Source organism: Schistocerca gregaria, chromosome X (assembly GCF_023897955.1).
Source record: "Schistocerca gregaria isolate iqSchGreg1 chromosome X, iqSchGreg1.2, whole genome shotgun sequence".
Taxonomy (NCBI): Eukaryota; Metazoa; Arthropoda; class Insecta; order Orthoptera; family Acrididae; genus Schistocerca; species Schistocerca gregaria.
In genome coordinates, this window is record NC_064931.1 from 520513823 (window position 1) to 520658001 (window position 144179).

Consider the following 144179-nt stretch of genomic DNA (forward strand, 5'->3'; position numbering starts at 1 on the left):
CTGCCCCTACTCCAGAGGGAGATGAAAATCCTTAAAACTGAGAATAAAAACCACTTTCACGGAGGAAACTGAGAACCAGTTCAACCATCCGGGAATCGTCTGCTAATATTAAGGGTAAAGTGCAGGGAAGTCTGTACTTAGTACGCAGAGCTAAAAGAAGGGGGCATTCCACCAAAATGTGGGCCACTGACTGGAAAGCTCCACAACCACAAAGTGGGGGTGGCTCACCACGCAAAAGAAAACCATGGGTCAGCCTGGTATGGCCGATGCGAAGACGACAGAGGGTGGTTGTGTCCTTTCGCGAGAGGCGTAAGGAAGAACACCATGGGACAGGTGTCACCTTAATCGTACGAAGTTTATTGGACAAGGAGGTAGCCTCCCAGGATGTGGCCCATGATTGCGCAAAGTGGGATTTGAGATGAAGCCGTAAATCCGCCACAGGAGGGGTGACAGGGAATGGGGGGTAAGAGACTGCTACCCCAGCCAAACGATCAGCAAGCTCATTTCCTTGGATGCCCACATGGCCAGGGACCCAAAGGAAGCTAACAGAACAAGCAGCATGGTGGAGATCAGCGAGATGGTCATGGATGGAGGAGACCAAGGGATGACGGGAGAAACACTGGTCAAGTGCCTGAAGGCCACTCATTGAGTCTGTACATAACAAAACGCGATTGAGCTTGGACTGTTTAATAAAGGCCAGGGCCCGGGAGACCGCCATCAATTCCGCAGTGAACACCCCACATGCATTTGGCAGGAGATGATTTTCCATGCCTACAGAGGAGGTGAAGGCATAGCCCACACGATCAGCAGATTTAGAGCCATCAGTGTAAAAAACAACAGCATCCCGAAACTCAGATAAAATGCGGCGGAAAAAACAACGGAACACCATCGGGGGAACGGAATCTTTCGGACCTCGGCAGAGATCCATCCGAACTCGGGGCCGAGGAACTAACCAAGGAGGTGTGTTGGGGAGGGAACGTGGGATACAGGAAAAGGAAGGAAGCTGAAAATCACGGCGAAGAGACGCTAGGCGGAGCCCAACCGGTAAACCTGCCCGAGGGCGGGAGTCAGGTGGGCGACTTCCTTGGGCAGGGAACAGGATAGAATAGGAAGGATGAGTGGGAGAGGAACGGACAGCGATTGCATACGAAACCAGAAGCTGGGAGCGCCGAACGGAAAGGGGGGGGATCCCAGCCTCAACCAGGAGACTATCAACAGGGCTAGTCGGGAAGGCACCGATGGCCAAACGGATACCACGATGGTGGACCGGATCCAAGAGGCGCAATGTAGAAGGGGCAGCTGAACCGTAAACTTGACAACCATAGTCCAAGCGAGACAACACTAAGGCCCGATAAAGGTGGAGGAGAGTGGAACGGTCAGCACCCCAAGAGGTGTGGGCAAGGAATCGAAGGACATTTAGTTTACGGAAACATCCTATCTTCAGGCGTCTGATATGAGGCAGCCAAGTGAGCTTGTTGTCGAAAAGAAGGCCAAGGAAACGAAACTGTGGGACCACAGGTAATCGTTGTGCATTGAGATAGAGCTCTGGATCGGGGTGGACTGTCACACGGCGACAAAAGTGGACCACTCGCGATTTTAAAGGAGAAAACTGAAATCCGTGTGAGATGGTCCATGCAGAGGCACGCCGTATAGCACCCTGGAGCTGCCGCTCTGCAGTGGCCATCGAAGAGGAACTAACCCAAATGCAGAAATCATCCACATACAGAGCAGGAGTGACCAAAGGACCGACGGAGGCCACAAGTCCATCTATAGCAATGAGGAACAGAAGTACACTCAATACGGAACCCTGAGGGATGCCATTCTCCTGGGTTCGCGGAGAACTTAAAACTGTACCAACCCTAACCCTAAACGAACGATGAAACAAGAACTGGCGGATAAAAATCGGGAGTGGGCCCCGAAGACCCCACTCATGAAGTGTAAGTAAGATATGATGGCGCCAAGCCGTATCATAGGCCTTGCGAAGGTCGAAAAATACAGCAACCAAATGGCGGCGCTGGGAAAAGGCCTGCCGAACTGCGGATTCCAAGCGAAGTAAATGATCGATCGGAGACCGTCCCTCTCGGAAGCCACACTGGTAAGGGGACAACAGACGCCGAGATTCGAGGACCCAAGTGAGCCGACGGGCTACCATCTGTTCAAGTAACTTACAAACAACGTTCGTCAGACTAATTGGCCGATAGCTGTCGACGAATGGGGTCGCAAGGTGTTCCGCGAGAATCAACGGGTCCGTGCAAAGGCCATCCGGGAGGTGAAGACCCGGGAGGGTAGACTGCCGATGGCAACCTTGGAGAGAGCGAAGTGTAGCCCATACCCGCGACAGAGGGACAGCAGAACCGAGGGAAGAAACAAAGCGTTCCCAACACATCCGTTTGCTCCGTTTGATTAAGTAACGGGCTTTTGCGCGAAGGCGTTTAAAGGTAATAAGATTGGCAACGGATGGATGCCTCTTAAGGTGTTGTAAAGCTCAACGGCGATCACGGATGGCAACGGCAATGTCCGAACTCCACCAAGGGACCTGCCGGCGGCGAAATGGTCCAGATGAGCGCGGGATAGCAAGGCTAGCAGCGTGAACAATCGCGTCAGACATGTCACGTATGACATCATCAATACCATCCGACAATGAGGGAGAAAAAACGACCTGTGCAGTATACAGAGGCCAATTGGCACGTTGGAAGGACCAACGAGGTGATCTGTCCATGGGGGAGCGGGAAGGGAGCGAGAGAATCAACGGGAAGTGGTCACTATCGCAAAGGTCGTCGTGCGGTGACCATTGTAGGGAAGGGAGGAGGGAGGGAGAAGAGAGAGAAAGATCAATGGCAGAAAAGCTACCATGACCGGCACTGAAATGGGTAGGGGAGCCATCGTTAAGAAGGCACAAGTCGTGGTCGGTAATAAACTGGTCAATGAGATGACCCCGACTAGATGGAAATGCACTGCCCCACAAGGGATGATGTGCATTAAAATCGCCAAGTATAAGGAAGGGAGGAGGAAGTTGCTGAAGGAGGGCACTTAAGGAGGCAGGTGTAGGAGTTCTGTCAGGAGGGAGATACAGATTGCAAATTGTGACCCCAGAGTCCAGGTGGATCCTAACAGCAACTGCTTCCAATGTAGTTTGGAGAGGAATCCACGTGCTGGCAATGTCCGTTCGGACCAACGTGCAAACTCCGCCAGACGCCCGTAGGGGGCCGACCCGATTTCGACAGAAAGCACGGAAGCCACGGAGGGTTGGTGAGTGACCACCAGTAAAATGAGTTTCCTGTAGAACCACACAAGCCGCAGAGTAAAACGAAAGAAGGGATTGCAACTCCGGTAGGTGACGGTAATAGCCATTACAGTTCCATTGGATAGCCAAAGAACGATGAGGCAATTGGGGGGTGAACAGGCTAATGTCAGTCATGCCGGTGGGTCACCACCCGTCACCGACAAGGAGGGGGCGACATCCATGAATAACAGGTCAGAGACAGGTTGTGAAGATGGGGACGAGACCTCTGGCGACACCAGAGACTCCTTGTCCCGGGACTTGTGCTTCTTCTTTCTTTCTGTTTGGGATCGTGGAGGGCTGTGCAACAAAATGGAGCCAGCCACAGCAAGATCGGGAACAGAAAGAGAGCGGGCGATCTGGGGGCCCGCAGACCGTGGTTCTCATGGTGACCGCGTGGCAGCAGACCTTTGGCCTGGAAGGTGCCGGGAAGGGGGATCCCGCGAGGGGCGCCCATGACCGGCAGACGCCGAAGAAGCAGGACACTTCTCCAGCCGGGGAGAGGAAGCGGTGCCCGGAGGGGATGGTGTGGGAACCGCAGGGGGAGGGGGGAGGAAAGGGGTTCGGGACTGGGGTAAGGAATGAGGAGGAGGGGGTGAAGATACTACTGAAGCATAACTAGTTGTCAGGGTCACTGGATGAAGGCGTGTATACTTTTTACGGGCCTCGGTATAGGTGAGACGATCAAGAGTCTTATACTCCTGTATCTTTTTCTCTTTCTGATACACTGGGCAATCCAGTGACCGTGAAGAATGATTCCCACGACAATTTACGCACACAGGAGGGGGAACACAGAAACTTCCCTCATGGAACGGATGTCCACAGTCACCACAGAGGGGGGCCTGCGAACAGCGCGAAGACATGTGGCCAAAACGCAAACACTTGAAACATCGCATAGGTGGTGGGATGTATGGCTTCACGTCACACCGATAGACCATAATCTTGACCTTCTCAGGGAGGGTGTCCCCTTCAAAGGCCAAGATAAAGGCACCAGTGTCAACGCGGTTGTCCTTCGGACCCCTCTGAACCCGCCGAACAAAGTGAACCCCCCGCCGGCTTAGATTGTCCCGAAGTTCCTCATCAGATTGAAGGAGGAGGTCTCTATGGAAAATTACACCTTGCACCATGTTCAAGAACTGGTGTGGGGTAATTGACACTGGAATCGTACCAAGATGGGTACAGGCACGGAGAGCTGCAGACTGGGTAGCTGAAGCGGTTTTAATCAACAGCGACCCAGACCGCATCTTGCTGATAGAGTCCACCTCGCCAAACTTGTCTTCGATGTGTTCAACAAAAAACATACGTTTCGTATGAGTAAAAGTATCCCCATCAGTTCTGGCGCAAACCAGATAGCGAGGGAAAGGTTTCGCCCCCAGCCGACGAGCCTGGCCCTCCTCCCAGGGGGTAGCCACGGAAGGGAAGGCGGAAGGGGCAGAGGAAGCAGCACGTGAAGAATCTTTTCCAGTCAAAGAGACGGCCGGAGAGCGGCCAGAGTTGTGGACTCTTATGCATTTCATGAGCATAGTGTCCGCCCTGATACCACCCACTCCGATCAGGGGCTCTCCTCATGGGCGCCACCCAGCCACAGCAAGGGCCGTCTGGCACGGCGGCCATTGCTGGGAGTTCCGATGCTCCAGGACGACAAGCAACCACTCCTAGGCTTACATGAGGTGGTCACAGCTCAGGTATCAGACGTGTGATCCCTGTGTTTTCAGGGGGCTCAACCAAAAGGGTACATAGCGACCCCACCACACGGGCTGGCTACCGTGCTGGCTATGGACCCTAGCGTCAAACAACGACGTAAAGGAAACGATGGAATCAATGATGATGGCACACGCCGGAGACACTAGGTAAGGTGCTCTTCCCCAAATGGCTCACACTACGGAAGAAAATTTAGTGATGGAGGTCAAACCCCAGAGGGGACCAGAGAATACCAAAAGGATGAAGGAATTACAGAACAAGGCCGAATTGCAAGGTCAACAGAACCAGGAGAATAGCAGGGCCAACATAAGGAGGGACACCATAAGTAGGGACACCAAGAGAGGGAAAGGAGAGGTCGGAGGGAAGGATGAAGGACAGGAAAGGAGGGGAAGGGAAAGGAAATGCAGCGCGGAAAAAGAAGGAAGGCTGCAATAGCTCGGGGCCCCGTGCTCGCCACGCACGTACTCACGAAAGGACCGCGAGCCCCTGGGGGGGCCAGGAACAAGGGGGGGGAGGGACAGGACCAAGGGGGGGGGGGAGGGCCAGGAACAAGGGGGGAGGAGGGCCAGTAACAAGGGGGGAGGAGGGCCAGTAACAAGGGGGGGGGGGAGGGCCAGTAACAAGGGGGGGGGGGAGGGCCAGTAACAAGGGGGGGGGGAGGGCCAGTAACAAGGGGGGGGGGAGGGCCAGTGACAAGGGGGGGGGAGGGCCAGTAACAAGGGGGGGGGAGGGCCAGTAACAAGGGGGGGGGAGGGCCAGTAACAAGGGGGGGGGGAGGGCCAGTAACAAGGGGGGGGGAGGGCCAGTAACAAGGGGGGGGGAGGGCCAGTAACAAGGGGGGGGAGGGCCAGTAACAAGGGGGGGGGAGGGCCAGTAACAAGGGGGGAGGGGAGGGCCAGTAACAAGGGGGGAGGGGAGGGCCAGTAACAAGGGGGGGGAGGACAGGAACAGGGGGGGAGGGCAGGAACAGGGGGGGGGAGGGCAGGAACAGGGGGGGGGAGGGCAGGAACAGGGGGGGGGAGGGCAGGGGAGGGGTGGGGCAGGGGAGGGCTAAGAACAGGGGGGAGGGCTAAGAACAGGGGGGAGGGCTAAGAACAGGGGGGAGGGCTAAGAACAGGGGGGAGGGCTAAGAACAGGGGGGAGGGCTAAGAACAGGGGGGAGGGCTAAGAACAGGGGGGAGGGCTAAGAACAGGGGGGAGGGCTAAGAACAGGGGGGAGGGCTAAGAACAGGGGGGAGGGCTAAGAACAGGGGGGAGGGCTAAGAACAGGGGGGAGGGCTAAGAACAGGGGGGAGGGCTAAGAACAGGGGGGAGGGCTAAGAACAGGGGGGAGGGCTAAGAACAGGGGGGAGGGCTAAGAACAGGGGGGAGGGCTAAGAACAGGGGGGAGGGCTAAGAACAGGGGGGAGGGCTAAGAACAGGGGGGAGGGCTAAGAACAGGGGGGAGGGCTAAGAACAGGGGGGAGGGCTAAGAACAGGGGGGAGGCGTAAGAACAGGGGGGAGGCGTAAGAACAGGGGGGAGGCGTAAGAACAGGGGGGAGGCGTAAGAACAGGGGGGAGGCGTAAGAACAGGGGGGAGGCGTAAGAACAGGGGGGAGGCGTAAGAACAGGGGGAGGCGTAAGAACAGGGGGAGGCGTAAGAACAGGGGGAGGCGTAAGAACAGGGGGAGGCGTAAGAACAGGGGGAGGCGTAAGAACAGGGGGAGGCGTAAGAACAGGGGGAGGCGTAAGAACAGGGGGAGGCGTAAGAACAGGGGGAGGCGTAAGAACAGGGGGAGGCGTAAGAACAGGGGGAGGCGTAAGAACAGGGGGAGGCGTAAGAACAGGGGGAGGCGTAAGAACAGGGGGAGGCGTAAGAACAGGGGGAGGCGTAAGAACAGGGGGAGGCGTAAGAACAGGGGGAGGCGTAAGAACAGGGGGAGGCGTAAGAACAGGGGGAGGCGTAAGAACAGGGGGAGGCGTAAGAACAGGGGGAGGCGTAAGAACAGGGGGAGGCGTAAGAACAGGGGGAGGCGTAAGAACAGGGGGAGGCGTAAGAACAGGGGGAGGCGTAAGAACAGGGGGAGGCGTAAGAACAGGGGGAGGCGTAAGAACAGGGGGAGGCGTAAGAACAAGGGGAGGCGTAAGAACAGGGGGAGGCGTAAGAACAGGGGGAGGCGTAAGAACAGGGGGAGGCGTAAGAACAGGGGGAGGCGTAAGAACAGGGGGAGGCGTAAGAACAGGGGGAGGGGCAGGGGAGGGGCAGGGGAGGGGTAAGAACAGGGGGGAGGGGCAGGGGTGAGGTATGAACAGGGGGGAGGGGCAGGGGAGGGTTAAGAACAGGAGGGGAGGGGCAGCGGAGGGTTAAGAACAGGAGGGGAGGGGCAGCGGAGGGTTAAGAACAGGAGGGGAGGGGCAGCGGAGGGTTAAGAACAGGAGGGGAGGGGGGCCTAGAGGTGCTACCATGCGGTCGAGCACTGTCATCACCGCTGACCCATCGTGATCCCAAAAACATACCATGATTGACACACAATGGTGACACCATCAGGAAAAGGGGAACAAAACACCAGTTCTGGAAGGAAGTCAGGTAGTTAAATCTGGGACGACAAACTACTTTCATGATGAATCCTGAGGATGGATGTAACCTTGTGAGGGTAGTCTGTTAACAGCCGGGACAAGGTGAGAGGGAAGGCATATTTGCCCTTAGGCATGGGCAGCTAAGAACACCACATAGCAGGAGTCTCCTTAACCACACACAGTTTATTAGACTGGGGATTGGTCCCACAAGAGTCAGCCCACAAATGAGAAAAAAGGAATTTGACATGAAGTAGCAAATTCGAGGTGTCACAGGAAACGAGGTTAGGTGGTTGACCCCACAGCCAGACAATCAGCAAGCTCATTACATGGGTTACCTACATGGCCAGGAACCCAAAGGAAATCACCCGTGTAAACAGTATGGTCAAGATCGGCGATAAGATTGTGGACGGAAGAGCCAAATGGGTGGCGAAAAAAATCTGGGTAATAGCCTGAAGGCCACTCAAGTCTGCAAGTAAAAAAAAATTGGATGGAAGATGACTGTTTAATAAGGCAGCGAACCCAGTCAATGATCTACATCTGTATCTATATTTATACTCCGCAAGCCTTCCAACGGTGTGTGGCAAAGGGCACTTTACGTGCCACTGTCATTACCTCCCTTTCCTGTTCCAGTCGCGTATAGTTTATGGAAAGAACGACTGCCGGAAAGCCTCCGTGCACGCTCGAATCTATCTAATTTTACATTCGTGATCTCCTTGGGAGGTATAAGTAGGAGGAACCAATATATTTGATACCTTATCCACAAACACACCCTCTCGAAACCTGGACTGCAAGTTACACCATGATGCTGAGCTCCTCTCTTGCAGAGTCTGCCAGTTGAGTTTGCTAAACATCTCCGTAATGCTATCACGCTTACCAAATAACCCTGTGACGAAAAGACAGGCAATGTCCCAAAGAAACAAAAAGAACAGAATAGAAGGTGTGACCAGGGAAAGAGCAGATGGCAATGGCATAGGAAACCAGGAGCTGGGACTGCTGAACTGAAAGGGGAGGGGTTCCCGGTGTCAACCAGAAGATCATCAACAGGACTAGTGTGGAAGGCACTGGTGGTCAATCTGATACCACAATAGTGAAACAGGTCCAGGAGCGGAGTGGACCATAAAGATAACATAACAGAAATTAGGTCTCATATGGAGGATATGGAGGCATACAGAAAGTCGTTTTTTCCCTTGCTCTATCTGTGAGTGGAACAGGGAAAGAAATAACTAGTATTGGCATAGGGTACCCTTCTCCACCCATCATACAGTGGCTTGCCGAGTACCTACGTATCTTCCACCTTTTCGCTTTCCCTTCTTAGAACTGGGTTTCCATCCTGAAGTCTTGATATTCATGCAAGTGGTTCTCTTTTCTCCAAAGGCATCTTTAATTTTCCTGTAGACAGTATCTATCTTACCCCTAGTGATATACACCTCTACATCCTTACATTTGACCTATAGCCATCTCTAGTTAGCCATTTTGCACTTCCTGATCTCATTTTTGAGACGTTTGTACTCCTTTTTGCCCACTTCATTTTTGTATTTTCTCCTTTCATCAATTAAATTCAGTATCACTTCTATTAGCCCTCGTCTTTTTACCTACTGGATCCTCTGCTGCCTTCACTATTTCATCTCTCAAAGCTAGCCATTCTTCTTCTATTGTATTTCTTTCCCCCAGTCTTGTCAATCATTCCCTAATACTTTCCCTGAAACACTCTACAACCTCTGGTTCTGTTAGTTTATCCAGGTCCCATCTCCTTAAATTCCCAACTTTTTGCAGTTTCTTCGGTTTTAATCTACAGTTCATAACCAATAGATTGTGGTCAGAGTCCACATCTGCCCCTGGAAATGTCTTATAGTTCAAAACCTAGTTCCTAAATCTCTGTCTTACCATTATATAATCTATCTGAAACCTGTCAGTATCTCCAGGCTTCTTCCATGTATACAACCTTCTTTTATGATTCTTGAACCAAGTGTTAGCTATGATTAAGTTAGGCTCTGTGCAAAATTCTACCAGGCGGCTTCCTCTTTCATTCCTTACTCCCATTCCATATTCAACTACTATGTGTCGTCCTCTTCTTTTTCCTACTATCGAATTCCAGTCACCCACGACTATTAAATTTTCGTCTCCCTTCACTATCTGAATAATTTCTTTTATCTCATACATTTCATCAACCTCTTCATCATCTAAGGAGCTAGTCGGCATATAAAGTTGTACTACTGTGGTAGGTGTGGGCTTTGTGTCTAGCTTGGCCACAATAATGCGTTCACTATGGTGTTTCTAATAGCTTACCTGCATTCCTATTTTTTTAATTCATTACTGAACGTACTCCAGCATTACCCCTATTTGATTTTGTCTTTATAACCCTGTATTCACCTGACCAAAAGTTTTGTTCCTCCTGCCACCGAAGTTCACTAATTCCCACTATATGTAACTTTAACCTATCCATTTCCCTTTTTAAATTTTGTAACCTACCTGCCGATTAAGGGATCTGACATTCCACGCTCCGACCAGTAGAACGCCAGTTTTCTTTCTCCTGATAACAACGTCCTCCTGAGTAGTCCCCGCCCTGAGATCCAAATGGGGGACTATTTTACCTCTGGAATATTTTATGCTATATTCTCATAATCGGTGGAAGATGCTTCTTGTTCTTTCTCAGTGGCCCCACCAAATTTGTCTTCTTTTCAGTGAGTTGTTTTGCAACAGGAACATCTGTGTAATAATTGTCAGTGTAAGATGTTTAGTACTCTCCAAATAAATTATTCATAAGCTCCAGCATTACTTTCTGCACAGTTTTTAGACGCAACGTTTGTGTGTTGCGTGTAAGTAACCATGTGTAAAGTATATTCAATATTAATGCATAATCTGAAAACTTTTAAGTTGTATTTTTGGGTATTACATGGAACATACTGTAAAAATGAAGGTCACCCGCTGAATAGCACCTTGATTTCATCTACTGCAACATTTTCACCTGGCATACATATTGTACAGGACTATCTTTGAACATACCTGATTTTTCCCTGAACTTTTGGGTTTGTCATATTTAGCTGGTTTATTGCCTATGAAATGGATGCAATGGAGGAGTAAATGAAAGCCATTTCTGCTCACTATTTTAAATAAAATGTTATTTTTGAACAGAAGAGTTCTGCTCAACTATCCTCTGTTGTTGGACACATTATCGGTCACAGATGCATAATAATGGCAAAAATTTAGGTATTTCTACACAAATTTGTTTCTTTTCAACACTTCATCGCACATGTTTACTTAAATGGTTTCTGATCCAAAAATGGCACAGTATATCTCCTGGCCTCAATTACTACCAAATTAATCACTTTGTCATAAAAAAAACACATTATAAACTTGGTATGGTTTTGAAGCGTGCTTATCCGTAGTATAAGAGAAATCCTAAGTCTATTTTTCTCAATTTGTAAACTTACTCCCTTTCAAATAAGTACCACGGACGTCATACCGCTCTGTGGTGAACTGCAGACTGACCAAAGTCTGCAACCGGACCACAGGACTTCTCGTCATTCTCATCAAAATTATCAGCACAATCTTTGTCATTGGCACTGCTGTTGCTATCTGTTGTATCTACAAACACATCATTTTCGTCAGAAAATGCCAATAATGCTGGATCACCTACATCAAAATCTGATTCTTCCACCATTCACAGTAATTCTTCACGAGTGAAATTAGTCATTTTTCAACATTTAGGATGCTGACATCCCACTTGTTGACAGTACAGGAACCATTCAAGGTAAACCTTTTATGCTCACATTATAAGATAAAGCAAATCTCACTGTTCATAGCAAAATATAAATTTGCAGTCAGCTTTATTATGGATATAAAATACACTGAAATTTCATCATTATTATTATTATTATTATTAAGAACTCTGTTAAAGATAAAGTTGGGGGAAAAAAAATGTTGAACACAATATTGAACCCTATTTACAGTACACCTACACCAACTCACTGATTGTACCTCACCAGCCCAAAATTGCATTAATTGGCCATATTCATCCACAGTATATGTCTTCAACTAACCGCATGTAACAGTGATTGAATTACTACCACCATCCAGAGGTAGACTGTAATGAACAGAGTGCAGCTTGTCGCTCCTGGCAGGCACATGGCCTGGGGCTCTGCTGTGTCCACTGGTGGCCTTGTGGCAATTAACATGTTAAATTATGCTTTGTGCTAAATTCTGTCAGTGGTTACTCCTTCGATTCCTTTGGCTCAGTCCACATTTTCCTACTTTTTTCCTTATCGTTCTTTTCCTACTATTGAATTCCACTCCCCCATCACAGAAAATTTTTTGTCTTTCGTAACTATCTGCATAATATGTTCTCTCTTCATACACTGTTTCAAGCTCATCATCTGTGGAATTAGCAGGCATATAAAACTGTACAATCAGAGTGGGTGTTGACTTCATATCTGTCATTGTTACTGTAATACATTCACTATGCTGTTTATAATAGCTTACCTGCTTTTCTATTTTCTTACTCATTATTAATCCTACACCTGCATTACCTTTATTTGATTTCCTACTTATAATCCTGTTCCTGCCTGACCTGATGTTCTGTTCTTCACATCTCACTAATTCCCACTATATCTAACTACAACCTATCCATTCTCCTTTTTAAATTATCTAAACTACCAATCCACTGAAGGGATCTAACACTCCACATTCTGTGCTATAGAATGCCAGTTTTGTTTTTGATGATATCCTGATTAGTTCCAGCCTGGACATCTCAATGGGAAACTATTTTACTTTCAGAATATTTTATCCGAGAAGGTGCAGTCATCATTAACCCATAAAATAGACCTGCATGCCGCCGTAAAAAAAAATAACCACTGTAGTTTCCCCATGCTTCCAGCTATTCGCTGATTCAACACTTTAACAGCACAATTCTCAATGGCATGCTCCATGTCTGTGTTCTTATCAATGTCTGTAACAGCAAAACTCTGACTTAGGGTATACATGCTGCACAGTCCAGTAAAGAAATTCCATTCTCAACTAAAGGATAAATTGCCCTATAATATACAATATTCTTATGTCTGGGCAGGGAGTCTCTGACAGCTGGCTATGGAGATACAAGCTACCAACTATCGATTTTCACACATAAAAAAAGGAAATTGATTTATCCATCTACACAATAAGAAATTTACAGTTACCAGTCTCTGTTGCCAAGATAGTGTGTATGTTATTTATACTATTGTAGTGAGAAATGCCTTTTTTAAATCTCCGTAATTGATATTTACTTGTGTTCACTTTGAAGCTTTGATCATCTTATTCCCATTACACCAAAAGTTGCAAAATATGCCAGCTCCTTACATTCTCTGCCGTAAAATAAGATTGATGAGTCATTAGCATAGTTAATAATGTGGAAGTTATGGTGTTATGCCAAGTTATTAAAATCTGAGAGGAACAGAAAGGAACAAGCATTTCATGTGCCTTCGCCATGGCAAAATTACACTAACTAAGGTATGAGTTGTTGCTATACCTGCTTGATATGGCTCTGTCAGACTTCCATCTCTTCCCAAAACTGAAAATTTTTCTTGGTGGATGAAGATTCGCTTCAAACTAAGACTTGATATCCAGGGTTGACAACTATTTTCCAGCCTGGAAGAAACTCATTTTTGAGATGGGATCAAGGCACTGGAAAATCGGTGGACCAAGTGCACTAATCTACAAGGAGACTACATTGAAAAATAGAAAATGTTTCAGTGATGTAAGTACTTTTTTTTAATCCCATTCTGAGACCTTTTCAAACCACCCTCGTAAATATAATTAAAGTATATATTAAAAATAATGATAATTTAAAAGTGGCCAGTCATGTGTGTTAGCTTAATCCATCATTGAAAAAGAGTGCCAAAAGATGATTCTATCAAGCAGATATAAGTAACTGTTTAAACAATATTTAACATTTTGTTCTCATTTAATGTAAGTGCTCACATGACAGAATGCTGGCTTGTTTATTTATGAACAAACTTTTTTATATTTATTATAAATGGTCTGAGGCTGACAATCTTTATAACATTTCTTTATTAAATATTGCTTTTTATATCAGTTTACAAAGGAAAGTGACCAAGTTGACTAAAATCATGTCTATTGAATGTCATAGTTATGTATTTTTTGGGAGGAATTCCTTCAGCCAATGGAGATGTAAGCAGTGGTGGAATGCTACTGGAGTCTTGTGAAAAAACACTCTTCAGTGGTACATTCATGGGAGTGATTCAGTGCTATTTTATGTTAGACCTGGAGAAAAGCTGACCTGCCAGAGGTAATGTGTGAAATCCGGTCATGTGGGTGACTGATTCTGAGCAGTGAACGGTTGCTAGAAAACTTTAAAAGTTAAAGTGACTAACTTTTGCAAGGTTTGAATGTGCTCCAGTGAAGAATTTTAACTTTCTCACTTCCATTACAGACAGTACGAGTTACTCATTCTCACTTGTGTTTGGGTGGTAAATCACTGTGCTGAACTCTGATTTATTTTGAGCTGGATACTATTTTATGTGTGGTGTTCAAGAAATGGAATATTTTTCGCGAATCTTTGATGACTGGCTCAGGGAGTCTGCTACCATTCCTGCTACGCACTTAATGTAACATTACTGCATTTTAATGTGGTTATTGGTTTGTCTGTATTATAACTGGTAATCTTAGGATCACTTTCCGTCTGACTGATATTACTTTTTTGAATAAACATCATTCAATGGAATTCTCTAGTGCCATCTACATCAACTTCAGACAAAATAATAGAACCTTTTTTATTAATTATTCTTCTATTTGTTATGTAATATTACTGTTTACTTTATCAATTCATAATTATAGCCAATGAACAGAGTATTTGACTGTAGGATCACAGCTGCATGTTATTTGCAGTGAGTTAGCTGCTGGGCATGCAAGTAGATGTCTACAGCTTGAGCCTACATCTTCATCAAGCCTATACTTTTTGAACAGCCACACATAGCCCAATTACCTAAGATTCAAGAAACAACATATCAAGTCACACTCTTTTATATCAGCACTCTATTTTGTTTTAATTTGTTTATGTTGTTATGAAACATTCTGTATAATAAAACCATTCCAACAAACAGATATGCAACATGCTGTTCTTTGATGGTACTATTGCCTACAGACAATTTCCACCATTAAATATTTACAAATAAATTCAGTATGACAAACAGCAATTCCACTTGGTGCAATGAACTGCAAACCTGCCTTAAATCTGGAAAAAATTCAGCAGTGTTTACAACTTTATCAATCTGCCTCTTAACATCACATCAATGACATACATAGGGTAGCATTAACAAGTGATACGAGCAGGAGAAAGTATACAAAATCCGCTGTTGGAAAGTTGATTAAATGATTTTCATGTAGTTTGAGAATTCTGGGGTACATTCACAAAACATATGAAATCCATGGCTCACATCCAAGTTTCCTGAGTGTCTCTTATTTAATGTGTCTACAACTTAACAGCTCAAAAAAATTAAAAATAATGTTACAATTGCAACCACAACCTGCTATAGATGCACAACGAACTTAAACAGTTATTGCAAGAAGAAATGGTGTTCGTTATGTGATGAGATGCTGGATTAATTCAGTAAACTGGTATTTAAATTATCACATAAAAATATTTTCCTGCCACCACTTTATACATTATATAAGGAAACTGGAAGGGAAAGTTTGTCACAAAAGGACACAGGCATAATGTTTCTGAATGTTTTAGAGAAAACACCAAGTAATTCTGTAACAGTATAGTTGTTTGTTAACATCTCACACAAGATTCCAATTCAGGTGAGTAAAAAAAGTAGTAAATTTATATGTTGTTACCACCACCACCACCACCACCACCACCACCACCACCACCACCACCACCACCACCACCACCATTACAGTTTAAATTTGTTTTTGCAATGGTGTATAATAATAATAATAATAATGCATACACTGATGCAGAATAGTAGTTAATAATATACATCTACAGCCACTGTAATAGTCACTCTCCCAAAATGCTTTCACCAAAGCTCCTACCAAAAATCTCGAATGAGCAGACCATATCTAATGTTATCCATTTCAGTGAGATTTTTAAACCCTACAACTGTCCTTCCAGTGAGCAGAAATGGACTCAGTCGCACAATCTGCTTTTAATTTAAATGAGACTTTAAATACTTTGAAATCAGCCTCAACCTGACTCCTTGCATAAAATCAGGCATTTCCTGTGATACTTGTTACTTCATTTACAAAAATATTTACCTCACTCTTTCCAGAGAAACCCGTTTGTGCTTAAAGAGCAGCACACATGTATATCAGAGACAAAAGCTGGTAAGTATGAGAGTTCAAAATTTAATTGCTTGAGAACATGTAAATAGTAATGTTATTGGATTAAAAGTATAAGCTGATAAAGGAATATGAGACAATTGTATAGTCTATGGGCTGCTTGAAATTACCTTGATAATGCCACACTGTTAACACTGATGTATTTGATATGCCTCCTTTTTTATCCATCTTGTAAATTGCAAACAAGCTTGTGCTCTATTCTGCTTGCTAGTACATTTCTAATTTAATTGTCTGTGAATCTTTAGCAGAAACTGAGTATTATTCTCTCTGTGTTTTACACGATATTTTTTTCTGTACAATGAATGTGTTTCCAACCAGTGCATCAAAACTGTGTACTGGTTGCAACAATTTTTTTTAATTTTTTGAGCACTGTGATAGAAATGACCAGAACTCCTTAACAGATGCCTTTATCTCTCAGAGTCATAACTACTGTTCTCATTTTTATAGTGTAAATTAACACTAGGTTACATTTTAAGCACTTACTTCCTGATTTTTCCCCAATGTCTTGTCAATTTTTAATCAAGGCCACATGTTACATATTATACTACTACAGATAAAAATTCACTTGGATATCATACAGTTAGAGTAGTGAACAAGACCAACTGTTATTTATTGGATGATGGAGGGGGGAAAAAAAGGGCCAGGATTACAGACCAAGAATACGGCAACAAATAAATATGTCGAATCTATCAGTGTTAAAAAGTGTGGTATTTTCCAAGGTTATTACAAACAGTCTATAAACTGTGGAATGCCCTACATTCTAATCCGATAATACTACTAGTCACATTCAAAAGCAAGGTATATATCAAGTGGTATAACATACATCAAAGAGTGATATTAATATTTTACACATTTATTTTGGTACACTGGTTGGAAATCTACTCACTGGTTATAAAATATTCTGCAAAACAGAGAGAAAGAACAACATTCAGTTTCTGCTAAAGATTCACACTTGCAAATTATTTCATTGCTGGTAGTAAAATAACAAGAATTCCTGTTTGATCTTATCTGTTTTTAAAAGTGGCAACTATACACTGAACAGTCTTAGCACAGTGGACTGATGAATAAGCAAACTGCATTGTACTATCATGAGAAAATAAAACTGAAGAAGTAACTTGTTCCAATATTGACAATTATGCAATAAAAATAAGCTAATTACATAAATTGTCAACAATTTAATATTATATTAATCAATAGTAGTTTCATTTTGAATGTTTCCTTTTCTCCTGCAGTTTTGCAGCTTTCTTCTTCATATTTGCTAGTCTTTTGTCGGCAGAAATAACATTTATTTTGGGTACCACAGATGATTTAGATGAAGATCCAGTTGCAGAGGCTGTAGTAGTAGTGGCAGTGGCAGCGGCAGCAGTGCTGCCACCACCAGAACCAGAACCACCAACACTAGTTGTATGAACAGCAGTAGGTGTTGATGTCATTGTAGTAATGGAATTAATATTAGAATCAGAGGTTGTTCCAGATGAAGATTGTGCTGGCATTTGCTTGGAAATACAAGCTGAGGCAGAAACAGGAGAACCTGAAACAAAAAGTGATCATTTGTGAGGTAACCATTGAACTTTGTCCTGATATTTCAGGTTGGCAAAATAATCACATAGCATCTAATTATTACGTTCATCAAATTTTACTAGTGATAGAAGAACTGTGCAATACATTAGACACAAATTACAAGACTACTGTTAATAAATACATAATAAGATAATCAGAAGAAATTCAAACTTAGGCACTGAGAGCCATAAGGGCCTGAACCGGTCTGCCATTGATTTTAAGATTCTAGCATATACCCATGCTCCCAACATCTGTTGATCTCATGGCAAACCAGCTTCATCTGTGCTGTAGACCCACATTGTGGAAATGAACACTTATGAAAAGCTGTCTCACCAACTTCTCTGAAGCACACTTTTATATGGGCCAAAAGCACAAAATTTCATTGCTGTAGGAATGCTGACTGGCTACACTAGCATCCATTTTTTCATAAAAGCTGCAAGCTCTTGAAGAAATGCTCCAATATAACTTCACTTTCCATGGTTTCAGCATTCAAGTTTGTAAAATGGACGCTGAGGATTCAGAACTTTTACGAGTGTTACTAACCTCAGTATCAAATCAAAAGTTGATGTACATGGTAACAATGAACATGTCAGAAATTTTACAGGGATGAAGTTTTTAACAGGTTTGTGTGAACTGTTGTTTAAAGTATCAATCTTCACTAGAGTTTGGAAGGTCACTATTTTCTGAAAACCACAGCGGAGGAGGCCACCATTTGCAATTTCCCCCATAGTTTGTAGATGGCTTGCACGATCTAGTGCCCTGATATGTAAATGGAAGACATACCAACCTTGAAACGCAAAGACTTAAAGCTAATTTCATGCTGATACCAGCTTTTCGTTTACTTTCCTTGAACACCCACTCAACAATCATGACACTTCATGGGAATGGCTAGCTTCAATGCTTATCATAGTGAAGAAGATGTGACGGTACTGGAATGTGAGCCCCCCACCAGAGCTGGAAACAGAGGGTCACTGACAAGTTCTAGATCCAAGGTGCTGTTATCTCCAACAATAGGATGCTGTTTCTTCAGGAAAGGGAGCAAAGTTGTGAGCTCTGTTGCAAACCGATATGCCACTGTGGTTAGTGTCACTGGCTGGAGTTCTGAGGGTCACCAGTTCAAACCTGACATCCAACAATTTTTGTTATTTAGTATTTATCATTTTTGGAAATTTCTTGAAATTTCTTATGTTTGGAAAGTTAGCACATTATGGAATATGTTATGTTTGTACAAACAGCAGCACTCTCTGTCCAGGAATTCAATACTGCTTTGTCTGTAGATTGGTGTATGTAATAAATATGCCTTCAGTATTAAGTGTTATACTTCACTGAAGACCCTGCAATTAGATTTAAACTTGAATCTGGTTATGACGTGACAATATTAGCAGAACAATGGAGCACTACCACGTATATTATATTGTATAAGCTCATGTTTTTTATGCTGCTGGCTCTGCTGAACAATTTATCCACTTAGACCTTCTGGGAGCATGCCCTTAACTTGGAATGGCTGGCTGATTTGATAATGATAAAGGAGGAATTCCATCAGTCTATCAACTCTACTGCACACAGATTAGCTGACATATAGTAAATATTGTGTTCTAATGCTGCAGAAAAAGCATGCACAATAGTGTCAGTCATCTTAAGTATAATAGTTTTTACTGTCTCTATAAACTGTTGACACACAAGCGCACCAAAATTTCTGTCATAGTGGCTGAAGTCTTGTCCTTCCTTCATCACACTATCACAGTTATATTACAATGATTCTATAAATGATATCACATTCTCAGGGAAGTCCAACTCTTACTAAGAGGCACAGCCATACCATTTCTTCCCTCATCTGCTCATTCACTGGACATGTACAGGATACAGGGTATACCCATACGGCAGCACACCTATTAGTATGCTCAGGCAGTCACTAATAACAAAGCAGAGCCTCACACTCGTGTGCTGTTGCAAAAGTTACACTGAGAACAGTGTCAGTGCCTCTGAGTAAATGGCATTTAGTTTTTATAGGTGCTCTTACTAGCCCCTTAAGATATGAAAACGTTTTTTGCTTCCAAAAAAGTGTGTGCAAATTCATCTAACAAATTACACATACTTCACATTATTTTACATTTGTACTTTTTAAAATATTTTGATTTTCATGACCATTAACATATTTACCACAATTGTGACATCTTTAAATTACCTCCAAAGGTTTTGATCCCTTGAGGAAATGAAGATACCAGACTAGGCTTTCCTCCTGCACCAACATATGTCTGCTTACTGGAATGATGGGCCGCCTGAATACTTGTTGCTAATCCAGCCATTCCCACAACACCTTGAGAGCCACTTTTGCTGTTTACTTGATTAATTGGCATCTGGAAAGGCTGTAAAGTGATATAAATTAGAACTGTTTCTAAGGGATAACATTATGCTTACTCATCTGTAGGGCAACTACAGTTAAACTAATATTAAATAATATTTCCGTTACATTAACAATTATGTTCATTGCACACCAGTGTAAGAAATCACAAGGTAGAGCAAACTAAATGGACTACCTTGGCCCACCAAGGTGCAAGATCTGTTGTAGCCACCCACCCAGCACCTACTTCACTCCTATTACTTGGTTATCCTACCCCATCAGATGCCAGATCACCTGTGAAAGGAGCCATGTCATATACCAACTTTGCTGCAAACACTGCAACACTTTATGTCCGTATGAGCACCAACCAGCTGTCAACAAGGATGAATGGCCACCACTAAACTGTTGCCAAGCACCAAGTTGATTGCCTGGTGGCACAACATGCTCAATTTTAAAGGTTCCTTCACAACTCAGGCCATCTGGGTCCTTCCATCCACCACCAGCTATGCAGATTCCTCCCTCCCCTCCCCCCCCCCCCCCCCTTGTAATAGTCCTGGCCTCAACCTTTGGTAATCTACTGTCTCTGCACCCTCCATGCAACAGTTTACCCTTCCTACATCCTGTCATCCCCCCCCTCCCCCCCCTCAATTCACATCCCCAAATCACCTAAAGTGTGCACTGCTCCACACTGGCTCTGACAACTGTGCATCACATGCATGGCCTACAAACTTGCCACCTTCGCTTCTGCATTCCTAATCAGCAAACCAGACACCTCACTCCAAGCCATTAGCCACCCACCCACCCACCCACAATCCCTATCCCTGCCTCCCACCCCCTCTCCCTCCACATACCCCACCCAGCTGGCATTAAGCAGGGGGCTTAGGTGCGCGCTCTCTCTCTCTCTCTCTCTCTCTCTCTCTCTCTCTCTCTCTCTCTCTCTCTCTCTCTCTCTCTCTCGTGTGTCTCTCTGTGTCTCTCTGTGTGTGTGTGTGTGTGTGTGTGTTTTACTAGAGCTCATAAATGATTAAATAATTAGCCTCTACTCTGAAGGCTAGCAAGTTCTCTTTTTCTGTGCTAACTCACTGAATCTGCCTTTTGGTAAGTGGTCTCCTTTAATCCAAAAGTATTTAATTTCTACCACAACTTTCCTACAACACTTAAAACTATATGGACTACCAGATGAGCACAGTTTTACAACTTTTCTCTCAATCTGTTGCAAGTTTTGCTGAGAGTCTTGCCAGTTTTCATTCAAATACAAATTTTTCCCAGTTTTTGAGAATCCCCTGACAGATTATCAAAGAACTTGTACACACAGAATTAGGCAGCTATGCAGTAATTCTGATAGAAATTTGGCTCCCTAGACAAATCTTTTAAATAGATTGTCATGTGCACGTGTACCATGAGGTCCAACCATATTTCTGCATAAAAGATTGTTAGGGTGAAAAATGGAACTGATGATCATATCAGTATATGTTGAGGTGACAATAATCATGGGATACATCTTACTATCATGTCAGACCACCACCTGCCCGACGTATTGCAGGAACTCTATGTAGCATGGACTCAACAAGTTGTTGGAAACACCTGCAGAAATACTGAGGCATGCTGTCTCTATAACCGTTCATAATTGTAAAAGTGTTGCTGGTGCAGGATTTTGTGCACAAACTGACCTGTCAATGATGTCCCACAAATGTTCGAAGGGATTCATGTCCAGCGATCTGGGTGCCCAAAACGTTCACTTTAATTGTCCAGAATGTTCTTCAAACCAATTATAAAGAAATGTGGTCAGGTGACATGGCACACCGTCAGACAAAAAACTTTCATCAAGTCCAAGAATGACAACAAATGGGCTCCAAGTAGCCAAACAACCATTTCCAGTCAATGATTGGTTCTATATAAACATAGCCCACATCATTATGGAGCAACTAACAGCTTGCACAGTTCCTTGTTGACAACATGGGTCTGTGGCTTCGTGGGGTCTGCACCACAGTTTAACCCCATCATCAGGTCATACCAACTGAAATTGAGGCTCATCTGACCAGGTCAGTGTTGCAGTTGTCTATAATCCAACTGACATGGTAATGAGCCCAGGACAAGCATAGCAGGTGATGTCGTGCTGTAAGCAAAGGCACTTTGATCGATTTGCTGCCATAGCCCATTAACACCAAATTTTGCCATGCTGCCCAAACAGAAATCTTCATCGTATATCCCACATTGATTTCTGCAGTTATTTCATTCGGTGTTGCTTGTCTGTCAGCATTGATAACTAAGCGAATACTGCTGCTCTGTCATTACATGAAGGCCGTCGGTCACTGTGTGGTATATGGAGAGAGGTAATGCCTGATATTTGGTATTCTCAGCACTCTTGACACTGTGGATCTCATAACGTTGAATTCCCTAACAATTTCAGAAATGGACATCCCATGCGCCTAGCTCCAACTATCATTCTGTGTTCTAAGTCTGTTAATTTCCATCATCAGCCATAATCACAGCAGAAACCTTTTCACATGACTCACTTTAGTACAAATAACAGCTCCACCAATGCACTGCCCTTTCACACCTTATTTATGTGATACTGTCACCATCTGTACATATGCATATCACTAATCCACGATTTTTGTCAGCTCAATATAGGTAACAATAATATTAAAGAAAACCTGTATTAAAAAATAGATTTCTTGCACTTTATGAAGATTAAAATCACTGAGTATTTATAGTAGCCAGAACAAGTTTATTTAATTTGTGGCTTGTAATCATGATGTCTGATGGATCCGGCCCCAGTCCCCTACCCCCGAGGCCTTATACAGTACGGGTTTAAAAACTTTTGGTAGAATGTAACCAATTACAAAATATACCCTCCGACTTTGTACAATCAACCATGTTAAATGGCAATGATTAAGGCAATGTCAATGGTATTACTTTACGTGCTGGCATTGTCATGAGGAGGTACTTCCATGTTTCAGTAGGGGTTTACCAGTTTCTGTTACACTTACTCCAAACTGGACTGATCTGAGAGGCGGCTACTGGTAACTTGATGCCTTCATGATGGACAGTGTCTAGCTTCTTGAGAGAAAGATTTTTAGAATGTTGAGAAATTGTACACACTTTGTTCTCCAGTCTTTCAGGTGTGGTAACCATCTTAATTTATTGTCAAAGATTATGTCCAAAATTCATACATTCTTTCCCATATTTCTGTTTATATAATGTCACTGACCTCGACAGTAAAAAATTATGAGTTTCAGAGTGCCAGGTCATTTTATATATCTTCCAAATTAATTAGAGAGGGATAGTTCAAAGCAATGGCAGGAACAGCTGCAAGACACATGTAGAAATGATTGATTATGGTAGATCAGCTAAGACACCCATTCTTTGACACTTCACCTTCACAGAGTTAGGTAGTAATCTCAGTCAGGACAGGTGGTGAGATGATCAGGGTGATGGGGAGAGGAGTAATAAGGAAATAGTGTGGACGAACAAGATGGATAGATTGTAATGAGAAAAAAATAGAAAAGGCATAGAAGAACATAGATTTGTGAGGCTGGCGAGGTGGAAGAGCTATTTAGCTGGATGAGACTGGTAAGAGCAAATCTAAAGTGAGAATAAGGTCTACAAAATCTGATACCAGGTGGGTTGCAGGATGAAATGATATGTTCCAATTCAGAAGTTTATGTTGGAAGAGGAATTATTGGTTGGTTGGTTGGTTTGGGGGAAGACACCAAACAGCAAGGTCATCGGTCTCATCGGATTAGGGAAGGATGGAGAAGGAAGTCGGCCGTGCCCTTTTAAAGGAACCATCCCGGCATTTGCCTGGAGTGATTTAGGGAAATCACAGAAAACCTAAATCAGGATGGCCAGACGCGGGATTGAACCGTCGTCCTCCCGAATGCGAGTCCAGTGTGCTAACCACTGCGCCACCTCGCTCGGTAAGAGGAATTGTGAGCTCAGTTATAAATAGATCAAGTTCGAAAGTTTTGACTTTAATTACATGTGAAAAACAAGTACTGGGGCATGAAAAGATCATACAAAAATTTCTGAAGTACTCAGGCTTCATTCACATGTCAAACCAAATGTTCCAACTATGGACACCCACAAGTTACACAAGAACAAGTTGCACAAGTTACACTCACATTAGTATCAAGAGATGGCAAGAACTGTCACTATGCAATACATTCTATCAGGTTAAGATTAACATTCTGCATCAGTTAGGGATACTCGTGAAAAAGCTGCTTGGAGGTACTGTAGGTAGGTTTTCCCATTCCTTCTCCTGATGGGTTTTATGACTAAGTAGTCTTTGTGAAGCACGTCTTCTGAGAGCATCCCTGGGATGCTATCTGGGAATAAGGTTAAAATTAATATCAATCTAAGTGATGTCCTAACTGTCCACCTACATGACACTCTGGCTGGATCCAGCTATAGAGCAGTTGTCATGATTTGATGTTGACTTTGCTGATTACGTTTAACAACAGTGAGGCCACTGGACAGACCCCCCTCCCCTCACAAGTACCCAGTAAAATTTTATGTTTTTGGCACGGTAACACGTTTCTCATTGTATGCTCATTAGCTGGCACCTAGAATAATTTGTCGCACTTGTATAGTACTCATCTCAGAAGATCATTGGTAGACTGTGCTAATAATACAGTTTGCCAGAAGGTATTTGCGTATGTTGCCAGTAGATGCATCAAACAAGTGACTGAATACACCTTTTGACACTGTAATTAGATAATCATTCTTGGAGAAGCCTAAGCACTAGTAATACCTAAAGTAATTTGAGCAAGAGTATTGCACCTGTTCCTTTCTGCAGTTGGGATATGTTACTGGTATTACTCTTCCTTTTGTGTATCTTCCCCTAGCTCCCTATTGCACGCACATTCATAAGAATCTCTCTATTTACTTAGTGACCAGTTTACATTCTGTGTACAGTACGCGGGTGGTTCAATTGTATGTCGTGTAAAACTGGCTTCAGTAACATTTGGATATTGTGTGTTCACTAGTTTTACTGCGATCACAATCCAGAGGGGAGTATTGAAATGCTGCATATTCTATGGGAAAATACCCCTTCGCTCACTATACAAACTTCCATGTCTGATTGCAACTCTGACCTTCGACACAGACCTCCTAGTGGTCAGATAGTGGACATAGAACCTCATCAGCCTTGCCTTGTATTCTGATGCAGACATTCTTAAACATATCACAGCTTTCATTCGCCACACATGAAAGCTCACATTTACACTCAACACACACAACATCTGAGGCAGATGGTGTCAGCCTATCCTCTCAAAATCTAATAACTACAGATTTTTCAATTCTGTCCAATGGCCTCACTGTTGTTGAACATATTCAGCAAAGCCAACATCAAATCATGACAACTGCTCTATAGCTGCATCCAGCGATGTCTGCCCCCTAACCAACCCCCTGGTAACCAAGAATTTCCTCACCTCCAGACTGACCCACCTTTCTTCCCAAGATCTCTCCTTGATGATACCAATCTCACAGTTGCTGAAAAAGCTGTTATTGAGAGCCTCAACATTGATCTGACGTTAATCATCCTCCTTGCAGACTTTGCCTCCATAACTGTTGAAACGGACCATAATCATTTCTTGGAAAAAGCTCTTTACTGCCCATCATTTCCTCCAAAAAAGCTTGCTGCAACAATTCCATTCAATAAGTACAGCATGACCTCATATGTGCACTTAAATTCTTAGGCTCACCACATAAATGTTTACCTTAATCCTTTTCCTTCATAACATCTACTGCTTCTACGTACCCATATTACACCAACTCCCCATGATCTACAAAATTAAAAAAAAAAGGATGCCCCGTACTTCCTGATGACTGACCTTTGTCAGATAGCTTTCTCACCTATATGAAGTAGTACCTCCACCCCAGTGCATACACTAAAGACATTTAGAATTGATCCATCCCCTCCCACACATTTCCTCTGCTTGTAGCTTCGGATACAAACAGTCATCTTAAAAAGGCTGAACTGTAAAAAAAATTCTTGAGAAAGCCATGGACGTTACCCACAGCATCCACCCATAGAAATTTATCAGCCTCAGAAGAATATCTTCTAGTCATTCAAACTCGTAAAATCAATCATTTGATTACATTCATTTGTGACATGTTTATAGTCTGGCTTCATGCCCATATTCTCATACCTCTGTATCCTTAACATGACTTCAAAATATTTTACTTTTCCCAGAACTGCTTAGTGAGACACTTTACTGGACATTGACGTCTACTTTTCTGACTGACCTCAGACTTTTTCAGAATGAATTCAACTAATTACTAACAGCACCTTCACTATGATAGCTACCTTCCCTTTCCTTCCACATGATGCAAAAAAAGCCTGTCCCTCTGGTCTTATCATCAAAGTCTTATGAGAAGCAGTCTTCCTCCCAATGTGCAGATCATCTCCATGGTCTTTATACTCAAACCAATACTCCTCAACTGGTACACTAACATATCATAATCTCTTGTGCACCCCAATGACCACCACTCCAAACAGAAACTACCAAATCAATATTGTTACCAGGATTAAAACTACCACTTCCCTAACTCTGATGAATATTCTAAAAACCTTTCTATATCTTCCAAAATAACACACTTATTTACTTGACATACACAAATTCCATTAGCCACTCCCACTCTTCTACTCCTCCTCAGATGTCCACAGGTCACCTCCCTCAGGAAGAGTCACATACATAACCCACAGAGCAAATCCACCTCACAGCATTTATTATCCCCATTAGAGGTGCAGTCAAAAATGTGTTCAAACTTTGATTGTTTAAGTTTCCATAATAACACAGCCACCAACTAACTGTCCACACATGAGCAAGCTGTAATAGGACTAGGCTAGTTAATGAATGCTTCAATACCACTTAAACTTCTGCAGATGGTGTATTACCCAATCTACAACATGTAATGGACAAAAGCTAGAAATTATGGTTTTTCTTAATTTCTATCAGCAAATTAAACTATATGGTTCACTTACATACCAAATCAACATCATTAACATCATTTCAGATCATTCAACTGTAATTAACAGAAAATTAGAATTAGTTAGAAAACTAGATGACATACTGTCATAAATTACAGCAAAATTTATAATTCTTGTGATTGCATTATTACATTCTGACAGAAATGTTTGGAGGAATATCTATGTTATAATTAAACCAATAATTAATTAGCAAAATTTTTAAGTTTCAACTTACCTACAAACAGACTTTTTTTAAAACATCAGTCATCTGATGTATTTAAAGTGCCTTGGGCACTTTATGTATCATGTCAATAATGAAAACCAATTAGAACAGTAATTAACTTTTTCATTAATGATTCTTGAACATTCAGATGTAAACACTATGATTTTCACTCATTCTGAGGCTGTGAAATCATCATACAGAACTTTAACCTAAAATTCCTTATTGGTATTTTGTACTGCACCTCAATTAATATTAGAAATAAAATCCAACGTGAGATTAAGATGTAATTAATGATACGCATCATTATTGTAACTTCGTATGCAAGTTTTGACATGAAAGTCGAAAGAATAATATTTAGAAATGTATTCAGAATCAATCGTCATTTATTATCTTTAAATAATACTAACAGTTTGTTGTAAATCATTAACTTTTCATTATAAATCTGAATGTAATTGTTTTTGACAAAAGACCAGACAACATGCATTGTTGAGATATAGTATATATTGAGTGGTGCGAAGCACTTTAAGTTGGTCACAGTTTGGCCAATGTAATGATGCAAAGTATGTAACAGTGACTGTTTTGTCAGTCATGTTGGTAGAAGGCAGTTTGTCGGTGAACATATTGGCAAATCCTTACAGAAAATACATCCAATGTTAAAAGGATTCAGCAGTGTGTTCAAATATATTATTTTAACATCCAAGTTTTCATCACATCAAAAATCCAGGCAAATCTGCAACATACATCCCCTTATGGACTTTATAGATGGAGGAAATGTAACAGTTCAGAGCTAATATTCCACCACAAAAACTATAGCACTCTCATACTATGATGAATCTCTCATAACGAGAAGTATTTCAGCCAGAACTGCAGCTGGAGTAACATCAGAACATGCACGCACATGCACCTCCACCCGCACATGCACAAATGGCCACTGCAAAACTGGTCAGTGGCGCAAACTTGACCACCAAGTTGAAGAGCATTGCATGCAGTAAAACAGTTGCTCCACAATCTCTGCCACTTTCATATTAATTCTTTATTATGTTTGCTCTATAATAATGTATCTCTATCTGCCTCTCATTCCCCCACCCCCCCTCCCCCAATACCCACCTACCTTTTCTGTTCTTTTGAATACAAGAGTTGGTGGTGCAGATTCAGCTTTCAATGTAGGCTTCACAGTTGAGACAGGGTCTTTCACAGTTGATTTTGGTGAAGAATGTGGCTTAGACACCTGAAATAGGAAAAAAACAAAAAGAGTGCAAAGCATCATAAGAGAGGTGTTACTTAATAACACGCTGTACCTATGAAGAGACAGTGAAACAGAAACAGCACGACTTCTTGTATAGACAGAAGCACAGTTTAAGGTGATCATCAAACTGGTTCTTATGGCCTACAACAATAACTTTCTCACAAACTATTTCACCACATTAACATGTACCCAAGAGGGATCAGAAGAAACAAAGTAGGTTTCAGAGATTAGTGTTGGTAAAACTGGCAAGGTATCCATGAACGAAAGTACAAAGAGAAATAATAAAAAATCATCTCCTAAGCGTGATCCAGGCTAAAAGCATTCAAACATGTGAGACTGTGTATTTGCTGCACAAAACACACACACACACAGACACAGACACAGACACAGACACAGACACAGACACAGACACAGACACAGACACAGACACAGACACAGACACAGACACAGACACAGACACAGACACACACACACACAGACACACACACACAGACACACACACACAGACACAGACACACACACACAGACACACACACACAGACACACACACACAGACACACACACAGACAGACCAGATTAAGATCAAAGGCATGTCTGGGACCCAGAGGAGGAAGCTACTCAGGGAACAGAGGAAAAAGGAAGGGAAAGATTGGCTCCCTAAAAATAAATGGAGGGAATTAATGGGACTAGAATCTAAGACCCCCAGGGAAAAAATCTCTCAGGTTGAAGGGGACGCACCCCCCCCCCCCCCCCACAACGTCAAAGACAGATAATAAGCGGATAAGAGAGGAATCAAAGACTCCCTCCTCCCTGGATAAGTGAGTCCAGAAAAAAACTGAGGCAAGAAATAGGGAAACAGACCAATAGTACTGCAGTCTCGGTTTTTAGGATGGCAGTTATCCAGGAAGGTTATCCACTGGTGGCCATCACCTCGCAGCAGGAGGAATTAGTACAAATGGCCATATTTGAAAATATTGGGGGTGAGGGTTGTGAGAGGAGGGGACACTGTGGCACAGGTCCCAACTTCAGGAGGGTCTATCTTGAGCATGGTGAACTCTTGTCTGTGAGGAGGTGCACACACTAGAATGGCTCAAGGACAAGATGCCCATGATATCCCCGTCGGAAGATGTGAAGCTGCTGCTCAAGACAGCAGCGGAGCTTCTTAAGACCGCAAAGGTATCATTATGGGTATCTAAGATCCTTAAGGAAGTCTCTCCGAAGACTTTTCGGTAAAATAGGGGCCCACAACCCAAAACTCTCAACAGGAGATTGGAGAGTGATTAATACAGAAGGTTGCTTTGGAAGGACGAACCCTGGTGGTGGAGGTTGGTGAGAAGTCCCTGAAGGCGATGCGGGAGCAGGACCTGAAACTGTTTTTAGGGTTCTTGCAGGTCACCATCAGAGTTCTCGAAGACCTCAAATATGGCAGTACGACGGAGTCTGGACGTGCTGCAGATTAATCTGCAGTACAGTAAAGGGGCCACTGCTGCCCCGAGCCACTGCCTGAGGAGACAGGAAGTGGACGTGGCCCTGATACAAGAACCCTATTTATACATAGGGGGTGTATCGGGCCTTGGTGGCACTGGAGGTAAGCTGATCTATGCTAGGAATCTAAGAAACTCCAGAGCATTAGGCATTAGGTAAGAAATGGCATTTCTTTCATGCCAATAATGGATTTCTGCTCTAGGGATTTAGTGACCATTAAAATGCAGCAATGCGAGGACGGTATCACGAGAGAAATTATTTTGGCCTCAGCATACCTTCCTTACAAAGATAGCTCTCCTCCTCCCTTGGAGGTGAGGAGACTGGTAGAGACTTGCCATCGGCAAGGTGATCGACTGCTGGTGGGATGCGGCGCCAATGCCCACAACCTAGCGTGAGGCAGCAAGGACACCAACATTAGAGGTGAGTACCTTCTTGAATTTCTTTTAGCTAACAACTTAGAGGTCCTGAATAGGGGCAATGAACCTACATTCAGGAATAGCAGAAGGGAAGAAGTAATTGACATAACCTTTGGTTCCATGACGACGGGTAGCTATGTCAAACAATGGTATGTGGTGTTAGAGCCATCCTGATCGGACCACGTGTACATCAAATTCAAGGTTTAAATGGAAAATAGGAATCCCAGGAAAACAGACTGCGAGACACATAGGACGGATCTTGACTTAAGCTTATCAGAAATTAAAACTTCAATAAGGAATCCAGTAGAATTTGAGGAAGTAGCTGAGGCTGTTACCTCTGCCATAGTGACCTCGTATCATGACAACTGCACAATCACCAGGAAGTGCACATATAGGAGTGTTCCTTGGTGGAATAACAAACTGGAAACGCAAAGAAAACAGGTACAGAGACTGTTTAATATTGTGAGACATGAAGGACAATGGGCTAAATATTGTGAGGCCCTTGTCAATTACAATCTTGCAATAAGACAAGCAAAGGAGGCAACCTGGAAGACAGTCTGTGAGGAAGTGGAGGGCACGGCTGCACAAGCCAGAGTTCAAAAGATTCTCACTAGAGTATCAACCAATCCAGGAGGTACATTGCGGAAGGAGGCTGGGGAATATACAAAGACAGCACATGAGATGCTGAAATTGCTCCTCCAAACTCACTTTCCTCGATATGCTCTGCTGGACAACACAAACCAGTATGTGACCCCAGAGAGACAATGGTTCTCATAAGAGAGGACTGGGAATCATCCAAGGGGTGTGTGAACTTCCACAAAATCTAATGGGTGGTGGGAAATTTCAACTGTTCAAGTCACCTCCCCAGATGGAATTTTTCCAGCTCTCCTGCAACAGGCAAGAGGAAAGCTTATATGAGTCCTATGAAGGTTATTGAGGGTTAGCCCAGCAGTAGGAATCATTCCCAATGCTTGGAGGGCAGTGAAGGTTGTCTTCATTCCAAAGCCAAAGAGAGTTGATCATACCAAGGCCAAGGATATGAGACCAATCAGTCTGTCCTCCTCCATTCTTCAAACATTGGAAAAACTGGTTAATGTATACACTGGGGAGAGGAGGCTAAGTAGGGTCCCTCTACACCCAAACCAACACGCATAACAACCAAGTAAATCATGTGAGACACCTCTCCACCAACTTGTTGGGAAGGTGGAAAAAGCACTTCATTTCCAAGAAATAGCCCTCTGCATCCTCATGGATATCGAGGGGGGCCTTCAGTAACACGGTCTTCGATTCCATGGTAAGGGCAGCAGAGGTCCATGACCTGGGGACCACTACATGTAGGTGGACCAGGGCCACGCTTAGTGGAAGGAAGATAGAGGCTACCACAGTGAATGAAAAGTGGTAATTAAGGGCACTAGAGGCTGCCCACAAGTACTAGTTTTGTCTCCTCTACTGTGGAATCTAGTGGTGAATGAACTCATTGGGGAACTAAATTCCAGACAATGCTTCTGCCAAGGATACATAGATGATCTTGTCACAGTAATACTTAGCAAATTCACTGACAGTGTCAGCAATATGGCACAAGGAGGGTTGGAAATTGTGCAAAAATGGTGCACTAAACAGTATCTGAGAGTTAATCCTAAGAGGACTGTTGTGGTGCCATTTACAAAGAGACATATTCAGCACCCAAGTTGGAATTTAAAGCTCTTTGATGAAACTCTACCTGTGAAGTGGATAGTGAAATATCTAGTGGTAAACTTCTTATCCAACTTGGACCCATCACATTAAGAGCATCTGCAAAAAGTGCTATAGTGACTACTAGGAGGGCTTGTGGCAAAAACTGAGGCCTAAGCCCAAGGGGTATGCATTGGATATACACCACAGTGTTTAGACCTAGGCTTTCCTATGGTGCCATAGTGTGGTGGAAGAAGGTAGAACAGCAGGTTGCAGCTAAGGAGCTTGCTATGGTGCAGAATTGCCCTGCTTAGCCATAATTAGCAGCACACCAACTGCTGAAATAGAAGCCATGCTGGATATGCCTCCACTTCACCTTTGGGTCAAGATGGAGGCAGCAGCTGGGGCACAAAGACTTAAAACTGGCCAAAACTGTGTCACATTCGGATATCCAGAATCACACACTAACATAGTGAGTGAGGTAAATATAGGAATGGCTGGGGAAATGCCTGCCACCTATATAATAACTCCCAACTACTTCTACAAGCCTTAAAGCATAATAATTGGAAGTTGGGAGCAGTGGGAAAACACAGTTCGACACCGTATGGGGGACATTGTTTGGTTCACCAATGGGTCAAAAACAGACCAAGGCATTGGGACAGGGTTGTACGGGGTTCAGTCAAGACAGGAGAGCATCATATCTCTAGGGAAACTGGCCTCTGTGTTCCAAGCTGAAAATACTGCAATATGAGGAGGAGAATATGCATAGGTGCTACAACGGCCGTAGCATCTACATCTATTCAGACAACCCTGAAATCATTGGCAGCTCCTGCAGCAAGATCTGAGATTGTTGCAGATTGCCACAGGACTCTGGTGGAGCTAGGGGGAAGCAATAGGGTGAACCTAGTGTGGATCCCCAGCCACTCAGGGATCTGTGGCAATGAACAAGTCGGTAGATTGGCTAGGATGAGGGGCAACAACTCCATTTATTGGACCACAACCGGTCCTGACAATCACCAAGGCTATGATCGAAGTAGAAATACGGAAGTGGCTTAGGACGCAGCATGTACGATATTGGACCAAGGTCCAGAAACAAAAACATTGTAAGGTAATGATGCCCAAGCCATGTTTTAAAAGAAGCTCTGTAATCCTGGGAGTGAACAGGAAAGAGATCAAACTCATGAATTGACCGATGACTGACCATGGGAATTTCAAATACATCTACACACAATGGGTATAACGGAAGAGGACCCTAAATGTAGGATCTGTGATGAGAGTGAAGAAACTGCACCACACCTAATCTTCGAATGCATGGCATTGGAGAGTAAAAAATACAGAATCTTCAAGACAACTAGACCTGAAGAAATTGTGTGTAACAAAAAACTGGTAGAGGGACTCCTTGCTCTACTTAAGGGCACTGGTTGGCTTTACTAGATATACAGGGAGCAATACCTCACAATAAACCTAGTTTCAGTGCGGGCAGTGGCGGGTCAGACCTAAGCTGTTTTAGCTCCCCTGTTAAAATCAAATATAAAAACATCATACCTAGCAACTATGCAGGCTTAATGGTGCAATCGATGGGCATTGTTCCATGTAAGAAGTGTATGTATCACTATCAATCCATTCTGTAAAAACCACACATCAATAGCACTTCCCATTTCTGCAATATTTGTGGTTCAAGTTTTAGGTGACTGACCCTGTATATGTAACAGTTTTTGTATATCTAATATTAAGTAAGGAAATTGTTAGTAACAGACTGCAGAAGAGATGTGAGGTTTTATTAAGTTTTTCCTTCCAATAATTGATTTTGTTAATAAATTAAAGTCTTGTCACAAAATAAGATAGGGGATGATGTGGGGAAGCAAGCAAGTACTGTGAATGTTGACCTTTCCTCGTCGCTGAACTAAGATTGAGACAGCAGAGCCTAGCATATGCCTTGAGCTGCTAACAAAGAGATTGCACCATATATTATTTAAAATTAAATCTTTAAATATTGTTTCAAAACCTGGTCAGATTATGTAAAACTATGAAAAAGTCAAAATATTGTCAATCTCAAATGGTTTGCTAATTACTTCCTTCGAAAATCTACTTCTTCTAAAATCCTAAGAAGCATGTTAAATTACATGCTAGAAAGTTCTGCTTTTGGAATTACGTGACAAGTTTTCAGGAAGCTACCTCTTACTTTTTGGATTATTCCACTTTTTTCAAAATTTCAGAAATATGCTATATTGAAGTTAGAGTATTTTATGTTTGGAATTAGGTTCAGTTTATCATAAAAACCTATAGTGAAAGTTTTATGTGGTTACCTACCTACTTTCTAAACTATTAAGAAAAACCCAATTTTCATTAGTAAAATTTGTTAAATGAGTTAGATTAAGTAACCTTTGTTATTACACTACAAAGACAAGATAACAGCACTGTACTAAGATTAAAGACAACATTTTAATTTTATCACGGCACAGAAATTAAAACAGAGAGAGATCAGAGGCCACCATCTACATTTGGTTCCATTTGAAAAATTCCGAAGTTAAAAATTTAAGAGTTATCAAGCTAAGGATTCTAAAGATCACAGAGAAAGAGATTTACTTAGAGAACTTCAACTAATAATGATATAAATAATTTTGCAGTCAAAGTGTGCTGATTGGGTGCTGCTGCAAAAACTGCAAGTAATTTTGGGATGTGTGCTTTGTTTGGTGTCTGCATCAAAAAATAAAAGAGCCACGCGTCTGTACCAGGAAGGTTCTTCGATCACTGTCGATCACACAGGAAAGTACTAAGCTCCCTTCCAGAATGTTTCGCGATTTTGTTTGTGTCAATGGCTGCTTAAGCCTCAGATGGATTTAAAAATGACTGACATTATCATGTGAAATCCAGGCTGGAATAATGACAGTATTATGAAAGGCTACATAGCTATTCACCATATAGTGGAGATGTTGAGTCACAGACAAGTATAACAAAAACAGACTGCTGAACAAGTGAGATTTCAGCCAAAAGGCTTTCCTTCTAGTAGACAAAAACACACACACACACACACACACACACACACACACACACACACACACACACACACGTACATGAGAGAGAGAGAGAGAGAGAGAGAGAGAGAGAGAGAGAGAGAGAGAGAGAGAGAGAGAGAGAGAGAGAGCGCACCCATTTTGTATAGAAGGCCTTTTGACTGAAACCTCAACTGCTTAGCAGCCTATCATTTTCATATTACTGGCATCATTGGGTTTCAGCTGAATGATATGTTGTGTGTATCTTGTGAAACTGTGAACTCAACTGGATTAAGAATTTATCTGTGTTTCATTCTTTGTGTGCCGCCCACTATATTACAGCATGCCATGTGCTCAGTATCTGAGATTATTCTCCACTTTTAAGACAAGCAAGTTCCTTTACATAATTAGGAATGAAGAGCAGAAATCGTCTCTGAACTGCATCAGGTTCTGAGTATGGTAGAACAAGCTTTAATGTTTCATACTTGTTACTTGTGGGTGGGAACTTTGCTCAGTTAAACAATAGTAGTCTTTCATTGATCATCGCAGTTCCTGACTCCTCTGCATTATTCTAATCGAGTTAGAACAATTTATTTCTGTTTCAGCGAGCTGAATTGTGTACTGAAGACTACAAAACAGTATGTTCTCCATCACTTTCTGGCTTTTTGCACAAACTTTTCAGGCCCGTGTAAGAGGCTGTGGTATCAAAAATTCATGGAAGACGACCAAATGTTACAATGTTAAAAAAAAAGGGGAAACTAAAAATCAACAAACCTGGATAAATTTTGCCCACTGCCCCACAAACGGGGGTGGGGAGGGGATAATTCCTCCTTTTATGGTGTGTGTGTGTGTGTGTGTGTGTGTGTGTGTGTGTGTGTGTGTGTGTGTGTGTGTGCTGTCCCCTTTACATCAAAATATTGGAACAACAGCAACAATTCTTTATGCTGATCTGGTGGATGCGAGGCAGTTGCATACACCTACTAATGTACATGCAAGTACTGTAAACAGAAACACATTCAATTTGTGAGACTGGAAACTAGCCCTCCAATATGTCTATTAGATTATCAAACATTTCTGAGAAAGAATAAAAACCAATTTCTGTTGTTATCGCCGAGTCCTTGTTGTACATCTCTGTAATTTGACAGAGATTAATACTTCAATTTATATTTATGTAATGCTGCATACTATTCTTCAGCTGAAAACTGGGAATTCGAACCAAAAATCTTACTTTATGTTGATCACTATATTTTCAGAGGGGTAAAACTTATACTTACAGCTCTGTTAATTGTTTTCAGGCAGTCTGTACAGTACCATATTGATCTTGGGTCTTCCATATCAGCTTCACCAACAGGTGGCTGGTGGCACTCTTGATGGTATAATGAATGGCACTCTGTGCATTCAATGAGGCGATTCCTAGGAGCCACATCCATTCCTCTGCAAGGAGAGCAAACTTGTTTGAGGCTACATGAACAATTAATGTAACGACAACCTCTTAGTATGTCAAGATATCTGAAGCAATTGGTAGACTGCTCATCTGGAATTAATTAAGGTACGTTACAACAGACAAGCATACACAAACATACATAAGCAACAATAAAGTTGAAGACTTTAGAGCTCATTGAGCTGACAGTACATTAGCAGCCACTGTATTAATTACAACTCTCCACATACCAAATAGAGCTGTTAATGTACATGTATGAAAGAGTGAGAGTTCTACATACAAAATGGTAGTTTTCAAAGGAAAGATACAGTGACAAAATAATCCACCAATGTACTGCAGGTTGTTGGCGTCCAAACAGCACAATACAAGTATTTTGGTGATCAATCTGTTGGCATCATCAGTTGAGGTGATGAACTAACGATCTGATAACTTGGTGGCCATTTATTTTCTCACCATCCACCCTCCTAGTGATCTAACCCCAGTCCACTCTCAGAGGCCTATAGATTGCCACAGCATTTGGTGTTCTGATCACAATTCGCTCCCTGCAGCATATGTCTGTGCGGTGGCAACAGCAGCTCCATCAATATGAAGAATCAGTTCCCTACGTTTGCTGAAAGATTCGTTCACTGACCTTATTACACCTAGTACTGGGTACCATGCTTCACTGAGATTGTAGCTAGTGATGCAATTGATTAGTTTAGTTTGTATTGTAAATTCCTTGATGACATAGTCCCAGCACATGTTAGAGCAAAGACTCTAATGCTGCTGGACTTCATACCATTTACTTGCAAAAGACGATGTTATACAACCACTGACTTGTGGGGCTACATGAAACAAGTGTGTCATCAATGTTCTCAGTACCGTTTTGACAGTGCGCATCATCTGTCTGACATGTGATTTGCCACACTGACAGGGAATTTAACACACTTCAGTCTTCCAAAGTGCAAGTTGATTTTTCACATACCCCAGTAATGCTTGTGTCTCAACAGGTGAGCAAAACCCAGTCTTAATCACATTTCTTCTGATACTGTCCCAGTGTACAATACAAATGCAATGTCAATACCTCGTTCACATTCCTCCACTGTTTTAAAGCACAGTGCTCCAGGTCAGGTAACACACATTTAAGATTTTTGCTAAACCAGTTCTCTGCTCTGGATGGTGGCAGCTCTGAGCATGCACTTATAAGTCAGTGAGTTTTCAGTATATGCTGTGACCCAATATTCCACTCACCTTCCTCTTCTCCAAGACAACCAGAAAGAGCAGCTCACTATCCACAGTGATCCGCATTATCAATCTTATGTTCCTGTGAATGACGTCAAGATGTGTGAGGAATCGTCCATGTGATGACATTCTGTTAAGGAAAGAAGCAGGTCCGTTTCAGTCAGGCAGATGCCAGTGCTTCATCTCCAAAGTGTTGCATGCACAAGTTGGTCACAACCAACGATATTGGTCTGACCCTCTGCGACCCCTTTCGTCTGCCCATAGTGTGTTCTATCAGAGAGAAAATCTAGGTCAGGACATACCTGAAAAGATTGGGAGTATCTATTTCAAATTAACTGTAAGAGGATTTAAACCTTTTTACATCTCATGGTGATTGTTTAGCTGTTGTCCAACATCTACTTAGTTGCATATGTGATGGGGGCATTTGTCCACATAGGGGCTAAAAACATATACATGAGGGATTATTTAAGTACAAAGAGGGATACCAGTATCAATGATGATGGGGTGAAGTGAACACCTTTGTGGGCCTTGAGAATTCCATAGTGTCTTAATGTAGCAGGTGTACAGGAACACAGTTATTTTATAATCTTTGAGGCAGTTTGTGCATTTGAGAAAGGCCAAGAGAACAGACCTCTGGAAACATCACATTAAGGCTGTATTCTACCCATTTCCTAAGACATGAGCATTACTGCAAAGAGTCAAGGATACTCCTGCACTTCATAAGAACAGGTTGTAACAAATCTCCTGCCAATGTGGCAAATTGTATATTAGACACAAAATACACTCTACGCCAAGAACATTGATGGCATGGAATATGACACCACAGTCCTGGTCCAACATAATGTCCCTGGGAATGCATCACCTATTTTTACTGAGAAACAAACCAAGAACCAGCTAATCAACTCTGATACTGGCTACAATTTTAGCAAGGCTTGCGAACTCATGCCTGGTTGATTAGGGCAAAAAACGAGACTTCCAGCAAACATAGGGAAATGCTGATTGATGGACCCACTGATGCCACCATGCCAACACATGCTGCACAAAACGACTGACAGATGACACCCCAAATGCTGCAGCGATCGATATGCTGGTGTGCCTGGGAGGGCAGGCAGCAGACAAAACACCGGGAAGGACAGACAGAAGTTGAGTATACAAGTGACCCCTGCACAACAAGAGGATTGGTTCATTAGCAATCATGGTAACGGTGGCAGGATCAGTTATTACAATTTTGTGTTCCTTGGACACCAACAGTCTGCATCACATCCATTGATTATTTTGTTACCAAATACTCTGGGAGAACTTGAAAAATGGGATGAAACAATATCTGTGCTCTTAGTTATGTAAAACAAAAGCAATTTAATTTATTGTGTCATTTGTCAAACATTTATGATCTTACGTGTAAGTAAATGCTTGAAATGAGAACTGCTGAGTGAAAAGTGCACTGATAAATTAGTACCACAGAAGTGAAAGCAATGACAGGATTCTGAACGTCTTTCACAACTCAATGACATAAAACTAACCCCATATGATTTTGGATAACATCTCTGAACCGTATTTTACATATTTTCAACATGTAGTAAGGAATCCAGCAGAAGTTATTTCAAAATTCTAAACACACAGAATTAGCAATAGACTAAAATGGAAGAATAGATCAGAACATTAGCAATGGTACAGAAGCTCTTACAGAGGAAGGGAATCTACTGTGTGTTCAAAGGAGCTGTACTGGCTCTGGCCTTTAGCAATTTAAGGAACCTATGATGGAACTGGGTTTTGAATGTCAGACTGGGGTTTAAATGCCAGTAGTTTTATCCTGTCAAGCAATCTGTTACCTTGTGCCACTGGCCGTTCTTCAAATTTTCGGTATCTTCAAAATATTTAGACAGCTTTGTTTCTTTGAACAATAATGTTAAGTGAAAAGTAAGCAACGGAATACTAGCATCTTTTGTTTGCAAACCAGTCGGACTGAAAGTTTTACATCAAAACTGAAGGTTAATCTATGAACAATATCCTTTGTTTCAGTATTGGCATTGGTTAGTGGCAACACCACCACCTGAGCCAGCCCAAAATTCAGTCTAGCTTTCTGTAAAATGGTCATGTAAATGTTATCATAGAGCCAAATTTCTGTGTAAATGGTGCATTAAAAAAATTATATTATGTTATTTGTCATCAATCCCAAGATGTACAATATGTACTGGGATAACAGTGCTGCAACTCCTAAACACTTTAAAACCAACTAAAATGGAGTCAGTAAACTAACACAACAGATCATACCGATTGCCTTTTTTTCAGCTAAAAAAGAGGCCGCCTCAACATTATTTTTGTAATTTGTGTGTATGGTAATGGAAGGTCAGAACTCAAATATCACTCACCCCAAGCAATTCAATTCAACTGTCAAATATTTTTGAGAAAATTAACTTTGAAGTTTTCCAAGCTTCTTTAATGCCATACGATAAGGTCAACTTTTCAAAAGGCAGTGTGGCTCTATGGTAGAGTTCTCATCTACTACGCGAGTGATCTGGGTTTGATTACCAGCCAATGTAAATTCTTAAACAAAGGTCACGTTGTAAGAGCATTTTGGTGATGTGTAAAATACAAGGTGATTATAATTAAAGTTAAACTTTCAAAATACTGTAGAAATAACACCACTGGTCAGAATGATGTAAAATTGAAACGGAATATTATCGGAGAAGGGGCACAATGTATGGCAGAAGGGGAAAATATCTAAAAACAAATATGATCTGACTTACGAAATTAAAGTACTGGCATGTCGACAGACACAGAAACAAACACACACACAAAATTCAAGCTTTCGCAACCAACAGTTGCTTCATCAGGAAAGAGGGAAGAAGAGGGAAAGACGAAAGGATGTGGGCTTTAAGGGAGAGGGTAAGAAGTCACTCCAATCCCGGGAACGGAAAGACTTACCTTAGCGCGCGCGCGCCCACACACACACACACACACACACACACACACACACACACACTATATACACACAAGCAGACATATTTAAAGGCAAAGAGTTTGAGCAGAGATGTCAGTCGAGGCGGAAGTGCAGAGGCAAAGATGATGTTGAATGACAGGTGAGGTATGAGTGGCGGCAACTTGAAATTAGCGGAGATTGAGGCCAGGTGGATAACGAGAAGAGAGGATATATTGAAGGGCAAGTTCTCATCTCCGGAGTTCGGATAGGTTGGTGTTGGGAAGTATCCAGATAACCCGGACGATGTAACACTGTGCCAAGATGTGCTGGCCGTGGACAAAGGCATGTTTAGCCACAGGGTGATCCTCATTACCAATAAACACTGTCTGCCTGTGTCCATTCATGCAAATGGACAGTTTGTTGCTGGTCATTCCCACATAGAAAGCGTCACAGTGTAGGCAGGTCAGTTGGTAAATCACGTGGGTGCTTTCACACGTGGCTCTGCCTTTGATTGTGTACACCTTCCGGGTTTCAGGACTGGAGTAGGTGGTGGTGGGAGGGTGCATAGGACAGGTTTTACACCGGGGCGGTTACAAGGGTAGGAGCCAGAGGGTAGGGAAGGTGGTTTGGGGATTTCATAGGGATGAACCAAGAGGTTACGAAGGTTAGGTGGGCAGCGGAAAGACACTCTTGGTGGAGTGGGGAGGATTTCATGAAGAATGGATCTCATTTCGGGTCAGGATTTTAGGAAGTCGTATCCCTGCTGGAGAACCACATTGAGAGTCTGATCCAGACCCGGGAAGTATCCTGTCACAAGTGGGGCACTCTTGGGGTTCTTCTGTGAGAGGTTCTGAGTTTGAGGGGATGAGAAAATGGCTCTGGTTATTTGCTTCTGTACCAGGTCGGGAGAGTAGTTGCAGGATGCGAAAGCTGTTTTCAGGTTTTTGGTGTAATGGTTCAGGGATTCAGGACTGGAGCAGACTCGTTTGCCGCGAAGGCCTAGGCTGTAGGGAAGGGACCGTTTGATATGGAATGGGTGGCAGCTGTCATAATGGAGGTACTGTTGCTTGTTGGTGGGTTTGATGTGGACGGATGTGTGAAGCTGGCCATTGGACAGATGGAGGTCAACATCAAGAAAAGTGGCATTGGATTTGGAGTAGGACCAGGTGAATCTGATGGAACCATGGAGTTGAGGTTGGAGAGGAAATTCTGGAGTAGTTGTTCACCGTGAGTCCAGATCATGAAGATGTCATCAATAAATCTGTACCGAACTTTGGGTTTGCAGGCTTGGGTAACCAAGAAGGCTTCCTGTAAGCGACGCATAAATAGGTTGGCATACAAGGGGACCATCCTGGTACCCATGTCTGTTCCCTTTAATTGTTGGTATGTCTGGCCTTCAAAAGTGAAGAAGTTGTGGGTCAGGATGAAGCTGGCTAAGGCGATGAGGAGAGAGGTTTTAGGTAGGGTGGCAGGTGATCGGCGTGAAAGGAAGTGCTCCATTGCAGCGAAGCCCTGGACGTGCGGGATATTTGTGTATAGGGAAGTGGCATCAATGGTTACAAGGATTGTTTCCGGGAGTAACAGACCGGGTAAGGATTCCAGGCGTTTGAGAAAGTGGTTGGTGTCTTTGATGAAGGATGAGAGACTGCATGTAATGGGTTGAAGGTGTTGATCTACATAGGCAGAGATACGTTCTGTGGTGGCTTGGTAACAGCTACAATGGGGCGGCCGGGATGTTTGGGTTTGTGAATTTTAAGAAGAAGGTAGGAGTGCGAGGTGTCGGCGGGGTCAGGAGTTTGATGGAGTCAGGTGAGAGGTTTTGTAGGGGCCTAAGGTTCTGAGGATTCCTTGAAGCTCCGCCTGGACATCAGAAATGGGATTACCTTGGCAAACTTTGTATGTAGAGTTGTCTGAAAGCTGACGCAGTCCCTCAGCCACATACTCCCAACGATGAAGTACCACGGTCGTGGAACCCTTGTCAATCGGAAGAATGATGATGGATTGGTCAGCTTTCAGATCACAGATAGCCTGGGCTTTGGCTGTGGTGATGTTGGGAGTAGGATTAAGGTTTTTCAAGAAAGATTGAGAGGCAAGGCTGGAAGTGAGAAATTCCTGGAAGGTTTGGAGAGGGTGATTTTGAGGAAGAGGAGGTGGGTCCCGCTGTGATAGAGGACAGAACTGTTCCAGGCAGGGTTCAATTTGGATAGTGTCTTGGGGAGTTGGATCATTAGAAGTGGGATCAGGATTATTTTTCTTCGTGGCAAAGTGATATTTCCAGCAGAGACTACGAGTGTAGTCCGGGTTATCTGGATACTTCCCACCAACACCAACCTATCCGAACTCCGGAGATGGGAACTTGCCCTTCAATATATCTTCTCTTCCCGTTATCCACCAGGCCTCAATCTCCGCTAATTTCAAGTTGCCGCCACTCATACCTCACCTGTCATTCAACATCATCTTTGCCTCTGCACTTCCGCCTCGACTGACATCTCTGCCCAAACTCTTTGCCTTTAAATATGGCTGCTTGTGTCTGTATATGTAGGTGTGTGTGTGTGTGTGTGTGTGTGTGTGTGTGTGTGTGTGTGTGTGTGTGTGTGTGTGTGTGGCAGAAAAGCCATGGATTTAAAACTTTCCGTGTCTTTGCCTGCATTCCTTATACTGACTGTTGCTTTCATTTGTAGTACCTTATGTATGCGCTGTGGAGAGTACCCATTGGCTTCAAAAACTTTTATCAAGTGTAGAAGCTTGTCCTCCAGACTGCTCTCATCTGTGTACCAGAGATCTGAGAACACTCATCATCTGTGAAGGATGGTGGCAGTTGGTTGTACATAAGTATAATACCGCATGTGTCCATTTCCCATATACTGCATGTCCCCAAGGGCCATCATCTTTGCATCATACCAAAACATCCAAAGATGGAAGGCACCCAATTTTTCTTGATTTCCATTATGAACTGAATTTGTCTATGGATGGAACTCAGTTTCTTTTTCTGCAGCCAAAAATTCAACTACAGCATTTGCTTGTAACAATTGTCTAGCATAGATGCAATTTTTCTAGTTCACTATGCTCAGCCATCTGTCTGAATATTTTGAAACTTTGCAGATGTGTTGAAGAAACATCAAATTTGAAGAATGTGATGTTACTTATGCAAGTGATGTTCTGTCTGAGCTCCCATTCAATGAATCAACAAATCCAACTTGTGGATTTCATCATCTTCATATGATTAATTTTAATGGCTGAAATCAATTCCAAGTTACTCATCCCAGAGTTCACCTGCGCTACCAAGTTTCTTTATGTGCCATATCGATGCTAGTAAATGGAAACATGCTTTCATAGAACGATATTTAGTGTATCTAAAACTCACAAAAGAATTCAACAGTAACAACTGACGTCACGTGTTCCCGTTAACTATATTTGGACGTCATTCAGAGGTTAAGTCTTGCAGGTATACACAACCTACAACAACATCAGTTCACAGATATCTGCCCTTATCTCTCCACCAGTTGGATAGACGAGGTCAATAACAAAAAACATGTAAACATACACTAAATAATTGAATTAATCTACCTAAATGCTAGCCTTTCTTTAATTTAAACATCTTTTCCTGCTTGGTATCAGTGTGTACCACATTTACCCACTTATACAATAAGAATTTTTCCCAGACTTGTTCTAAAAATACAATGTAGTCTTATATTCACAGATTTAACTATTGCCACTGAGGTTAATACTTTCTACTTTGTTTAATAGAATACACAGTGGTTGTTTTAGCTTCACAGATGAAGCTTTGGCTATTGAGGTCACGTTCAGACTTATTTTGAAGAATTTGGAAGGGCAGGATGGGCAAATGATACTCGTGCCTGAACACACTGAAGATTTCCAGACACACCAAAGTACTTGATACGGTATCGATGTTGCTCGGACAGTCAAAGGGCATGTAACTCGCACAGCACTAGTGCCACGGATATGTGAGGAATTATGAACTAGTCACTACAAAATCTATTGTTCTGATTCAAATTTGACAATTTTGTAAAACCCAGGAGGAAACAGCACTAAATTCTGTCATCTTACAAACTCTTTTTGGAACAGGTTTGTAATAAAAATTCTCATCATGTATGGGTACCATGTACAAACATTAATGCTGCTTTTCAAGTAAAGCTAACATTCAAAACTGCAAATGTTGTCTTTAAAAAAACATTACTTTATTCTGAACCGAGATCAATATTTTACTTGACAGAGAGTCTGACAATTTACTAAGTGGGTTGCAAATGACAAATTTGGTCACTGTTCACGTATTAGAATATCGGGTAAAAACATTATCAACTTTTAATCAGCTTTAGAACATGATGCTGACATTCAGATGAAACAAGAAGGAAAATTAATCCTGAATGAAATGCCTGACAAATTAAATCTTATAAAACAAACTGTAATTATTGCGATAATTTTATGGCACCAAGAACTGTCATGGAGATGGTAAAAACAGACACCAGTAGACCATGGGACGAGCAAAAGTTCGAGAATTCGACTGAATCTTTATTACAATATTTTCTTTACATAATTGTTGCTGTTGTTACATATGACTTGCAACATAGAAGATATTTCAGTCAGTGTGTCAGCTGCTCAAGCACAGTGTTACAGAAAGGTAGGAAGTGGAACACTGATACCACCTTAGCTGAGAACTAGATGAGTGCGGAGAGGGGAGTCTTGAGAGGGCAGCAAGTTAGGTCTGTTGCCAACCATTGGAATCTATACTGCGTACTTTGGCTTTTTAGGAACATCTACCATGATGAAACTGCTGTTTGCCTGAATCCACTTTTAGTCGGAATTGAATTGACTTTAAAATTGGACAAATACTCAACAACAGTATTCATTTCTGCGGGAGACGGTAAAAATCTAGATAGGGGCCAATGGTGTACTTACGTGTTTTGTGCTGCAGTTTTGTTGATGCTCACCTTGACACGACAGGAATATAATTTAGACAATCAACAAATGGCATCAATTTAGAATAGGTATAATGTTAACTTCTTAGGCAGATACTTCACACCAATAAAACAGTTTATAATTTTGATTGGTCCGAATTGTGAAAAATAACTTTTCCTCGAGAAGCCTCTTAAAAAACTGATGGTCGTCTTATAATCAAGGTTCCCCTATACGTATGTAAACATGGAATACATATTTTTTTAGATGCATTAGTATCATTGATTTCTTTTTGAATTTACACTAGTATTTTGGATGTATACTAATATGGTAGCAACAATACTTCAATCCACTATTATTTCTATCATATATTTCCATATATTAATTTTAATACTGCAAAACAATTTTCTTGTTAATACAGGATACAATTTTGGTATTAGAAAAATGGGTATGTCCCCCATGAAACTTATCAGCCCGTTATGGCCATTATTTGCTACAGATCCTCATAGATGATGGCAGTGATCCATTTTGTGCTTGTGTTTGAGATTAGCAATCCTTACATGTTACTTCTCCAATGTGCATTTTTATCTTTACTGGCACTTTTAAGTTGTATGCTTTTAGTTGTCTGTCTTCACCAAATGCCCTCATATGTGTAACGTTCATGAATAAAAGCTAATTTTGTATGTTTCAAGGCTATGCACAATTATTTATGTGGATAGACTAATAGGTCACATAACTGGTGACCCTACCTAAGAATTTTCTTGCTTTCACATGAATGGCATTTTTGACACATTGTGGAAATATGCACAAATGTGATGAATTACAGGAACAGGCTATTCTCCGCCATCGTTGACAAGAATAACTAGCTACATGATGATATACAGATTTTGGAGCTTGCTCTCTCGATGATTCTGAACATGAACCATGTCCAGTGCAACAAAAATTATGTTAATTCTGCAACACACACATATCAAGGCACAGTGTACATATATGCAAAGACAGTTCTGAAGTTTGGCTTAACACTTCTTCTATCGCAGGTCAGGTAAGTAGTTGCAGTTTGCAACCATACATAACAATGAGTTCCACAACAGTGCCACAATCACAGTTCGAAGCAATGATTCATTCGTCTGTCGGATACAGCAGTTCATTCACGGCATGCCTGCATTTACGGGCCCTGTCATTTATTCCCACCCAACTGTGAACATGGTTCATGGTAATGGAGTACATATTTTGGCAAAAACATGTAATTAACGACCTCAAGAAATTTACTTTGGTGATAAGCAATTTGACCAACAAACTGCAGCTATGGTATCTGACAGAGCGTTGGCCGCCAGACAGAACTTACAAGAAGCTGACAAATGAGTTATTTACTGACCTCAGAATCAGGCAAGAAATGTGGTGACAAGACTCCATCCAAATTATGGTGATAATCTATGCAATCTAGTAGACAGCTCCATAGTTTCTGGTTATCTGTCATATGTTTCGTAGAAGTAACTAATGATGCAAGTGCAAACAGTGTCGGCAATATGCCACAGTAAATCCCTCAGCAAATTCCTGCATGTTATTGGTAGAGTGTATGCAATACTTCCTATGACAACAGTAGCCCACTAGCTGGCAGAAACCGACAGATGTCTACAGAGGTCTCCTGAGGAGACAACGCCATACTGTGATGTGGGCATGACAACACCCAATGAGTGTTTCTGAGGATATGTGAAGTTCACAAAGTAAAGTGAAGGCCCTCTCTGCGCAAATGTGCAAGAAGCAGGAAAACAGGGCACCAATACCCAGTTCCATCTGGCATCATCATCATCATGAAAACGACGACATCAGAACAATGACAGCAGGTTATGCTGCTATCACAAACTTTTTGGTTATAAAGTGTACTTCACTGTGCAATTACTCAAACAGCCAGTGTTCCACAGTATCAGTGCGGTATCTGGAACCAAAGTTTGCCCTATTTGTGGGATATTATACAAATCTGACAATGCATGCACCTCTGAGGAACACATCTGCAACTCAATCAAAAAAATGTATTTCCAGGATATCTAACAACAATGCCACCACACCATCTGACACATAGGTATGTCACTGGATCAATGTCAATCAAGGCATTCCTTCCAGGTGTTCCACACTATAGCGTTCTTAGATATCTGTCTTCACTGAATACTGTTGTATTTTTAATTTTCGTGAATAAAAGTTAATTTTGTACATTCGAAGGTTACATGCACACAGTAATCCCAGAATACAGATTCAGATGGATTGTATGGTACCTATGGAATTAGCAATTTCATGCTGCTCTAAAAATGGAATTCGCTTTATACCAATTCAGGTAGGGTCAAAGAATTTGTTGATACATGTCGCAACTGACTTCACTTTGATAATCCACAATGAAATTATATCACAAGCAACTAATAGGATGTTTTCCTATTTTAGAGAGAGAGAGAGAGAGAGAGAGAGAGAGAGAGAGAGAGAGAGAGAGAGAGAGAGAGAGAGAGAAGAGAGAGACTGCAGATTTCTAGACTTGCGCTATTGGGTGGGGAATTGTAGGACGCCCCTAGATAGGTCAGGGGTGCACTACAGAAAGGAAGCAGCTACTCGGGTAGCAGAGTACTTGTGGCATGCACATGTTTTTTTTTTTTTTTTTAGGCTAGGCAGTAGTGCGAGGTGTCCTAATGAACACTCACCAGTTGACATGCAGGCAGGGAAATCAGGACGTGCTCAGTGTAAAGACACTTCAGCTATCAAGATAATAGCAGTAAATTATCAGTGTGTTTGGAATAAAGTTCCTGAATTTACTGCCCTCCAGGAAGCGTGTGGCGTGCAAATTATATTCAGGACTGAGACCAGCTGAACCCTGAGATAGAAAGTTCTGAAATATTTAGTGAGGGTTGGAACGTGTATCGGAAAGATAGATTAGACACTGTGGGAGGCTGTGTCTTCATTGCAGTTGACAAAAATATAGTGTCTACTGAGGTCAAAGTAGAGTGTGATTGTGAAGTTATCTGGACACGTTTAACAGGGCTAGGAGAAATAAAGTTAATTGTTTGGTGTTATTACCGGCCACCAGGTTCCGCCGTGACAGTTCTAGAATCATTCAAAGGGAGTCTACACTCTGTATCGCAGAAGTACCCGGATCATGCTATATTAGTTTGAGGCGACATCAACCTACCTAGTATAGACTGGGATGTCTATGGATTCATTACAGGTGGTACAGACAAGCCATCGTGTGAATTACTTTTGAACACATTATCCGAAAACTGTCTTGAGCAGCTAAATCGACAGCCAACGTGTAATGGAAATATTTTAGATCTGGTAGCCACGAACAGACCAGACCTCATCGACGGTGTCAGTGTTGAGACAGGGATTAGTGATCATGATGTTACGACTATGGTTACAAAAGTTAAAAAGTCGGTCAAGAAGGCTAGGAGACTATTGTAACTAGAAAGAGCAGATAAGCAGTTGTTAGCATCCCACTTAGTAAATGAATCGACTTCATTTGCTTCAGGTACGATGGATGTGGAAGAATTATGGGCAAATTTTAAACACATTGTAAATCACACATTGGACAAGTATGTGCCGAAAAAGTGGGTTACGGACGGAAAAACCCACCGTGGTTTAACAGCGCAATTCGGAGAATGCCCAGGAAGCAAAGACAGTCATGCTCGCGGTACAAGAAAGATCGGGAGAATGAGGACAGGCAAAAGTTAGTAGACATTCGTGTTACTGTAAAAAGAGCGATGCATAAAACATACAACCACTACCACCATCATACCTTAGCAAAATAGCTTGCTGAAAACCCAAGGAAATTCTGGTCTTACGTAAAATTGGTAAGTGGGTCGAAGGCTTCCATCCAGTCACTCACTGATCAGTCTGGCCTGGCGACGGGAAACAGCAAAAAGAAAGCTGAAATTTTAAATTTTGCATTTGAGAAATCTTTCACGCAGGCGGATTGTACAAACATACTGCCATTTGAGTCTCGTATAGATTCCCATATGGAAGACATAGTGATAGACATCCATGGGGTTGTGAAGCAACTGAATGGGTTGAAAATAAATAAATCAGCGGGTCCTGATGGGATTCAAATTCAGTTTTACAGAGAGTACTCTACTGCATCTACTGCATTGGCTCCTTACTTAGCTAGCATTTATCGCAAATCTCTTGCCCAATGTAAAGTCCCGAGCGACAGGTGACACCTGTATATAAGAAGGGTAGAAGGACGGGTCCTCAAAATTACAGACCAATATCCGTAACACCAGTTTGTTGCAGGATTCTCGAACATATTCTCAGTTCAAATATAATGAATTTCCTTGAGACAGAGGAGTTGCTGTCCATGCATCAGCACCACTTTAGAAAGCATCGCTCCTGCGAAACCCAACTCGCCCTTTTTTTCACGATATCTTGCGAACCATGGATAAAGGGTATCAGACAGATGCCATATCCCTTGACTTCCGGAAAGCGTTTGACTCGGTGCCCCTCTGGAGACTCCTAACTAAGGTACAAGCATATGGGATTGGGTCCCAAGTATGTGAGTAGCTCGAAGACTTCTTAAGCAATAGAATCCAGTACGTTGTCCTCGATGGTGAGTGTTCATCGGAGGTGAGGGTATCACCTGGAGTGCCCCAGGGAAGTGTGGTAGGTCCGCTGTTTTCTATCTACATAAATTTGCTGATGATGCTGTGGTGTACGGGGAGGTATCGTCGTTAAGTGACTGTAGGACGATAAAAGATGACTTGGGCAGGATTTGTGATTGGTGTAAAGAATGGCAGCTAACTCTAAATATAGATAAATGTAAATTAACGTAGATGAATAGGAAAAAGAACCCTGAAATGTTTGAATACTCCATTAGTAGTGTAGCACTTGACACAGTCACGTCGATTAAATATTTGGGCGTAACATTGCAGAGCGATATGAATTGGGACAAGCATGTAATTGCAGTTCTGGGGAAGGCACATAGTCGTCTTCGGTTCATTGGTAGAATTTTGGGAAGATGTGGTTCATCTGTAAAGGAGACCGCTTACAAAACACTAATACAACCTGTTCTTCAGTACTGCTCAAGTGTTTGGGATCCCTATCTGGTCGGATAGAGGGAGGACATAGAAGCAATTCAGAGGCGCACTGCTAGATTTGTTACTGGTAGGTTTGATCATTACGCGAGTGTTACAGAAATGCTTCAGGAACTGGGGTGGGAATCTCTGGAGGAAAGGAGGCGTTCTTTTCGTGAATCGCTACCGAGGAAATTTAGAGAACCAGCATTTGAGGCTGACTGCAGTACAATTTTACTGCCGCCAACTTATATTTCGTGGAAAGACCACAAAGATAAGATAAGAGAGATTAGGGCTCGTACAGAGGCATATAGGCAGTCATTTTTCCCTTGTTCTGTTTGGGAGTGGAACAGGGAGAGAAGATGCTAGTTGTGGTACGAGGAACCCTGTACCACACACCATATGGTGGATTGCGGAGTATGTATGTAGATGTAGATTCATGCCTTTGAGCTCCTTAGAAGTGAATGACCTCCTTCCAATGCTGCTCTCATTGTGACGACTGCGTAGGATTCACACCAGGAGACTGAGCTGGCACATTTCAAAGCAGTATAAAATTCAATACTGGAATTATCTGTACCCACTTTGAGACTTTTTCTATCATCTTCTACAGTGAAAATATCAACTTATGCATCAACAGAAGGACATAAATATAACCACCAATAATTCAATCTCTATGGGCCTGTTTATTTCCACAATGAAAGATATGGAGTATTGTACTGCCATCTTGAAAATACACCATCACACATATTGCATCATTGGTAGATACCCTGTTCAGAGAAGTTTCTCCAATGATAATTGGGAGTCATCTTTCCAAAGCAGAACAGCTACATGGTCAATTTTCTCAATTTTCAAGCTGAACTGGGCGCCAATCTTTGACCATAACAATCTACCTCAATCTTTAAATGTAACAATCCACTGATTTATAATCAATGTCATAGACTATTGCAACGAGGTATATCATAGACTATTGCAACGAGGTATATAACTGGCTGATAACATTGAATAAACCAACTTCTCAAAGCCTTTTGTACACAATATTTAATATTTTGATTCTTTAGTGGCTGCAGCAATGCAAGATCATTGACAGGATGTGGTTAATTTTGTTGCACTACAGGTCATCAGTAAGCATCATAAGCTTTGGCAGCTTTTGTCTCACCCTTATGGTTGGCAAACCTGTGGTCAGATATTGTTTTCACAAGAATTATGGAAAGTAAAAGCTGTCAACTACCTGGTTACCTGTGAGTTCAGTCTTCCCCCAACCTGAAAACAACCATCTACTGCTTTACGTCCATTAAATGATGTGTCAGTGCCATCTCACTAATTTGTCTGTCTCAATTTTCTTCTCATCTTCGTGTCATTTGCTACCCTATTTTCAAACATGTAACTGAATATTAAGCATATTAGTGGATCGCAGAACTTCATGCGTTAAGTTTTATACTGCACTATAGTAGCAATGTCACATTCATTATGTGCCAATCACTTTCCTTCCTTGAGTTATTGTTCTTATTCCAACTTTGACCTATAAACCATTATAATCCACAGTTGACCAGTGAGTGCAGAAAATTAAGTGACGACATGCATATCACACAATGAAAAGGCACCCATTTTAAATACGGCTATGTTAATAAGTGATATTTACCATAAAACAACATGCAGACGAGGATCATCTGTAATGGTTTCATGCATACTGTGAACACTTTCATTATGTTCATTTCGCATGTCCTATGCCTTAGCAATAAGGGCAAAACTTTTATTTTAACTTATGGATCACTATCATGTGTTTAAACCTGAATGAACATCATGAAAAATCTGTTGTAACTGATTCTTTATACATACAGAGTGTGACAAATGTCTAACATTTTCCCCACATCTGTTACATTAATCTGCATCAACCACCTAATCACAATGAAGTAAATGCAGACATCAACCATTCCATGATTCTGTTCCCTTTAAAACAGAAAGCAGCGGAAGAGGGGAGAAGGGGGGGGGAAGAGACAAGGGTGGTTAGGTAGGGGGAAGAGAGGTAAGGGTAGGGGGGGGGAAGAGAGGTAAGGGTAGGGGGGGGGAAGAGAGGTAAGGGTAGGGGGGGGGAAGAGAGGTAAGGGTAGGGGGGGGGGAAGAGAGGTAAGGGTAGGGGGGGGGGGAAGAGAGGTAAGGGTAGGGGGGGGGGAAGAGAGGTAAGGGTAGGGGGGGGGGAAGAGAGGTAAGGGTAGGGGGGGGGAAGAGAGGTAAGGGTAGGGGGGGGGGGAAGAGAGGTAAGGGTAGGGGGGGGGAAGAGGTAAGGGTAGGGGGGGGGGAAGAGGTAAGGGTAGGGGGGGGAAGAGGTAAGGGTAGGGGGGGGAAGAGGTAAGGGTAGGGGGGGGGAAGAGGTAAGGGTAGGGGGGGGGAAGAGGTAAGGGTAGGGGGGGGGAAGAGGTAAGGGTAGGGGGGGGGGGAAGAGGTAAGGGTAGGAGGGGGAAAGAGGTAAGGGTAGGAGGGGGGATGAGGTAAGGGTAGGGGGGGGGGGGAAGAGGTAAGGGTAGGGGGGGGGGGGAAGAGGTAAGGGTAGGGGGGGGGGGAAGAGGTAAGGGTAGGGGGGGGGGGGGGGAAGAGGTAAGGGTAGGGGGGGGGAAGAGGTAAGGGTAGGGGGGGAAGAGGTAAGGGTAGGGGGGGAAGAGGTAAGGGTAGGGGGGGGGAAGAGGTAAGGGTAGGGGGAAGAGGTAAGGGTAGGGGGGGAAGAGGTAAGGGTAGGGGGGGGAAGAGGTAAGGGTAGGGGGGGGAAGAGGTAAGGGTAGGGGGGGGGGTAGAGGTAAGGGTAGGGGGGGGGAAGAGGTAAGGGTAGGGGGGGAAGAGGTAAGGGTAGGGGGGGGGAAGAGGTAAGGGTAGGGGGGGGGGAAGAGGTAAGGGTAGGGGGGGGGGGGAAGAGGTAAGGGTAGGGGGGGGGGAAGAGGTAAGGGTAGGGGGGGGGAAGAGGTAAGGGTAGGGGGGGGGGAAGAGGTAAGGGTAGGGGGGGGAAGAGGTAAGGGTAGGGGGGGGAAGAGGTAAGGGTAGGGGGGGAAGAGGTAAGGGTAGGGGGGGAAGAGGTAAGGGTAGGGGGGGAAGAGGTAAGGGTAGGGGGGGAAGAGGTAAGGGTAGGGGGGGAAGAGGTAAGGGTAGGGGGGGAAGAGGTAAGGGTAGGGGGGGAAGAGGTAAGGGTAGGGGGGGAAGAGGTAAGGGTAGGGGGGGAAGAGGTAAGGGTAGGGGGGGAAGAGGTAAGGGTAGGGGGGGAAGAGGTAAGGGTAGGGGGGGAAGAGGTAAGGGTAGGGGGGGAAGAGGTAAGGGTAGGGGGGGGAAGAGGTAAGGGTAGGGGGGGAAGAGGTAAGGGTAGGGGGGGAAGAGGTAAGGGTAGGGGGGGGAAGAGGTAAGGGTAGGGGGGGGAAGAGGTAAGGGTAGGGGGGGGAAGAGGTAAGGGTAGGGGGGGGAAGAGGTAAGGGTAGGGGTTGGTTGGTTGGTTGGTTAATTGGGGTTGAAGGGACCAAACAGCAAGGTCATCAGTCCCTTGTTACAAAGGCGGTCAGTTCCGACAGAGGGACAGCTCAGAAGAGTCAAAAACGGTAAAAGGTAAAAGGCTAAAAAAGTGCAGTTGTGTCGTCAATGATAAAAACACAAGGAGGGAAGTCAGTAAATGGGCAACCTCAAGAGAGGAAATATCCCACCTGTGATGCAGTACAAGCAAGACCACATGCTATTTAAAAGCGTTCAACCGCCAGAGTGTAAAAGGGCGGATTGTAGAAGGGATTTAACAAACCTAAAAGGCGATAAAAACAGTAAAAGGGAAAAAAGAAGGAACATGGCCAGGGAGGGGAGTCAGGAATCTCCAAGCACAGCCTACAGTGGGAGACATTCCAACCCTCACCGCCCTGCCCCTACTCCAGAGGGAGATGAAAATCCTTAAAACTGAGAATAAAAACCACTTTCACGGAGGAAACTGAGAACCAGTTCAACCATCCGGGAATCGTCTGCTAATATTAAGGGTAAAGTGCAGGGAAGTCTGTACTTAGTACGCAAAGCTAAAAGAAGGGGGCATTCCACCAAAATGTGGGCCACTGACTGGAAAGTTCCACAACCACAAAGTGGGGGTGGCTCACCACGCAAAAGAAAACCATGGGTCAGCCTGGTATGGCCGATGCGAAGACGACAGAGGGTGGTTGAGTCCTTTCGCGAGAGGCGTAAGGAAGAACGCCATGGGACAGGTGTCACCTTAATCGCACGAAGTTTATTAGACAAGGGGGTAGCCTCCCAGGATGTGGCCCATGATTGCGCAAAGTGGGATTTGAGATGAAGCCATAAATCCGCCACAGGAGGGGTGACAGGGAATGGGGGATAAGTGACTGCTCCCCCAGCCAAACGATCAGCAAGCTCATTTCCTTGGATGCCCACATGGCCAGGGACCCAAAGGAAGCTAACAGAACAAGCAGCATGGTGGAGATCAGCGAGATGGTCATGGATGGAGGAGACCAAGGGATGACGGGAGAAACACTGGTCAAGTGCCTGAAGGCCACTCATTGAGTCTGTACATAACAAAACGCGATTGAGCTTGGACTGTTTAATAAAGGCCAGGGCCCGGGAGACCGCCATCAATTCCGCAGTGAACACCCCACATGCATTTGGCAGGAGATGATTTTCCATGCCTACAGAGGAGGTGAAGGCATAGCCCACACGATCAGCAGATTTAGAGCCATCAGTGTAAAAAACAACAGCATCCCGAAACTCAGATAAAATGCGGCGGAAAAACACCATCGGGGGAACGGAATCTTTCGGACCTCGGCAGAGATCCATCCGAACTCGGGGCCGAGGAACTAACCAAGGAGGTGTGTTGGGGGAGGGAACGTGGGATACAGGAAAAGGAAGGAAGCTGAAAATCACGGCGAAGAGACGCTAGGCGGAGCCCAACCGGTAAACCCGCCCGAGGGCGGGAGTCAGGTGGGCGACTTCCTTGGGCAGGGAACAGGATAGAATAGGAAGGATGAGTGGGAGAGGAACGGACAGCGATTGCATACGAAACCAGAAGCTGGGAGCGCCGAACGGAAAGGGGGGGGATCCCAGCCTCAACCAGGAGACTATCAACAGGGCTAGTCGGGAAGGCACCGATGGCCAAACGGATACCACGATGGTGGACCGGATCCAAGAGGCGCAATGTAGAAGGGGCAGCTGAACCGTAAACTTGACAACCATAGTCCAAGCGAGACAACACTAAGGCCCGATAAAGGTGGAGGAGAGTGGAACGGTCAGCACCCCAAGAGGTGTGGGCAAGGAATCGAAGGACATTTAGTTTACGGAAACATCCTATCTTCAGGCGTCTGATATGAGGCAGCCAAGTGAGCTTGTTGTCGAAAAGAAGGCCAAGGAAACGAAACTGTGGGACCACAGGTAATCGTTGTGCATTGAGATAGAGCTCTGGATCGGGGTGGACTGTCACACGGCGACAAAAGTGGACCACTCGCGATTTTAAAGGAGAAAACTGAAATCCGTGTGAGATGGTCCATGCAGAGGCACGCCGTATAGCACCCTGGAGCTGCCGCTCTGCAGCGGCCATCGAAGAGGAACTAACCCAAATGCAGAAATCATCCACATACAGAGCAGGAGTGACCAAAGGACCGACGGAGGCCACAAGTCCATTTATAGCAATGAGGAACAGAAGTACACTCAATACGGAACCCTGAGGGATGCCATTCTCCTGGGTTCGCGGAGAACTTAAAACTGTACCAACCCTAACCCTAAACGAACGATGAAACAAGAACTGGCGGATAAAAATCGGGAGTGGGCCCCGAAGACCCCACTCATGAAGTGTAAGTAAGATATGATGGCGCCAAGCCGTATCATAGGCCTTGCGAAGGTCGAAAAATACAGCAACCAAATGGCGGCGCTGGGAACAGGCCTGCCGAACTGCGGATTCCAAGCGAAGTAAATGATCGATCGGAGACCGTCCCTCTCGGAAGCCACACTGGTAAGGGGACCACAGACGCCGAGATTCGAGGACCCAAGTGAGCCGACGGGCTACCATCCGTTCAAGTAACTTACAAACAACGTTCGTCAGACTAATTGGCCGATAGCTGTCGACGAACAGGGGGTTCTTACCAGGCTTAATGACGGGAACCACGATGCTATCCCTCCATTGAGAAGGGAAGTCACCCTGGAGCCAAATACGGTTAAATACCCGGAGAAGATGTCGCTGTTGTGGAGCACTGAGATGTTGAAGCAGTTGGTTATGAATGGAGTCTGGGCCAGGGGCCGTATCATGAGAAGAGGAGAGAGCGGAAAGAAGTTCCCATTCAGTAAAAGCGTCGTCGTATGATTCTGACTGGCTGGGGGTAAAACGTAAGGCGGAAGCTTCGGCCCGCTGTTTCTGGGGAAGGAAAGCAGCCGGATAGGAGGCTGATGCCGATGCTGTTGCAAAATGGGTCGCAAGGTGTTCCGCGAGAATCAACGGGTCCGTGCAAAGGCCATCCGGGAGGTGAAGACCCGGGAGGGTAGACTGCCGATGGCAACCTTGGAGAGAGCGAAGTGTAGCCCATACCCGCGACAGAGGGACAGCAGAACCGAGGGAAGAAACAAAGCGTTCCCAACACATCCATTTGCTCCGTTTGATTAAGTAACGGGCTTTTGCGCGAAGGCGTTTAAAGGTAATAAGATTGGCAACGAATGGATGCCTCTTAAGGTGTTGCAAAGCTCGACGGCGATCACGGATGGCAACGGCAATGTCCGAACTCCACCAAGGGACCTGCCGGCGGCGAAATGGTCCAGATGAGCGCGGGATAGCAAGGCTAGCAGCGTGAACAATCGCGTCAGACATGTCACGTATGACATCATCAATACCATCCGACAATGAGGGAGAAAAAACGACCTGTGCAGTATACAGAGGCCAATTGGCACGTTGGAAGGACCAACGAGGTGATCTGTCCATGGGGGAGCGGGAAGGGAGCGAGAGAATCAACGGGAAGTGGTCACTATCACAAAGGTCGTCGTGCGGTGACCATTGTAGGGAAGGGAGGAGGGAGGGAGAAGAGAGAGAAAGATCAATGGCAGAAAAGCTACCATGACCGGCACTGAAAGGGGTAGGGGAGCCATCGTTAAGAAGGCACAAGTCGTGGTCGGTAATAAACTGGTCAATGAGATGACCCCGACTAGATGGAAATGCACTGCCCCACAAGGGATGATGTGCATTAAAATCGCCAAGTATAAGGAAGGGAGGAGGAAGTTGCTGAAGGAGGGCACTTAAGGAGGCAGGTGTAGGAGTTCTGTCAGGAGGGAGATACAGATTGCAAATTGTGACCCCAGAGTCCAGGTGGATCCTAACAGCAACTGCTTCCAATGTAGTTTGGAGAGGAATCCACGTGCTGGCAATGTCCGTTCGGACCAACGTGCAAACTCCGCCAGACGCCCGTAGGGGGCCGACCCGATTTCGACAGAAAGCACGGAAGCCACGGAGGGTTGGTGAGTGACCACCAGTAAAATGAGTTTCCTGTAGAACCACACAAGCCGCAGAGTAAAACGAAAGAAGGGATTGCAACTCCGGTAGGTGACGGTAATAGCCATTACAGTTCCATTGGATAGCCAAAGAACGATGAGGCAATTGGGGGGTGAACAGGCTAATGTCAGTCATGCCGGTGGGTCACCACCCGTCACCGACAAGGAGGGGGGCGACATCCATGAATAACAGGTCAGAGACAGGTTGTGAAGATGGGGACGAGACCTCTGGCGACACCAGAGACTCCTTGTCCCGGGACTTGTGCTTCTTCTTTCTTTCTGTTTGGGATCGTGGAGGGCTGTGCAACAAAATGGAGCCAGCCACAGCAAGATCGGGAACAGAAAGAGAGCGGGCGATCTGGGGGCCCGCAGACCGTGGTTCTCATGGTGACCGCGTGGCAGCAGACCTTTGGCCTGGAAGGTGCCGGGAAGGGGGATCCCGCGAGGGGCGCCCATGACCGGCAGACGCCGAAGAAGCAGGACACTTCTCCAGCCGGGGAGAGGAAGCGGTGCCCGGAGGGGATGGTGTGGGAACTGCAGGGGGAGGGGGGAGGAAAGGGGTTCGGGACTGGGGTAAGGAATGAGGAGGAGGGGGTGAAGATACTACTGAAGCATAACTAGTTGTCAGGGTCACTGGATGAAGGCGTGTATACTTTTTACGGGCCTCGGTATAGGTGAGACGATCAAGAGTCTTATACTCCTGTATCTTTTTCTCTTTCTGATACACTGGGCAATCCAGTGACCGTGAAGAATGATTCCCACGACAATTTACGCACACAGGAGGGGGAACACAGAAACTTCCCTCATGGAACGGATGTCCACAGTCACCACAGAGGGGGGCCTGCGAACAGCGCGAAGACATGTGGCCAAAAAGCAAACACTTGAAACATCGCATAGGTGGTGGGATGTATGGCTTCAAGTCACACCGATAGACCATAATCTTGACCTTCTCAGGGAGGGTGTCCCCTTCAAAGGCCAAGATAAAGGCACCAGTGTCAACGCGGTTGTCCTTCGGACCCCTCTGAACCCGCCGAACAAAGTGAACCCCCCGCCGGCTTAGATTGTCCCGAAGTTCCTCATCAGATTGAAGGAGGAGGTCTCTATGGAAAATTACACCTTGCACCATGTTCAAGGACTGGTGTGGGGTAATTGACACAGGAATCGTACCAAGATGGGTACAGGCACGGAGAGCTGCAGACTGGGTAGCTGAAGCGGTTTTAATCAACAGCGACCCAGACCGCATCTTGCTGATAGAGTCCACCTCGCCAAACTTGTCTTCGATGTGTTCAACAAAAAACATACGTTTCGTATGAGTAAAAGTATCCCCATCAGTTCTGGCGCAAACCAGATAGCGAGGGAAAGGTTTCGCCCCCAGCCGACGAGCCTGGCCCTCCTCCCAGGGGGTAGCCACGGAAGGGAAGGCGGAAGGGGCAGAGGAAGCAGCACGTGAAGAATCTTTTCCAGTCAAAGAGACGGCCGGAGAGCGGCCAGAGTTGTGGACTCTTATGCATTTCATGAGCATAGTGTCCGCCCTGATACCACCCACTCCGATCAGGGGCTCTCCTCATGGGCGCCACCCAGCCACAGCAAGGGCCGTCTGGCACGGCGGCCATTGCTGGGAGTTCCGATGCTCCAGGACGACAAGCAACCACTCCTAGGCTTACATGAGGTGGTCACAGCTCAGGTATCAGACGTGTGATCCCTGTGTTTTCAGGGGGCTCAACCAAAAGGGTACATAGCGACCCCACCACACGGGCTGGCTACCGTGCTGGCTATGGACCCTAGCGTCAAACAACGACGTAAAGGAAACGATGGAATCAATGATGATGGCACACGCCGGAGACACTAGGTAAGGTGCTCTTCCCCAAATGGCTCACACTACGGAAGAAAATTTAGTGATGGAGGTCAAACCCCAGAGGGGACCAGAGAATACCAAAAGGATGAAGGAATTACAGAACAAGGCCGAATTGCAAGGTCAACAGAACCAGGAGAATAGCAGGGCCAACATAAGGAGGGACACCATAAGTAGGGACACCAAGAGAGGGAGAGGAGAGGTCGGAGGGAAGGATGAAGGACAGGAAAGGAGGGGAAGGGAAAGGAAATGCAGCCCGGAAAAAGAAGGAAGGCTGCAATAGCTCGGGGCCCCATGCTCGCCACGCACGTACTCACGAAAGGACCGCGAGCCCCCTGGGGGTGTAAGGGGTAGGGGGGGGAAGAGGTAAGGGTAGGGGGGGAAGAGATAAGGGTAGGGGGGGAAGAGATAAGGGTAGGGGGGGGGAAGAGATAAGGGTAGGGGGGGGAAGAGATAAGGGTAGGGGGGGGAAGAGATAAGGGTAGGGGGGGGGAAGAGATAAGGGTAGGGGGGGGGAAGAGATAAGGGTAGGGGGGGGAAGAGATAAGGGTAGGGGGGGGGGAAGAGATAAGGGTAGGGGGGGGAAGAGATAAGGGTAGGGGGGGGGAAGAGATAAGGGTAGGGGGGGGGGAAGAGATAAGGGTAGGGGGGGGGAAGAGATAAGGGTAGGGGGGGGGGAAGAGATAAGGGTAGGGGGGGGGGAAGAGATAAGGGTAGGGGGGGGGGAAGAGATAAGGGTAGGGGGGGGGAAAGAGATAAGGGGTAGGGGGGGGGAAGAGATAAGGGTAGGGGGGGGGGAAGAGATAAGGGTAGGGGGGGGGAAGAGATAAGGGTAGGGGGGGGGGGAAGAGATAAGGGTAGGGGGGGGGGAAGAGATAAGGGTAGGGGGGGGGAAGAGATAAGGGTAGGGGGGGGGAAGAGATAAGGGTAGGGGGGGGGAAGAGATAAGGGTAGGGGGGGGAAGAGATAAGGGTAGGGGGGGGGAAGAGATAAGGGTAGGGGGGGGAAGAGATAAGGGTAGGGGGGGGAAGAGATAAGGGTAGGGGGGGGAAGAGATAAGGGTAGGGGGGGGAAGAGATAAGGGTAGGGGGGGAAGAGATAAGGGGTAGGGGGGGAAGAGATAAGGGTAGGGGGGGAAGAGATAAGGGTAGGGGGGGAAGAGATAAGGGTAGGGGGGAAGAGATAAGGGTAGGGGGGGAAGAGATAAGGGTAGGGGGGAAGAGATAAGGGTAGGGGGGAAGAGATAAGGGTAGGGGGGGAAGAGATAAGGGTAGGGGGGGAAGAGATAAGGGTAGGGGGGAAGAGATAAGGGTAGGGGGGAAGAGATAAGGGTAGGGGGGGAAGAGATAAGGGTAGGGGGGGAAGAGATAAGGGTAGGGGGGGAAGAGATAAGGGTAGGGGGGGAAGAGATAAGGGTAGGGGGGAAGAGATAAGGGTAGGGGGAGGATAGGGTGGGGGGATGAGTTAGGGGTAGGGGGGAAGAGTTAAGGGTAGGGGGGGAAGAGATAAGGGTAGGGGGGAAGAGTTAGGGTGGGGGGTTGTGTTAGGGTGGGGGGAAGAGATAAGGGTAGGGGGGTGAAGAGATATGGGTAGGGGGGAAGTGATAAGGGTTGGGGGTGGGTAGGGTAGGGGGAGAGAGTTAAGGGGTAGGGGGGAAGAGTTAGGGTAGGGGGGTTGAGATAAGGGTTGGGGGGAAGAGTTAAGGGTAGGGGGGGAAGAGATAAGGGTAGGGGGGAAGAGATGGGTAGGGGGGTTGTGTAGGGGTGGGGGTTGTGATTTGGGTAGGGGGGATGTGTTAGGGGTGGGGGGGATGTGTTAAGGGGTAGGGGGGTTGTGATAGGGTAGGGGGGTTGAGTTAGGGTTGGGGGGTTGAGTTATGGGTTGGGGGGATGAGATAAGGGTAGGGGGGATGTGATATGGGTTGGGGGGATGTGTTAGGGGTGGGGGGTTGAGTTAAGGGTAGGGGGGATGAGATAAGGGTAGGGGGGTTGTGTGTTGGGTAGGGGGGAAGAGATAAGGGTAGGGGGGGAAGTGATAAGGGGTAGGGGGTTGTGTAGGGGATAGGGTTGGGTGGGGGATGTTGGGGTAGGGGGGGATGAGATAAGGGGTAGGGGGGAAGAGTTAAGGGTAGGGGGGGAAGAGATATGGGTAGGGGGGGAAGAGATTAGGGTAGGGGGGGAAGTGTTGATGGGGGGTTGGTGGGGGAAGGTGATAAGGGGTAGGGGGGGATGAGATAAGGGTAGGGGGGAAGTGATAAGGGTAGGGGGGAAGAGATAAGGGTAGGGGGGAAGATAGGGGATGCAGCTAAAACTTAAAAACATTACAATTGTGTTCTAACCACAACAAATAATACCAAAATTTCACACCTGCAGACAATACAAGTTAGATCCTCTTCTAGTATCTCCAAGTTGATCTCAGAGTCATTGTCTTCATCATCAAATTCTTCATTCATATGTGAATCTTTCGGTGCTTCTTCAATGTGTAAACTTACAGTTCTTGTCTCAAGATTCTTTTTTCTTGTGTTACCATCTGCAACATCGAGGACTGAATCCACCTGGATACAAAGAAGTCCCTGATGAATATCAGATGTGATCTGAAATTTTTACCTTTTTTTTCCATAAAATCTCAGTAAGATATTTTATAGTTATCTGATAATATATTTGTGAAAGATAAAATAAATGGAAGCATGGTTACTGATACTAAGCGTTCTATTAAACCTTCAAAATCAGAACATGATACTTGCCCGAACACATTGATGTATTCATTTGCAACTACTTGTTTGGGATTATTTGAAAACAACATTCACAGTCAAAGTAAGTGGCAAGTTACACAATGAATCATTAATAGAAAACTATTAAAAAAGCAAACTACAGTTAAATCTGAAAGTAATATTTAAAATAGGTGTGCACTCTCAACACACATACAACACACATATATGTATGACACCACACATTTTTAACTTAACTGTTGTTGGAACATGACATACCCACCTCTACAAAATTAGGGACGATGCTAAGCTAGAGTAAATGTATTAGTGTTTATGGATTCAACAAAAGAAGAAATTAATTTATGTAGGACAAAGAGCTGAACTTTCATTCATGGTTACTTGCAATGCAGTCAAAGTGTCCGATCATTTGAAAGCATAATAATTTTGCTCGTGGTGAACACATTAAATTTTCCTCAGTTTGTGTGTAGATCTATCCATAAAAAACACTATGGACAACACAATGTACATGCATCTATTTTGATTTGGTTGTCCATCAGCTAGCACCAAGAAATTTACAGTGGAAAAAGAAACAGTGATGAGCAGTTTGGTCAAGGGATATGTTGTTTTGTGCTTTAGCGAATGTCTCCAATAATTGGAGTACACTGTGCACATCGTTATGATCTTAAGATAGTTCAGAGGTAACTTCACTCTTCACAAAATTCCTCTCTCATAATGCCACTTATATACTGTCATCATCCAGTGATGAAGGCTTGTGTGTATCATACAACAAGACAGGTGAGTCCTTTCACTCATCTTCATCTGCAGTTCACAGTATTATGGGGAAAAGGCGACATTTCACTATGTGACTAACATGGGGTTTAAGCAGCAAATCCCTGTTAGTACCTGCCTGTTTGCAAACTGGTTTCTCTGAATGTGTGTGATAATCAACAGTTTCAATCCATTTGGGATTTTTGCACTGCTTTAACACCTTGTGTTAGACGCATATTATACTGTAAAATAAATGTCAAATATATTTTATAAAAAGAGGTTGTCAAACACATGACAATGTTTTGCAGTACTCTGATATCCTTTCTGAGAGTTAGAATGTTGTCTTAGTTTTTACAAAATATCTGTCAAAGACCATTGGCAGTGTAATAGCATGCATCCCACACAGGAAGTTGCAATTCACTCAACTAGTTAATTCATTTTTCACATGCATCTGCACAAAGAGAAAGCTTATTGCAAATCTCTGAAGATGAAGGTCTCCAACAAGCAGTAATTTCATTGGAACATAATTGCCTCAACATATTTATGACTTGTTACTAAAAATCACAATTTGTAATGTTATGGCTTTACTTACAGTTGTCAGTGCACCCAACAACTTTTCAATTTTACCCATGCCAAGGCCCGAATTTTGGCGCACTTTTATTGACACACCTAACACGGAAGTACCATACAGGAGATAATACCCCTCTAACAGAAGCAGTAGATGTGAAAGGGCTTCACACAAAGTGAGTGTGCAACAGATGACGAATTCTGGAGTGCAACTACAAGCACATGTTTAACAATAAGTCACGAAGCAGGAAAAATCAAGTATGAAGATGAAATGCATAGGTTTCTCATGGAATAAAGAAACATACATCCAGAGCTGCTAATGAATGGGATAATTCTGATGCTGGGAAATCTAATGTGCAGGGAAAGAGGAGATTCCCAGTGAACCAGAGAGAGCCCCAAGTACTAGAAAAACTATTTATTAATCTAACCAAATCAGTGCTAAATGAGTCAGAATTCTGTTACCCTGTTCAGAAAGAAGTTAAAATGAGAGAAGAGCCTCACAAAATGTGCAGAGACAGTTAGCTTATTTCAGCAAAATGTTACTGGATTATAGAAAAGCTCCTTGTCTGTTTGGAACATTTTGAGAGCCATGAAAAGATAGGGATCCTGTGCCTATCTGAGCACCACATATACAGGATTCTACAAGTTAATTACAAAAATAATGTTTTACTCATGGAGGACTACTAAGGTTAAAGGAGGAATTGTTACATATATGACAGAACACAAGTTCAAAAACACTGAAACAAATAGATTTTAAGAATTTTTAGTTATCAGCACACTGAAGTGTGTGCTTTTGAATGAATTCTGAAAAACAGCCCACTTCTCACTGTAACTGTAAATAGATCCCAACTGAGAAACTTTGAATTTTTTCTGAGCAACATGGATTGCTTACTACACTATTCCTCAGACAGTAACAAGCAGTTAATAGACTGTGCTAATTTTAATGTAGATTTTCTAAAGGATTATGAAAGGAAAAAATATCTAGAAACTTAATTTGAATCCTACAATTTGGTCTCAGTAATCAAGTTTCCAACATGGGTGGATAAAGACAGTAGTGCTCTAAAGGATAGTGTTTTCTTTGCTGGCACTCAAAGTAAGAAAATAACAACAAGTAACAGATGCTCTCTATGAGTGTGAAGCACAGTTAACATAAATAAGATGGTGCCTTACAGTGTAGATACTCTTCAGTGGAAATCAGAGTAATTAATGACTTCACCACAAAGATTAAGTACAGTTTACAAAGATGACATGGGAGATTTTTTTGAGTCATCAGTCTTCTGAAATGTTTGATGGAGTTTGCTCCGAATTCCTCTCCGGTGTCAACCTCCTAATCTTAGGGTAGCACTTACAACCCACATCCTCAGCTATTCACTGGATGTATTCCCATCTCTGTCTTCCTCTCCAGTTTTGGCCCTCTATGGCTCCTTCTACTACAATGGAAGTCATTCCCTGATCTTTTAACAGATGTCCTATCATCCTGTCCCTTCTCCTTGTCATCGTTTTCCACATATTCCTTTCCTCTCCGATTATCTGCAGAACCTTCCAATTCCTTAGCTTGTCAGTCCACCTAATTTTCAACATACAATGTGTAGCACCACATCTCACATGCTTCAATTCTCTTCTGTTCCAGTTTTCTCACAGCCCGTGTTTCACTACCATACAATGCTGAGCTCCAAACATACATTCGCAGAAATTTCTTCCTCAAATTAAGGATTATGTTTGATACTAGCAGACTTCTCTTGACCAGGAACAGCATTTTTACCAGTGCTAGTCTGCTTTTGATGTCCTCCTTGCTCCATCCATCATTGGTCATTTTGCTACCTTTATCTACTTTGTGACTGTCAATCCTGGTAAGTTTCTTGCTGTTCTCATTCCTGTTACTTCATTACTTCTGTCTTCCTTCAATTTACTCTCAGTCCATATTCTGTATCCTTTAGACTCTTCATTCCATTCAGCAGATAATTTAATCCTCCTCCACTTTCACTCAGGATAGCAATGTCATCAGTGAATCTTATCATTGATATCCTTTCATTTTCAATTTTAATTTCACTCCTGAACCTTTCTTTTATTTCCATCATCACTACTTCAATGTGCAGACTGAACAGTAGGGGGCAAAAGACTACATCCTTGTCTTACACCCTTTTTAATCCAAGAACTTTGTTCTTGGTCATCCACCCTTCTTATTCTCTCTTGGCTCCTAAATAGATATTATATTAGCCGTTTCTCCCTACAGCTTACCCCTATTTTTCTTGGATAATGTAAGATGGAAGAAGTTAAAAATTCGAACACTTCTTTGAGGTTTACAAATGGGGATTTATAATGAACCAAATGTGAACGTAACATTTAATCCTTTCCATAATAAATTTAAGTCATTATTTGAAAATAGCTTTCCTCATAAACTAGCCAGAAACAACAGTAAACAGCCATGTAAAAATCAACTTGTCACTAGAGGGATTAAAATATCTCATAAAACTTTGGCAAGAGCAAGTAAGATCTTGTGGTAGTTTTGCAGTACACAAACTACTCAAAATCAGTATGAAATGTTATTAAAGAATTAAGGAACATGCACATTATGTCGGAAAACAGTAATTCCAACAGCAGAGTTAAGGCTTTATGGGCTGTAGAGAAACCAGATGCAGGACAATTGGTCAAAGAACTAGATAACATCACTGATTGAAATGGAAGGGCTATAATGATACATCACAGGTGGAAAGTATGTTTAAAAATCATTTCTTAAAAGTAGTAGAAAACAGAGACAAACAATCCAAGAGAAAAATCAGAGCAGTATGCTGAAAAAGCAATTCAGTCATATTGATGTGTAACCCACTTCACTTTCTGAAGTTAAGGAAATTATGTACACACTCAAAAAAATGAAAGCTCATCTGGATTTGATGTGTTTCCAACAAAGTATTAAGGACTTTGTGTCCTATAATATCTGCAGTTTTTTTCTGAGATATGTAATACATCAATATCTCATGATATTTTTCCAGAGATTGAAATATGGCACTGTTAAACCCCTCCATAATGAAACTGAAATGTTGATTACTACTGACCAGTTTTACTGCTGACATCACAAAAAAACCACACACACACACACACACACACACACACACACACACACACACACACACACGAGCAGATGTATTCTAGAACAGTACTCCATCTGAGCAACAATAAAGCCTCAGTGAATCACAGTTTTGATTTCAGAAGAGTTGCCCAACTCAAAAAGGCCATTTAAACTTTCACTAACAAAATTTTACACTAGTTGGTATTTTCTGTGACCTATCTAAGGCTTTTGATTAGGTGAAATAAGATATCCTCCTAGATAAACTTGAGGTTTTATAGAATTGATGCTATAGCCAACTAATTGATAATGTCACCTAACCAGAATAACACAGGATGTTGTGGTTAACTATTCAGCCAACGTAAGAGTGGAGATTCTTACGACTGGGGAGAGATACTTATGGGGTCCACAAAGCTCAAACTTAAGATTACAAATGTTTTCACAAACGTGGTGTGCCTCCTAGGAGTCATCAGGCACATTTTCTCTGCTGTTTCAGCAAATATTTGGAATTTCAGTTTTGCAGTTTGCAACTAGAGTCAGCCCAAACAATTATTGCTCATTATGTCTTGCATGCGAAGCCCAGTATTGACAGAAAGCATCAGTTTGTTCCTCATTACAAACCAAATCATTTTAAAGCAGTTTTTACATGCCTTTTCAATGGAGCATTCCAAATTAGTCAAGTGGGATATTCATTTTGTCACTATGTATTAACAGCAACAGTGAAACTCAGAATAACCACTACTTCAGTGGCACTACTGCATGTGAGAGCTGTCAGCTTGGGCCAGGGCATCGCTGTTGCTGCTGGAGTACTAGTTTTTCCTGTTTTGCCATCCCTGTTAATATGTATCAATAAAATGAATACCATTGCAGTCTAGGACTGCTCTGTCAAATGGGCACATAAAATTCCATTTTAAAAATAATTTGTAACACGAAACATTTATGTTTTCCATCAACAAAACCTGCTTAAAGGAAGTCCTTCTAATTAAGAAATCACCTTCAGAGGTGGTCAGGTATCCAAGCAGAGAAGGAATCAGCATAATTCATCAAAATATAAGAGGTATTAGAGATAAAGCGAGTGAATTGCTTATAGATGTCGATTGTGACATTACTGATACATCAGAGCCCCCCTTAAATAATATGACAATTCAGAGGCTTCTTTAAGCAAGATACAGATTAGTTGACTGTTTTTCAAGGAGTTCATTGGTGTGTGGGGGAGTGACCATGTACTTAAGAAATAGTATTCCCTTTGAGTCCATAAACATATCACAGCACTGCACTTAACAGATATTTGAATGTAGTGCAGGGGCAGTTGAATTTAGTTAAACTAAACTTCTAATTGTTGTTTATAGGTCCCCTAACTTCAGAGCATTTCTGCTCAAGCAAGAGAGGATTCTTTGTTCACTTTATAGAAACAAGCAAAAATTTGTTGTATGTGGTGAATTCAATATTAATTTTTTATATGATGGTGCAAGAAAAAGGATGTTGGTAGATCTTCTAAACTCATATGATCTGATGCAGACTGTTTTTTGCAACCAGGGTGCAGGGGAACAGTAGCACAGCCACACACAATATTCTTATCCATTCTTCATTACTAGATGGGCATTCCGTTAGCAAAAGGCTGAAAAGCCTTTCAGTTCATAATCCACAAATTTTGACACTAAAAGGCTTTTGTACTTAAATGTCACATAATTACAAACTATGTAGGAAAGCTAATTCAACAGTAAGACAGTGTTTTTTAAACCTTGTTAAGGAACAAGAGTGGCAAGAAGTTTATAGTGCCAATAACATAGATAGCAAATATAATGCTTTTCTTGACATTTCTCGTGCTCTTTGAGAGTTTCTTTACATTAGAACGTTCTAAACATAAAAGGCAGCTTGGAAGGCTGACTAGTGGGACAAGGATATCATGCAGAACAGAGTGGAAATTGTATCAAAATGTTAGAAGTAGTCACAATCAAGCTACAGTAGCCCATTACAAATAATATCATTAGGTGATTATAAATGTTATTAGGAAGGCAAAGATTATGTGGTACACAAATAAAATAGCTAATTCACATGATAAAATTAAAACCATATGGTCAGTTGTGAAGGAAGTGTCTGGTCAGCAGCACAAGGCTGATGGTATGAAGTCAGTTCGTAGCAAAAATATTTCTGTTACTGATATATGTCAGATATATGTACAGTAGTTAATCATTTTCTGAGCATTGTTGGTGAATTAAAGAAAAAATTAGTTTCCACAGGGAATCATATAACACTCTTGGAAAATGCCTTTCTGAGATTGATGCCTGAAACACTCCTCTGTGATACTGACAAGGAGGGGGATTGAGTCAATAATCAAATCACTGAAGACTAAGGGCTCTCATGGGTATGATGGAGTGCCTAGCAGAATATTACAAGTACTGTGCTGCACATGTTAGCCCTGTACTTAGATATACTTTTAATTTTTTCTTCAAGAATGTTATGTTTCCTGTACAACTGAAGTACTCAGTAGTAAAGCAGTTTTATAAAAAGGAAGAAAGGGATAATGTAGACAATTTTAAACCTTTTTATATGCCATCAGTGTTTGCTAGAGTTATTGAAAAGGCTGTGTTTGTGAGGATAATTGGATTAAACAAAAGGTTTTGAACACTTGGCATATTTTTTTATTTAACTAAGGTGTGTGTGTGTGTGTGTGTGTGTGTGTGTGTGTGTGTGTTTTGATCACAAAATATTGCTCCAGAAGTTGGACCATTATGGAATACGTGGAGTAGCTTACAATTCGTTCACCTGTTACTTTACCAACAGGCAGCAAAAGGTCATTATTCACAGTGTTGAGAATGGCTGCAATGTGAGGTCTGAGTGGGAGTGGGATTTGGTAAAATGGAGGGTGCATCAGGGACCAGTGTTGAGGCCACTCCTGTTCCTCGCTTATAGAAATCGTATGTCCCCTAGTATTACTGGTAATTATGAAATATTTCTCTTTGCTGAAGACACTAGCTTGGTAGTAAAGGATGTTGTGTGCAACATTGGCTCTGTTTCAAATAGGTCACTTCATGGTTTAAGCTCATGGCTTGTAGGGAAAAAAAACTAATGCTAAATCAAAGTGAGACTAACAAAACCAGACATTTTAATTTCACAGAAAGGGCATATGATTAGTGAAACTGAATAGTTCAAATTTCTAGGTGTTCAGGTAGATAGTAAACTGTCATGGAAAGCTCACATACAGGATCTTATTCTAAGACTTAATACTGGCATTTTTACTATTCCAACGATACCTGAAGTAAGTGATCGTTTGACACGAAAATTAGTCTACTTTGCTTCTTTTCATTCGTCTATGTCATATGGTATTATATTTTGGGATAACTCTTCCCATTCTCAAAGGGTATTTTTGGCTCAGAAACGGGCAGTTTGGGCAATAAGTGGTGTAAGTTCGTGAACCTCTTGTCGAACCATTTACTAACTTGGATATTCTGACATTGGTCTCTCAATATATATATTCTTTATTACTCATTTCTTGTTAACAAGATCAGCTTATTCCCAAGACATAGCAGCTTTCACTCAGTTAATACTTTGCAGAACTCCAATCTACATTTGTATTTCACTTCCTTAACTCTAGAGCAGATAGGTGTGCAGTATACTGCAGTGTTTTCAATAAGCTACCACAGGAATTCAAAAATCTCAGCACTAATCCACATGCTTTCAAATCTAAGCCGAAGAGATTCCTCATAGGTCACTCCTCCTGGTTTGTTGAGGAGTTCCTTGAGAAATTAAGTTGATTCTGATGATATATTGTCGACTGCGTTTACTTAAACTTACGGCTTGACTTTTTGGGTTCATAAACATTTTATTTTATCTGTTATTACTTGTATGTTGTAATTTCATGTGTTGAATGTTCAGTGACCTATGAGATTTGCTCCTCAATTTGGTCATATTGAACTTTACTTGTAAAGTACATAAATATAAGACATTGGGTATCGAAAGAAACATGTGACTCCTGCTATATATTGCAAAAACGAAATTGCAAATACATGCCGAAACACCAGAGAAAATCTGCCTGATGGCTCTCAGGAGTGGCATCCAGTATATGTACACACACACCACTTTCTGTCTAGTATACTAGAAGTAGAATTAGTTCTTTTTTCAGGTGACGCTAATATGCTAATCAACACACACACACACACACACACACACACACACACACACACACACACACACCAATAGAAGAAATAGTAAATAACATTCTCAGTGTGTGTTGATGTACTGGTGGATATTGTGTAGTATGACTCCTGTAGTTGATAGTATAATTGGTATAATGTCAACTTTATCCTGATACCACATGTCCTTGACTTCCTCAGCCAGATGGATGTATTTTTTCAATTTTTTCTCCTGTTTTCTTCTGTATATTTGTTGTATTGGGTATGGATATTTCAATTAGTTGTGTTAATTTCTTCTTTTTATTGGTGAGTATGATGTCAGGTTTGTTATGTGGTGTTGTTTTATCTGTTGTAATGGCTCTGTTCCAGTATAATTTGTACTCCTCACTTTCCAGTACATTTTGTGGTGCATACTTGTATGTGGGAACATGTTTTATTAGTTTACGTTGTATGGCAAGTTGATGATGTATTATTTTTGCTACATGCTAGTATTGTACATCCGCTTGTTATGTGATCTACTGTTTCTATTTGTTGTTTGCAAAGTCTGCATTTATCTGTTGTGGTATTGGGATCTTTAATAATATGCTTGCTGTAATATCCGTTGTTTATTGTTTGATCCTGTATTGCAATCATGAATCCTTCCGTCTCAGTGTATATATTGCCTTTTCTTAGCCATGTGTTGGATGAATCTTGATCGATGTGTGGCTGTGTTAGATGGTACGGGTGCTTTCCATGTAGTGTTTTCTTTTTCCAATTAACTTTCTTTGTATATGTTGATGTTATGTGATCTAAAGGGTTGTAGAAGTGGTTATGAAATTGCAATGGTGTAGCCGATGTATTTATATGAGCGACTGCTTTGTGTATTTTGCTAGTTTCTGCTCATTCTATAAAGAATTTTCTTAAATTGTCTACCTGCCCATAATGTAGGTTTTTTATGTCGATAAATCCCCTTTCTCCTTCCTTTCTGCTTAATGTTAATCTTTCTGTTGCTGAATGTGTGTGACATGTTCTATATTTGTAGCATTGTGATCGTGTAAGTGTATTGAGTGCTTCTAGTTCTGTGTTACTCCATTTCACTACTCCAAATGAATAGGTCAATATCGGTATAGCATAAGTATTTATGGCTTTTGTCTTGTTTCTTGCTGTCAATTCGGTTTTCAGTATTTTTGTTAGTCTTTGTCTATATTTTTCTTTCAGTTCTTCTTTAATATTTGTATTATCTATTCCTATTATTTGCCTGTATCCTAGATGATATTATTATTATTATTATTATTATTATTATTATTATTATTATTATTATTATTATTATTATTATTATTATTATTGAGGAGCTTTCCACAAATGGTCTCACTTTCAATTTCAAAAAGACACTACATATTCAATTCTGAACATCTAAAGGAAATACACCAACAGTAAGTGCAAAACACATTGTCAAAGTAATAACTAGGGTGGAAAATTCAGAAAAAACTGTGTCCATACTGTTGAGAACTTAAACTGAGAATAAAACGATTCCGGAACTGCAAAAACACTTAGTTCAACCAGCTTTGTACCTTGAATTACTGCAATACTTGAGGAATGACAAATCAGTAAGTTAATATATTTTTGCAATTTTCACTCAATAACGCATGGAATAATTTTTTGGGATAATTCATCTTTAACAAGGAAGTTTTCATTGCTTGACAGTGTTGTGTAAGAATAATGTGTGGTATTCACTCACAATCATCATGTAGACATCTGTTTAAGGAGATCAGCATTTTGGCTAGTGTTTCACAGTATATGTATTCCTTGTGAAGTTTCTATGTAAATAGCCCAGTACAGTTCGAAAGGAACAATACAGTACATTATTACAATAAACAATAAAAAAACCTCCATTAATTATTCTCCAATAAATTTGACTTTAGTCCAAAAAGGGGGGGGGGGGGAGGGGTGCACAATGCTGCCACTAAAATTTTTGATCACTTACCCATTGATAAAGGGCTGACAGACACCAAAGCTAAATTTGAAAACAAATCAAAAAGTTTCTCCTTAATAACACGACTCTTGTTCCATAGAATAATTTGTAATTTTGTAATGTATAAAAGGTGGTGGATAGGAATTACTAATTCACATTTGCATTAAAAACCAACAACAAGAACACCACCACCACTTGTCAATGGTCAGCATGCAGCCATATTTACATATTAAAGTTCAATGTGAATTCCATATCATTAGATCAATTTTACTTATTTCTTATAGCTGCATTCCACAACTCTGTCTGTTATCACAGTGACCTGGTCTAAGGAATATGTTTCTTATTACTTTATGTTTCACCCACTCTTCAGTAACATTTAAGAATATGAAAATATATCTGCTGCATCAAAAGTGGTTTTGAGGTCACGGGAATAAGCTAAAAATTTGCTTAGCTTTCTGATCAAATTTATAAATAGATGTACTCAATAAAATCATGAATACAAAATAGCTGTGGGGTGACTCTGATCTTCTGTCAGTTTTAACATCCTCAAACCACGTTCACCGACAGCTTTTATTTTATATCTTTATGGAAGTACTGTATTTAGAGATGAAATTGAGCTGCGTACTCTGAACAAATAGCAGTTTGTGATCACAACATCGCAACATTCATGACAAACAGACCAAAAACAAAAAAATTATATAGGTAACTTTACTGAAATTATACAACTCAGTTCCGGATAATCTAAACAGAATAAAAACAAATACACATCAAAAAAAGTTATTCATCACCCCAGTTCCCATAACTCCTGTAGATAGATGTTGACTGGTTATTTTATCACAGACACAGTCCCTTTGACTGTTCAGAGATGTCACTAAACCTGCCCAAAGATGCAACCAACCAAGCATGAGCAGCGCCTATTAGAAGGAGAGGGTCCGACACCCAATCAGTTCCAGTCATTCCACCAGGAATGAGTTACACTGCTTGTGTTGTCTGTAGTTCAACCATGCCTAAACTCAATACCACACTTTGATCGGATCCGTATTGTTACTTTGTGCCAGAAATGGCTCAACAAGGGAAGTGTCCAGGCATCTCTGAGTGAACCAAAGCAATGTTGTTCAGACATGGAGGACATACAGAGAGACAGGAGCTGTCTATTACCTGCCTCATTCAGGCTACCCAAGGGCTACTACTGCAGTGGATGACCACTACCTATGGATTATGGCTTTGAGGAACCCTGAGAACAACGTCACCATGTTGAAGAATGTTTTTCGTGCACCCACAGGACGTCATGTTACGACTCAAACTCTGCCCAATAGGTTGCATGATACGCAACTTAACTACCAACGTCCATCTTTGCTACCATGCGACCATGCAGCGCAGTACAGATGGGCCCAACAACATGTCGAGTGAATCGCTCAGGATTGGCATCATGCTCTCTTCACCAATGAGTGTCGCATATGCCTTCAACCAGACAATTTTAAGAGATGTGATTGGAGGCAACCCATTCAGGCTGAATGCTTTATACACACCGTCCAGCAAATACAGCAATGTGGAGGTTCCCTGCTGTTTTGGGGTGGCATTATGTTGGGCCGACATATGCCACTGGTGGTCAATGAAGGCACCGTAATGGCTGTATAATAAGTGAATGCCATCCTCCGACCGATAGTGCAACCATATCAGCAGCATAATGACATCACTCAACTAGTGTGGCAAGCATGATCTCCTGACATGAACCCTACTGACCACGTCTGGGATAGATTGAAAAGGGCTGTTTATGGACAATGTGACTCACCAACCACTATGAGGGATCTACACTGAATCGCCATTGAGGAGTGGGACAATCTGGGCCAACAGTGCCTTGATGAACTTGTGGATAGTATGCCATGACAAATACAAGCATGCATCAATGCAAGAGGGCGTGTTACTGGTCATTAGAAGTGCCGGGGTGTACAGCAATCTGGACCACCACCTCTGAAGGTCTTGCTGCATGGTGGTACAACATGCAATGTATGGTTTTCATGAGCAATAAACAGGGTGGAAATGATGTTTATGTTGATCTATATTCCAATTTTCTGTACTGGTTCCGGAGCTCTTGGAACCAAGGTGATACAAAAATTTTTTTTTGATGTGTGTATATGTTGTTGTTGTTGTTGTTGTCTTCAGTCCTGAGACTGGTTTGATGTAGCTCTCCATGCTACTCTATCCTGTGCAAGCTGCTTCATCTCCCAGTACTTACTGGAACCTATTTCCTTCTGAATCTGCTTAGTGTATTCCTTTCTTGGTCTCCCTCTACAATTTTTACCCTCCACACTGCCCTCCAATGCTAAATTTGTGATCCTTCATACCTCAGAACATGTCCTACCAACCGGTCCCTTCTTCTTGTCAAGTTGTGCCACAAACTCCTCTTCTCCCCAATCCTGTTCAATACTTCCTCATTAGTTACGTGATCTACCCATCTAATCTTCAGCATTCGTCTGTAGCACCACATTTCGAAAGCTTCTATTCTCTTCTTGTCTAAACTATTTATCGTCCATGTTTCACTTCAATACATGGCTACACTCCATACAAATACTTTCAGAAATGTCTTCCTGACACTTAAATGGCGACGAGGGGAGTGCGGGGAGGGGAGTGCGGGGAGGGGAGTGCGGGGAGGGGAGTGCGGGGAGGGGAGTGCGGGGAGGGGAGTGCGGGGAGGGGAGTGCGGGGAGGGGAGTGCGGGGAGGGGAGTGCGGGGAGGGGAGTGCGGGGAGGGGAGTGCGGGGAGGGGAGTGCGGGGAGGGGAGTGCGGGGAGGGGAGTGCGGGGAGGGGAGTGCGGGGAGGGGAGTGCGGGGAGGGGAGTGCGGGGAGGGGAGTGCGGGGAGGGGAGTGCGGGGAGGGGAGTGCGGGGAGGGGAGTGCGGGGAGGGGAGTGCGGGGAGGGGAGTGCGGGGAGGGGAGTGCGGGGAGGGGAGTGCGGGGAGGGGAGTGCGGGGAGGGGAGGGGACCAAACAGCGAGGTCATCGGTCCCATTGGATTAGGCAAGATGTGGAAGGAAGTCGGTCATGCCCTTTCAATCATCCCAGCATTTGCCTACAATTATTTAAGGAAATCATGGAAAACCTATACCAGGATGGCTGGACACAGGTTTGAAGCACTGTCCAATATCTAACCACTGTGCCACCTCGCTCAGTAAACCAATTCTTCCAGAGTTCAACAACCCACTTGGTTCCTATCTTCTCTCTTGTCCTCCCTGTTGCCTCCAATATTGTTTTTGTCAGTCTATCCATATTCATCCCGATTACAAGTGTGGAAAACTTTGGGGAAAAAAAAGTCTGATTACTCCTGGTATTATCCCCATGTACCAGTACAGTTCTTCCCTAGGTCTTCGCATCCATCTCTGCCCACTTCTTTTGGGGCCTTGTCTTATACTCTGCATTTTTCTTTCTTCTTCCTCTAGTTTTTCTATACCATATCTTCCTAGTGGTGGTGTCGCAGCAGTGTACAATACCACATCCCCCACCACTGTCTTGTAATGTCCGATTTTTACATCTGTAGATATATTCTTTTTACTGTATACATCACTGGTCATACAAAAGGCTAGGCTCACATCATCATTATTATTATTATCCTCTGTTATTTCCTCAATATTCCTGTTTCTGAGATTAGTGTTTAAAGCCTGCAGATTTATGAGCTAAGCTTGATCTGAGCTGATTTTCTGTGCCAATCTAAGATCAAATGCATTGTACAATCAGCCCTAGCACACTGGTCATAGCACGAGGACATTATGTGCAACAAGTGTTTTGCATTATCTTGTTGAAAGATAAGGTTATGGGGACCTCAAAGATAGGGCACAGCCACACACCTTAACACACAAGAAATGTAGTGCATACTGTCCAAATTATCAACTATAAAAAACAGATTTGACAGTTGTGTGTACACAATGGCACCCATAGCAAGACACCAGATATTGGACCCACATTATGACTAATGCCATCTGCCAATTCCATTCTCCTTGGAACTTCCACAGACAGATACATTATTGTGATGCTGTACTCAGAACTGGGACTGTCTGAAAAGACAATGCTGTGGCACTTTTGTGTCCTGTGTTGTTGTTCGGTGCATCATCATTGGTTAATTAAGGGAGGCTGCAGCAAAAGTCGCCATGCTGACAGCCTGTCATGCTCCAGACATTATTGCATTCTCCTTGTGGACGGGTGGGCAGATGGGTGGATAAATTATGGGTTTCAAGGGATCATTGGTCCTTCCATTCTAGATATGCCACAAACATGGGAGAAAACCATTTGACTTTAAACCACAAACATAATGGGTAAAAGAAAACTGGTGGAAGACAGGTGAGATACAAGGTAATGGGTACAACAGACATCAGCTAAAAGTAATTGGAGAACTACTAGAGCTTGTGTGGCGGAACACGCACCCTTGCACCCAACTACATCTCACTGTAGTTCAAATTTTGCATTTCAATTCTACACATTTTGTTCTATAGATGGAGCAGAATTATTGTAAGGTTGCTGGGGGGCAATGACAATGAGTAAGAGATGAAAACTAGAGAGATTAGGTACTTTCACTCTTCAAGAAAGTCTGACCTGTGATGAAAATTTGTTACAGATTAAAATTGTGCGTTTGACTGGGACATAAAGCTAAATATCTGCCATTTGGGGCCAGTACACTAACAATTGTGCTACCTTACTACAACCCATAAATTGTCTCAAAGAGTTGCTTTGTGACTAAATCTGCTCCATATCTTTGAAATACCACAGAGGCTTCAACTAGCATCTCTGGTGAAAGTAATGAACAGACTGGTTAGTATTTTTTCTTTGGGGCAGATCTCTAAGAGTGAAAGATGAAATTGCAAAATTGGAAACATTCATAACTATTTTTGTTTTTGCATCAGTTGACTTTTCCATTTAATTTTCTTCCAATATGCACACAATCTGACTTATTACTATGTATCAAGTAATCTGCTAATTTGGTTTCTCCAAGTGTTCACTATCACCATCTTATTTCTATGCCAGAACTGAAATAGTATTTTCTGTGGCCAAAAATACAGTCCTTTCATTTATATTTTCAGGTAAATTTAAACTGTGATGACAGATTACATCCTTTAATCTCCTTCACATTATATGCTGAATGTGCATTCCCAACAACTAGTTTTGCCATCCTTATGTTGACATTTTATGATACCAGTAGAGGCAGCTACTAAATTCTAACTAATTTGTAGTTCTGACTAAAATCTAATTCAATACATATATCTCTTTCCATCAGTTCTTCGCCAGTCTAAATTATTCATGGAAGCGAACACTTCAAAGTCTGGCACCATTTCCATTCAACATGTACTGAATGGTATTTACTCATTTTTATCGTAGTCATTTTCTGTATACATGCCCTACAACAACAAATAATTTTAAACTTGCCAAAGTGACAACAGCATTTGGCACCCACTGTACCAAGGGCAAACTTTAGAGCACAAATTGTTCAGAGATGGATTTCCATCTAATAAATCCTGTGAAAATATTTTGTATGGAACTGGTAGTATTGTGGAGTCAGAAACTAAAATAAGAAACTGTGACTGCACTTCCTGGACATACATGCTCTTAGCACACAGACAACATATAGCATAAAAATGTTACAGAATGAGTAGTCACAGCAAAGGAAAACTTGTGTTGAATAAAAAACAAGTTCTACAAATTGGCAAAGTCTATGGCACTGTCACAGTGTCCATATCAGATTTAAGCTTCTCCGCCCTCTGAATTCTATCTTGACATTAACAAACATCTTGGAATCAGTGGATGTCCATTAGCCAGACATTGTCTAACATTAAGCATTTAGAGAGACATTACTCAATTAAACAATAAAAAATAATCACAGAGGCAAAAGTAACTATCTAAACATTGACAAATAGCAGTCACAATTGCTCAACAGTAAATAAAAATTTTACAATAAAAACATACAGGATGCAAGAGATGTCCCATGTTCTTTCCAGTCCTCTTCCGTATTTCATCCTCCAGCATCATCCTTAGCTGTTCTTGACTTTCCTTTGTTCGAGACATCATCAATCGAACTGCACGAGAAACTGTGGGATCCACTTCTCGTTCTGTCATGTCTGTAATAATAAGAATGTCACACAATATTTTTTATGACAGAAATTACACTGCTGGTAAAAATTAAATCTACCGTATCAATTATTTTGAATGTAACTGGTAGCTAGAATGGACTTTCACATTTCTCACCAAACAATGACCTGCACTACAGCAGTACAATTATAGCAATAACGAGAGAGACATAGCCAAAAAACCACTGAAAATTAAATCCACATAAGACTACAAGTATGAATGCACACATACATTCACTCAGAAGCCAATCTACACTTGGGTATCACTGAATGGGTTTAGCCTGAAACCTAGTTATGTTACTGTACTGATACTGGCATTTAAGTGCAACACATTAATCAGCTATACGTGAGTATGTGTCTTTCCATTTTTGTTATTGTTTCCATCCTGGCACTGACATTATTGTTTCAAAGGTCAAATACTCCAATAAGACACTTTATATACTATGAAAGTATTCATCACTATGAAAAAGTACATCTACACTGAAACTCCACAAGCCACTGTATGATGCATGGCAGAGGGTAGCCTGTATCATTTCTTGTCATTTCCTTTCCTGTTCCACTCACAAATAGAGAGGGGGGAAAAAACGATTGTGTCTGCCACCACACGAGCCCTAATTTCTCATATCTCATCTTAGTAGTCCTTACGCACAATGTATGTTGGCGGCAGTAGAAGTGTATGGCAGTCAGCTTCAAATATCAGTTATCTATATTTTCTCAACAGTTTTTCTCGAAAAGAAAGTTGCCTTTCCTCCTGGGATTCCCATGTGAGTTCCCAAGCATCTCCGTAATACTTGCATATTGTTCAAACCTACCAGTAACAAATCTAACAGCGCACTTATGACTTGTTTCAATGTCTTCCTGGTACAGATACAAAACACTCTAGCAATACTCAATAACAGGTCACACCAGTGTCCTATATGCAGTCTCCTTTAGAGGTGAACCACTCTTTCCTAAAATTCTCCCGATAAACCGAAGTCTACCATTCGCCTTCCCTACCACAGTTCTCACATTCTCGTTCTACCTCATTTCTCTTTGCAACATTATGCCTAGATATTTAAATGACTTGAATAAGTCAAGCAGGACACTAGTAATACTGTATCCGAATATTACAGGTTTGATCCTCCTACTCATCCGCATTATTTTACAGTTATCCTCATTTAGGGCTAGCTGCCACTCATCATACCAACTGGAAATTTTGTGTAAGTCATTTTGTATGTTCCTACAGTCACTCAACATCCCTTGGGCATTGCTGATGATGCCCTCATCTCTGATGAACACTCACCATCAAGGACAACATACTGGGTTCTATTACTTAAGAAGTCTTCGAGCCACTTGTGTATCGGTGAACTTATTCCATATGCTCGTACATTCATTAACAACTAAAGGGATATTTGGTGTCCATCTGCAGACTTCTCACACAGGTGGTTATATTGCCTCATAATACATTTCTCCCTAATAAAATAAGTTGCCAACCATCTACAACAGTTAAACGCAACTGTGGTCCCCCCCCCTCCCTCCCCCCCCCCCCTCTCTCTCAAAAACATACACTACATGCACAAAAATATTATGAAAAGGATAGTTGCTACTCACAATACAGCGGAGCTTCCAGCCAACAAGGCCTTTGTCCGAACACACACACACACACACACACACACACACACACACACACACACAGTCTATGGCAGCTGAAGTGACTGGCTTCAGCTGCCTATCTGCGGCTCAACATCTTTGCTACATGGTGAGTGGCAACTATCCTTTTTGTAATATTGTTACATTCCATCCTGCATTTTCTGTTGTCTGACAAAAATTACCTACATCACATATTACTTAGACATAACTTGGTACAGAAGGGAGTGAAGTACAGAACCAGGAGAACAGACAGTCATCACCTTCAACATATGCAACATCGGTAACACAGTGAATGATTTGAAAGGTAAAGCTATTATTCAACCTGCAGGTTGGTTTGATTTAGATCAATGGTGCAACTCAATATATTTCTCATTAACAAGAATTGCAAGAAATGAAAGAACTGAAAAGTGACAACAGACAAAAAGCCTTGTATTTACCAAGAATCAAATCTGGGACATAGAAATTTTAGTCTAGGCTTACTGCTTTAACAAACAAACAACTAATACAGAGTCATCAGATTGGCGTGACCCTACATATCTGATTAAGGTTAATTACTCTAGGATAATGTTAAGTGTACTTAAGGCTTCACTCACTTAGCAGATCTACATTTGTAATGAACTGTTAATCATGCCAAATAAACAATGGAAAATCCTGGATGGAATGTCACAATATTATAAAAAAGATAGATGCTAATCAACTTATAGCAGAGATGCTGAGATGCAGATAGGCACAACAAAAAGACCGTTGCAGAATAAGCAAGCTGATGGTGGTCAGATGGAGAGATAAGGTACGGGAGAGATCTCCTGTGCCCATCTCTCCAATCACCCACCATCTCCAAAAGTCCCATTGTGGAACAACAGAGCAGCATTCCCTTTGTGACTCAGAACCACCTAGGACTGGAGCAACTGAATTGCGTCCTCTGCTAGGGTTCCTAGTGCCTCTAGTTATGCTCTGAAATGAGGAATGTCCTACCCACTATTCTTTCCAGCCCTCCCACAATGGTATTCTGCCATCCATAGAACCTACACAATATCCTCATCCATCCTGACACAAGCCTGCTCCCAACTCCTTGCCTCCTAGTTCATACCACTGTAATAGGCTTAGATGCAAGACCTATTCCATACATCCTCCCAGCACCACTTATTGCAGTCCGGTCACAAGTGTCACCTGTCTTGGCAAAGGCAGGGCTACCTGAGAAACCAGTCATGAGATCTAACGGCAAGTTACAACCACTGTGCTGCATCCTATGTGGGCATGAAAACCAACAAACTGTCAGTCCACATGAATGGTCACTGACAAACTGTGGCCAAGAAACAGCTAGACCACCCCACTGCTGAGCATGTTGCTCAACACGCTCTTCATTTTAAGGGCTGCTTCACAGCCTGTGCCTCCTGGATTCTTCCTACCAACACCAGCTATTCTGAATTACAGAGGTGGAAACTCTCCCTGCAATGTATCTTACATTTCCATAAACCCCCTGGCCTCAACTCTAAGTCAACCCATCTGGCCCCTACCCTGGTCCCATTCTAGCACTATACAGCCCTGTATTCCACCAACACACCCACAGTGTTTTTACTTCTCTCCTTTTCTGATGCCCCCTCCCCCCACCCTCTGTCTAACCTCCCCGACTGCACCTAACTGCCCTACCCTTTCGCCACCTTGTCCCTGTGTGCTCCCACAAGCAGCCCTTTTCTGCCCCCCGGCCCTAAACTGTTATCAGATGTGCTTGTACACAGCTCTCGCTAAGATAAGTGATTAATATTTAAGTAAGAGCTAATTTAGTTAATATTGCATTTTAGACTAGTGTATATACTACTTCTCTAGGCTATCTATTGAAGGTTTCACTTTTCTGACTGTATTTAGATCAAAAAGGAAGTATTTTGTAAAATGCCGGTAGTTTTGTTTAAGTTTTTTAGGCATAAATTTCACGCGAGTGTAGATTTTGGTTTTTGACTAGTGTTATCACTTCAAAGTCATATTAATTCATGTCTGTCATACACAGCTAAGTAGTTAAAACTTTCAGAAGTAAATTTAAAAGTTTGTTTACATTAGTGTTTATTTACGAATTAGTAGGCTACAGGTTACAAAACTACTGTGGCCTTGTGGCAACTTATTCTCTGCTTTTGTGTTAAGTTTGTCTATCAAACCATGTGTGACAAATGTGGTGGTTGCTGTAGAAATTTGAAAGAGGGGGTGTTCTGTGTAGACTGTAAGTTATGGTTTCATTGGGGGGATTGTAGTGGCAAGGAAACAAGGGCAGAAAATGAGGCTCTTCCATGGCAGTGTAGGTTATGTAGAAAGGACAGAAAAATCGCTGAACAGGAGGCAAAAATTGGTGCCCTGGGGGCTGAATTAGAAAACACAAACTTCGAATTATGTAGGTTAAGAGAGGAAGAAAGAGACTGGGAACTGGAAAAAGGTAGCAAGCAAAGGGCAAAATAGGGAAACACTTGAAAAAACTACAGAAATTCAATTAGTAAATCAGTTTGGCTTGCTATCTGAAGTGGAGGAAGGGCCTCATCCAGATGTAGTTGAAAGTAGGTTGAAGCAGAATATTAGCTTAAAGAAAAAAAAAACAGGTCGGGATCAAACTAGAATAGGAAAAGAAGAATTCTGCTTATAGGCAGCAGTCATGGGAGGGGTTTGGGCCAGCAGCTTCAGGAGAAATTGGGTGCAGGGTACAAGGTCACAAGTTTTGTGAAACCAAGTGCTAGCCTTAGCCAGGTGACAGAAAACTTAGGTCAGCTATGTAGTGACACTGAGAAGGAAGATCAGGTAATCATAGCTGGGGGAACAGGAAACAGCCTGGCTATGAATCCAAGACACAGTATTAGGGGTGACCTGGATAAAATAGGAGCAGAAACTGAGCACACAAATGTGGGGTTTGTGGAGGTCTTTCAGCACCATAATCAGCCCGGGGTAAACACTGCTGTAAGGATGTAAAACAAACACACGCTTTCCCTGTGGTAAATGGATTGTCAGACCACGATGCACAACTGATTAACTTACGAAACCTAACAGGGTGTACAGTTCAGAAGCCATTAAGTAAAAGTGTGAGGTTGCTCAACCCGGTATCTATACAGCACTTCAGAGAAAGCTTAAGAAATGTTAATTGGGGAGATGTATATAATGAGCCAAATGCTAATCATAAACACAACATATTTCTTGACACATTTATATATCCCTTTTTGAACATTGTTTCCCAAGGAAAATTACTAAATGTATCACGACACACTTTTCAAAGAAACCGTGGATTACTACAAGTATGAAAGTGTCTTCAGAAAGAAAAAAAAACTATATGAGACAGCAAGAACTAGTAAAGATCCAGAAGTAGTTTTACACTATAAAAATAATCGTAACATACTGAGGGAAGTTTTAAGGAAATCAAGAAATATGTATGTTAGAGAAGAAATTAATAACTCCGACAATAAAATCAAATCAATATGGAATGTTGTTAGAAGGGAGACAGGAAAAGTAACCACTGGGGTAGGTAGTATTACTATTAAGGAGAATGAGACCATCCTAACCAACAGTACACAAGTAGCTAATGTATTTAACAACCATTTCTTAAGTGCAGGAGAAAAAATTGGTGAGGACAGTTCAAAAGAAAAAACTAGGCAGTACAAGGAAGAGTCTGTTTTTGAAGAAATTTAGTCAGATTAAGTGTCACCTAACAACCTCTTGTAAAATGAGTAAAATTATTAAATCTTTGAAAATAAAATGTTGTGTTGGAGTAGATGTTATCTCTAATAAGATATTAAAATGAAACAATGTGGAGCAATTACAGCTGATGTTCTGAGACACACATGTAATGCATCACGAACTCAAGGTATTTTCCCAGACAGGTTAAAATATGCCATTGCCAACACTGCTCTACAGAAAGGGGGACACCACAGATGTCAATAATTATCAGCCAGTATCCTTGCTTAGAGCATTTTCAAAAATCTTCGAGTAAGTAATGTACTGAAGTGTGGTTAGCCATCTCAACAGTAATGGGATACTTAGTAAATCACAATTCGGATTTCAAAAATGCTGTTCCACTGAGAGAGCAATATACAATTACACTGTCAACGAATCTTTAAATAGTAAAATGTCACCAATAGGAATTTTCTTTGACTTGTCCAAAGCATTTCATTCCGTAAACCATGACATTATGTTACAGAAATTACAGTTCTATGGTTCAAATGGCTCTGAGCACTATGGGACTCAACTGCTGTGGTCATTAGTCCCCTAGAACTTAGAACTACTTAAACCTAACTAACCTAAGGACATCACACACATCCATGCCCGAGGCAGGAATCGAACCTGTGACCGTAGCAGTCGCACGATTCTGGACTGCGCGCCTACAGTTCTATGGTATAAACGTAGTAGCATATGAGTGGTTTAAGTCGTACCTACAGAACAGGAAGTAAAAAGTTTCCTTATATGGGTCAAGTGATTTAAATAAGTTTGCCACTTCATCTAACTGGGGTGAAATTACATTAGGTGTTCCACAGGGTTCAATCACGAGTCATCATCTGTTCTTGATGTATGTGAATGACATCCCTTCCTATCTGACACAGGAAGCTGAACTGACACTGTTTACTAATGATACACGCATTATTATTAATCCAGTAGAAGAAACTCCAATTGAAAATGATACAAATAAGGTCTTTGGGAAAGTCATTATTTGGTTTTCTGCAAATAAGCTTGCTCTAAACTTTGAAAAAAAAAAAAAAAAAGAAAAAAGAAAAAAGAAAACACAGTACATCCTATTTTCTGCTGCAAAAAGTTTAGTTCCTTCAATAACTAACACATCAACAGAAGCCAGTGGACAGGGTAGAGCATACCAAGTTTTTTTTTCCCCCCCCTAAGGTAAGTCTTTCCGTTCCCGGGATTGGAATGACTCCTTACCCTCTCCCTTAAAACCCACATCCTTTCGCCTTTCCCTCTCCTCCCTTCTTTCCTGATGAAGCAACCGTTGGTTGCCAAAGCTTGAATTTTGTGCTAACTAACTATCCTCCCCTTTCCCACCACAGCCTCCTCATTATCCCCACCACCCGTTTGCTTCTCCCATCATGCACTGCTGCTCGCAGTCTGGGCTCAGCAGCCAGACCTCTATGGTGGCGCGCGCGTGTGTGTGTGTGTGTGTGTGTGTGTGTGTGTGTGTGTTTTTCTATATCCAATGAAGGCCTTGTCAACCGAAAGCTTATTTTCTGACTGTCTTTTTGTTGTGGCTATTTGACACTTAGCATCTCTACTATACGGTGAGTGGCACCTATTCTTTTCATAATCATGACTATTATATGTCACATTGTGGAACAGTTTATTTTATACTGAGAACAAGGAGATTTTAAATTACTTGTCAGTCAATTATTTTATCCTCCTAATAATACTCAGTAATTTTACCATACCAGTTAGCAAACTTCTTTAAATCATATGAAGTCCAAGTCTATTACCACACTTCTAACAAAATACCAAATTTGATCATTCACAGCATCGAACACTACACACAATACTTCCAAAAATCCTTCATTCCGTATCAGTTCAACCAGGAAGAACGTGTTTTCTTGCCAATCATCTCAGACTTAGACGAAACTTTGCTTACTTGTTTTCCCCAATAAACATAAGTGATCATATCAAATTTTAGCAATTTATCTCTATGTTTCCATTTTATCACATTTTGAAGCTTGGAAGATTTGCCATTTTTAACATATGAGGGAATAGAATGACAACTGCTAACATTCAGAAAATAAATTACCCAAAAATGTGAAATCTGGAGGTTACGTACTCTAAAGCAAGGATTGCACAGAAGTATCTCGCACCTTTAAGCAAATCCATAAAGTCAGGAAAAAATGTACACTTACATTTTCATTAAAAAAAGAAGAAAAAGGAAAAAAAACATGGTTCAGCATTGCATCAAATACCACAAATGGAAATGATTTTTTTCCCTCAAAATAATCCTCAAAGCATGCCCTATGATATAGAAAAATAAAATCTCAGGTTTTTTTGTTCATCATCATCATCATTTGTTCTGGTAACAAATAATAGTTTTTATTTTTTTCCTGAAAACCTGAAACAAACCATTTCAATTTCAAGGGTTGTTGATAATATACGTTTGACCAACTTGAAATTTTAAATTTATAAAAGAAAGTTTCAACGAAGTTAAAAAATCTTTGGCTAATCAAACATTTTAAACATCATTGCAACACAGAGTAGACATAATTTATTAAAATACTTTTTGTCTGAAGTGAGAACATACAATCCTCTGAAAATCTGTAGGTTCTTCCAGTTAAGGATGTTCAACAGTAACAATGTGAGGCTGGTGAGCTGCATGTTGCAAGTTCAAACCAGACTACCAGCAATTATTTGTTATTTAGCATTTATAATTTGTGTAAGGTTCACAAAATTTTTTATGTCTATAATGTTTGCATATTCTGAAATATGCAACATTTGTAGAAATTGAAGCACTTCTCATCGAGAAGTTCTGTTCTGTTACAGCTGTGCACTGGTGTACATAATAAACATGCTTTCACTGCAGTGTGTTGCACTTTACTGACAATCCCACATAAAAATTTGTTCTGTACTCTGGTTATGGCATAATAATATTAAGACAAGTAATAAAAATATGCATCTCTGAGTGTGTCACCACACACATTCATGCACATTTCTTCACAGTTCAATAAAAGTATTATATGTTAATCATAAAAGCCAGTTTCATAAAATGAAGATTAGCTGGACAGAAACACTTGTGACAAATAGGGTTGACCGAAGCGTCCGATCCCACCCGTCGGCTTTGACCCGTGACTTAAGGCCGTTTGTGAGAGTGGCGTGTTTGTAGGAGTCATTTTGATGCGATCGGTGGTGCTCTGGTGGTGTGTTAGGTGATGGTTTTGGTTTAGTTTGCAAGTGTGGCGTCATGTGTGTGAATTTTGGTAAATTGCTTTTTTATGTCTTTGGTAGGTATGGATATGACTGACAGGGTCAACAATTTTCTGTTGTCGGCTATGATGGGGAACAATGCGTTCTCTCTAACAAAATTTCTTCAACCATTCGGATTTTTGGATGAAGTCGTTAAGTGTTCAGTACGTCGTGAAGAAATGAGGCTTACTTAAAGTTCCGGCGTCTCTGACCAGGGACGACTGTAGGTAGCGGTGATGGCGTAAGGATAACAGGTCAAGGGAAGTGTTCGATCCCAATTTATGAGATCGGGAGCTGCTGTTGAGCTATATAGGTCAAGGGAAGTGTCCGATTCCAGATGATAGTGTGTTTAGTGGCATTTGGGGAGTTAAGTGATGTCGGTTTTTTTGTCGTTTTGTGTGGTTTTGTACAGGGGTGGGTTTCTAAATTAGTTTATATTTCGTTTGTCCCACCCAAACACCCCCTATTTCCCGCGCTTGTCTGTTACGTGTCATTAGGCTTTTTGTGGTGTGTGTGTGTGTGTGTTTTTTTTTTGCTTTTCGATGTATTTTCGTCCTCATAATGTGGCATAACGACTTTATATGCGCCATATTGGAATTGTTGTTTATGGTCGTTTCCGCCATATTTGTGACGTCATGGGTCAAAGTAGACGGGCGGGATCGGATGCTTCCGTATTTCTGACAAATAATTGAATATTATCTTGTCAGCACACAAATAACATTCAGTTAAAATATAGCACTCAGTTATGACGACACACATCACATTCTCGAGGCTTTTTTCACTAGGACATAACTGACTGCAGAAAGACCACAAGTGATTCTCTGCCACGTATATTCTGTGCATAATCCGCATTGTGCTCTGCTAATCAGAAGATTAGCGAAGTCTTTGTATGGGCACATCTTACCTGTTGAAAGCAATCAAGCTTGTGTATCACTTGGCATCAAAAATGTTGACTTCTGTCAGCGCGCAAATTATTAGGATGTTTCGAGAATGAGATTTTCATTCTGCAGTGGAGTGTGCACTTAGTTGGTAGAGCACTTGCCCATGAAAGGTAAAGGTCCAGAGTTAGAGTCTCGGTCCGGCACACAGTTTCAATCTGCCAGGAAGTTTCATATTAGGATGTTGTCTGGGAAGGCTGTGGCACAACCAACTAGGTCATCTTGCTTGGAGCCATTTGTGCAAACCTAAATCGTGTTGCAGAACTTGTTTAAAATAAAATAGAATGTAGGGTGACAGGTATAATTTTCTATCTTCAACTTTTAGTACACATGAAAATTATAATTTATTCTCAGCTTCCTAATCAGCCACCATATCTGCCATATCCAACACTAAGTGAGCAACTGTATCTCAAATACATTGTTCTTTACTCGAAGTTGTTTGGTTTGGATCCCCAATTGCTTGTGTACTATTCAGAATTTGCCTCTTCATTGAAGAGTGAAAGTGTAATTGGACGCTTAAGATTATGAACAACTTTGTTTTAATGGGCATGTTGCATGGTTAGGAGCTGCTATTAGATCATTTGATATTATCTGGTGGTTCATTAGCTTCACCACAGGCTGGAGATAAGACATGATCTTTAAGACCCACCTACCAGTCTGACACCCACTGGGTAGAACACATCCTCCATCGGTAGTTATACAGGGTGAATCAGGACTTCACTGACGAACTTTCAAAGGCTGTTCAGGGATACCTTCTGAGTATTTTGGTAAAAGGAACCCATTGTGCATGGTTGCTCATTACAAAGATACTGCATTTAGTTTAATTTCTTGCCCCCAACCAACTTTGTATTTGTACCAACTGAAAATAGTGCTCAACAGGGCAACTGTCAGCTGTGAACACCTTGAGTCTTGTCTCCATTTGCTCTCGGTTTCTGATTTTGAGTACAGTTATGCCCTTCTTGGGTTGTTGCTCTACTTTGCTCAGTTCTTTCTACGGTTTTATTTTCTAGCAGTGTTAGTTGTGTGTTAACAATGACACACAGCAGTACTTTCGATGTGTTTACCGATCAATAGTTGGCCAATATGCACTTCCCATATGGGTTCCCTGAATGCAATGCAAGTCCAGCACAATGCTATGCTGAGCTGTTCCCAAAGTGACGCCAACTACATTTTGCATCTGAGGATCGTTGCATTACCCTGTGTTGTGTGTTTTGGCTATTTTATATTATAGGCTTGTTCACAACTGCGAAGATATTTTCACATAAACAAGGGTGACTGGTAACACACAGAATAAATCATAATTACATTACAACTCAGTAATGAGCCTCAGGAGGCCATGGGTCCTTCATACCAAAATACTTTAAAGATATTCCTGAACAACCTCTAAAAGTTTGTTGGTGGAAGTATAGTTCAGACAACCACCAATGGTACAACTGTAATTTAGAAGAGAGAATCTGTCTGCACTCCGTATTTTCCCATCATGACACTTTGAAATGTTCAAGGCTTTAAGTTTTACTGCTTTAACATTCTGCAAGCATTTAAGCTATCTGACCCTTTTGTCATATGAAACTCCTAAGTTTACTGTTGGATTATATCGGAAATTGGTGCCATTAAAACACACTTTTAGTTCATTATAAGAGTGAAGCACAGGATTATAATTACTGCATACTATTCATCTGTTCAAAATTTGAATTTGTCTTTCACGCAAAATTCCCCAGAGTCTTTGAAGCAATTTTAATTGTTGAGTTGCACATGCAAGACAGGGAAGGGGTTGAGAAGCAGTAAATGATAAAATCTACTGCAAACAAAAAATTCTTCAACGTGCTAGTTCCTGTATGCTCTTCATAGAAATGGTGATGAGTGGTGCTCAAAATGCTCCCTTTAAGGACATCATTTCACATATAAATTGCTCTAGAGGTGTGTGTGTGTGTGTGTGTGTGTGTGTGTGTGTGTGTGTGTGTGTGTGTGAAAGAAAAGATAGCTCTACTATGAAAGGTTTCAATAAAATTGGCAACCTTCGCAGAAAACATAGTTGGGATGCTGATGCAAAGTCCACATAGTATTGTATGCTATTTCAATGTTACAGACTATCCCTTTCAGGTGCTCTCTGCAAACGATAGCTTCCTGCTGCACTCACCCCACCCAGGATGCAGCCAACAGTCAAAAGTCAACAACTTTGCATTTCAGCAATGAAATGCTGGCATTCAGTGTAGGTCAAGGAAAATGTCTGAGTCCTGTGATTTTGTTGGTGTGGTGGAATATTTTAATTTTTTTTATATTATTACTTTTAGGATGGTGTGATATTTTACGTTTTGCCTGTCCCCAGCCTAAACCTCAATTTTCCACAAGTGCCCTGTTAGTTTTGCTTTATTTTTGGAGTAAGACGTTACTGTGTTATTTTTATTTTTGTTCGTGGGGCCTGGTGTGTGGATGAAAACCCGCATGAAAGACAGGCCACGGAGTGTACGTCATGAAGGTAAGACTGAACTCGCTCCCTTGCTCAGCTGACAAAATGCATTCCTAAACCTGTTACCATGAAGCTGGACAATTGCATCCGTTATTGTGAAACCTTACTGATTAACAGTACTACAACAAAAATTTAATTTAATATCAGTACTCGATACAAGTGGTATAACGACCTGTTTATAGCATTTTGTCTCTTCTGCTTAACAGTTTCATACAAGAAGATGTACCTTATTCTGCTGATAAACATTCTGGCACAATTTTAATTTTATTGTACCCCGGTTGGTGGCAAAAAATTATAAGTAGGCGTATGGACTTCCTATCATTGTAGGACTAATAACAGTAAGACTGCATAATAACGAATTTCAGTAGAAGATGCAGTTTTCCTCAGTACACCTACACAACTGGTTACGCGTTAACAGGCGTAGAGAGACAGTTTGCTGGGCTGAGTGAGCTGCCTCAGCCCTACCTTCGCGACCTATGCTCCGCTGACTGTATTTCTCGTAGGCCTCGGTATGTATGTACTAATGCCATTGTCGCCATATTGTATACGCTGAAACTAGCCGTTTCCGCCATACTGATGACGTCATGTGTCAAAACAGACGGATGGAATCGGACATTTCTGTAATGCTTCCGTTTCATATTCCTACAATGTGTTACAGCCAAGTATTTTCATGAGTTGGCTGATTCCAACAGTGACTCATTAATATTGCAGTCATACGATACTACATTTTTTGTCATTGACAGATGTTGAAGTAACTTCAGGTGTGCCAATGGGAAGTGTGTGGGGACCCTTAGTGTTTATACAATATGCTAACGACCAGCATCCAGTATTAATAACAACAGGTCTTTTAGCAGATCGTGCAGGTATTTATTATGGAATACAGTTTGAAATGAAAAAAAGCGTAAATATTCAGTTATCTCTTGGTAATATTTCAAAAGTGGCACGAAGATTAGCGAGTTTTAAAGATAAAACGGCCCCGACACGACGGTACGTATCAAAGCCAACGACCTGCATAGGTTGGTACGACTACACTGAATGTCTACTGCTACTAAATTGTGCTAAAACAATCGTGACCATTATGAAACTACCTCCACAGAGGAAAGTCTAAACAGATATTTGTATGTGTGAGAGTGCCACTATTTAAACTTAAATAAATACAGAGTAAAAGTAAGTTTTCTCAACGCGTAGCCCGTGTCATTGCAACACATACCGAACACGATAATTGGAACATCAAAACAAAAAGCCAAGAAAATATTTCCAGTAAATAAAAATTACCTGCATTCATGTGCGACATTGTCGATCGAGGATAACTGACATATCCCATCATCTCGGAATAAAGTTGCATGCATTTTCGATACATCCGGCGTTTCATTTTCAAAAAATTTTGACTAGCACCTGATATGGCTAACACGCTTTCAACTGTCGTAAACAAGCGGTGGCACAGATATTACTTAAAAAATGATCCACAGAGCATATCCACAAAAACAAACTCTTTTGAAATTTTCACCTACGGGTGAAAGTATCTTTCATGCAAGATCACGACAAAACTTCTACAGCCAACACTGCACTATCAAAATACTCTTTTTGTAATAACTAAAGCTGCACTTACTTAGACATGTTAACTACTATGCAGTCAAATCAGATTCCTCTCAGCAGCTGAAGACACGGAGTGATATCACTGGAGATGAACCAAATTACCGCTGTTGACAGAGAGAACGAAATCTTGAATATTAACATAATCATGAAGGTTAGAATCGGCATTCATATTGCAAGTTCAGCAATTCTTACTTGGATTTCACTTACATGATTTCTTGGTACTGTATCTTCTTTCACTGCATTTAAATTTTCACATTGCTCCGTTAACGTACTTCCACACGATGTCTCTTTCCTCTTGCGCTAACACCGACCACACACACATACACACACACTCACACTCACACACACACACAAACACACACACACACTCAAAACTTTTGGAATTAGTGCACTGTACACATCTGTGCTCTCGCGTTCACACGTTGCCCCATCTTTCTAGAAATGGGAAAAGCTTATTATACAGACACTATGTTGCGGCGATTCTATCTGATGTATGTTTTGAACTACAGCCCTTATTACACGATGCACTTAAAACCATACAGTGCATACACCTATGCACCAGCGCTCCAAGCGTACACATGAGCAACTACAGGCTGGTTCACGTGGACCTCACGCGGGATTAACTGGTGCACATGCGCAGTAGACGGTAGTAACGCACGAAGGGCAAATAGGACCGTCTCATCTCTTGCAAAGTTGTTCGTTGTACCGCGCGAAACACAACAGTTACCATGCGAAGACACGAAGTGATATCACTGAAGATGAACCACATTACCGATGTTGACAGAGATAACGAAATCTTGAATGTTATCATAATCATGAAGGTTAAAATCGTCATTCATATTGCAAGTTCAGCGTTTCTTACTTGGATTTCACTTACATGATTTCTTGGTACTGTATCTTCTTTCACTGCATTTAAATTTTCACATTGCTCCGTTAACGTACTTCCACACGATGTCTCTTTCCTCTTGCGCTAACACCGACCACACACACATACACACACACTCACACTCACTCACACACACACACACACACAAACACACACACACACACTCAAAACTTTTGGAATTAGTGCACTGTACACATCTGTGCTCTCGCGTTCACACGTTGCCCCATCTTTCTAGAAATGGGAAAAGCTTATTATACAGACACTATGTTGCGGCGATTCTATCTGATGTATGTTTTGAACTACAGCCCTTATTACACGATGCACTTAAAACCATACAGTGCATACACCTATGCACCAGCGCTCCAAGCGTACACATGAGCAACTACAGGCTGGTTCACGTGGACCTCACGCGGGATTAACTGGTGCACATGCGCAGTAGACGGTAGTAACGCACGAAGGGCAAATAGGACCGTCTCATCTCTTGCAAAGTTGTTCGTTGTACCGCGCGAAACACAACAGTTACCATGCGAAGACACGAAGTGATATCACTGAAGATGAACCACATTACCGATGTTGACAGAGATAACGAAATCTTGAATGTTATCATAATCATGAAGGTTAAAATCGTCATTCATATTGCAAGTTCAGCGTTTCTTACTTGGATTCAACTTATATGATTTCTTGGTACTGTATCTTCATTCACTGCATTTAAATTTTCACATTGCTCCGTTAACGTACTTCCACACGATGTCTCTTTCCTCTTGCGCTAACACCGACACCCCCCCCCCCCCCCCACACACACACACACACACAAATGGGAAAAGCTTATTATACAGACACTATGTTGCGGCGATTCTATCTGATGTGTGTTTAGAACTACAGCCCTTATCACACGATGCACTTAAAACCATACAGTGCATACACCTATGCACCAGCGCTCCAAGCGTACACATGTGTAACTACAGGCTGGTTCACATGGACCTCACGCGGGATTAAATGATGCACATGCGCAGTAGACGGTAGTAACGCACGAAGCGCAAATAGGACCGTCTGATCTCTTGCAAAGTTGTTCGTTGTACCGCGCGAAACACAACAGTTACCATGTGAAGACACGGAGTGATATCACTGAGGATGAACCACATTACCGATGTTGACAAAGATAAAGAAATCTTGAATGGTATCATAATCATGAAGGTTAGAATCGTCATTCATATTGCAAGTTCAGCATTTCTTACTTGGGTTTCACTTATATGATTTCTGTGTACTGTATCTTCATTCAGTGCATTAAAATTTTCATATAGCTTCGCAAACGTACTTCCACACGATGTCTCTTTCATCTTGAGTGGACCATCTGAAGACATGGAGTGATGTCATTGAAGATGAACCACATTACGTTGTGCCATCGTTCTAGAAATGTGCTAAGCCTATTATGCAGACACTATATTGCACCAGTTCTATCTGATATGTGTTTTGAACTACAGCCCTATCACACGATGCGCTTAAACCATGCACCAGTGCTCCAAGGGTACACATGTGAAACTACAGGCTGGTTCACGTGGACCTCACATGGAATTAACTGGTGCACATGCGCAATAGACAGTAGTAACGTGCGAAGCGAAATGTTGTTCGTTCTACCGCGCAAAACACAACAGTTACCATGTGATGACACGGAGTGATATCACTGAAGATGAAGCACATTACCGGTGTTGACAGAGAGAACGAAATCTTGAGTGTTATCATAATCATGAAGGTTAGAATCGTCATTCATATTGCAAGTTCAGCATTTGTTACTTGGATTTCACTTATATGATTTCTTGGTACTGTATCTTCATTAACTGCATTTAAATTTTCATAAAGCTCTGTAAACATACTTCCACACGATGTCTCTTTCCTCTTGCGCTAGCACCGACAACGGGAGCGCAGGCCCATATAAATGAACACACACACACACACACACACACTCAAAACTTGTGGAATGAGTGCTCTGTATACATTTGCGCTCATGTGTTCACACCTTGCCCCATCGTTCTAGAAATGAGCTAAGCTTATTATGCAGACATTATATTGCGGCAGTTCTATCTGATGCGTGTTTTGAACTACAGCCCTTATCACACGATGCGCTTAAACCATACAGTGCAGACACCTATGCACCAGCGCTCCAAGCGCAAACATGTGTAACTACAGGCTGGTTCACATAGACCTCCCACGGGATTAACTGGTGCACATGCGCAATAGACGGTAGTAATGTGCGAAACGCAAATAGGACCGTCTGATCTCTTGCAAAGTTGTTCGTTCCACCGCACGAAACACAAGGGGGACTATGTGACATATTGGAACGTCATTCGTTAAAATTATTTATGTGAGCTCAAGGTTCCTCTTCAGTATGAAATTGTTTTTAATTATTATTTATATAGTAACTGTTATTCTATTATATAGGTTACTACTGTTCTGGATTACAGACTCAACAGTTTTATATTACGACACTTGGTTATATAGGTACGTGCATATCTAAATGTTCATTTTACACATGGAGGACCCACTTGTTTTTCGAGCTATTGCCCTGGCAGCGACAGTAAATCTTCGGAATGCGGTAAAAAGACGATGGAAAGAAAAAGCCAGACGTTGTTGCGTTCGACCCCGCCAGAAAAGAAGAACGATGGCAGGGGATTATGTCGCTTATGAAACAAATGAGGCCTGAGGATCTGCAAGAATTTGGTAACTTCTTGACGATGGACATCGCCTGTTTCGAGAATCTGCTGTCTATGACAGATGATGGAATTAGCAAGCGTGGCACAGTCATGAGGGAGGTTATCTCACCTTCTCGAAAGTAAGAATTTAATCATATGTTTTGTGATCATAACAGTCTAGATCACTGATAAAATACCAGTACACGACTGGCCGGTGTGTCCGAGCGTTTCTAGGCACTTCAGTCTGGAACCGCGCGACCGCTATGGTTCGAATACTGCCTCAGGCATGGATGTGTGTGATGTCCTCAGGTTAGTTAGGTTTATGTAGTTCTATGTTCTAGGGGACTGATGACCTCAGATGTTAAGTCTCATAGTACTCAGAGCTATTTGAACCATTTTTGAACTAGTACCTGCCCTGTTATGTTGCATCCTGGTTGGAAAATTATGTTTCCTGGTGACTGGAGAATCTTTTAAGAGTCTGCCTTTTGCCAAAAGAATAGAACAGTCCACTATTTCAGAAGTGGTTATGGATTTATGCACTGCAATTTGCAACACTTTAAAGGACCACTGCTTAAAGGTGCACTTGTATTATTTTCCCAAGTTTGGAAAATGGAATGCAATGTGCAATATACTACTCAGTTTTGCACTCCCTGTCTGTTGCACTGGGCGAAACTGCACAGACTTTCTCGGCATCACTACCAGTTTCTCTTTTCTGGCATGCTGAAATAAAGCAGAGATGCAGTCAAATCAAACATGAGCTTTCGTAAGCTAAGGCATTACGATGCAAATCGAAAGTCACCGTGTAATGTTATACGCATATTACTCAGAAAGAAACGATTGTCAATGTACCGTATTATGATACAGCGGTCATACTTAGACCTTTCCTCTCTGTATGCCTGAATTAAGATGCTTAATGCCTCTTTGTTCCATTTCGCTTCTATAATAAGAAGTAATCAAAAGAAAAAATGCTTTCACAAACAGCTAGTATAGAATACAGTCTACAGTCAAAAAAAGTTTTTTTTTCTGCATTTGTGAATCCTAACTTAATAGAAAAAAGGCGGAAAATCCCCAACACGAAAATATGAAATTAGCTACTAGTCGCCGAACAATAAGCAAATAAGAAGCAGAAGACACTGTTGTACCCCCTTCTGCACATGCACGGTTAGATGGCAGTTTAGAACTGCTCTCAGTTATCTGTTCTGGTGCGTGGACAATGCGTCTGCAAATTTTCGTAGTTTCGCCCGTTATACCGGTAGATGGCTCTTGCGCTAGACCAGTACCGTTCGCGGCGGATCGTCGTGTAAATCCGGTATTACACGACGATCTGTCGCGAACGGTACTGGTCTATCGCGATAGCCATCTAGCGGTAGAATGGGTGAAACTACGAAATTAGTAGACACATTATCTGCACGCTGGAATAGAGAGCAGTTTTAAACTGCCGTCAATGCGCACATGCGCAGTAGGCAGCTATAATTCGCGCATGCGCAGAAGGGTGTACCACTGTGCTTTCTGCTTGTTGTTTGGTTATTGTTAGTCTTTAGGCTAATTTCAGACGTTCGTGTTGGGGATTTTTCGCGTTGGGGATCTTCTGCATTTTTTTCAGTAAACAAGTTTCACAAATCCAGAAAAGAAACATTTTTGCAGTAGACTTATATACTAGCTGTTTCTGAAAGGATTTTTTTCTATTGATAACTTTGTATTCTAGAAATGAAATGGAACAGAGAGGAATTAAGCGTCTGAAAAAATGCATACAGCGAGGAAAGGGGTATGTATGACATACTGTATCATAATAAGGTAGTCAGAAATAGTTTCTTTCTGAGGAATATGCATATAACATTAGATGGTGATTTTCGATTTGTATCGTAATGCCTTAGTTTACGAAAGTTGAGGTTTGATTTAATTGCACCTCTTGCTTAATTTCAATATGCCAGAAAAGAGAAACTGGCAGTGAAAGGGAGAAAGTCGTTGCAGTTTGCCCCAGTGCGACAGATAAGGGCTGCAAAATTCTGAGTATAGTCCAAACTTGGAAAAAATAACACAAGGTCACCTAAGTATTGGTAATTTAATGTGTTGCAAATTGCAGTGCATACATCCACAACGTCTTTTGAAATGTTGGGCAGCGCTATTCTCTGACTAAAAGCCAGACTCTTAAAAGATTCCCCATTCACCAGGGAACGTAATGTTACAACCAGCCAGCAACATAACAGGGCATTCACCGGCATTTTATTAGCGATCTAGGCTGGTATGACCACAAAACATAACCATATAATTCTTACTCTCTAGAAGGTGATATAGCCTCCCTCATGACTGTCACACATTCTGTTTCCATCTTCTATCATAGACAGCAGCTTCTCGAAACAGGCCATGTCCATCCTAAAGAAGTTCCGAAATTCTTGCGGATCTTTAGGCCTCAGTTCTTTCATTAACAATGAATATATTTCACTGCCTTCCACCCTTCTTGTCAGCCAGTGTCGAACCCAACAACGTTTGACTTTTCGTTTCCGCCGCCGTTCTGCCCTAATCCTAAGATTTACTGTCACTGTCAGGGCAATAGCTCCAAAAACAAGTGGATCCTCCATGTGCAATATCCTGTATAAATGTAAATTTCGATATACATATACCTGTGTAATCAAGAGTTGTAACATAAAACTGTTGCGTCTGTAATTCAGAACAGTAATAACCTACATGAGAGAAAAACTGTTACTTAATACTTGGGTACAAAACAATTTCTTTATAAATAGGAACCTTGAGTTCACAAATAATTTGAACGTATGATGCTTCAGTATATCATACAGTCACCCTTGAGTTGCACGTGGTAGAACGAACTACTTTACAAGACATTGGGACATAACACATCTATTTTGCTTTCGCGCATACATTCTGCTGCTGCGCATGCACGCTACGTATATCCCGCATGGATGGTGTAATAGGTCGGAAGTGAACGAGTCTGTAGTTACAGGTATGCACGTTAAGGGTGTTGGTGCTTAGGTGTACGGTTTAGGCACATGTGTAATACGGGCTTAATACACGTTGTACTAATCCTGGTGCATAAAGGGATTCGAATGAGATTCGCACCAAAAGAAAAGGAATCAGCTTATCTTTATGACCGTTATGTCAGTTGTGCTCTCATGGAATCACAGAACGCGGACGTGAGTGGCCGAGTGGTTCTAGGCGCTACACTCTGGAACCGCGCGACTGCTACGGTCGCACATTCAAATCCTGCCTCGGGCATGGATGTGTGTGATGTTCTTAGGTTAGTTAGGTTTAAGTAGTTCTAAGTTCTAGGGGACTGATGACCTCAGAAGTTAAGTCCCATAGTGCTCGGAGCCATTTGAAGCCAGAACGCGAACGTAGGTTGGCAGGCCTCCCAGAGGTAGATGGTGCTTATTTCACCGCACCGCTGATCTCCCGTCGGACTGTCGAAGATCTCGTTTGTTTAAGGTCGCAGCCGACTGCCACGATATACTGTCCTGCGTTTATTGTGTTAACGTTCGTTTGAGCAGTTTCCAGCGGGCTCGTGCACATGCGCAGAGCTGAATTCGGGTATGAGCAGTGCCTTCTCCTGCTTCTGGATACTTGAATTGTGGGTGTTTGTCGTATGAGCAGTTGCAGCAAGTAGCCAGATGCTACCCTAAAAAATTTTTCTGTCACGCCCAAGCTGCCAGATTCGTGCATATGCAGAGCAAGCTGAGTTATAGTGTGGAGTCGTTCTCCACATGACCCGTGGCTATGTTTAGTGATATTGCTGGCCTATCTTCGTTTACACCTCCCACGTCAAATGAAAACAAAACAGATGTCTGTGATGTGATTCTTCAATTTCTCCACGCGTGCCTGATGATGGCAACGTGGTCGATTGCCGAAATATTGTGCCCCATTCACACTCATACCAGGCTGTTCACTCGAGATTTATTTCGTCAGGTTTCCGTGGCTGGGAGCCGTGAAGTGAATTAATATACACTCTCATAACCACGAAAGACTAAAATAAGTTAGTAGTTTCAATTTTCTGATTTTACATTATTTCCACATTATTAGCAATCAACCATTAATGTCTTAATGAATCCCGCGCCCGGGTTCCCGGGTTCGATTCCTGGCGGGGTCAGTGATTTTCTCTGCCTCGTGATGCCTGGGTGCTGTGTGATGTCCTTAGGTTAGTTAGGTTTAAGTAGTTCTAAGTTCTAGGGAACTGATAACCATAGATGTTAAGTCTCATAGTGTTCAGTGCCATTTGAACCATTTCTCTTAATGAAGCTATTTCTGTCAGTTTTGTGTAGAAATTTGCTTCTATTAATTTTTCCCATGGTAGCAGTTAGTTTATTTGAAACCAAGCGTTTCGTTCCACATTATTGGCGCTAACAGGCTTGAAGCTGACTAAGCAGGCGAATTTGGTTAGTAGTTTTGAACTAAATATTTTATTTCAAATATATTGACAGGTGTAGCAGAATTTTCCAAACCAGACTTCCGTTAAACACAGTGTTTTTCGGTCACAAGATACTCGTCTAGTACTTCCTCTAGGCCTCAAGTTATTTATTAATTTGTTGTTACATCTTAAATTTATAGAATGCCAATCTATGCTAAATTGTAGAGTGGCAGCATACTGTGTTTTATCGTTTTAACTCTCCATATGGCTTTATCATTATTCCTAGAATAGAATATAAACTGTTAGTTGTACAACCTTGTTAATTTTTTACAAATTTTGAAATAGTCATGAAATTTATTGTTTTTTATTCTGGTGTAAGCTGCACAAGGATTTTTTTTTCTATAAGTAATTTATATTCCTTCTTACTATCTTTTTGCAGTGCTATGGAGATGTCGTCCTGAGTGGAATTGATACATAACAACATTGCAAAGTACGAATTTAAAAAAAAATACCTCTCAAAGTCACCACATAGCAAAATGTTATGGTACTTTGAACTGTAGAGTCTAGCTTTGAAATGAATAATACGCCACGAACTGCTTCCTTATTTGTTCCTTGTCTGTGTAGGACTTATAAAAGAATTCCTGCAGGTCCTCTCAGCAACATACCGCAGGGCTGCACATGGTCACGTCATGCCCCACCATGCACGAAATTCTACACACTACAAAGATATGCGACGAAAAGCGAATGAACAGACTGGAGCAAGCACCAAGCACGGGCTTTATACGTCACCGTAGCTGCGCATGTGCAGTACGGCCTGTTGTCTGGCGCTCTCAGGCAACTGCTCAAACGAACCCTTTAAGGAACAGCAAGTAAACAAACACGAAAGCTACTGCTGACTGGAAGATAAACCACATTTCACACTTCGTGTGATCGTGACGTCAAACGCTATATCGAAGTCGAAAACAGCAGTCTATCGAATTTCGTGATCGTTTGGTTCACAACACGCGAGTCGAACGTGAAGTTCAAAACTAAAAAATTCACCTCAAGTAGAGAGAATAGGAGTTTACGCTTTTTCTTTACTACAGGGATCGTTAACCTCGAAATTACGTCGTTTATAAATATGTTAAGTCCTGCATTCATTTGGACTGACTGTTTGTTAGTAAGAATTAACTCCGTAACTTAATAAAAAGTTTTTTTTTCATTTTTCTTAACATGCCTTCATCAACCCCGAAAGTGATACGACTTTCTGATTTTGGTGGTTAAATATGTACTTTAATCGAAGACATTTTGGTTTCTGAAAGATGTGTGCCCTAAAAGAACTAGCTCGCAATTTTTCTTCTATACTTTACATATGGATGAGATTAATCTACCTTTTAATTCTTTTATAAATGTGTCAATCTAAATTATGCTCTTTATTCTGAGTGGTAGTTTGTTTTATGAGATGTTTAACATGTTTTGAATGTTTATCCACATCTGGGTGTTTGATGCTAAATTTGTAAATTACTCACAATGATAATTCACTCCTGAGAGAGAGAGCACTACTATAGTTACATAACATCGAGTATTACAGAACATTCAGGTTGACAATTATTGAACTATATGAAAGAATCGCCATAACTTCTGAACGGTTTGCGTTAGGATGTTCAAACTGCACGGTTGGCCGTGGAACATGAAGGGATTAGTATGCGCATGTGTGATTTGGTTTAGCATCGAAGCCCACTTTCATTTCGAGGAGTTCGCCAATAAGCAAAACTGGCGCATTTCGGGGACTGAGAATTAGCATTTCGCTATTGTGAAGTCTCTTCACCCTCAACAGGTGACTGTGTGGTGTGCAATGTCCAGACATGAAATAATCAGCGTCATATTTCTTGATGGTACAGTGACTACCATACAGTATGTGATGGTTTTGGAAGATGATTTCATCCTCATTATCCAAAGTGACCCTGACTTCGACAAGATGTGGTTAATGTAAGACGGAGCTCGACCCCATCGAAGCAGGAGAGTGTTTGATGTCCTGGAGGAGTACTTTCTGGATAACATTCTGGCTCTGGGGTATACAGAGGCCACCGGCATGGGCCTCGATTGGCTGCCTCATTCTCCGGATCTGAACACATGCGACTCCTTCTTGTGGGGCAGTATTAAAGATAAGGTGTCCAGCTATAACCCAGAACCATTGCTGAACTGAAAACAGCAATTCAAGAGGTCATCGAAAGCATCGATCTTCCGACACTTCAGCGAGTCATGCAGAATTTCGCTATTCGTCTGCGCCATATCATCGCCAATGATGGTAGGCATACCAAACATGCCATAAGCTAAATCTGAATATCTGTAGTGACATTTACATGTTCAATAACGTGTATGCAAGCCAAAGTTTGTAAACAAATTACGTTTTTTTCATAATTGTCACCCTGTACCTCTACTAACTTGTTGTTGTGGTCCTCAGTCTAAAGACTGATTTGATGCATCTCTCCATGCTACTTTATCGTGTGCAAGCCTCTTCATCTCTGAGTAACTACTGCATTCTACATCCACCTGAATCTGCTTACTGTATTCATCTCTTAGTCTCCCTCTACGATTTTTAACCCCTGCACTTTCCTCCAGTACTAAATTGATGATCCCTTGATGCCTCAGAATGTGTCCTATCAACTGATCCCTTCTTATAGTCAGGTTGTACCAAACATTTCTCGTTTCCACAGCTCTATTCAGTACCTCCTCATTAGTTACGTGATCTACCCATCTAGTCTTCGGCATTCAGCTGTAGTACCATATCTCAAAAACTTCTATTCTCTTCTTGCCTAAACTGCTTGTTGTCCATGTTTCTTTTCATATTCAGGTTACACTCCATACAAATACTTTCATAAAGCCTTCCTGACACTTAAAACTATACTCGATGTTAACAAATTTCTCTTCTTCAGAAACTTCAATGCGCCAAATAAATCGCTTGTGAGGAAAAATGTTCTCAATCCTGCCATGGAAACAGCATGCTTTCATAATGTGATACGAAATTACAGAATCCAGTATAGTGTTTCCCAACCATCCAGTATCGAATGTTGACGAAAGTTGATAGCAGTTTCTGCGGTCTTCGACAATTGCACATGAAGTGAAAATTACATCCTGTTTGCACAGTCTTGCGTACTGTAGGTTACCCTCACTAGGTAAAACCAAATAAGTAGAGAAACAATAGAGAGGCCATGGCCGAGAGGAAACATTAGCCACAGCTTTTGACCTGGTATAGGTCCCACTCACTCACCCCCCCCCCCCCCACACACACCTACTGGGTACTTGCACCTTCACCGTAAAAGTAATTGGTACAGTCTAGAGCAAAGAAGTGTATGATTATTTATATAGGTCGTTGGTCCAGACTATCCACATGGCAGGATCACGTACATAAATTACTAGAAACCAGGAACTGAAAGAATCAGATTGTGTTAAATTTTTAGGAATACATTTGGACCACAATTTATCCTGTTCTTCACATACAGAACACTTAGCAAATAAGGTAAACAGCCTGACCTTTGCTATGAAGATTTTGTCATATTCACCTAGCATAGAGATAAGAAAAGTTGTTTTATCACAGCTATTTTCAGGCTGTTATAAGGTACGGCATTATCTTTTGGGGTAATAGAAGCAAAATCATTAGAATATTAAAGTTAAAAAAATCATTTGTTAGAAATATATGTAACGGAAGACCAAAAAAATCTTGTCGCCCACTGTTAATAAATCTGAAAATATGAAGTGCCCCCTGTTTGTACATCTATGAACAGATTATTTTTGTATCAGTAACCCTACGTTATTCACAGACAACAATTTTAAGCATCAATACAGCACCAGGAACAAGACAAATTTCATGCTTCCTCCTCACAGGTTAAAGATGTATGCACAAACTCCAGAATATATGGGCATGAAAATCTACAACATGGTAAAAAAGAAACAAATAAATAGCATGGAGCTAGGGAAACTAAAACCAAAGCTGCACAAGTTACTAGTGGAGAATTTATGAATTATGATGTGGAAGTCTTAACAAGGAAACATCACTTGTAAATTAAGCTTAGCAGTTCTGTGTCAAGTAAATGATTGTAAAAATATGTTCAATACGTAAAAGCTGTTGTTATATATTAGTTTGTAATACATGTAACCTGGAGTGTTGATATATTGTTTTTTTAATATTGTATATACAAACTTTAATTGTAATGTAAATGAAGTGTTGACGAGTCCCCAGTACATTAGATCTGTGATTTGACTTTGTATGTTATGGGATAATAAAAATTCTGATTCTGATTCTAGACTGGCACTGTATACAGTAACATTGGTCTCGCTGATGCCAGCAGTTTAAAATAGTGGTATGACGGCAATCGCAAAGAACTTGTATACAGTTGTTTATTTACTGATTAAACGCTCTTAAGAAATGGAAATAAACTGATACAACTACTTTACCTTTAGAGTTTTGATAAAATGGTCAATATATGCATCATGTTTTGCTGTAATTTTTCGAACAGCAGACGGAAGATACAAGGAAAGGAATGTATCTCAATGAAAGCATAACTAGAAACATTTCACGTATTTTGTCCTTTGTGCTGCATGTAAGCCTAATTATTTACACTACACCCGGAATACAGATGGTATTTAAGTAGTTTATTTGTATTCTAGGGGGTTTAATAAGCGAGTATTAACAGATGTAGCTTTTAACCAGTCTTGATCAACCTCAGCTTTTCTTCAAATAGTATGCTCGTTATGAAAGTTGTCCTATATGTAGAACGTGCTATTTGTCGATGGTAACATGTTTCTCCATTCATTTGAGTGTTCTTATGAGTGTTTCCATAAGAAATTTTACGCATATGTCAGTTAACTATTTTCGCTGGTTGCTTACTGCTATTGAGGGTAAAATCCCAGAACAGAACCAATTACAGACGATCAATCTCAGCTGAAGAAAGACTTGCACTTACGTTCTAGAAACTGGAGAAGTTACCCCAGTCTTAAGTATTTATATCGAATTTCAACAGCAGCTATATCACAGATAATTCCTGAAATCTGCTGTGCTATATACGAAGCTCTCAAGGATTATATTAAGGCAAGGAAAATAATTTCAATAAATACGAATAATGTATAGCCTAATATGTAAATGACCTTCCATAATCGATAAAATATCTATTACTTCACACCTGTGGTTCCAACCATCCTAAGATCATTACACTTATGCTTCAGAGTAATCACATATTAACTAATCTCCCCACTCCCTCCCTCTCAAATCAGAAGCATTATTGCCAAACATAATTTTAGAATGAAAATTTTTGATCACTTTTCTTTTTAAAAAGGTTTAAGATAAACAATTTTTACTTCTTGTTTGTGTTTTAGTAAACAATGAACGAATTAGTCTGTGAGATACTGGTACTGCTTATGTCTAATCATATTCTTTTTTTACATTTGCTCTCTCTGTTTGAAGTGCAAATTGTAAGTCACGCTCCAAACCTATTCAGGTCCATTTTGTTTCTTTGATATCATAATCAAAAATATATTTTCAAATATGTATGTCTTGAATGCAATGTTTATTTTGGTGTGCTGTGTTTCATTACTTTGTGTGCTAGAATGAATGATGAAGCAATTCCCAGTGAATTGTAAGTGCTATCTACAACTCCTCCTCAGAAAAGAAAAGTGCACCACTGCCCTACCTAGTGGTATTTGCTTCTTCCACACCTTTTACCCTCAAATAAAATCAATCTATTTGAAATGCATTGACTATACTTGTTATCTCTCTTGCAAACTGGTTAAAGTTAGAAAACTTCATCATGCCAGTGCTTCATATCTGAGCACTGCCACTAATAATAATGATAATAATAATAATAATAATAGTAATAATAACAACAATAATAACAATATTGTCTAGAGCACTGCAGTAGCCATTACATAGTTTCTGTCTATTGTCTTACTTAATTTTTTTATCTGTTTCAAAATGAATACTGAAGGAATTTCTGGTGCATTGTAGGAAATACATAAAACTCAGGTGAGACATTTTCATACGTTTATCATATGCCACTTGCATGTCTCACTCTTATGCATGGTACAAAACAGAATATACATATGTGTACTAATATCAACGATCCTTCAAATGTAATTTAGTTTTCTGACAGCCACAATCAAACCCTTTTGCTTTCACCCTTCAGAAAATTTCATTGGAACCCTCAGGGAGTAAATACACCCAGGCTGGGGACCATTGGTTCATATAATAAAATCTGCTTTGTAGTTTTTAGGGATAATATGGTGTGATGAAGATAAAAACTTACATTTACATTCATACATACTCACACAGAATACTCTAATAGGCTAGTCCGCAATTTACAACTGTATGAAGCATTGTGTACCCTCAATTTATGCTGGACAACTGCGATTTATAGATCTGCAGGCAAAAACAGTAAAATAATATAATTATTCCGATTGTTTCAGCTTCCTCGCCAAAAAAAGAATGATTGCAGATTGCAAAGTGCTTTGAAAAACGGTGGAACTTAGCACACTGCCTTGGAGATACGGATGGTAGACACTGTCAAACTCATGCACCTGCCAGTAGTGGGACTGAGTTTTACAACTATGAAGGCTTCTTCAGTGTAGCTATCTTAGGGGTTGTTGATGCAGAATATTGTGTTATATATGCAAATGTCATGTCACAAGGACGCATATCAGATGATGGAGTTCTGAAAAATACTTCATTTTGGAAACAGGTTGAAGCTAATGTTCTAGGTATACCAGAGGAGGCACCACCAGCAGTGACAACAACAACAAAATATGTTGCTAATACAGTTATTGGAGTACAAGTGTTTGCCCTGCATGAACATATGTTGAAATCATATCCTGGCGACTATGCATTATAGTTGGTGTAACATGTGTTCACCTGCAGACTCAGCAAAACTACGAGGGTGGTAGAGAACACTTTCAGAGTTTGTCTGCATTTTCCAAGGTGTTGAGGAAACCTATGCTTCTGGAATTTCTTAAAGAGCAAACCAGAGCTCGAGACACTTGTATACACCAAAAGGAGCACTTGATGCTGAGGCTGGAAACGTAAGTGTGGTTCTTGCCAGTTGACAATGAACACAGATCATTTTTACCTCTGAGATCTGTACCTCTAAAATGTTCAAAGAAATGTACAGAAATTCGAAATAAATTCGCACAATATTTTAACTCGGATGTTGGGTGGGTCACCTGGCAAGACAATCACTGTTAATCGTTATACACTCCTGGAAATTGAAATAAGAACACCGTGAATTCATTGTCCCAGGAAGGGGAAACTTTATTGACACATTCTTGGGGTCAGATACATCACATGATAACACTGACAGAACCACCGGCACATAGACACAGGCAACAGAGCATGCACAATGTCGGCACTAGTACAGTGTATATCCACCTTTCGCAGCAATGCAGGCTGCTATTCTCCCGTGGAGACGATCGTAGAGATGCTGGATGTAGTCCTGTGGAACGGCTTGCCATGCCATTTCCACCTGGCGCCTCAGTTGGACCAGCGTTCGTTCTGGACGTGCAGACCGCGTGAGACGACGCTTCATCCAGTCCCAAACATGCTCAATGGGGGACAGATCTGGAGATCTTGCTGGCCAGGGTAGTTGACTTACACCTTCTAGAGCACGTTGGGTGGCACGGGATACATGCGGACGTGCATTGTCCTGTTGGAACAGCAAGTTCCCTTGCCGGTCTAGGAATGGCAGAACGATGGGTTCGATGACGGTTTGGATGTACCATGCGCTATTCAGTGTCCCCTCGACGATCACCAGAGGTGTACGGCCAGTGTAGGAGATCGCTCCCCACACCATGATGCCGGGTGTTGGCCCTGTGTGCCTCGGTCGTATGCAGTCCTGATTGTGGCGCTCACCTGCACGGCGCCAAACACGCATACGACCGTCATTGGCACCAAGGCAGAAGCGACTCTCATCGCTGAAGACGACACGTCTCCATTCGACCCTCCATTCACGCCTGTCGCGACACCACTGGAGGTGGGCTGCACGATGTTGGGGCGTGAGCGGAAGACGGCCTAACGGTGTGCGGGACCGTAGCCCAGCTTCATGGAGACGGTTGCGAATGGTCCTCGCCGATACCCCAGGAGCAACAGTGTCCCTAATTTGCTGGGAAGTGGCGGTGCGGTCCCCTACGGCACTGTGTAGGATCCTACGGTCTTGGCGTGCATCCGTGCGTCGCTGCGGTCCGGTCCCAGATCGACGGGCACGTGCACCTTCCGCCGACCACTGGCGACAACATCGATGTACTGTGGAGACCTCACGTCCCACGTGTTGAGCAATTCGGCGGTACGTCCACCCGGCCTCCCGCATGCCCACTATATGCCCTAGCTCAAAGTCTGTCAACTGCACATACGGTTCACGTCCACGCTGTCGCGGCATGCTACCAGTGTTAAAGACTGCGATGGAGCTCCGTATGCCACGGCAAACTGGCTGACACTGACGGAGGCGGTGCACAAGTGCTGCGCAGCTAGGGCCATTCGACGGCCAACACCGCGGTTCCTGGTGTGTCCGCTGTGCCGTGCGTGTGATCATTGCTTGTACAGCCCTCTCGCAGTGTCCAGAGCAAGTATGGTGGGTCTGACACACCGGTGTCAATGTGTTCTTTTTTCCATTTCCAGGAGTGTATATGTATATTCAAAGGTTCAATTAAGGAAAAGAACTATAATTTGTAAATAATTTTTATGTATGCTAGTGGAGTAGCATTTGAACATGTGATAAATCTTAGTTTGCTGGGCCCATATCTGCTTGAAATAGTTTTTCATTAATTTTTTATTGTACTGTGTCTTTTGGTATACCCTTTTAATTTTGCTGCTACATATTCAGCATGATAATCACTTGCTGCCCTAGGCTTTTATGAATAAGTAGCTTGACAATATTGTTGCAAACAAATTTTGTTATGACAAGAGCACCGCCGATCTCTGCTTCTGATTTATTAATTCTCCTTTTCTTCTGTGGTGGCTGCTACTCGTCTGTAACACTAATTTTTAGATACTACAAAAACTTCATTGCTACTCAAGACACCTCCCACTACCTCCAGAATGCTACATTGATCTTCATGTACTATAGTTTCTTCAGCTGAATTACATCTATCATGTAAGAAATCAATATCTATTAACTTAACCAATTCTGTTGGTTTCACATGTTTTTGCAAACAAAGGAGTTCATAAAAAGAAAGATATTGCATATATGAATGCCAAATTAACCAGAGGCTGTTAAATCCTATAATCTGAAAATCTATATGGATGGGGAGAGAGAGAGAGAGAGAGAGAGAGAGAGAGAGAGAGAGAGAGAGAGAGAGAGAGAGAGAAAGAGAGCGAGAGAGAGAGATGGAACTTTGGAGCTTTACAGCTGGTCACAAGCCAATGGAAACTGTACTGCTGGAGTGTTTCCTACAATAGCAGTTCAATTTTAAATTTAGCTTGAAACTATGAAGGGTCCTTAACACCTAACAGACAACACTCAGCTTAGAATTTGCTTATGCGGCATAAATGTCCAATTTTACATGACTTTACTTTCACAATCCAAGTAGCTTTCTGAGCTTGCAAATGGCATGACGTGTGTTGCTTTCCACTGCTGTTTAGAGCTTCCTTTTCTCAGGTGGTGTTCACTAATATTCTACAATCACTGTCAAAATATTTTTAAATGCTTGATAGTGTCGGCGCCATCTGAGACAACACTGAATATCTCTTAACTTATGGAGATAAAAGACGGGTACAAAAAAGTGACAATCCAACATATACAGCTGTAGAAAACAACATGTAACCTTATATGCAGTTGAGTGCTAAACTTGTCAGGTAGGCTTGTCAATACATAAACAAAAATGGTTATTTATTTTGATTGCAAGAATTTCAATGTGTTTATACACTCACAATCAAGAAGGTTAAACGTTATGGTTAGAGCTCTGTAGCAATATTTACTGGTGGAAGTCATACCTACACAAGAACCTACATAGAAATTTTCAAATTTTCTTCTTCTGCCCAACAATATATATTTAAAGTATTTTGCCTGAAGAGAGATTGCAGGTAAAATTCAAATATGAAAGCTTGCACATACTGGGATAAACAGTTGTTTCCCCACACCATTTCTGCGAATAAATCAGAGAGATACTTTGAGAGATGCTCCTAAAAAGCTGAAATATGTCTTGCAATGGGTTGATGTATGACATCAACTCATCTTGAGAGGTGCAGAAGGTTATGACATCAAGTTGTTTTCAGAGCTGTGGAATGCTGCGCATTACTTTTGATAGTTAATTGATGTGGGTTTCTTGTTGGCCTACCAATGGCAGGTGACTGAGTTGTAACCTGACCTGATAATAGACAGTATGTTATTGTATCCCACAGCATTGAATTTACTAAATGCAGTTTGCATAGTCATATGTTACCCAAAAGTGTGACTCTGTGCCCAATTATCCAAAATGTTTCATTATAGAAAAATTGTTTGCATGGACAGAAATGCACACTGCACTCCAAAGATAAGAGATTAGAAGGTTATCACTAAAGAAAATTACAAAAGTACTATTATTACCATTTTATGGAATATATTACTTCTGTGCATTTGCTGATGTCCAATTTATCAAAAAATGTTCAAACATGTGTGAAATCTTATGGTACTTAATTGCTAAGCTCATCAGTCCCTAAGCTCACACACTACTTAACTTGAGTTATCCTAAGGACAAATTCACACACCCATGCCCAATGGAGGACTCGAACCTCCGCCGGGACCAGCCGCACAGTCCATGACTGTAGCGCGCTTGACCGCTCGGCTAATCCCATGTGTCTCCAATTTATCGAGCAGAATGGACATCACCTTGAAGGCAATCTACTAGGGTATTCTTCACAGGCACCCATCCCTAAACTGGTATATTCTTTATTTCTTTCACGTCGGAAAGAAGATAATAAAGATATGATCGTATTCTTCACTTTCTCAGACGGAATTAGAAGTATCTCCCCAAGCGTCTGTTTCTTTATTTAAAATTTTAAATTGTGGGTCCCTTGGATCCCGAAAGCACCTCCGGGATCAGTATTCTACAATCAGCAACTTTACGTAATCGTCTGTCCATTCCATTCCTAACACTTTCAATTTCGCACATGTAAAAAAAAAACCAAGTGATTACAAAAGCGAATGCTCTCCGCATTGTCAGCACCGAAGCAAGGCGAACATGAACGTCCTTTGATGGTTCCCTCCAAGACCGAGAAGCAATGGATTAACACCAGTTCACACTGACCGCCATGTCACCAAACAATCACGTCAAGGTGTATTCACACTGTCTGGCACGTCAAGTCAGGTGATCTAAACTTGTATGGCTGCCCTCAACTATTTTTTTTTGCGGGAAGAGCTATCTCCGTAAGGTGATTTTTCAACTGGTTTTACATGCAAAGTACACATACACAAAGTTGTAGACTGTATGCATGAATGCTGGAGTCAACATTTCTACAAAAATGACATTTATTGAATTCAAATGGTTTGCCTCTTGCATGGATAGCAGTATTGGGGCAAGGCGGTTTCTGCGCCACTTCCCATTGATACCAGATGTATCCAAGATGGTGGCAATGACGTCTTACAAGATAGCGGCGTGTATACTTGGCAACAGTGCATGATGTCATCCAAGATGGCGGCTGTGACGTCATCCAAAATGGCGGACTTCGGCAGGAAGATGTGTTAATTGGGCAACCACCACTAACCTAACACTCTTCCCCTCCCCTCCCCATAAAAATGGTGGAAAGTTCAAATTCCAACAGGATAATGCATCATGCCACGGTTAACGCTACTAATCTAAGAAAATGACGGGAATGATAGGTCAATTGGGCTACCTCCACTGACCTAAGTTACCCGACCACAGCCTCATCCTATGAACTGACGCCAAGTTTGAATTTTGGTCATAAAGAAAGGTCAATTGGGCTATCTCTACTAACCTAAGAAAACGGTGGGAAAGAAAGGTCACCTCCACAAACCTAAGTCACTTGACCTCCACCTCGTCCTAAGGATCAGTGAGAAATTTGAATTTTGGTGATAAAGAAAGGACACTCGGGCTAATCCTACTAATCTGAGAAAATGGCGGGAAAGAAAGGTCACTTGGACTACCTCCACTGACCTATGTCATACGAGCACGAGCACCAGATTTTATTAGGCATTGGTGAGAAAAGGACCCAGTCTGCAATTGATTACTGGAGAGAGGAAGGAGAGCGTTTTTTTTTTATTTTGGGACAATTTATTTAGGGGCAGATTTTGACAGATAGTATATTTATCACAGTGATACAGAACACACATTCTGACGTGCCACACAGCCTACAGAACTGCAGCTAAACAACTCGTAAATCATCAAAATAATAATCCATCTAAGAGATAATGCAAACATGCTGCCTAATCGTAAAATGTCGAAATCATACACCAGTCTTTATTTAAACAATTTGAAGCACTACCACAATCCAGTGTGTTCGCCATGAGATCCAGGGCCCAGCTGACCTAGTACACAGTACCACCACCAGAGGGCGCTGTCATTCGATCTGCGATGTAATCCAATGTGGTGGCCACGACGTCAGCCAATGACGCAAGTACCGGTATCCAAAATGGCGGAAAAAAATGTGTTCACCACGTGGTACAGAGTCCACCTGGTCTAGTACACAGTACTGCCACCAGAGGGCCCTATCGTCTATTTTGTTTTCTTGTGAGTGATACCATTGTGTCTCAAAATGACAGCCGTACTTGTCTCATATGCTAAAAATCTCGATTACAACAACTAGTGTATGTTACTACCATACACGGCCCTTGTTCTACAAGTGCACACAAGTATCCATGTTAATAGCTATACTGGCTTTATAAATTGAGGTATGGCATTACCAATGAATGAGGTAGTTTTCTGTCCGATCAGATACCGAGACGGTGATCGTGGGAGTGTCTATTATCATACCAGCAGCCCAGTTACACGTAACCCAGGATGTAACCTCATGATAAAATTGCTGAGTTTTGAAAGTGATTCAGCTAAGGAATGCGATATGTAACCGGTATTTCCAACTCCCTCACGCTGCTAGATATTTCTATAGTATTTGTACTGTATTCTGTCTCGATACCATTTCAGAGGATCTTCTACATATCCACTGAGCTATAGACGATGACTGATTGAGAAGGATCACGAAATACAGTAGATGGTGTGCAGATTGAGGTCGTAAGAAATGTACACCAGCTTTTCAGATCGCTAGTGTTACGCTATCCACTAAAAATGGTGTAAATGATTTGGAATCAAGTCCTCCCATTTAACAACATACCTACATTGGATCACAGCCACAAGCGAATCATACTTCTGACACTCTCATATCTCGAAATGAGTCACGTTTCTCGAACCTGTGTGCTACAGTAAAATTCGAACCTGGTTTCAGTCAGTCTCTCAGCATCTTACAACTACAGCAAATTTCTGCAGCTTGGCACATGTGATCATTGCAATTTAAGTCAGAACTGAGCAGAAGTCGAAGAAAGCCATATCCACCACCTTCTGCAACCCATGTAGAAACAGAGCGACTTTAGTTAGTGCTATAGGATCGTGTTTTTTACGATTCAGTTTAATTGCATGCATTCTGGTGCTTTCTCAAACTACAGATCCACGTTGTGACGTATAATTATATACTTCGGTGTCTTCAGTGTTACGTCTTTCAGTGTCACACAAATGTTTATTTTTAAAGGAGATCACTTAAGACTATTTCCATGGGTTCGCCCCTCATATTTCTCCCTCATATCACAAAATTGTCGTCTGATGTAGTACAAACTGAAAAAATAAATTCCTCTTAAAGCACAGTTTCGTATATAACTTATATTCAAAACCTTACACCTGTGTCGCAGAATAAATTCTACATCGAGAATACTTTACACAAGTTTAAGGGAAGAAATGCTTCCTATAATTATTACAGTATTTAAAGAACATCAAAATATGAACTGGCTGAAATGAACAAACAGTACATGAGACTATGTTAATCAATTCAACTGTAAAAAGCTAAGGAGCGTATTATTAGCAAAATGAGAAACATGCAAAAGCGAAATGCCGAAATGAGCACTTCTCAATTGGGGGTAAATCAAAACAATCAGAATGGCTGAAAGAGAGCACAATAACATGAGCCATAAACGAATAAGAGCTAAGCTCCTAAGCAAATAAGAGAATAGGCAAAAATGCGATGCCAACAAAATGAGAGCTGGCCAATTTCCGTCGGCAGTTATATATGGTTGCGCTCGTGGCGGCACCCCGCGGCCCGTACGCAACACGCGCGCCTGCAATCGCAATGCACTCTTAGCGCTCGCAGCGGCGTCTAGCGGGCCGTACGCAAGTTGTGCGATTGCTGTCGCAGGTCGACCCTTAATCTATGATGTTATAACGTCCACTCAAATCTATCAGCCCAACATGCTATCATCGTTATTCTGTACCCCCAACAGAGAAAAATGTAGAACTATAGAAGCTCCATCAACTTCATCCGATACAGAACTTACCTGGGCGCCATTGCTTGGGCGATGATGGATATTGGCGTTGCAGTCCAACACGGAGAGAGAGATTTCGCAGTGCTTCCCAGAACAGCACAGCGTGCATCCATCCTATGATTCCTGATGAAACACCTCGTCCCTCACTGAATTTACACCTCAAACTGCTGCTGCTGCTGCTGCCGCCTGTGTGGGACGATCCTATTAAATATACACATATTGATCCACTGCAGAGGCCACTTTAAAGTTTCATCACCTATACTCTAGGAGAATAATCGTATCCCACAGACCATACAGTAAGACACAAGAGACGCTCCCTGTGGTCCTGTTTAGTAGTTTGAAACACTGTTTTCTAACACGCTTTTGTACACTGCCAAACATTAATTTTTCTGCCACAACTCCGAGAGCTGTGTCAGGTTCTAAACTGACATTAAGACGTTCTGATCCATGACGTCTCGCAGGAAACTAGACGTCGCACAGTGTAAATCATGTTGTTAGGGCGGCTACCATAACGTGCCACACACTCGACGATTTTAAATAAAAGACAGTTACAACATAAGGAAACTGGAAGAGTTTGCTCACGTTGTGTAGAGTTTCCGAACTACAGCCTGGAGGTGATTCACGAGCTCTACATTTAAACTCATATGTCATAGTGATGGAATAGCTGACGACTCTATGTTCCGTTTCAACTGATTCCTCATATTGCTATCATGTACGCGAACACTGTTTCGGTGCAATATGCACCTCAGAAGTTATAGCCCAACCGCCAAAACCCTTTCTCCAACTCAAACAAGCAATGTCTGTCAATCATTATGTGGTGACCAACAGCGTACCAGTGGACGGATAGGATGGAAAAGCCAAATCGATGTACTCTAATAATAAGCATCACAGTTGATAGTGCAAACAATTCTAGCAATTTGACACTAATTTCAACACCGACCAATGACGTGACAGCATGTTTACCAATTTTAGTATCATAGCTAAAGCACCCCTTCTCCACTTCGCGAGTATCATTGCGAATGTAGATAGATGACTGTGCAGTAGGTCCATTTATTGTTAATTCTCAAACACATACACAATCAAAGTATATCAGACAATGCTCTACATATTTCTAACGCCCCGAGCACAGTGCATAATTTATGCTGATGGGAGTCACAGAGCATTCTCGCTGTCTTAGAGTAAACTTAGAGGGTTAAAGACCCTCCCGCGCTGTCTTTGACCAACCCCGCCCCCCCCCCCCCCCACCCCTTGCAGCACCGATACAGACTTAATCTGCATCTGACCAGAAATACGCCGCTACATTCCACGTCCTGTGAATGAATGGAGCTTGCCAGGTCATAGCCCATCCAAATGCACAATATGTCTCGAGATGCGCCTATGTCCAGGAGGTTAGTGCTCCTTATCGATGTATAGTAACAGATTTGGAAGTGTTATGATGCAATAGCAGACGGTTAAGAAGAACAAGAAACAGGTGATTTTTATGTGCGATGGAGCTCCAGACTGATGTAGTTCGAGGCATTTTTACTTAAATCAACCAAGCTATCAATTTTATAATATTATTCCAGAGTCTAGGATCAGTATCTGGAAAGTATTGGTAAGAGAGAACCTAAACACACGCACTACTAAGACTACAACGTTCCACACTGGCTATGATATTAGATCGCTTGCGTTTTCGACCTCTCAGTCGTATGGAATGTAGCACTGCTAATATTCCAGTGTATGAAATATATATTGCAAGCGCATGACATACATCCTTCCTCACGGTTCCTCTACGATAAAGTACGGTATCAATCCGTAAAACGAGAAAACTACTTCCTTAAAACACTGGCTATGTTTGATACATGCACAATATAACTTTCCAGAGATGTATAGCGTCCACTGTTCATATCCGATCACACTTCAGAAATTATACTATCCTCACAGCAGCCCTACATAAAATGATCGTTAGTAACGGAGAATACCTATTATAAGGAAACAGGAAAACGCATAGCAGAGTCATCCACATGTGAAATTACAAGTCATTCCGCCATTAACTCTGTAAAACGCACATGTCAAGCCGATGTATACACGGGGATAGCAGTGTCTGACAAACAAGTATCGCTACTTAGTTATGAACTAATGTTTCGATTTTGTACTTAAGATGAGAGTAGGGAATGGAGTACAAGGGATAAATGCTTGTTGGTTTAGAGGAATGTATCACTTCTATCCATTCGATCATGACATAACCTCTCGTTCAGTGTTCTAAAATTGCTTGTAAATGTAGCACAGCTGTCAAAACCTGGCCAAAATGCACTGATCAGGGGCCGTAGTATATCACTGTACTGGACTGTATTGAGTCATCCCCACATTTGGAGAGTATTCGAGAAAGCACCACAATGCGCGCATTCCCATCGAATCGTCAAAACACGATCCTGTCGCACTAACTAAAGTCGCTCTGTTTCTACATGGGTTGCAGAAGGTGGTTGATATGGCTTTCTTCGACTTCTGCTCAGTTCTGACTTAAATTGCAACGATCACATGTGCCAAGCTGCAGAAATTTCTGTAGTTGTAAGATGCTGAGAGACTGACTGAAACCAGGTTCGAATTTTACCGTAGCCCACAGGTTCGAGAAACGTGACTCATTTCGAGATATGAGAGTGTCAGAAGTATGATTCGCTTGTGGCTGTGATCCAATGTAGGTATGTTGTTAAATGGGAGGACTTGATTCCAAATCATTTACACCATTTTTAGTGGATAGCGTAACACTAGCGATCTGAAAAGCTGGTGTACATTTCTTACAACCTCAATCTGCACACCATCTACTGTATTTTGTGATCCTTCTCAATCAGACATCGTCTATAGCTCAGTGGATATGTAGCAGATCCTCTGAAATGGTATCGAGACAGAATACAGTACAAATATTATAGAAATATCTAGCAGCGTGAGGGAGTTGCAAATACTGGTTACATACCGCATTCCTTAGCTGAATCACTTTCAAAATTCAGCAATTTTATCACGAGGTTACATCCTGGGTTACGTGTAACTGGACTGCTGGTATGATAATAGACACTCCCACGATCACCGTCTCGGTATCTGACCGGACAGAAAACCACCTCATTCGTTGGTAATGCCACACCTCAATTTATAAAGCCAGTATAGCTTTTAACATGGATACTTGTGTGCACCTGTAGAACAGGGACTGCTTGCGGTAGTAACATTCACTAGTTGTTGGGATCGGGTTTTTTAGCATATGAGTTGAGTACGGCTCTCGTTCTAAGACACAATGGTATCGCTCACAAGAAAAACTTACGAGACCGATCGCTGGTTTTCTCTCAGTATTATTTTGTATCATAGGCAATCAGTTAACGACAAGGTATTAGACTTAGTAGTAGTAGTAGTAGTAGTAGTAGTAGTAGTAGTAGCTGCATGGATGTGTCATAGGTTCAGCTTCATTATCAGACTTATAAAGTATGTGTTTGTGTTCTCACATGTGCTAAGGAGGTGACCGTGGAATACTGTGAAAGCAGAGGGAAGAGTATGTCAAGTCGTAAGAAAGGTAGTAATATTTCTATATCCAGAGCCACAGCCGTCAGCAGGGTGTATTTCCGATATTTAACTCATTGTCGAATGTCGTTCAACTGAGCCCACAATCGTGAGATTTAATTGTAAGTACAATGATAAAACATATATGTGATCGGTTCGGTTTTCTAGGATGATTCTGTCTATGTGTGGCCTGTGGTGGGAGTGATTCACGTTTCCAGCTAATGCCAAGAGCCATTGGAATGCAAAGGTCTGTTGGAATGCAGGAATGAAGCTGAGTTAACTGCTTCGTCCTCCAGACGGCAGAATAGCGAACTAATACTTAGTGTGTGTTGGATAGCTTTCGTGATAGCGCTTAATTCTGAGAAGTTTCAATATGGACGTGTGTTTGTGCTGGGCCATTATTCTCGCCCATGTAAATCGTTCGGTTCATTACTTCTGCACATTTAGCGCCTTTAGTTAGTTGAGGGACTATGGATTGTGGTGTGTGCATCTAGCAGATGAAAGACACGTTTGCTGATTCTCTAGACATAAGAGACACCTTAGCTGACTTCGTAAATTATAGGGATGATTTCGAATCTGTTACATCACCAAGATCGGTATTCGCGAGAGGAAATATAATTTTTCGTCTGTTTGTTTTGAGTTCTCACGTAAAGGTCTTCACTGGCGGGATAAGCGCTAAAGTTTCGAGTTTGTATAGAAATAATTTCCAGTCTATACCTTCGGAATTACGTTGTGTGAACGATACTGTTATGCAGGGTATATTGCTATGTGCTTGATATCGAGAAGTACGACGAAAATGGTATAATATTATGGCAACCCATGAGGAAATACATGTGTTTTTGTAATCCCAGAGTCCGGAGATGGGTGTAGAAATACGAACAAACAGACAGGTCCAGACCAGAAACAGTAACGCATTTGTACCGAGGGGAGAAACGAGCCAGTCTTTACACAACAGTTCTGAGAGTGACTTCGATCCACTGAGGGCTTTATGATGTAAAAGGCATGATTTTGTATGGCAGAGGATATGAATTGTATGTTTACTACAACGACGCAGTATACAGTGATATCTTGCTGGATTGGAGATCAGTTTCACGCTCTAATATTCAAGCTCCTGTGCTCAGTGGAAGAGCAATGTAACTGAGTAAGATTCATTCCGTATTTTACGATATGTATGGCACTTCGCGAGGTTCAGTTGTCGGTGCGATATGGAGATCAGTGTGAAATAGTTTTTTGCCGCTGAAAGTCACTCTGTAGAAAGATAGAAAAGACGGATGGTGCTTCCCTAGGAGCGAGGAGAATCGTGACATGCAGCTGGTGTGAGTGTAGGCATATCATAATTTTTTCGGGTGCTGTACAGATATAAAAGATAACTGCGCTGTTTGTGTAAAATGTGTACATATTGCATTAGAAAGTTACTGTGGTTTATGTTGTGGCCTGACTAGAGAAGATGACTCTGTGTCCTATCGTGAAGAACATATAGATTGAGAACATCGATAACCACGAGGGTATGAGAGAGTTTTTAATGTGGAAAAGTATGTGCGATATAGATACTGAGATTCGTTCCAGAAGCACAACCATGAAGAGAAGACATTACCTGTACATCGATTGGTGTCAGACAGTAGCAGCAATCGTAATATTTATTTTATTTATTTATTTATGCATTTATTTTACCTGGCAAGATTAGGGCCTTCAGGCCCTCTCTTACACCTAACCAGGCACACTCAGATTGAACGAGTTACAGTTTCTACATAACATTAAGGACATATAACGTATTATGCAGTATTGATGTTAAAGAAAAATAGATATTATAACAGTAGTACAATGATAATTATAACAATAAAAAATAATTATAACAATCAAGAATAATAATGATAATAATAATAATAATAATAATGACTGTGTATATGAAAGTAAACATACTTTTCTTTTGTGAATGTCAGTCCCATTGTTAGTTGAATTTACTCGTTATGTTCTTGCAGCTTGTGAGTTATTCTCATCGAGCAGAGACATAAGACGATAGAATGGGGTGAAAGAGATATATAAGAGGTAGATAGGTTAGAGGAAGAGTTTAATTGTAGTTACACTGTTAAATGTGTCTCTGGCTTACAATACTCTTGTGAGTGTTTTATATACAGTATTTGATGATCTGTAGACAACTTTGCGGGTCTAACTGTCAGTGCAGTTTAGCAATCTGTACAAAATTATTTTACCGCTAAAAGTCTCATCTGCAGAAAACAATGACGAATGGTGCTTCCACTGGATCCGCTCCACACTATGCATCATGCCAGCAATGGTAAACACATGTGCACGCCGTTCTGAGGATGACTTGGCGGTTATTTAGATGGACATGTGAAGTCAGTATAATATTTGGAGAACTTTCACATGCCGTCAGCAGCGAAGCGAGGGTGACGGGTCGTGTTGGCTTGCATCTGGTTTCAACACGCTCTGTAAATAGATCTTCGCGCCGTTGTTCCCGTGCTTAGGTGAACACGTATTTCGATGGAAAATTCTCAGTTACCAAGTAGGAACGGGGTGTTGCCGCCTCATTATTGCTGGTACCTGTGCGTCACTTGGCAGCTGTTGGCCGCGTCACATCCAAGGGGCTGTCAATCATCTCGACTGCAGGTAGCCTCCTGTGCGATGTAGTGGACAGGGGGGCGGCGGGCAGTGCCTGCGGGTGTCTGTTGCAATATTTTGCGAGCAACTCTGTAGGCTGTGTTATGTGCTAATTGGACGGTTAACGAGTTGATTTCGTGTCTGCGCATGAGTGAACTGCATTATTTAGGAGGAGATTGCATGTATGTACTGAAATTATTTCAGTAATTTAGGGGTTGTCTGCAGAGCGTTACTTAAAGCTAGTTTACAGTTCTGTAGACTGTGTGGCTTGTTCGCAAGCATGTAAGAGTGTGTGTTTTGTATCCATGTGATAAATATAGTCCATCCCTAAATAAATTTTTCCAGAATAAGTAAAGTACACTCTTTCCTTACTCTCTCCACCAACCCACTGCAGGGTGAGTCATTTTCCCCTCCAGACAGCCATCTCGGGTTATGTCATGGAGTGGAGGACAGCGCCCTCTGCTGACAGTACTGTGTACTAGGTCCATAACTCGTGGCAACCACACTATTTCCCGCCATTTCCAATACCATCTTAGATTACATCACAGAACATACGACAGAGCTCTCTGGTGGCAGTACTGTGTACTAGACCAGGTGGACTCTGTACCACGTGGTGACCACATTTTTTGCCGCCATTTTGGATACCGGTACTTGCGTCATTGGCTGATGTCGTAGCCACCACATTGGATTATGTCACAGATCGGATGACAGCGCCCTCTGGTGATGGTACTGCATAGTAGGTCAGCTGGGCTCTGGATCTCGTAGCAAACACACTGGATTGTGGTAGTGCTTCAAATTGTTTAAACAAAGACTGGTGTGTGATTTCGACATTTGATGATTTGGAAGCATGTTTGCAGAGTGTTTTAGATGGATTATTATTTTGATGATTTACAAGAACATAAATGTATCACATTATTTACGAGGGGTTTGCAGATTTGTAGTCTGTGTGGCATGTCAGAGCATGTGTTCTGTAACACTGTGATAAATATACTATCTCTCAAAATCTGCCCCTAAATGAATTGTCCCAAAATAACTAAAGTACACTCTTTCCTCTCTCCAGCAGCCCAGTGCATGCAGCCTTCTTTTCTCACCAATCCCTAATAAGAGGTGGTGGTCGGACGATGTAGGGTAGTGGAGGTAGTCCAAGTAACCTTTCTTTCCCGCCGTTTTCTTAGGTTAGTAGAGATAGCCCAATTGACCTTCCTTTCCCACCAAAATTCAAACTTGGCGCCAGTTCATAGGACGAGGTGGTGGTCGGGTAACTTAGGTTTGTATAGGTGGCCCAATTGACCTATCTCTACAGCTATTTTCTTAGGTTAGTAGAGATAACCATGGTGTGATGCATTATCCTGTTGGAATTTGAACTACCTGCCATTTTTCTGGGGAGGGGTGTGGTGTTAGGTTAGTGGCAGTTGCCCAGGTGACCTATCTTCATTCTAAAATCCGCCATCTTGGATGACTTCACAGCCGCCATCTTGGATGGCATCATGCCCTGTTGCCAAGTCTATACGCCGCCATATTGGATGACGTTATTGCCACCATATTGGATACATCTGGTATCAATGGGAAGTGGCGCAGAAACCGCCTCGCCCCAATACTGATAGCTTGTATATTAGAGATGTAAGACAGAAATGCAAAATATTTTATATTTTAGGAAGCTGATCCATGAGTTTTCTCATTTGTTACATCGAAATGCAGTCAGTGTTAATACAAGGAATAAAGTGTTACAAGATGCCATCATCCTGTGAAGAATTTGTTTGTCCAAGGTTAAGTTTTGTTGCTAGCCCCGTGAAATTCTTTCTACAGTTGTGATATCTCCCTCAATACCTTTCCCTTCAAGATTAGTGATTTTTTTCTTTACGTCTTGTATTTTGCTTTTTTAAGTGCAAGTGCCTTATTTGTATTGCGTTAGCTAGTGAAACCACATAAATATTGACCACTGATGCCTGTTAAACTGTTTCACACACGTCCAGAGAGCTACGTAACAATAAATAGACCTACCAGAAACAAATATTTAAACAAACAACTAGCATTGTGGGAAGGTTATGAAATACAACAAATGCCTGACAACATTCAAAAAAATTGGACCTTTTAATCAATCTGATTTACCCACAATACTTTTTTCCCTTCAAGCTGCATCCATATTGCGCTGCATTTCATTGTAAAATATTAAATACCTTACTGCTATGTATAAAAATCCACATTATAAATGCAGTAGAGGCCAAATAATGTTTTATGTTCGTGTCATGCAATTCAGACTGCTGCCTCACTGCTTGAATTAATCTTTCGTCATTTATTATGAATTTCAACAAAAGAAATAACGAAACGAAACATTTTATAACAAAATACGAACAAAGACAACTGTTATTAATCACAAAAACCACAACAAGATAAAATATGGAGATCTGCGCATGACTGAGTATCGGTCGAAAATGAACTCGGGATCACATGATCAACAAAGTGCGGATATGGTCAGACATCAGAACTTTCTTCTCTATATATCTTGACGGCACTTTGACGTGACGGGATTGTACGGACAATGTGGATGCCGCCATTTGGAATGCATTGCAGAATGCTTTGATGGGATGGGATGCGACGTGGTATGACAGCCAATGGGAATTGCCTTCACATGGGACCACCTTGGAATGCCAAACAAACGCAGTTCGCTGGCTGTTTACACCAAATTGATTTGTAGGAATACTACCATAATTTAATTTCACATTCCTTGCTTCAAATATCTCCCAAGATGGGTTGCCAGCGAGCATATGCAGCCATTGCCCAGTGTGAGCTTCTCTTGGGCTGATTGCTGGAGTGTCCATGGTCCTACTCCGAATTCTCAAGTGACCCTTGATGAGCTATCTATGATGTATCTGGTGTTGGTAGTCACGTGGTCACTTGATCTCATCCCTACCAGCTAGTAGGTTACGGCACCCAAAGGAACCTAAGTGTTGAACAGGAATATAGGCCCCAAGAGGTCCTGTTGCTGGCTTCTGTATTGAAGTTCAATGTTGTCAGTACTGTGCGATGCTGCAAAGTTGTGTCGTAGGAAGAAAGGTAGTTCCTCCATCAATAGATGGTAGGTGGCGAGCAGCATGAAGTTCATCAGGTGAAGGCCACCATCTCAAGTACATCCTTGGCTAGTATAAACTGTACTGGATTATCTAGAACATAGATTCACTACAGCATCATAATCCTGGAATCGAGAACTGCTACTGTGAATGACATCAATCCCAGTGATCAATCCATGATGAGAGCTCAAGAGATGGAGTATTTAAAAAAAGCTGACATGAGGCTATTATGATAGGGTCGGTTTATAACGACCATGTGTGTCCACCTTATTGTTCTATATTCACTTAACAGGTTGTTACCTGCTGTGTCAGTTCTGCACTATGTGCTTTTGTGAAAGAGATAGAGTTTCTTGTAACATGTCTTAAAAGCTATCGAATGTACTTGCCACTCTTCCTGTGGTTTCCTATTACAGTCTCCTTTCTTTTGAATGTGTATCCTCACTCGACAGATGGTGTCATAATATATTGATGACCTAACCTACTTGTGACATGGTGGCTCACTTCCTGCTCCCACCCCTGTCTCTGGCACGACTTTTTTCCTGTCACAGTGTGAATGAGTTTTAATAACATTTTTCTAATTTATACCCATTACTGTTCAGTGCTGTAACATACACCTCCTCTTTAAAAAAAAATCGTCCTGACTTTTCCCTTTCATCTAATACTAATTAGTCTAACCTGCCTTGTACTTAAAAAAGTAACTCAATAACTGCTTTCTGGGTTCCTTCTCAACCTAGGGCTTGAATATTAGTCACCTTAATTAGTGTATTTTCTCATGCTGTCCTGGTTGCATACACTATTTACAGTTTCGACTTACATTACTTATTACTAGTTTGTATTCATTCCACAGATATCCAATGAACAGTTGTGTCATTTGAATGAGATATCTTACATTTAATACAAAAATTAATTGCGCAAATGAACACTAAAACAAGATTATGGTTGGCGTTGATGCACTGAAAATAACTGTATTTTGTCTATGTTTCTGGTGATGTTGTATCACATGTTGCATTATTTGATTGACTGAAATTTGTCTTTTTTCTGAACTTAATAATTCGTCCACGGGCTGTAGCCAAGTGGAATCTAAGGTATCGTTAATGAAAGTTAGTTTTTATTTAGGTAATATGTGTGGTGGTTCCTGGGGCCAATAAACATTGGTTGTGACATGTTCATCATTGTTGCACCCATGGTGGTAGCTGCAAGGTGAAATTGTCATCTTGCTATTTCACATCTAATTCCATTAATTAACAATCCATTGTCCTGCAGTTCTGGTTTCATTATCCTGGTTGATTTATCGTTTTTATAGCAAGTGATAGTTAGTGTTTCAGATGTAGACATGGAGTAAATCCAGTGACCCCCAGTTTTCTGGAATTATGGCAAAGAAGCTAAAACTTTTTTCTCGCACTCTACTGCTTCCACTTCCCCTAAGAACAATTGCATTTCACATGCCTGGTTGTTCTTTTGTATCACCCTTGTTGGATAAATAATATTTTCTGTAACATATTAACATAGTCTTCTAAATGTCCTACAGACGTAATGACATGAGCATCTCCTTCTAGAAACTATTAGTACTTTGTAAATTTGTACCTGTATTCATTTCTCAAATGTATTCCATGTCTAAGACCAGCCACTACTAAGTTTGCAGTGTACTAATAATGTTCTTCCTATGTGAGAATTTTTGTTACTGTGACTGTGTGTAATGGAAAGGTATCTGACTATTTTTATATTATGTTTAAATTGTTACCGACAGGAAACAATAGCAAAACAAATGAGAATGGAGCCAAGCTTCTGTTATTAATCAAACAGAACGTAATTATTTAAAAAGAAACGGTCTCCAACCTAATTAGGCACAGTTGTACTCAGTACTAGCCTGCTTCATATAGAACGTTAGCTATGTGGGTTGACTCTACTTGACACTAAACATCTGTTTTGCTGATAAGATACAGGATGTTCTTTTGTCAGTTTAATTATAGGAAATACTGAAATAGTTATGCAGTAATTGTATGTTTTGTGCTGATCATTATTTGCATTCTCAACGAATATCCACTACCTTCTATTATTTAGCTCAAACGGAATATATGCACGTGGATCTAGTATAGTTTGAATAATTGTGGCTAGTTGCTTATTTTTGATGACTGTTATTATAATTCATTTAAATTTGACTCAGCAATCAGTACAGGGGTCCAGAAACTAATTTATCGGTAGATTCAAATAGTGTTTGAACACTTTAGTCTCAACACAACATGGGAAACACTGCTAACTATATTACATATAAAATTGCAAATACTATTATTTCAATTTAAAAAATCTTGTAACTGAGTGCCTTAACTGTCCATTCATGAAAACTATTTGGAGTATTTTAATACTTGCACTCACGAAATAATTATGTAATTTACAACTTCACAAAGTGTGTTAACTTTTGTTAAGGAAAATAATTGCTTTTCAGTTCAGCAAAACAGGTCACTTGGATTCAGCGTAGCACTTGGCATAGGACCTTGTCTAGATAGATGACTAATGCTCAAATACAGCGGCTCAACACAGAGTTTACATAACACAAAATTTTGATTGTAAACGAAACCATATAACTGGTCCATGCAGTTATATAGTGCTCAACTGGTAACGTGAGATCAAGGTGGTGACAGCGTCGATCTCGAGTGCTATTCAAAATAAGGCGACAAAAATATCCAAGGATCTTGCTGTGTGACGAGCTCTGAAAATTCTTTTCTTGGCGTCGGATTTTCATAGCACAGAGCTAACAGAAGTACGCCCTGAATAATAAGCCACGTTACGGCTATATTATAAAATCTTACAGCTATTCTCGTGTCTCTCAGTTCATAAGGTGCAGAGCTATTGCCTGCTAGCCACCGACTGACCTGCCACATACGAGCCTTGCAGCTCGACCGCCAGTTCCACATTTTCTATGCCTGGCTAACCAGTTACATTGCGGAGGCACTGCCCTCCAAGTTTGACATGATTCCAAACCTAATTTCCCTATGCATGAATGAGTATTACAATTAAATTTTTAGCTTTTACATTCCTCTACAACACATTACTTTTGAAATTATGTTCATAGATTAATTAAAATTACATGAATTATGGTATTGAGCATTTATTCCTACTACTGAAAACTGTATTTTAATGCGGAATCTAGTTTGATCAATATTCAATCTTACATCAGATACATGATAAAATAAAGCTATATGGTTACTGCTTATTGGTGTGACATAGTGTAGTACGTCTGGAAAGTATCTTTGTTCTTTCTGAAATGCCATCACAATTTGCTGTGGATTTAATAATGTTGCACTCAAATGCCCATAAGTAGCATGACTGACTGCTGCATGCAAAGTTTCGACCTGAGTCCTTGTGTCAAATAATCTATCCATTGAGGTTCGTAACAGTGTAACTATCACCAGCTTCTCATCTAGTTTGTTTAACAGGATCTGTATTTTCTTTGGACACCATTCAAGACATTCTTGGTGTTCTGCGCGTATTGTTATAATCCTAGTGCCAAGTTCCGTAGTCTTTCAATAACTTTCAGTATTCCCTGCTCTATGCTGTGTATGTTGTGTGTCAATCTACTTTTGCTTTTGTACCTTCCGCTAACGCTTCGAAATTTCCAATTGCGCTGTATAAATTTATTATATATCCATTATTCGCTGTTCCAAACACAGTTTCTACCAGCTTCCCTCTTGCATCTTGAAAGGTGACCGCCTCCTCGGTTTAGTTTGATGAGTACCTATAAATTGCAGGCACTTGTTCTATTGTATCTAGTTCGGCCCCATAGGTAGGAGATGCGGATACTTATTACTGATGAGGTCCACCAACAGACCTTGTGACCCTCAGAAATAGACTGTAACTGCAAATAAGCACTGACTCTTTATTTGAACAATTGCGCAATGGAAACAGATTATTTAATGATTCTTCTCATGCTGTATGTGTCACTCATCCTCCTGGTTATTGAAATTCATCCACAATTCACTATTCATCCAAAATATACATGCTCCCCACTGAAGATTTTTGCTCAGTCTGCGTTAAGGAGATAAATATGGAGGGCACTGCACACTCAGAACGCGAAAGAAGAAGGATCTGTCACAGAAGAATGTGAGCAATAACAAATGTATACGCAAAACATTTTGCCACATCAAAACCACGTTTTTAAAAATAAAGGGAAGTGTTAACTCGCTGATAAAATTCACATTTAGATCATTTGGGTTGCAAACGACAAGCTATCATTGCAGGACACCATAGATATGGTCCTGCAAAACCCTATAATGTCAAATCAAGGTAAGAACAAAAACGAACAAAAAGTGCTTTTAGGTTTCATGTTGGTAGCTGTTACAACCTAAAATATATTCTCTTCTTACAGTTTTCTATAAACAAAACCCACTGATAATGAGACAGAGGTGCCAAAACGTTTTAGGATAACAACAAAAAACAGCGTTTTGCATCAAAGGCAGAACCTATATCCAATAATTTGAGAGGTGGCATGAGCCCCCTCACATATTTCTGTCTTACTCTGAGTAATTCGATTTTCCTCTCTAATTGCATGTGGTGAGAAGTTGCTATTCCTTCACACGCGGACTTCCCACGCAGCGTCTCTCGTCACCTGGCTGGTCCAGTGACAGGCAGACTCTGCTGATCTCGAAAGGGTTAAGCCGACGGGTGTGAGGGAGTCAAGTGGATACTGTCCAGACGCCGACACTGTCATAAGAGCGGGCGTGACACACTCACAGGGGCCTGAAGGAGTGGCTGGGGCTAGAGATTCCGTTACTTCGCAGAGACTTAGTGAAAACACTTCCTGGCGGGCTACAAGCGAGGTGTGGGAATGACTTGTGTTCCCAGGCAGTCTTGGCGGGCAAATTCCCTCGTTTTCTGCAAAGTAATAAGTCTGGCTTGCTCAGGGGATAGCTCCGTGAAGTAGCAAAAACGGCGCAGAAATTGGCGCCAAGTATCTCCATTGGGGGAATGGTAGTGCTTCGGCAATAGAGTGGAATTTTTCCGGCGGTTTTCGAGTTGCTGATTGGATTAATCACGGCCACTGTCGTGGGGGCGGGAATGTTGTGCGTTCGGCTTGTTCAGGTGCTCTTGAAGGAGTCGACTCTCGCCTTTCAGTCGGAGTAGGTTACAAGACTGAGCTCTCGCTGCTCTGGGCAGCCTGCTTTCCGTTGGCTGATTGAGTATCCAATTTGATGTATTGTAAATGTTTCATGTGTTTTGTTTATTATTTTGAGTTTAGTCATAATAAATCAAATTGTTATTTTGGACAGAACTTTCATTCTGTTAATCGGTAGAGTACCCCTTTCATTTCTCACTACGTTAATGAAAATTTCCTTTATCTAATTAATTTCTATCAAATTAAATTATTGCAGGTGCCAAACTCTTTTCCACTCCACTCGCAGAGTCGATTACAGTCAGTTCGCGTTTCTTCTTAATCCATGTGCAACAGCAAAAGTCGGAGTATGAAAAAGGGGGGGGGGGGGCGCTTAGAGCATCATTTACATATGAAGATTCTAGAAGAATTTAGTATTAAATACACTGCTTGCCCCGGCACCTCCCAAATTTTAACTGCAAACAAGGGAAAATACAAGAGCTGCAAATCGAAAAGATAAATTATACGCTTCTGGGTTATCCGTTAACGGATATGTTTGCGCTTTTACTTTACCGATTCTGTCTTAAAAAGTCTCCGCAGTCTCTTTTCCCTTATGTGTGAAGCCACTCAACTTTTCTCTAAAGAGACCTAGTAATGTATATCTAACCCAAACCTCCCGCTAATTGTTCAGATGAACTTGCCTTACTCAGCGTTTCGTGATACTTCACGTATGTCTTGGCTTCACCCATAAGGCGTAATTAGCCATCTGTGTAGCAGCTTCATTTGACCAATTACTCATTCTGGCTGCAGCTAATACATCATTAATTTATACCGTCACATACTCTGTTGTTTTGCTGGAAAAGTGTGTGATTAGGTTAGTTACTGAAGGATCTACCGAAAAATGGGGCATTGTTACTGGCAACTTAAATTCACTGGGACCTGACTGTGGTTCTTGAACAACCTGCAAAGATTCTAAGTGAACCATTAGTTAATCATGGCGTAACTTCGATTGAATATTTTCCGCTAACAATTGTAACATTGGCTCACTCAGAGCAGTAATACTGTCGGTAGTAGTAGGTGACCTTGTGCCTGGAATTTTTGTGGAATTTACTCTGAACTTACATTTATACCGAAAATTCGTGCTTCTAACAGAGCGACATATACCAGACAAGAAAAGTTCAACTGAAAATGCGCGAAACTAGACTCATCTACTTCTTTTGCCTGATCATCTCCCAGCGATACATACTGCATTTGTGTGCTGCATGACTGTACCATCTATAACTAGAATAAGCTATTGGTACGAACTTAGTGCGTTAGTTGCAAGTAGTATATCTCACTGGCACCAAATATGTCTCTTTATAATTACCTTTGAAATCTGATAAATCAACAGATTCTGTAGATTTCATAAAAGATACTTCGGACATCCTCCCTCCATGAACCATGGACCTTGCCTTTGATGGGGAGGCTTGCATGCCTCAGCGATACAGATAGCCCTACCGTAGGTGCAACCACAACGGAGGGGTATCTGTTGAGAGGCCAGACAAACGTGTGATTCCTGAAGAGGGGCAGCAGCCTTTTCAGTAGTTGCAGGGGCAACAGTCTGGCTGATTGACTGATCTGGCCTTGTAACAATAGTCAAAACGGTCTTGTTGTGCTGGTACTGTGAACGGCTGAAAGCAAAGGGAAACTACGGCCGTAATTTTTCCCGAGGGCATGCAGCTTTACTGTATGATTAAATGATGATGGCGTCCTCTTGGGTAAAATATTCCGGAGGTAAAATAGTCCCCCATTTGGATCTCCGGGTGGGGACTACTCAAGAGGATGTCGTTATCAGGAGAAAGAAAACTGGCGTTCTATGGATCAGAGCGTGGAATGTGAGATCCCTCAATCGGGCAGGTAGGTTAGAAAATTTAAAAAGGGAAATGGATAGGTTAAAGTTAGATATAGTGGGAATTAGTGAAGTTCGGTGGCAGGAGAAGCAAGACTTCTGGTCAGGTGAATACAGGATTACAAACACAAAATCAAATAGGGGTAATGCAGGATTAGGTTTAATAATGAATAAGAAAATAGCAATCCGGGTAAGCTACTACAAACAGCATAGTGAACGCATTATTGTGGCGAAGATAGATACGAAGCCCACACCTACTACAGTAATACAAGTTTATATGCCAACTAGCTCTGCAGATAACGAAGAAATTGAAGAAATGTATGATCAAATAAAAGAAATTATTCAGATAGTGAAGTATGACGAAAATTTAATAGTCATGGGTGACTAGAATTCGGTAGTAGGAAAAGGGAGAGAAGGAAATGTAGTAGGTGAATATGGACTGGGGGAAAGAAATGAAAGAGGACGCCGCCTGGTAGAATGTTGCACAGAGTACAACTTAATCATAGCTAACACTTGGTTCAAGAATCATAGAAAAAGGCTGTATACATGGAAAAAGCCTGGAGATACTGACAGGTTTCAGATAGATTATGTAATGGTAAGACAGAGATTTAGGAACCAGGTTTTAAATTGTAAGACATTTCCAGGGGCAGATGTGGACTCTGACCACAATCTATTGGTTATGAACTGTAGATTAAAACTGAAGAAACTGCAAAAAGGTGGAAATTTAAGGAGATGGGACATGGATAAACTGACTAAACTAGAGGTTGTACAGAGTTTCAGGGAGAGAATAAGGGAACAATTGACAGGAATGGGGGAAAGAAGTACAGTAGAAGAAGAATGGGTAGCTCTGAAGGATGAAGCAGTGAAGGCAGCAGAGGATCAAGTAGGTAAAAAGACGATGACTAGTAGAAATCCTTGGGTAACAGAAGAAATATTGAATTTAATTGATGACAGGAGAAAATATAAAAACGCAGTAAATGAAGCAGGCAAAAAGGAATACAAACGTCTCAAAAATGAGATCGACAGGAATTGCAAAATGGCTAAGCAGGGATGGCTAGAGGACAAGTGTAAGGATGTAGAGGCTTATCTCACTAGGGGTAAGATAGATACTGCCTAAAGTAAAATTAAACAGACCTTTGGAGAAAAGAGAGCCACTTGTATGAATATCAAGAGCTCAGATGTAAAGCCAGTTCTAAGCAAAGAAGGGAAAGCAGAAAGGTGGAAGGAGTATATAGAGGGTCTATACAGGGGCGATGTACTTGAGGACAATATTATGGAAATGGAAGAGGATGAAGATTAAATGGGAGATACGATACTGCGTGAAGAGTTTGACAGAGCACTGAAAGACCTGAGTGGAAACAAGGCCCCTGGAGTAGACAACATTCCATTGGAACTACTGACGGCCTTGGGAGGGCCAGTCCTGACAAAACTCTACCATCTGGTGAGCAAGATGTATGAGACGCGCGAAATACCCTCAGACTTTAAGAATAATATAATAATTCCAATCCCAAAGAAAGCAGGTGTTGACAGATGTGAAAATTACCGAACTATCAGTTTAATAAGTCACAGCTGCAAAATACTAACGCGAATTCTTTACAGACGAATGGAAAAACTAGTAGCAGCCGACCTCGGGGAAGATCAGTTTGGATTCTGTAGAAATGTTGGAACACGTGAGGCAACACTGACTCTACGGCTTATCTTAGAAGCTAGATTAAGGAAGGGCAAACTTACGTTTGTAGCATTTGTAGACTTAGAGAAAGGTTTTGACAATCTTGACTGGAATACTCTCTTTCAAACTCTGAAGGTGGCAGGGGTAAAATACAGGGAGCGAAAGGCTATTTACAATTTGTACGGAAACCAGATGGCAGTTATAAGAGTCGAGGGACATGAAAGGGAAGCAGTGGTTGGGAAGGGAGTGAGAAAGGGTTGTAGTCTCTCCCCGATGTTATTCAATCTGTATATTGAGCAAGCAGTGAAGGAAACAAAAGAAAAATGCGGAGTAGGTATTAAAATCCATGGAGAAGAAATAAAAACTTTGAGGTTTGCCGATGACATTGTAATTCTGTCAGAGACATCAAAGGACTTGGAAGAGCAGTTGAATGGAATGGATGGTGTCTTGAAAGGAGGATATAAGATGAACATCAACAAAAGCAAAACGAGGATAATGGAATGTAGTCGAATTAAGTCGGGTGATGCTGAGGGAATTAGATTAGGAAATGAGACACTAAAGATAGTAAAGGAGTTTTGCTATTTGGGAAGCAAAATAACTAATGATTGTCGAAGTACAGAGGATATAAAATGTAGACTGGCAATGGCAAGGAAAGCGTTTCTGAAGAAGAGAAATTTGTTAACATCGAGTATACATTTAAGTGTCAGGAAGTCATTTCTGAAAGTATTTGTTTGGAGTGTAGCCATGTATGGAAATGAAACATTGACGATAAATAGTTTGGACAAGAAGAGAATAGAAAGCTTTTGAAATGTGGTGCTACTGAAGGATGCTGAAGATTAGATGGGTAGATCACATAACTAATGAGGACGTGTTGAATAGGAGAGAAGAGAAGCTTGTGGCACAACTTGACTGGAAGAAGAGATCGGTTGCTAGGACATGTTCTGAGGCATCAAGGGATCACCAATTTAGTATTGGAGGGTAGCGTGGAGGGTAAAAATCGTAGAGGGAGACCAAGAGATGACTACGCTAAGCAGATTCAGAAGGATGTAGGTTGCAGTAGGTACTGGGAGATGAAGAAGCTTGCACAGGATAGAGCAGCATGGAGAGCTGCATCAAACCAGTCTCAGGACTGAAGACCACAACAACTTCGGACATAGCACACCCATCAATACACCTTAACTCTGCCACATCACAACCAAATAAACAGAAATCTGTCTTTTGTGCTTACCAAATTGCGGTTACGGTTGCGATGTGTGAACGTCGTAGACGCAGACTATTGCCTCCAAATTCCAGGCATTGAAATCGAACACTTCCGATGCCAAATCCTGTTCTGACGGAGTCGGGTTGAATGCTCTTGGCCCCAGTTTACAGAGGGTCGAGCGGAGACACCTCTGTGTGAAGTCAGGATAGTTGTTGGGAACATGTGAAGCACCTTTGACGCTAGTAAAACGTTATTACAATACAGTCAGTTATTCTCAATGTTTACAAGTCGTTGTTCTTCCTCACAAGCCTCGGCTCTTGCTTATTCAGCTGCGTGTTGGAATGTCGCTTACACCTCTCCAACGGTTGCACGCCCAGGCGAGGTTTAGCGAGGTTTAGCCGCAGTGAGTTGCCGCCGAAGAAGTGCAGCCACTGCCCAGTGCGAGGCGGTCTCATGCTAGCTGCGGGAGTGTCCTCGGTCCCACACCGAATGACCCTTGATGACCCATTCACGATGTACCTGGTGTGAGTAGTCGTATGGTCAGTTGATCTCTTCCCTGCCAACTGATAAGTTTCAGCTCCTGGAGGCATCTGAGTGTTGACCAGGTAGGTATATGGAACCGAAGAGACCTTGTTGCTAGCTTCCATGTTGAAGTTTAGTATTGGTAGCACCCTCCTCCACCACAACGTTTCCAGTAAACATATCTGGTGAAAAAAATAAAATTCAGACGATCACACAAACTCGTGATCGCGAAGCGCGCCATCCGACGGTTGCAGTGTAGCTCCGGCTGCACCGACCGGAAGAGAGAGACTGACACGCACGCCGCTCATGACCGTCCGTAAGAAACGCATGCGTGCACGCAATACAACTATCGGTAACAATAAATTGATCAATCTTGAATTTGATCGGCAGGCTGTCAACCGGGAATCTGATGTCGCAATTGGGTTTTGCAAGCGCTATAGCATTCCTAAATTGGTTATGTCTGCTACATTCGGAAGAAGGAGGAGGAGAAAGATTCCACTGCGTGATAGTATAGAGACAACAGCAAATACCACAGCAAGACAGAGCCCACTGTGATGTATTGAGAAGTACTGTACACGACACACTTAAACCACGACCCAGTCCATAGTAGTAGCTTTCGTGGGTAGATGTCAGATATCGCTGAAACATTCTCTCATCCCGCGTACATACCTCCCAGACGTCCACATACAACGCGCCCACGCATGCGTACACCGCTTGGTGTAGGTCAGTTCTTGCACATGGGACGAGTATGGGACAGCAAGAGGAATACGAGAAACGGTTGACATGGAAGCACCAGGATCCAGTGAAACAGCGATAAGGCGGTTGGAATAGAATGCTTAACGTGGATGACCGCCAGATGTGAGTAATAAATTTGTAAATATCGGATCACATGCATCAAATTATCGGTAATCGTCTTATATATTTTTATAAAGTGTCCTTAACTAAAGAGCATTGTATTACCGGCTGGGGTGACTACAGCATAGAGCTACGGAACGGATCGTGTGTTTTACTCTGTGCAGGACTATTTAGGTGTTCTAAATCCTAACAAACAGTATTTACGATGTGCTTATCAGCACCCTCCGCCAATCACAACCTTGCGGCGTCAGCTTACAAACAGTTACTGCATGGCAACATTCTACTGTACATCGATTGAGGTAACAGTGATACACGCAGGGTGACTGCTGTCTTCGATGTTTTCCTCGAAAAGAGAGTTATCTGCTTCTAAACTTAGATGGATCTGCATTAAAGGACGATGGGAAGTAGATGGAGTGGTTGGTTGAGATGGATATCTTGCTGCAGGGCATTTATCGTGCATTTAACCATTTTTTCCGCTGTTCTCTCAGGGTGCATCAGTTGTGTTGTACAAACTGCAATCGACTCGAATACAACTATGTATTCTTTGAGTGACTTAGAGCACTATCTGCCTGCGATTGTTAACAGCAAAACCTCTCAAAATGCCAGTCATCAGACGACTTCCAATGCATGTGTGATGAAGCATGTCCATCGATGGAAAACCTTTTTCAGTACCTTCCTCTAGACGAACGAAGATGTATACGGAGTAGCCCATTTCTCTTCCGTATCTTGGACTTTAATTGAGTCTTCATTTTCATAAAGGTACGAAAGGACTGTTACTATACTTTTCATGTTCGTCCTAAGTGGATCATCAGGGAGAGGGTAACTCATGCACCTCTGGAAACCTATGTAGTGTTTGTGCTACAGAGAATCGATGTTTTCTTTGGTGTGAAATGTAGTAGTTTCGCTATAATGTATCGTAGAGAAACTAGCATGGAGAATGTATGTCATGTCCTGGGGGTATATTTCTTACATTAGAGTATTAACAGTATTGTATTCTCCACGACTAATAGGTCGGAAGCCACACCGCTCTAGCATTATAGCGTGTTTTAAGTGCAGAACCGTGTAGCTTTCGGAATGCATGCGTTTACGTTCTCTCTTAACAGTATCTTCTTGGTAGTGACCTCAGACACTGGAGAAGTACTTCTGAATTGATAGCGCAGTGGATTTTAGTAAAATACTTCAAACTTCTTCCGTCTAGAGCCCCATCATGGATAAACCCCACGTTTCTTCTTCATGACCATCTGTTTTATCATCACAACACTATCATATCAATTATACACCGACAAGAGAGGCCAACATCCTCGACATGCGCGCATCTGACGAGATCTTGTGCAGCTGGAAAGGTGCCATGAATAAGATTGGTGCGGAGCAAAAGTTACGGACGCGGCTCACACGGCTCCTTCATGAGACGTAAAACGTAGCTGTCTACTCCTGGTCAGCTGCAAATTAAATCGACGATTATCCTAAGAATGCGAGACTGTATAATGGTTCGAATCCATTGAGACTGTAATGAAACACGAGAGTTGAGATAATCATTATTATTCATAGGTTTAGATTAGATTAGATTAGTACTTGATCCATAGATCTTGAATACGACACTTCGTAATGATGTGGAACGTGTCAGGTCAATAAAAGGTGTCTATACAAGATATTACATTACACAAAATATTACATGACACTTAATATATATATTATATTTTTGGGTTGGGATTGGGGAAATTACCCGCTTAGTATACCGAAAAATTCATCTAATGAGTGGAAGGAATTGCCATTCAGAAATTCTTTCTAATTTCCTTTTAAATGCTATATGGCTATCTGTCAGACTTTTGATGATATTAGGTGAGTGACCAAAGACTTTCGTGGCAGCGTAATTTACCCCCTTCTGAGCCAAAGTTAGATTTAACCTTGCGCAGTGAAGATCATCCTTTCTCCTAGTGTTGTAGACATGTACACTGCTATTACTTTTGAATTTGTTCTGATTGTTAATAACAAATTTCATAAGTGAATATATGTATCGTGAGGCTGCAGTGAAGATCCCTAGCTCTTTAAATAAGTGTCTGCAGGATGATCTTGGATGAGCTCCAGCAATTATTCTGATTACTTGCTTTGTGCAATGAACACTCTTTTATTCAATGACGAGTTACCCCAGAATATGATGCCGTACGAAAGCAGAGAATGAAAATAGGCATGGTAAGCTAATTTACTGAGATGTATATCGCCAAAATTTGCAATGACCCTAAGAGCATAAGTAGCAGATCTCAAACATTTCAGCAGATCTTCAGTGTGTTTTTTCCAATTCAACCCCTCATCAATGCATACACCTAGAAATTTTGAATATTCTACGTTAGCTACCGATTTCTGATCGAAGTCTATATTTATTAATGGAGTCATTCCATTTACTGTGTGGAACTGTATATACTGTGTTTTGTCAAAGGCTAATGAGAGCCCATTTGCAGAGAACCACTTATGATTTTCTGAAAAACATCGTTTACAATTTCATCAGTTAATTCTTGTCAGTTGGGTGTGATTGCCACACTTGCACCATCAGCAAAAAGTACCAGCTTTGCATCATCGTGAATATAGAATGGCAGGTCATTAATATACAGTATATTAAGAACAGCAGAGGACCCAAGACCGAACCTTGCGGCACCCCATTCTTGATTGTTCCCCAGTTTGAGAAATCACCAGTTTTTTGTCTATTACGTGAACTGCTTATTTCAGCTTTCTGCACTCTTCCAGTTAGGTATGATTTAAACCATTTGAGCGCTGTCCCCTTCATACCACAGTACTTGAGCTTATCTAGAAGTATTCCACGATTTACACAATAAAAGGCCTTTGAGAGATCACAAAAAATCCAAACGGGTGACTTCTGGTTATTCAGAGCATTTAATATTTCATTAGTGAAAGTATATATAGGATTTTCCGCCGAAAAACCTTTCTGGAAACCAAACTGACATTTTGTTAAAACTTTATTTTTACAAAGGTGTGAAGCTACTCTACAACACATTACTTTTCAATAGTTTTGGACAAGGCAGTTAGAAGAGAAATTGGGCGGTAGTTGTTGACATCAGAAGTATTCCCTATTTTATGCAGTGGTTTAACAATGGCATACTTAAGTCTATCTGGGAAAGTACCCTGCTTCAGAGAGCTATTACATATGTGGCTAAGAATCCCACTTATCTCTTGGAACAAGCTTTTATTATCCTGCTGGAAATACCATCAATTCCATGTGAGCTTTCATTCTTGAGAGAGTTTGTTATCGTCAAAATTTCAGAAGGAGATGTGGGTCGAATTTCAATTGCATCAAACTGTGTGGGTAAGGCCTCTTCCATTAACTTCCTTGCTTCTTCTAACGAACATTTAGATCCTATTTTCTCTACAACATTTAAAAAATGACTATTCAAAATGTTTTTGACTTCAGGCTTATTGTTTGTCAAGTTTCCATTCACTTTGATGCCATCATTCTGTACTCTTGGTTGCCCTGTCCTCCTTGTAATAATATTCCAAATTGTTTTAATTTTGTTATCAGAGGTATTAAACTCAGACATGATGCACATGTTTCTGGACTTTTTAATAACCTTCCTTAATGTAGCACACTAGTTTTTATAATATTTGGCTGTTTCTGGGTCATTACCCTTTCTTGTTGTTAGATACAGTTACCCAACATGGTTATAAGATATTTTTATTCCTTCAGTAAGCCAAGGTTTTTGCATGGTTTCTTATAATTAGATTTAACCACTTTCTTGGGGAAACAGTTTTCAAATTCTCTTACAAGTCTATCATGAAATAAGTTATATTTTAAATTAGCATCAGGTTCCTTGTACACCTCATCCCAGTCTAACTGCTGAAGATTTTCCCTCAAATTTCTAATTTTTGAGTCATTAATTGAATGTACAACTTTGGAGGGTAGTTTTGAATTACTGAATGGAGCTATGTCATATACTATAACTAGCTGAGCACCATGATCAGAAAGGCCATTCTGAACAGGACAAGAATTTAGGTTTTTAAACTTATCTTGGTCTGTAAAAGTGTTACCTATCAATGAGCTGCTGTCCTTTACTACTCGAGTAGGAAAATTAATGACAGGTGTCAAATTGAAAGAACTGAGCAAGACTTCCAGGTCATTCTTCCTATTACACTCTTTCAGCGAATCAACATGGAAGTCCCCACAAATAATAATTAGCTTTCCCCTATCTGACAGATAGCACAACAAGGCATCCAAGTTTTCCAAGAATAAATGAAAGTTTCCTGAAGGAGACCTATGTACAGTTACAATTATAAAACAGCCCTCCTGCAGTTTAAGTTGACAGGCACCTGCTTCTATATGTTACTCTAGACAAAACGTTTTTGCATCTAAGCTTTTTGCACAGTGACAACTTTTGATATATATGTCAACTCCTCCTCTCACCATATTCTCTCTACTCATATGTGCAGCTAGTTTATAACCACTGATAATTACGTTTTCCATATCAGACAGAATGTGATGCTCAAACAAGCATTGTATATCTATTACATTATCAGATTCAATGTCGTCGAAACAAGGTAAATTAACAATCAAAATATACATCTTTGCCATTTACATGGTGTGTGAAGCCAGGAGCTAAGGACAGCTGCCCGACTGACAGCCCATTCATCACCGCCAAACCTCTTCTTCGCCTTGGCAAGTGTACGGTTAGGTGCCCTTGGCGGGGTGGCCCACTGACCATTGTCCTTCATATACAAATACCTCCAGAAAGGGCACCAGGTTGCACATTGTGATTAGGGACCGTCCACATGGCCTGCTGCTGCAGATGATACAGGTAGTCAGATGATCAGCGCCAGCAAAAGACCTGGAAGCCTTGTTGCAGTAGTTTCCACTTTGTGAGCAAGCCCAGGTTGTCTGTTCCTGGATCCGGCTGAGGGATGCTTGTGATTGCGGTTTCAATCAGGAAATGGCCTGGATAGAGTCTTGGGAATCAGTAGGATCGCAGGACAGCGGTGTGGGAGAACGAGAGTTCAAGTAAACCTCAATCTGGCAAGTCGAGGTTGTCAACTCTCCGAAAGTGGGATACATGGTTCCCATCGTTCGCTGCGAGTGCTACCTGACGGACTTCACTCCTGCTTCCCGCATTCCCCCAAAGTGTGACGTCTTCGGAGGACTGAAATGCCAGTCGATGCCTACTTCATGTATAAAGCTTTTCACCTGTTTTCGACTAGCTCCAACGTTCGTCATCTTGCCAACTACCTCAAAATGCACAGTTCGTGTAGACAAGCACACAAACAGGGCAACATAGCACTTTTCCTTTAATTTGGCTCTGCGTGAGCTAGTTCTCACATAGAATGGTCCTGTGTAATCAATCCCACAATTGAAGAGAGGCCTCACGGCTTCTATACGTGAGCGTGGCAGGTCTCCCATAAGCTGTTGTGCAGGATTCGCCTTTAATCGCAGACAAGTCAAGCAGTGATGCAGAACATGCCAGATTGCATTTCGTCCGTTAGGCATCCAGAATTGCTTTCTGAGAGACGTAAGCAACAGTTGACACACAGAATGGGAAAGACGACGATGTTCACTTCCCACTATTAGTCGTGTGAGATGATGGCTGGGTGGCAGTACGAGTTGTGCTTCTCCTCATATGTCAAATCAGCATTCTGTAGCCCGCCTCCAACTCAGAGCAGTCTCATGTCATCGAGGACAGGATGCAGTGATTTTAGTTTGCTATTTTTATCCACTAGCTTTATGGTCTTCAAATGTAGCAAAGTGTCCTGCAGTTCACTGCTAGACAATTCAGCAGTTACTCTCGTTTCCTTTGTAGTCTTGCAGCTATAAATGAATATAAGACAGTGTGCCATCTGCGGTGATCGTGACAACTTTGAGAATCGACAGATGATACCGACTTGAATTGCTCTGCTGATGGGACAGAGGAAATCCGCTCCTTCTTCTGGCAGCTCCTGTGCTGCATAATCACTAGAAGCGTCTATCAGAGGCCATGAAGTAATGTCTTCCTTAAGTCAAGCTAGTCCTTCCCATCACAGACTGTTTCCTTGCAGGTTGGCAGAAGACATTCCTCGCGAAGTCAAATCAGCTGGGTTTTCCATTGTAGATACATGGTTCCTACCGCAGATGCAGTATTTTCCTGTATCTCAGCGACAAGGTTCCCCACAAATGTGTTCCACTGCCTGGGTGGAGACGTGACCCATACCAGTACGATGGATGCGTCAGTCTACAAGTAAGTTCGTTTTATGTCTATACCCAGCGAATAAACATCATGTAGTAGTCGCGACAGGAAGACAGCACCAAAGAGTTCCATGCGAGGTAAGACAACTTTTTCAATGGAGATACTCTTGTTTTGGAGCTTAATAATTTGACACATGTAATTCCATGATGATTAGTTGATCGCACATACATACAACAGCCGTAGGCCACATCTGAAGCGTCACAGAATCCGTGTAATTTAATGTTGACAAGTTTTCCTTCTGTAATGACTCTACGAACAACATGAATCTTATCTATCATACGAACCCCTCTATATAGTGTCTGCCACATGCAATTCAACTCTTGATACAAGGGCTCGTCCCATGTTAACTGAAGCTGCCACAGACGTTGCAAAAAGATTTTGAATGTGATAACAGTGGGACTGATTAATCCCGGAGGATCAAAAATGGATGACGTGACAGCCGGTACAATGCGTTTTGTGAAGCTGTAGACCTTACTTGTTGGCTTGACATTATTCACAATTTGGAACCGATCAGCAGCTGGATGTCAAAGTAAACCTAAGGTTTTAATATCCTCGTCGTTGTCAAGCTTAAGGACACTTGTGTCTCTCTTAACTCTGAAGAGATATTTTGGAGGAATTCCACACTGTTATTGGACCACTTCTGTAATGAGAAACCGCCTTTCTTCAAAAACTTCATGAGATCTTGCTGGACTTTGATTGCAGCCACTACTGTATCACAACCTGAGATACAATCGTCCACATACAAGCCATTAGCAAGAATATTTACTACCTTTCTATATCTGCCCTCTTCATGAGCTAATTGTAACAAACGTCGTACCGCATGAAAAGGTGCACTGGCCATTCCCTATGTGACTGTCTTTAACTGACATTCGTGCAGTGGTGCAGATCTGTCACTCCTCCACAGTATTCGTTGGTAGGCGCGATCTTCATCCGCTACCCGAACTTGTCGATACATCTTCTCTATGTCAGCTGTGAAGGCAATGCGATACATGCGGAAGCGTCATATTATGGAGCACAAACCCTGTTGAATCGTTGGTACGACTTTCTACCAACTGTTTAACGACAAATTAGAGCTCGTTTTCGCAGAACAATCAAAAGTTAGGTGTGCTTTGATAGTCTAACTGACTTCCTTAAGAACTGTATGGTGTGTAATGTAGCATAAAGCGGCAGCAGGTGTAGCTACTGGCTACATATTATGCCGTAAGTCTTCGTATTCCCTCATTAACGGTGTGTAGCTTTCTTTAATCTTTGAGTGTCTCGCTAGTTTCTCTTCAATCTGAGAGAAGCGTTTTACTGCACTGTTGAAAGATGCGCCTAATTTACTTGGCTCTTCCCGAAACGGAAGATGGACAACGAAACTTCCTGTGGAATCTTTCGTTGTGTGTTGCACGACGTGTGTTTCACAATGATCCTCTTCTTTTGTCATTACATCACGATTTAATTCTCCTATCTCCCAGCATTTCTTCAAGAGTGTTTGAAGATCAGTGTTCGTTTTTGCAAAGCATGATACGACCGGCTGCCGTGACGAAATGTTGTGCTCTGCCGTTTGATACTGACCAGATATGACCCAACCTAGTTCTGTCTTTTGAAGCACAGGATCATCAGTTCCTATGGAGATAGTCCTTGACTTGTGAATGTATGAACACAATTCTGCTCCTAGCAACACGTCGATCTTTCCAGGTGACCAAAACTCTGGATCAGCGAGTTGTACATTTGGCAAATGCCACGTACTGGGATCAATTATTAGTTCAGGCAAGGTGTCAGTTATCTTTAGTAAAGCTAAGCATTCGACAGATGACTTAAAGTTGCTTACACAGGAGCCCACTCGTATAGAGAAGCGGTGTTTTGTTTCTGAACTGGTTGCACCTCTTCCCTGAATCGGTACTGTGCCACCTTTGAAGTCTGAAGCGTTGTGCACGTTTCCGATATGAAGCATGATTGCGACTCAGAATCTAATAGAGCACGACAAGTCTGCTTTTTCCATTGATATCTTGCAACCTTATTCTCGCTGTCGCAAGGAGTACTCGTTTGCCTGGACTGATCTTCACTAAACAATAGCTCGATGTAGTTGACCGATGTTTGCCATTGTGTACGTACTGTATGTCACCTTTACAGTCCTTCCTTAGTACATCTTGTTTCCACTGTGATTCTGCATGTAATAACGTGTGTTATCGTTTACCACAGGTATGACAGCTAATGGAGTTGCATTAAGAAGCCCTGTGATCATTCTTCAGACAGTTGTGGCACAAGTTGTTGCGCATCACAACATCCTTGCTTAAAGCCTCATTCAGTAGTGCAAGTAGCTCACCTTGTAATGGTCGCCTAGTCGTAGATATTGCTATAATCGCACTATTTCACTCCCATTTACGGAGCTTGTTAGCACTTGATGTTAGGTTGGCGCATTTAAAATGAAATGTGGTAATCGCTGCTGCTTGCTGGATCGCTGCTGTGTCTCGATGCTGATGCTGGCTCTAAATCTGGTTCTCTAGGGGTAAGAGATGAGGTCCCGTGTTTTTGATGTGCTTTTGATGATAAATAACGAGCGAAACCAACAAATATTTAAACTTCAAATATTTATTACTCTGGTGGGCATCTTAATTCCACTGTCCACCAAAGACAATGACACAACACAAAGTGGTACTT

At 42.0% G+C, this 144179-nt stretch overlaps 1 protein-coding gene across 4 annotated transcripts; it reads right to left on the reverse strand.

Annotated features, from left to right (window-relative positions):
• Nucleotides 1–14536: 14536 nt before the first annotated feature.
• LOC126297682 (integrator complex subunit 12-like) lies at nucleotides 14537–94040 on the reverse strand. Of its 4 annotated transcripts, none has more exons than XM_049988794.1 (8): nucleotides 93368–94038; nucleotides 92504–92594; nucleotides 78800–78951; nucleotides 62028–62215; nucleotides 36061–36220; nucleotides 28087–28203; nucleotides 19621–19801; nucleotides 14537–17406 (listed from the first exon to the last, which is right to left on the reverse strand). In XM_049988794.1, exons 3-8 carry the CDS (start codon nucleotides 78947–78949, stop codon nucleotides 17078–17080), a joined length of 1125 nt encoding a protein of 374 aa, XP_049844751.1. In that variant the 5' UTR covers nucleotides 78950–78951; nucleotides 92504–92594; nucleotides 93368–94038; the 3' UTR covers nucleotides 14537–17077. The 4 variants fall into 4 exon arrangements, with proteins under 4 accessions (XP_049844751.1, XP_049844750.1, XP_049844753.1 ...); XM_049988793.1 differs by having other exon boundaries at nucleotides 92698–94038; XM_049988796.1 differs by lacking the exon at nucleotides 28087–28203 and having other exon boundaries at nucleotides 93368–94040.
• Nucleotides 94041–144179: the final 50139 nt, after the last annotated feature.

Coding starts and splice junctions, on each gene's coding strand:
- LOC126297682 (XM_049988794.1), bottom strand. CDS start 78,949: ATGACAGAACGAGAAGTGGATCCCACAGTTTCTCGTGCAGTTCGATTG. Junction 62,216..78,799: donor TGGGACATCTCTTGCATCCT/GTATGTTTTTAT, acceptor CTTTGTATCCAG/GTGGATTCAGTCCTCGATGT. Junction 36,221..62,027: donor CTAACTTGTATTGTCTGCAG/GTGTGAAATTTT, acceptor CTCTCCTTGCAG/AGGAATGGATGTGGCTCCTA.